Here is a 124992-nt window from a genome sequence, read left to right on the forward strand (position 1 = left end):
TGTCCCCCCATCACCCTCCCTTTCTTTTGGAGCTGAATGGTTGAGTGCTGAAGCACAACTAGGTCTTCTTCATTAAAACCAGACACACTGCCGGGTTGTAACTGTTTTAGAGTGGAAAAAGGCTTCACTTTTACAGAAACGATAACTGGAGTGTTGAGACTGTGGAGGAGAAGGCGACCTGGCAGCTGAAATGGCACAATTTGATATATTTATTTTGCGCACAGTAAAGACCATGACCAACAAAACAACGATAATTGCAATATCAAAGCTCTGATGGACTCATATGTCATGTAATGTCTCTTTCAAAACAAACCCTTTAAACAGGAACTGATAAAAGAGATTTCTGTATAAAATAAGACTGTTGAAAGCATCGGGTTTCACTTACAACTAAGGGAGCATGAGCAAGGGATTGGCACTGCACATGTTTCGACTTTACATCAACACAAACCCATTTGGTACTAAATATTTACTGTAAAATGCCTATTAAACCTGACTCAGCTCGATTGGTTGTGTCTGAAAAGGTGATGTGCACAGGGTGATGTGTAAAAAGGGAAGCATGGGAATGGTAATTATTTGAAGTGATTGCACAAAATGTAAACAAACCAAGATAAACTTGCTCTGCGCAGCCTGATAAAGTGCATTCCACATTGGTTTTCTTTATTAGAACACACTCTTCCTTTTGACAAGTGGTGAACAAGGAAAGACTCTAAATTGCCCGTAGGCATGACTGTGAGTGCGAATGGTTGTTTGTTTCTATGTGCCCTGCGATTGGCTGGCATCCAGTTCAGGGTTTACCCCGCCTCCTGCCCGATGACAGCTGGGATAGGCTCCAGCACGCCCGCGACCCGAGTGAGGAGAAGCGGCTCGGAAAATGGATGGATGGATGGATGAACAAGGCAATAGAGATGCTCAAGTAAAAGGAGAAGTCATGCACAACAGAGAGACAGATTTCAGAAGAAGTTTGAACCGCAAACTGCAATTGATTTTATTCACATTTTAGTCTCATGTGTGTGTATGTGAGCCAACCAAAGTAACACAATTCCAATGCCTTAAACAAACTAGTCACATCAATCCTAGTTTCCAGACATAAAAGTGTGGCGGGTGGGGATGAGAATTGCCAGGCAGCTCACGATTCGATTCAGTTTGATTAGATTATGATTCAGGGGGCTATGATATGATTTGATTACAGATTAACTGTGCATCTCAAAGCATCATGAACTGAATTACATTTTTTTCCTATAATTATTTTGGTTCTTACAGTGTGACTACTTTTAAAACCATATTTTTACTTTACTTTTTTTTTAACCAAAATGGAAGAGATGGATAAATCAGGGTGTAACATTTGCCAACAAATGTTCCTCAATATTACAAAAAGCCACCAGTGGCGTTTCAATTGTGTGGATTCAAATTATTGGCAAAAAGATAAGTGTTGTTGGTAGTGATAGTAGTATTTGCGTGCATTTCTTAGAGCTACAGCCACAGGCAGACCAAACTCGTCATATTTTTAGCATAGCAGGTTTGGGGTTTGCTTCACATGATACGATTGACAGACTTAAATATGTATTCATTGTGCTATAGAGAGGAGCTAAGAGGAGGAGATGCACACACCTCTTGCCAGTCGAGTCAGTGATTTATGATGTGTCAATCTGTTTATAATCTGAGTTTTTATTTGCTCTCAACTGTACAGTACAAGCGAGAGTTATTCACACAGAAGTCTTAGTTATGCTCTTTTCTTTGGAATGATACACCTTTTTATTTATACATGGATTATAAAATTAAACTTATTTTTTGACACCTTTAGACTCAGGAGAGTCAACAGTGGCTATTAATTCACTCTCCATCCATCCATTTTCTGTTTATCCTCACTAGGATTTGAACCACAGTCTTCAGAACTGTGAGGCAGATGTGCTAACCAGTCATCCACCGTGCCACCTAAGTCATCCATCCAGCCATCCGTTTTCTTTAGCGCTTATCCTCACGAGGGTCGTGGGCTGCTGGAGCCTATCCCAGCTATCTTCGGGCGGGAGGCGGTGTACACCCTGAACCGTTCGCCAGCCAATCGCAGGGCACATAGAAACAAACAACCATTCGCCCTCACATTCACACCTATGTGCAGGTTTATATTTAGTGTGATGAATGTCATTGTGACGATCACATTGTATCGTCATTTATTTGACATGTTTCAGGTTGATGGGATACTAATCAAACCAGAGTTATATCAAGTGAACTAACTCAGTGTAAATATTTTGAGTGACTTTATACAGGATAAATTGAGTCCCAAGGTCAAAACAGGTAAGAACCCCTGGCATAGATGAAGAAATAGGAGCAATATTCTGCTATGATCTTACCAGTGGTGCCGTGACATTTTGCTCAACACTGTTAGCAAGGCAATGTCGTACATTAACAAAGATAGTAATGAAGCAAATAAGCAACAAGGCTATCACCAAACTACGATAAGATTGTCTTGGTGTGCTAGGAACGCCAGCTGACCAGGTACTAGAAATAGTATCTTGTAGTTCCTGGTATTATTTGAAAAGCAATAGTAAATATGGCCGTGTCAGGCCGAGTATGAAAATGGGCTTAAGGTAGGAAATCAATCACCTTAGCTCTGTGGTGGCTGGAAGGTGAGGGGGCGCTGGTGTTAAGGCTCAGAGCCAGTGAGTGAACTTCTCTGTAACTGTTTTGCTGATGACTGCTGACCTGGTGCTTGTCATTGAGAAGCAAATCTCGGCCTCTGGTGCCAAAGCCACTGTCTGGAGCCGTGCTGCCTGGAGAGTCGGAGAAAACTGACTCGTCTGACACCTGCAGTTTCTCCAACTCCTTATTGATCTTCTGCAGGTCAGAAACTGCTGAACCCTGAGGCTTCACCTGTGCAAACTCCGTGCACATGTTCATGATGGTTTCCAGCCGCTGGCTTTCCTGCAGACAAGATTCACAGTTTTGGTCATTTATAACATTTTTGGTTTTTGAGGTACAGTGGTGCGTTGAGATACGAGTTTAAATAGTTCCATTACCACACTCGTAACTAAAAAAAACACTTGTACTCAAATCGTCTTTCCCCATTGAAATGAATAGAAATGCCATTAATCAGTTACCCCCCCCCCCCCCCCCACAACCCCAAAAAAACCTACATTTTCATGTTAGTGTTTTTTAATAAGGAAAAATAGCACACAATAATATTGAGCTTTATAAAAACATATAGTAATAACATAATTAAATGTAATGTAATGCTGTAATCCTATTTATTGTGCTGTTCCTTCTGATGTGCCCGCTTTGGCCACTGGGAGGCCGTATAATACGGTCATGCAGACACAAATAAAGAAGAATAGTATTTCATCTACTACTACTCTAAGTGACTCAGTAAGACGCTGTAATATTAGTCCTATTTCATTAGGGATAAAGAATGTATCTCTGTGAGTTGTTGTGTTCTCTGTGTATACGTGTTGCTCTACCATTTGTTTCCAAAATATCAGTTGCTTCTAAAACTGTGACGATTGATGCTAACCATTAGCAAGTCAATGGCGTTTTGCATTTTTTTTTGTTAGCATTAAGCTAAGCAGACTTCCCCAAGGCAAAGCTATGTGATTGTTTTGAATTCACAATGTGTAATTCTCTTTGTTTCATGTTTAATTTATTTGACAGTAAATTTCAACTGGGTGTGAGATTAAACAGCTTGAAGCCTAATAAATTGTTCAATATTTGCCCAGTTGCTGCTTATTGTGAAATGAGATGAATTGAGTTCACTGCCAGTATCTCGGCAATAAACTCGTATCTTGATAAACTTGTAAGCAGGGTCACTCGCATTTTGTAAATGATCCTTGTACATTTTTACAATGTCCATAAGACTCAATAATAAACTCACCAATTTGTGTACTCTCTGCTCCCTTCGTCTCTCGTCTCTCTGGTGCTGGTGATAGTCTTGCAACTCCTCTTTGCCATTCAAAGAAGTGATGCTGCCCACTCTTTGTCCTGGACTCAGCCCTCCTTTCTCGAATGATAACCTCCGTTCTCCAAAGCTCACATCAAAGCTCGGTCCATCTATCTCAACACCTAGAGAGCTCAGGGAGGCCAGGCTGGCCCTCCTCGGAGTATTGGGCATGCTGGCTGGTACTGTCACGTCTGGTGGTTGTTCAAGTGAGGAGAGACTGCGCCGAGCCACTGCCGAGCGCTCTGCTCTGTGGAGATGAGGCGGCAGAGATAAAACAGGAGGATCTGCTGGATTGTGGAGGCGTGGTAGAGAGCGGCTGTGCATGCCCAGACTGTTGAGGGAACCCGTGGAGTATTTCCTCTGCCTGGAATCACTTATGGCTTTACCATGTGAGTAGACTCTACGGCCCAGTCGAGGGCTTGAGGGCACACTAGCTGTGCCGCTCTTGACCCTAGGAGAATGAGGTAGAGGTTCTCCATAAGAGGAGTTGAGAGAACTTCCATCTGTAGGGTGGAGCAGGCTGTCTTGCGACTGGTGGTGAGCGTTTGGGTAACGGAGGAAGCCATTCGGACTAAACTGGCGCTCACCCTGGCGAGGGGAAGGGGGCATGCTGCTGCTGGTCATGTAAGAAAAGTTTCTGGAGGAAGAGGACTGATGTTCAATGTTACTGAGGATGGAGAGTGGCCGTTTGGACTGGGGTCCGCCGGGGGAAGGCATATTGAAATACTTGCGGCTACTCTCAGCTGCCCTCAGACTGGCCTCCAGGGCACTCTTCCTGCGCTGGAGCGTCTCCATCAATTCCTGTAGCTCTGCCTTAGAGCGGGAGCTCCTGAGCAAGGTCCCACCCACCCGGCCAATTCCACTCTGCTCCATCTTCGCACAGTCTGTAGATGGGAACAAATTAACAGAGCATGTAATCCCGATACTTTTTTTGGGTCATGTCATGAAGTGAACCCGCTTTAATAAGCTGCTGTGCTGACGCAGAGGGGGAAAACCAGCGAAGAATGTGCGCTCATACACTTCCAAGCCCAACACAAACATTGGCCCTGTCGGTTGCCAAGTGTCTTCTAAAAATGGAAGAAGCCAGACTGCGTTATCTGCGAGAACACTTACCAACACATGTCTAAATGCACTACATGGGCATAAGCAGCGGGACACCTAGCCAGGAAGTAAAAATATGGACTTGGTCCCGTTTTGCAACTGTCCTGTAACTTCTTCCATTTTACAAGGAAGACTTTCTCCATGTTTCCTCCTACTTCCCAAAAAAACATGCATGGTAGGGTAATTGGCGACTCAAAATTGCCCGTACGTGTGAATGTGAGTATGAATGCTTGTTTGTTTATATGTGCCCTGAGATTGGCTGGCGACCAGTTCAGGGTGTACCCCGCCTCTCGCCCAAAGATAGCTGGGATAGGCTCAAGCACGCCCGGGACCCAAGTGAGGATAAGCGGTATGGGAAATGGATGAATGGATGGACTTTCTCCATTTTCTTTGGTCTAGTCTTCCAGGAAATTGGTTGTAACAGCTTAATTTACATTCTCTGTTTATAGTTCATCGAGTTCAAGGAAAATACCAGAACCTGATTGAATTATTAATCGAAAAAGACGTCTGTCTGTCTGTCTGTCTGTCTGTATATAGTATACTGACTTTTACTTATACAACAACTATTCAGTAGATATGCTTGCGTATGTCTTCCATTTTTGCAGGCAGGTGTTTTTCAGTGATTTGAATCTGGAATGATATAACCGTTTTCAGTGAAATTATCCCATTGAAATGGCATCATTATAATGTCATTAGTACACACAGCACTATTTGCAATCTGTATTCAAACTGTACTCTACAGCAGTCAGTATATTCTGGTTCAGTTGGGTAAAATTTTAATTGACATTGCACAAAGGAAATCCAAGCCAGATCAAGGAATACTGTTCTAAACTACACCAGGGAAAGCTGAATTAAACTGTACTGCTTCGTGGAAATATCACCTTATTCTACAAGTTGACCTGTAGGTTGAAGTCTTACCTGAGCTGTAACCTAGCGTGCTCACAGCCGCCCTTTGAGGGAGCATCCTGCTCATCTGGCTGACCTCTGCCCTTTGATTCAGTCAGAGTCAGGATTCAGCTATGCTTTGCTGCCAGATAAGAAAAATACAAGTCAGCATGCAGACTTGAGGCAGGATTGTGTAACAAATTTTGTTGCATGTGAAGAGATGAACTATGAAGCATAGAATGCATTATTTTCAGCAAACAATTTGGAGAAAAGTGAATACATTTTCTTCCCTAACTTCATAAAGTTTTCTTCCCTAACTTCATAAAGGATATAAAGATACATTTCACGCCTTTTTCCCCCTGCTACTATTTCATGCAAATTTAAAGAGAAGAAAGATCTGATTCATTGAATAATATATGTATTTAGTGAGACATAAGAGGGATTTCTAAAGTCAGACTGTACTGTTTCCAGAGTCTACTAGCAGACACGCACACACGCACACACACAGTAATAGGAGAGATGGTTGATGTGAGACTTTGTGGTCCTGCTGTCTGGAGAGCGGGCCTACAGGAAGTAACGTATCCTTTTACACACTCACACAATCAATCAGCATGAGTTCATTCTTAAGACCCCACCGCTGAAAAAAGAGGTGGGCCTCATGTCAGGAGTGAGAGATTTTACGGCATCACCCAGACTACAGGCTGGCAGGCTAATGAGTTAACACACAAGCAAATGTAAACAGTATACGGAATGAACGAATTTCATTAAACGTCCGGTACAACATGAAGATTCATTGCGCAAGGTCTGAACTCCAAATAAACGACAGTGGTTTAAAAGTTATTGTAAGCATTACTTTCTGTTCATTCCAAAACATTTAAACAGTTGTTTAAAAATGCAGAGTTTACTTAAAATATAATTTTTTGTCAACCCACAGACTAAAACTCAGTTCGTGTGAAGGATGAAGAGAGCTGATCTACCAAGAAGTAATAATTTAACTAAAACCTTATCTTAATACTGATGATGCTCACGTGCATACATACACACTTTTTTTTCTTTTTTTTTTTTTTTTAAAGCCAATGTTATTTCCCAAAAGTGTTAAGGCAATGGAAATGAACAATTGTGAGGGGGAAAAATTTTCTTGAAAGCTGTAGAACACACTTGGCACAATTTCACAAAGTTCAACAAAAACATTTAAGCATTTAGATTTTTAAATACCAGTAATATTCTTATATGGAAAAGTATGTACGGTACCTGCATTTAAAATAATCAGGCCATGCATCTCTTTGAGCATCTTTGTGTCATCTTATGTGAGCTGACCTTCCACCAGAAAAGCGCCTCCCCTCACCTTAGTTGACATAGTTGCTGTTTCTGTTGGGTGGAGGTGAAATCGTCGTCCCTGCACAGAGGCAGCAGCAGAGTAAAACCCCAAAGTCTTCCCGTGACAAAGGATCAGACAGGAGACCCTTCCCACCTCCCCGGAGAGGGGAGGGGGAGAGAAGAGGAGTTGCAGGCTCATCGTTATTTTGCAGCATCTCGCACCACTGCTGCCCTCTAAGGTGTTTAAATGCATTACAGGAGCAAGAAGTGAGGGGACCGGAGTCTGAAAAAATTAATAATAATAACAACACAAATGTTCGGGGAAATAAATTTTTAATGTATTGTATAATGCTTTTCCCAAAATGCAAGAATAATAAAAAGTGCAATCAATTGAATTCCACTTTATTTCGGTGATTCGTGTACAGTATTTAATTCAAAAAGTGCACACAGCAACTGTCAAGAAGACGTGGTCTTTTTTTTCTTTCCGAAATGTGTACTGTAGTAGCAAAAGATGGAAAATACAATGTTAAAACTTACACATAAAAAAATAACTCACCAGTCTCTGTTAAACAAGACTAAGCCAGAGTACGCGTTTGGGTATCAAACTATGTGGAATTGTTGTTTTTCCACAGTACGTGGAGGCAGGGGCTGCCCTTGGCTGCCTCATAAAGAGAGAAAACTTCACTCCCCCTGATGTCCAACTAAGCAGATGGAGAGTAAAAAAAAGTAAAATATACTTTGCTTGTGTATTGTGACATGGGAAAAAATAAACGATTGCTTTTATCTGTAAAAAAAAACAAAAACAAAAAAAAAACAACTTCATAGCAACTGTTGTTAAGAGAGATAAAATGTAAAAACGGGAAAAGAAAAAGAGCCAGTTTGAGAAAACCTTACATAAGAAAAATCCCCCAGTTGTCCCGGAACTACAGCTTCAATGACATCATGGGGAGGGGGCTTTGGAGAGCCTGGACAAGTTGATTGCTTCCAGACACAAACCTTGGATCTTTGTCGTGAATTCACATACACGCATCTATTCGGGAGTTGCTGTTGATATATTCTGAGAGGGTACTTATGGAGATACCAATTTTCAGAAGTCTTTTTGGGCATGATACAAACTTGCACACTGTAGATTTCTTATTTTAATTAAGGTCCCAAAAAAAAAATTTTTTGCTCAACTTTAGAAATGTTCATTTTGTTTTAGAGTTGTATCTACTGGTGGGGACAATATCTGGGGCATTTAATGCCTTTGTCAGTGTTCAGAGGTACCCAGCTGTGTGTTGTGAATGTTTCAAGGTCCTCCTGACCATGACAGGGTCATTGACCACATAAGTAGGACTTGATGCCATTTCCATGCGACACTTCTACACATTTGTTTCCAGAAAACAGCATGTGCCACATTTAAATTATGCTCTTTGAAACTATTGCTGTGGTTTACCCCTTTTGTCTCATTTTAGGTCCCTGCATTAGCACATCTTGACTTCGTGTGAATTCATACTAGAGCTTGTAATAAAAACCACGCACACAAACACATTCTTCCCATCCATTGTTTTTTTTTTTTTTTTTTTCACAAATCCAGGGCAATAAAACAACACTCATTTAAAAATGTCACTCTCTTGCTTGCATACACAGATGTTTTTTCCACCAATCACGGGAACGTTACACCTCCAGACTGTCTTGGGGAAAGATTTAAGTCTAACCATATGCGGAGTCATTTAAAATTCTGGGCAGATGCCAACGGAGAAAGTAAGCGAGTGTAGCGGAGAAAGAAAAAAGTCCCGTTTAACAGCATTCAAAATCTCCACACACATTTGAATGAAAACATGTACAGTACTGTATATTCTGTACAATTGTTTTGCATGGATCATTGAAGACTCTACTTACTCACGGTACCGTATACAAGATGTGGCAGAAAAGTTCCAGGACTGACACAAAAGATATAGCTCAGTTTTTCCCTTGAAAGTAATACCACAGGAGTCTAACTCACATTCCCAGCGTTCTATGCCACACCTTCAAACACTCCTGGAAGGATTCTTCCAGTTCACGGCCATCTTAATGTCATCCACATCTTCACAACGGGAACCCTTCATGACCACCTTGATCTTGGGAAAGAGGAATGAATCACAGGGAGCAAGGTCGGGTGAGTAGGGAGGTTGCTTCAGCACGGCGATGTTCTTCTCGGCCAGGAACTGTCGGATGGTCAAGGCTTGTGCAGATGTGTTGTCATGGTAAAGCAGCCACTCGCCTCTTCTGGCGCACTGAGCGAAATAAATGCTGCAGGAGCTCTTTGTACAAGGGATGGTTTATCTTCTGGCCCACACCAAAGAGGAAAACATGCAGTTTGGGTTTGAAATATCTTTTGTGACACCACTCCTGGAACGTTTCTGACACACCTTTTAAGTCAGACTGCTTTGACGACTGACAATGTCTTGTCAGTGGTTGGTTAGAAATTTCATTTAGGGCCTGATACGTTTAGTTCTGGGGCAAGGTTTTCAGGCTCAGTGTTGCCAAACTTGACCAGGTCTTGATTGCAGGACTGCAGGTGATCATTTTCAGTTTTTTCTTCATCATTCTCTGGCTTATCGCCTGTTGAGTGCTCAGCTCTGAGGTCTTGTGCTGCATTTCTGCCTGGAAATCCATCTGGTACTCCAGGTTTTGCTTTTAATATGTTGCAGTCAACACCATGTTGCTTGAGTATTTGTGAAGGAGTGATGTTTGAATTTTTATACAGCCCAGACTCAATGAGTCCTGCACCATTGTGTCTGTGTGAAGTTGATTGTACTCCTGTTGGGGGAAATATTAGCCAGTAAACATAAAGACAGGTATTGACCACAGTCTGCATATTAATTTTGGTTCCAAGCAAAGACTACCTAGATGGTCTATATAGATATATAATTTATACAAAATGTTCTTGTATGATATTCTGTGATAGGCGTGCCAAGTGGTTCCCACATCCGCCTCGCAATTCTGAGATTTGGGGTTCAAATATCAGCTCCGGCCTTCCTGTGGAGAGTTTTCATGTTTTCCCCATATTCCGGCTTCCCGCATCTTCCTGCATCCCCAAGACATGCACGTGAGGTTAATTAAATGGTCAATTGAATGGTTGTTTTTATTGTGAGGCTAAGCGGTATAGAAAATGGACGGATGGATGGCATTCTGTGATCTGACTCTTGCTACCACCAGCAACAATCTTTACTCTGTTTTGACACTAATGAGACACGTTTCAGACATAATGCAGGATTAGCCAATTCATTTACCTGCTGGGAAAGATTAAATATATTCCAAAATATTAGCACACAATGACTCAGATGGGCTAGACACTTGAGTTGGTTCGGAATCCCAGTTCTTTATCTTGGCAAGACATTTTTGGGACAATTTTATGTTTCCAACTTTGCGGGAACAGTTCCGGGAAGCTTTCTGTTGCAGATTTTTTTCCAGAAAATCCAATTGGACAAAATTGTCAGGTGTTGGACTTCAACCACGTCAAACTCATCTGTGAGGAACTAGAACAGATTGTGAGCCAACACCATTGACATAAGTTCTCCACTCAATAAATTGGCATTTTAACCCCCAGTGGGTGGAGTGGCCAGGTGTCCCAATATAGTACTTGTATCAATATACTGTGAAGATTCATTTGACCACGGCTTGCAAATGACATATAGGGACTTATATATAGTATACTATAGATATTATACACACATACCTCTATGCCTCAGACACTGTGGAATGGCCAAAATGATGGTGAACAAGACAAAAGCTGCAGATGCTGCCGTGCTCCATCGTGACCTCGGCACGCTCCGCTCATTCAAACCTGCTGAGCAACTATTTTTTTAATGTTGGCTTTGCTTTGCCTGTTCTTTAAAAGCCGTACAGTGTAATACTCACTTATTGACGCAACAGTGATGTTGACTTTGGTCAGAACAACAAGTCGGCTCTGCAGGCCCGTGAAGGTACACGTGTATGTCCCGGAGTGCTCCTGGCTGTCGGGCTTGCCGAGCAGAAGGGACCCATTTCCCAGCAGGAGTTGCTCCTGGTCCAGTTTGGCTCGCCCCTCCCACAAGTTGAAGGTGTGTCCGTGTCTGCTGTCATACCTCAGGATCACTGTGGTCTCACCAGAGGAAGTGAAGCTCCAGATGAGGGAGATGTTTTGAAGACTTTGTGGGACAATACAGGGGATGCACAGTGTGTGCCCCTCTTCCTGTATCATCACTGAAAGACATTCGACATTACATTGAATTGCTGTGTCTATGCTGACAATGTTACCCTGCGATTGGCTGGTGACCAGTTAAGGGTGTACCCTGCCTCTCGCCCGAAGATAGCTGGGATAGGCTCCAGCACGCCCACGACCCTACTGAGGAGAAGCGGTCCGGAAAAAATGGATGTTGACAATGTCATCCTTATTTTTGCAAGCGTAACCCACCTTGATTCTTCCGAGAGGCAGTCCACACTTGGGTCTTATCTGCTGATACAAATGAACAGAAGTAGGTGTAATCTGAGATGTTCCCCTGAATCACGAGCGTACTTTGCACGTTGAAAAGTCCCTTGTGGTCTGTGGTTTTAGTGGTGACATTTTCAAGCGCTTTCTCTGTGGAGGGTGGGTTTGTCTCCCAGATCACCTTGGGGGCGGGGTAGATGTTGTGGGAGGAGCATGTGACCATCTCATCTCTCAACTCCATGGTGACCGACTGGATTGGAGCTTTAGGAGAAGACAAAATGAAAAGAGGATGAGTGAGCCCCTGAGAACTAATAAGGTACACTATAGAGAGTATCAATACCTTTTAAGTGATCACGCATGAATCTAAATTTTTGTGTCTTACTGTTGGATTTATCTTGCCCAACATTATAAAAAATAGACACAAAAGGAATGAGGACGCTGGTTTCTTTTTCTCATGAGGAGGGTGCATGGGAGATTGTTCAGATTACAGCCTCTCAACACGCTCTCAACAATCTCTCCCGTCGCTCCTGCATTTATTTGAAAATAGGGAGGTTTCTACGTTTACAAGACACAACACACTAAGGGGAGGGTTTCAAGGTGAAAACATGGCACCAACACCTGCCACGTCCCGGCCACGTCCTTCTCTCAGATGATTCCTGCTGAGTCATCTTCTTGAAGGCGAGACATCTTTCTTTCTAAAAATTGTCCATAATGCTAATGCAAGCTAAGCAAATAAATGATAACTTCTACAATATATCCAACACTTACCAAGATAATTTGGACAATTATACAGTATGACTTGGTATGTCACTCTAGGCCTTTTTCTGCATCAGTGGTGCCAATAAAGGGCCATAATGGTAGCCCTGACTTAAATCCCATCAAACAACTTTTGGGATGAACGAGAACAAATATTGTTTACTAACTCCATATTTTATTCAACTTTCCTTGCAGCATCAAGGCAAATCTCCAGCAGATGGAACTATTTCCACATTACTGCACAGGACTGGCTTTTATTTATTCAAAAGTGTTGTATTAGATTTTAAAAAAGAGACATTGCATGACATAGGCTGCTAGTGACAGTTTATATGATCTATGAAGATTGTTTTGGCCCAATTCCCTCTGTGAATTTGTGAGTAGAACAATTGTACTGGAATTTTCAGCCTTTTTGTCACAGAGTGGTTCAAACTGTAATTTCTACTCGGTGAAACTGATTCCCAAGAACTGTTTTCGTTAGTGTGAGATAATCATGTGTTGCAGGAAATGATCCAATTTCACTTAATTGATTTAAAAATAGGCAGCTCCCTCCCACATCCCAAAAAACATGCATGGTAGGTTAATTGAAGTCTCTAAATTGCCCCTAGGATGAATGTGAGTGCGAATGGTTGTTTGTATGTGCCCTGCGATTGGCTGGCAACCATTTCAGGGTGTACCCCGCCTCCTGCCCGATGATAGCTGGGATAGGCTCCAGCACTCCCACGAGCCTTGTGAGGATAAGTGGCTCAGAAAATGGAGGGATGGATGATATTAAAATAATGTATTTACTACAATTATATCTTTTTTCATCACTCTATGCAAGCGAACTATAGTGACAGGCAGAACAATTAAATGCTCTTCCACTAGATGGCAGAAGGTACAATTAACCTGTGAATCCACCTGTTTCCATTTATACAAGCTTTGTATTAAACTAAACAGCCCCAGATTTCACACTCATTTATTAGGTGGTGTGCTGTGCAATTCTAATGTAATTAGTTTTTACTGTAAAATATGTGCCTTGGCGTAATCAGGGTGTGGTCGTCTACATTGATTTTAAACCTCAAATCATGAAAAAATATAATTGCCACGTTGAAAAGTGTATACATTCCTTCATCTTACTAGCTGCGATAGAATTAAGTTGTGTATGGAATAAACAAACACAGAGCTTAACTGACCTTTGATTTCCAGGTTTATAAAGATTTCCTGGTTCCCCTTCCGTGTGCTCGTGTAACACTTGTACCTTCCCTTGTCCTGAATTTTGACCCTCCTGAGGAGGAGAGATGCATTCCCATTAGGGATGTGGGAATTGAATAGACAAGTCCTCCCGCTGAAATGTTTGTTCTGCAGTCCAAACTGGTCCTTGTTGTAGTAGTAGCTGTGGACCGGTATTTGCTGCTTGTACCAATGGATCACCACAGTGCCGGGGGGCCTGAAGCTGCAGGGCAGGAGGCAGTCGTCCTGGATGATGCAGGAGACGTTGGCCTCTGGAAGGACAACATGCAGTAAGCATGGTTCGGATACCGAATGACATCACTAGAATCAGGACTGGAATCAGTCTAAATCATTGTTAATGGCCAAGTTTGCCTGCTTGGTTTTGCACTGGGGAGCTTAAGCTTTTGCGAAAACATATTGATTTCTATGTGGACATGGCACGTTTGATTCATTCAGCCTTGTCACATGCTGGAATTTTTGTATGTGTGTGCAGTCAGTTACAACTTTTCACATTTAATATCTGATAAATCGGGCAGCTCATTGGTACCTGGCTAGGATTAAAATACAGAGCCTTTGATTGCGAGGCAAGCCTAGTCACGGCTGAATTTTAATCCCATACTTGTGTGGGTTTTTATCAAGGTACTTCATATACAATCATGTGATTTCCTTTTTTATTATTATGAATCACTTCTTCTGGATAAATGGACTAACGTTATCCTCCAGGATCTCACAGAACTTGAAAGCTGATACAGCTGCCAATTGGAATCAACTCTTTTCTTCCATTTTAATTTCCTGTGTAGAGTTAATTTTTTCCAATACATTTGTTCATACTTTCTATGCACAGTGTATTTGAGCGTCATACGGTAAAAGGTTTATTCTGAAGCATAACATGTTAAACATGCAGTCATTTAGATATACTGGTTATAACGTGTTTAATTGCAAAAGGGTGGGGACTGAAGTACAAATAATTTGTTGTTAAAATTATAATTTGTATATTGTTATTTATTATTATTATCTCATTAAAATGTTAAGAGTAGATTTTTTTTCTACAATGCTAAATTGCTGTAGTTGGACAAGGAGTGTTGCTATCTCCTAATACACATCTGTGCTTGTTCTTTTTCTGTACAGGTTGCAGTTGATTGCAGACTGCATATGCTGTCAAAGGCAAGTGCTGTAAATTACTTTTTAATCAGCTCTATAAATTCATAAATCATCTTAAATTAAAACCAAATCCAAACCACAGTTAAATGTTAGATGCCAAATTATTCAAATTTGACCCTCATCCATCATTTAAGTCATGAAGCGAGCATCTTTCTAAAGTTTTTGCACAGTATGGTAACCAGTTGCTTTTGTTTATATATTGTGTAGGACAAGCTTTGCAATACCTTTTGAGAGGGTTATGAAGAATTCCCCGAGGAAAATAAACAGCAGCAATGTTGATCCCAGAGTCTCTGCCATGTCTCTACGTGATCTGCATAGGTGTGTGAGAACAAATACTGGTGTGCAGTGAGTTGCATCGGTGCGATTCTACTTTACATACTCTCCAACACTAATGAAACACTGACTAATTAACTAGGCAGGTGAATGTTTTACAGGCTCCATGGGAATGTTCCATCACGCAACATGTCTGGCTTCCAAATTTGTCCCCGTTTCCAATTGCACAATGTTCTTTTCTTAAATCGAGTAATCTGATGCTACGAGTTAACATACACAGTCAGTCGAGACACCAGCACAGTCTAATGACTTCCACTATGGAAGCATATGAGGAATTCTGGGAGTTTATTCAAGTGAACAAGTTTATTTCAAACCAAACAAATAAACTTCATCCATCCTTTTTCGTGCCGCTTCGCCTCACAAGGGTCGCAGGAGTGCTGGAGCCTATCACAGCTACTTAACAGTGTCAACCGACAACATAACAAAGCATCACAATATCAAATGAAACATCAAGTGAAACGATACCCTAGGTTCAAATTAGAGATGGAATTTATCTACAATGGAAATAAAAAGTCTACACACCCCTGTCCAAATGGCATGTTGTTGTGAATTGAAAAAAAAATGAGACAAAGTTTGATCATTTCAAAACTTTTTCCACTATTATTGTGACATTACTTGTACAACACATTGAATATTTTCTTAAATCTTTTCGAGAGGGGAAATAAAAATAAACAACTGAAACAATGTGTGTGTACACCCTTTCTAACTATTATGTCGCTCAAATCAGAATGAACAAATTACATTCAAACTCAGCACAAATCAGCCACCATTGAAAGGCTCTGATTAACCCCAAATAAAGTTCAGATGTTCTACTAGGCTTTTCCTGACTTATTTTTTACTTTATAGCAGAAGCCTTAAGGTTTTGTGCTAAAACTGATTGCTATTTCAAAGTGTTCACAATTTCTTCCACCTTGTCTTAGGCAAACTGAAGAAAAAAAGCCCTAAAATATGATGCTGCCACCGCCATGCTTCACTGTATGAATGTGTGTGTTTTTGGGCGATGAGCGGTGTTGTGTTTGCACCAAACAAACCTTTTGGAATAATAGCCAAAAAGATCAATCTTCGTTTCATGGGAAAATGTGTAATGGTCTGATTGCACATTTTCCCACATTTTTCTTTTTGTTTGAGAGATTTTTTTTTATGGTGCAATGAAACCATGATTGAACTTTTTGGCCATAATTCCAAAAGGTATGTTTGGTGCAAACACAACACTGCTCATATGTTCGTTATTTATGTAACCTTAAACAAGGGATCTCATTGTTTTTTTCCGAGGTGAAAGCAGCTCATATCCCTCGTGTCATCGAGCCGAGCCATGCAAGTGCAATGTTGATAGAGGTGGACCAAACATATGCTGACATCTGTCCCCTCTGCATGGGATCATTCATATCCAACCACCCTGATAGAGTGCAACTGGAGGGAAAATCCTGTTGTGTGTAGAAGTAGGCTACAGGCTTTTTATTTTTATCTCCTCAAAATGATGATGAAACCGCTGGTTGTATTATCCCTGCTCCCTCCCCGCCCTCGACTGCCTCCAGTTTGTAGGTTACCGAAAGATTTCACCAACCACAGATAAGAAGATTAGGGAGGAATTAATGGTATTCCTTTGTCATTATTGGAATAAATTGAGATTTGGTTTTAGAAAAGAGGGTGGAGACTGTTTGGGGTCAGTGGTGAGATGTTTTGTCAAGACATAGGAGGACGGATAGGACATTTGACCACCAAAGTCAACCGGGGGACTATCTGGACTCATGTACACTGCATTCGCAGATGAGAGCGCTGGACAGTGCACCCATTACTGGGCATGTGCAAGCCACAGCGGAATGAGTGCTGCTGGGACATGGACGTGCCAGTAGGAGACGGGGACTGAGGTTTTCGTCGGTGGGCGGGGGAGGACGCTCGGGGGATCCTCTCGTGTTCCCAGCACCAGTTTCACCATGAGAGTGGTCCTCCTGGCCTTACGACTCATGTGCTTTGCCTGCTTGTGGCCTGTCACGCAGCTAAATAGCAGCCACTTCCCCAACAAGAGGAGACACAAGGAGGTCGACCTCGGAGACCTCAACAAACAAAAACATGGAGGGTGAGCCGAAATGCGATTGTGTACTTTATCTCATTGATTGGATCGATCTCTTATTTAGATGGATGTCAACTAAGAGCTTGAATGTGTTGTTGCTATGTGGTTTTGTAAAAGCTCTTTGCTCTGTATAGCGTGGGTTGCAAAATTCAAGCAAGACAAAGCAAAAGTTGGGAACGTTTATAGATAGATAGATAGATAGATAGATATATAGATAGATAGATAGATAGATAGATAGATAGATAGATAGATAGATAGATAGATAGATAGATAGATAGATAGACAGATATCCTCACTAGGGTTGTGGGTGCAAGCTGGAGCCTATCCCAGGTGACTTTGGACGAGAGGCGAGCTACACCCTGAAATAGTCGGAGGGTCCCACGGAAACAAATCACAGGGCACGGAAATAAACTCCATCCATCCATCCATTTTCTGAGCCACTTCTCCTCACTAGGGTCGCGGGCGTGCTGGAGCCTATCCCAGCTATCATCGGGCAGGAGGCGGGGTACACCCTGAACTGGTTGCCAGCCAATCGCAGGGAAATAAACTCTAAATTTGAATTTTCTAAATGTTATTTTTTTAAACAAAATCTTAAATGTCCATTCATCCATCCATTTCCTTTACCACTTATCCTCACTAGGGTTGTGGGGGTGCTGGAGCCTATCCCAGCTATCTTCGGGCAGGAGGCAGGGTACACCTGGAACTGGTCGCCAGCCAATCGCAGGGCACACGAAACAAACAACCATTCACACTCACATTCACACCTACGGGCAACTTAGAGTCACCAATCAACCTACCACGCATGTTGTTGGGATGTGGGCGGAAACCGGAGTGCCCGGAGAAAACCCCCCCAGGCACAGGGAGAACATGCAAACTCCACACAGGCGGGGCCGGGATTTGAACCCCGGTCCCCAGAATTGTGAGGCGGATGTGCTAACCAGTCAGTCACCGTGCCGGCATCTTAAATGTCATAAATTATTTTGCATATATGCTTTCTTCAGAAATATCAAAATGGTCAGTAAATGTTACAGTCTGAAAATGACACCATCCATCCATCCATCCATCCATCCATTTTCTGAGCCACTTCTCCTCACTAGGGTCGCGGGCGTGCTGGAGCCTATCCCAGCTGTCATTGGGCAGGAGGCGGGATACACCCTGAACTGGTTGCCAGCCAATCGCAGGGCACATACAAACAAACAACCATTCGCACTCACATTCACACCTACGGGCAATTTAGAGTCCCCAATTAATGCATGTTTTTGGGATGTGGGAGAAAACCGGAGTGCCCGGAGAAAACCCACGCAGGTACGGGGAGAACATGCAAACTCCACACAGGCGGGACCGGGGATTGAACCCCGCTCCTCAGAACTGTGAGGCTGACGCTCTAACCAGTCAGCCACCGTGCCGCCTGAAAATGGCACAAATTACTAATTATTTCCCATTCTTTCACATTAATTCCAATGGAAACACTCCATTGAAATTAATGATTTATGACAAAATTACTTAGCTAAATGTCCCACTTTAAAATTTCTAAGAAATAAATGTATTTATATTTTTTGCAACATGAATTTTTTCCCTCCCGGATATATTATAGCAATTTCTCTATATTTTGGGGAGAATATGGTCACATTTTGTATCTTCATGAGACTACTGAAAATCATCAGATAAAAAAAATAAAAAATACAAAGACAAAATTCCGAAGTCTGGTGTGGAACATTGTGGTCATACTACCATGCATTTTTAGTTAATCTCAACCCTTTCCATGATTGGCCCTGCTGAACTAAGGTAAGTGTAAATCAGTGGTTTGGTTGATACAGTAGTGTCTCTGTGTGTGTGTGTGTGTGTGTGTGTGTGTATATATATATATATATATATACACACACACACACATATATATATATATATATATATGTGTGTGTGTGTGTGTGTGCGTGGGTGTGTGTGCGTGTGTGTGTGTGTGTGTGTGTGTGTGTGTATGTATATGTTAACATATGTATATGTTAACATATGTATATGTTAACAGAAACAAGATGGGTCTGTTGAAAACATGTTGGAAAAACTTCCAGTGTCATTATTTAGATGACAAGCTGTGTTTTAATCAGGCGCTAAACTCCAAGCAGTGGTCAATGAATGCTCCACCAGATGTCAGTTCAATGAAAGATAAAGACGAACAGAGATTTTCTGTTGGCATCAGCTGTTGTTTGTACTTTTTGCGTCTTAGACGAGTGGACCTCAAGATGAAAAAGCTCGACAGCACAAAGTCTTTGCTAATTAAATCAGAACAGCTGCTTCGAATTGAGGACCATGACTTTGCAATGCGGCCAGGTTTCGGAGGTAAGACCAAAACACGCAAACTCTTTTGTGTCTCTCTTTTTCCAAAGCTTTCTATGTTTTCCCCCTGGTAACCTGGTAAAGACTGATGTAGGTTACTGTGCTGTCCCTGGTATTACGCTTCCCCCCAAAAGCCCTCGGTGACCTAGATAGTCTGTGTTGAACAACGGCTGCAGACAGTACTACAGATAAATGTGCGCACCACATTGGGATGTGTTGAGGTGATTGAAATCTGTTGAGCAAGTAAAAGCTGTTGAAACAGTACATGTGTCGAGTGCATTTGTTTCAAACGGCCCCAATATGGAACGTTTAAGGAAATACATGAAAAGCATAACATTTTTTCCTCCTTATTAATGCAAGTCCTTGATGTGCAATATTACATATTTAGGTGGTCCTGGCACTTTAGTTGACATTTTCTTTGCTACAAGCTATGAAAACATACACAAACTGGCTACAACATTAAGAACACTTGCACAATTTAATGATAGCCATTAAGCGCTTCTGTATATCATATATTCTGCCAAGAAATTACTGTACATGTTTGATTGACATTGTTAGAGAGATATTAATTTAACAGTGTTTATTATTGTGGTGTCCAGCACGGCGCCCTTGAGGTTAACTGACTCACAGCTCTGAGGTTCAGGGTTCAAATCTCAAGCCTCCCTGTGCTTGTGTTGCTTTTTATCCAGCCACTCCGGTTTCGTCTCACATTCTAAAAACATGCATATTAGATTTATTGAGGACTGTTAATTGTCCATAGGTGTGAATGTGAGTGTGAATGCTTGTTCGTCTGTGTGCCCTGTAATTGACTGGCGACCAGTCCAGGGTGTACTCCACTCTCACTCAAAGTCAGCTGTGATAGACTCTATCGCACCAGTGACCCTAATTACGACAAGCAATGTAGAACAGATCATTGTGGTTGTAGTTTGCAGTGGTGTAGAACTGTATTGCATCATAGACTTGAACTGAGAGCTGTGCCTATTATTTTGGTTACCTCATTTAGTTACATAAGAGAGTTAAAAATATTAGGATCGATCTGACAATGTCAATCAAGTTAAGGATTATTGTCTTTCCAAAGATAGAACATGCTCCTGTACTAAATATCATCATATTGTTGCAAGTGGTCATAATGTTGTGGTTGGTCGGTTTACAATACAGTAGATGGTGTTCTGTTGCCTAATGCTGTGCTAGAGTTTTATTATCACTAGTAGAAAAAGAATCAATCAAGTGCGCTCCAATTGTAAAGAGACTGACCCAAGATAAGGAACTACTTACAGTTCTCCAAAATCTTAGTTTTGACATTGTATTGTATGGAACCAGTAATATTTATCAGTAAAACAAAGCTTAGTCTACCTGATATAATCCCTCTTACTTCACTATGGTATTGTAATCGAGCAGTTATGGTTTTGAGTTCTTCTCGTCATTAGGTAATGGTAGTGATAGGAGAGGATGTGTACAATTCACCTCATACATTTTCATCATTCTGCCACGAAACAGTAAGGGCCATACCGTTTATAGCTCTCTATGTATGTAATAGTACATTATGGCTGCTTCCTGCACAATGTGTTTGATAAACAGTACACAGTAAGTTTGTTAACTGAATCATGTTGCAAAGTGAAGGTCCACCATGTGCTCATTTAATGCTAATATTTGTCAAAAATGTCCACCCGGGCCCATGTACAGTAGGCGCCAATGTGAAAATAGTAAATGTCTCCAAACTTTATGTTTTCAGTATATGGCGATTTGGGGTATTTGATCGTCATCTGTCAGTCAAGACTCTCCTGCCGTCTTTCCTGTGTGACAAGCGCTGATATAACCTCTCTGAGCTTATGCGTCATGATTATCTAACATGTTGTCTCTAGCCTCTATGTCTCTATAGTGTGGATTACACCTTATCTTCCAGCCCGATCGTGGCATATAAATATGTAATCTGTGGTGGATGTACAGATGGAGAAAACATGGAGGATGACATCATCACTACAACATGTTATCCAGCTGCTGCTGAACGTTGACTTATGGTAACCTTTGACCTTTTGTGTCAGGTTCAGCAATCCCTGTTGGCATTGACGTCCAGGTAGAGAGCGTTGACAGCATCAGTGAAGTAAACATGGTATGTATGTATGTAGCTTTTGGAGTTGTTCTTATGCACTTAAACCAATGTAATTCTTCCATATCCTGGAGTTTTTCTTTTTAATGCTCAGGACTTCACCATGACTTTGTACCTGAGGCATTACTGGCAGGACGATCGACTGGCCTTCCCCTCCAGCAACAACAAGAGTCGAACCTTCGACTCGCGTCTCGTAAAGAAGATCTGGGTGCCTGACGTGTTCTTCGTCCACTCCAAGCGCTCTTTCATCCATGACACAACCATGGAGAACATCATGCTGAGGGTTTTCCCTGATGGCAACATCCTCTACAGTGTCCGGTAAACAAAAACATTCTCCATCAGAAATATGAGCAGTTAAAAAGTCAATTTATGTCCCTCAAGGTACAGCTGGGCCATTCCATTGAATTTGTGGCATTTACTTGTTGTAAATGTAAAGCGAAGCTATCTCGTCCCTTAGCCGTACCTCGGGGCTGTGCTACAACTTAGCATTAGCCTTGTGACTTTGTTAACGGCGACGTATTTTGCCAGGGAAAAGTCCTTCGACCGGGCTTCTGGAGTTACCCACTCCAACTGCTCGAAGGGCAAGACAGCAGTACTGGATGTAGTTCTCTTAACAAAACCGTTCGATTTAAATTGTATTTTTCATGGTGTAGTCTAATTATAGGAAGCAGTCAACAAATGCAAATTTCCCATTACTCTTTGAAATTGCATTTATTAAAATTGCGGTCAGATCACTCTATAGCACACTATGTTTAGTTAAAAAAAAATGTATGTGTTACATTTTTTTATTTTACAGTTAATCTTATCATGCATTCATACATTTTATTTCCTGGGGATGCAAATGACACAGATTAGGTGGAATGACCCAAATACACTTTTGTACACCAGCCATGCATTTTCTATACAGCTTATCCTCCCAGGGGCCGTGCGTTACTATCCCAGATGACTTTGGGCAAGAGGGGGTGTACACCTTGAACTGGTCACCAGCCAATCACAGGGCGCAAATAGATAAACAACCATTCAAACTCTCATTCGCACCGTCACTGAGTGGGAACTGAACTCACGCTGCCATTCCGGAAATCAGGCAAATGAACCACTGCACCGTCAGTGACGTTTCATTTAATTTACAGTAATTTCATTAAATCTAATTCATTATACTCATTACAATCCCTCAAGGGGAAATTTGTGGGTGGATATTAGCCACCATTCTGCCACCACAGTCCTTGCCATACAGCTTGTTCTGTTGATTGAGCTTTTTAAAATTAATCACAAAGTAGTAATAAAGAGGTGAGAGTACTTCCGAGTTATGCTTTTAATGGAACTTGAATCGTTTTGTTTTCGATGTCCCCTTGTCTCACTCCCAAGTGGATCAGATTCATCCATCCATCTATCCATTTTCTGAGCCGCATCTCCTCACTAGGGTCGCGGGCGTGCTGGAGCCTATCCCAGCTATGATCGGGCAGGAGGCGGGGCACACCCTGAACTGGTTGCCAGCCAATCGCAGGGATCAGATTCAATAATTGCAAAACAATTTAATAATCAAAATGATGATACCAAATAAGAACGCAATCAAACAGGACTGTTCCCGTTACAATAACATTGCCTGTGATATGAGTTCAAGAGGCTTTGTACATTCATCATATCCATTTCAGATCCTCATGTTGACAACATGGCACCACAGACTAGGGAAGCCACAGACTGCCCCAGCAGATTGTGCACAGTGAATAGCAGTAATTCGTAGCTGAATACTGTAGGATCAGTAATGCAGCTGGCTGATGTTTGGATTCACACTCTGCCTAATGTGTTACATACCAAATAATTGAAGTCAACATTGGTCACGGGAGAATTTAGTAGGAAATGGTACAAAAAATGTTCCATTATTGTGTGAATACATTTAAATGTGGATCTGATTAAAGGCACAGATTCACGTTCATTATTTATTACTTATGTTAGTATTACACAACAATAATTTCAACATACTCTTTATTTATTTGTAAATAATGCATGAATCAACAAAAATAAGACAAACAAAATGCAGAAGACTTTTCATTAAAAAGTGCTGAGGATTATTTTCAAAAAATATATACTGTATTTTTGTAGCCCTGAGCAAAGTATTGTATGTGACCTCGCTATAAGGCAGTAGAAGCATATGATTTCTCCTAGCCAGTCAGCAAGAAACCAAGACACGTAATGGAAATTTACCAGAACAGGCTTCTTGCCTAACGACAATGACACGGTGAAGCAGCAAGTGGCTCATTATCGAAGGTTATTCTCAGAAGCCGTCCGTGTGTGACTGGAGTATTGTCTCTGCTCTGGGCCGGTGTGGCAACAGGCAACGTGATTAAATAAAGTATGAGCTGGTTATAACCGTGGGTTACTTAAATTTGTCCGCAGACCTCATGTATCTATCCCCACCCACACACACTCGATTGTGTGACCCCCCCCCCCCCCCCCATAACTGCTTGTAACCCGATCAAATTCACCAAAATCGCGTTATACTAGCTGCGACAAATGTTTAGACTGACATTCTGCCACTAAATTGTCAATGTGTCGGCCAGCTTGGCGTAGATCGGTCTACCAAATTGGGAAACACCTCGCATTACACGAAAATCAAGATACGCCAGTTTTTACGCTTTTGCGCAGTACGCGAAAATTGACCCCTCGCTGTTTCTCAGTGTTTATAACAGTAACAGCAAAATAAAATATATTGTCATTATTGTTCATTATTAGACAAAATTATCAAGATTATTTTTTTTCTTAGTAGCTTAAGTCAAGAAAGACTGAAACAAGTCAAATACCAAATAACTTTTCGTACTGTAGCTTGTGCGTGTGTGTGTGTGTGTGTTTCTTTAACCTTGAGCTGTGCTTTAGGATTACTGTGACAGCACTTTGCTCGATGGACTTCAGCAGTTTCCCTCTCGACACACAAAACTGCTCTCTAGAGCTGGAGAGCTGTGAGTATCAAACATTGCACTATATTAGTGGTGTTTTCCTTTTCCAATGTTGTATTAATATAGTATATTTTTATTAATATAGGGTTGTTTGGTATATTTTGGCAGACTTTTATACAGTCATGTCAAAATCAAACACAAACGGCTCTGGACAAAATGCTTCTCATAAAACACTGCATTTATATGAAATTGATGCACTACTGTTATATCTTCTCTATTCTTGCATAGAATCGCTATGTCAGAGTGCTAAATTAGGTCAGCCTCTGTCCATTATATAGTTTTTTGTTAATGACGGGTTTACAGGGGATTATATTTCTCTTCCATTCTCTTTGATTTGATCAAACTTGATCTAAGTGCAACTAGAGTGGGGATTTCCCTCCGTCTACACACTGCAGAACCTTTTTTTTACGTTTTATTTTTTTAAATCTTCACGTGTCAACGCATGAATATAACATGGGTCCTCATGGAGGAGTCCCATTTTCATGCACTTTCTTCCTCTCCTCTGAGAAGAACATCCAAGGCAAAGTTCATCCTCCTTTTTCTTCTTTCTCTCCTCTCTTGAAGATGCTTACAATGAGAATGACCTCATGCTCTACTGGAAGAACGGGAACGATTCATTAAGGACTGATGAGATCGTGCTCTCTCAGTTTTTTGTTGAAGATTTCCAGCCTTCCTTTGGGCTCGCCTTCTACAGCAGTACCGGTATGTGCTATGTACTTGGAAATTGTGGGAGGGGTGTGGGGTGTGTGTGTGTGTGTGTGTGTGTGGGGGGGGGGGGGGTTATGATCTCAGATGATGAGTCGATTGGATAATTAAAGACAAATTATTTGAAAAGATATTCACCAGAAAATCCATATTAGGATCAAGATATGGTGTCAATTTAAACTGTCGCTTCCTGCAGCTGTCCCACCATGTTGTTTTATGTCTCTCTATTGTTTTTTCTGTTTTTTTTTTCCCCCCATTTCAGGTTGGTACAATCGTCTCTACATTAACTTCATTCTCAGGAGGCACATCTTCTTCTTCATGCTGCAGACGTATTTTCCCACCATGCTGATGGTGATGCTGTCCTGGGTATCTTTCTGGATCGACAGAAGGGCCGTGCCCGCCCGTGTCTCCTTGGGTACACACCATCCAACTTTGATTATATATATGTATAAACTTGAATGTTTTAGAGTATTTCAGATTATTTTAAATAGGATTATTTACAGAGAAAAAAGATGATACCTACAAGAAAGAGTAGCGGGGGTTCATTCTATACTACAATGCATGCAGTATCTACAATTAATGCAAATAAAATAGTAAAAGGCAATAAGCTAATATTAACTGTTATGCTGCGCTCCCTGCATGCAGGAATCACCACCGTGTTGACCATGTCAACCATCATCACTGGCGTGTCCTCCTCAATGCCTCAGGTGTCTTACGTGAAAGCTGTGGACATCTACTTGTGGGCCAGCTTCCTGTTCGTCTTTCTGTCCGTCATCGAGTACGCGGCCGTCAACTATTTCACCACAGTGGAGGAAATGAAGAAGCTCAAGAGGGCACAGGTTGCCGACACTCCCTCTTTGCGGATTATATTATTTCCGTAAATCTCGTGGGACACGTTTGACCCGCACAAAATCATTTTTGCGCCCTCTGCATCTAGAAACTTACCCCTTTTCTTTCGCCTGTGTCCACGCAGATCCCGGCGTCCTACAACGCCACGCAGGCCATGGCATTTGACGGCTGTTTCCATGACAACGATATAGACCTGACCTCTTTCCCCGAGGTCTCCAGCACGCCAAACACAGAGAGGAACACGCAGTCACGAAACTCCACCGTGTCAGCGCCCGCAGAGGGCACCAGGCTACGCCACAGGAACCCTTTGAAACACAACCTTCGTTTCATAATGAGCAACAGCTACATGATTGACTCCTACTCCAGAGTTTTATTCCCTCTGGCTTACCTGCTCTTCAATGTCATTTACTGGAGTTTGTATGCGTAGCACACTCACCTTGCAGCAAAATCTTTCTAATTCTAATACAGTCATTGGACATGAACTGACAATCTCGTCTCTTTTGAATTGGACAATTATTTCAATTTTGGGATTTTATTGTGTTGCTTTGTTGCTATGGGGTAAAATGCTTACTTATTGTAAAATATATGTAAAAATAAATATATGTATGCTGCGTTATCAATGTGTCTTGTTGTTTTGTATTGTTGTTTTGTACAGTGCTCCTCTGTTTACAATGGGCCCAAAATTTGGAATTTCAAGGTTATGAACAGGTGGAAAAAGTACTCACACAGTACTGAAGTAGAAGTAATGTACAGAAACTTATTCAACTCCAAGCGAAAGCAAAAAAGTACAGACTGAAATATACAATCAAAGAGGTTAAGTACAAAAGTAAAAATCAACTTTTAATAATACCCATTTTTCAAACTTTTTTAAAACAACCATTTCAAAAACTTGGCAACATTTTCTTCCCCCTTTTTTAAATAACTTGCACAGTGGTCGCAAAAAAAAAAAAAAAAAAAAAGCTAAATTAGTTCATGATGACAACTGAAAAAAATGCCCATTTCCTGTATGTTTTTGAACACCAGAAACTTGTGGTTTTAGGCCGACACAAGATTCATCACGCATTCATCACCAAATCACTCCTGTAGCCGATAACATCAAACAATTCTCTTAAGTAAGGCTACGGATGGGGAATAGCTTCCATCCATCCATCCATCCATCCATTTACTACCACTTAAGCAGGGACGCCTAGACCTCCCTCTCCCCAGCAACCTCTCACAGGGGTGGGACATGCAATCAACATCTCAAAGGTGGGTGACTTTAACTTTTTTTTTTGTTGGTAAAAGTAAAAACCGTTAAAAAAAATAAACACTGATGTAAAGTGCATATACATGAATCTACTTACGGGAACAAAGTACTGGTATGGGGAGAGATATGTCTCAAAATTATTTGCACATGTGTTTTTCAAATGCACAAATATCTCCGCGATTTACACGTGTTTTTTTTTATGTTGTGTGTTCATTTATGATGACTTATCATTTGTAAATATTAAATTTTGCTAGTGAATTGTTGAAAGTGCATTTGTGGATCAGCGGGCACGCGCATTTAGCAGTTTCAAGTTGAAAAAGAAAATCACACGTGTAGGAAGGCCCTCCCTCCCTCCGCTAGGCGGCAGTGTTGCTGTCTCCTTTGAATATAGATGTTTGAGAGCGAGCCACTGTTATTATTTATTATATTATTTATTTATTATACGTGTAAGCCGCTTATCCTCACTAGGTCACGCATTATTATTATTATTATTACTATTATTATTATTATTATTTTGAAGTGGTTAGCTATGGTTAGCTATAATAATAAATGCTATGGTTAGCTATAATAATAAATACATTTTATGTATGGTTAGATAAAATGTATTTATTATTTTTGTAATGTATCATTATCATTAATTATGATTTAAATTAATTAATAATAATAATCTTATTGGTAAAGGCATCAATCAAGGGAACACCACGCCCCCCCCCCCCCCCCCCCCCGCCATTTTGCACCATCTGAGTTCAAATTTGAATGAAGACATTTACACAAATTTTCTTGGAGATGTTTAATTTTTTATCACTGAATTTTGGGAAATGTTGAATTTTTGACATAAAATTTCTTAAAACAGAATTAGTATTATTTATTTTTTTGATGGTTTGTTTTTCATGCTAAAAGATAAATCACTGTTAGAAATTCAAATTCAAACTCAGATGGCACCGATGTATACTCACATGACAATGGTTTAAAGTCCGAAGCTTTGTACGACTTTTTAAATGCATATTTCCCCCCAAAATTATAGGGAAATCCAAACTCAGGGGAATTCAACATTTAGAGGTTCGGCTGTTGCTTAAATAAGACTCCTGGTTATTAAGTAGTTCAACCAAATCAACTTAAAATAAGTTATCAAATGAAGGATATAAAATAGTGTAGTTTTTTTTTATTTTTATTTTTTAAAGATGGTAAAACTGTATGCTGGGTTAAGTTGCTAGAGGTATATGGAAGCAAAAGTGTTGCCTACTGTTAACAATCTTGATTAGCAGGAGTCCAACTCCTACAAAAACAGGTACACAACATGGCTACATATTGACATAACGATTCTGACGCGTCTATTTTACCTCTGTTTTGTTACCCTGGAAATAAGCATGTGTCACATATTCCATTGAAAGTCTACTGGCAGGGACACACCCTGAAACTCAACACAATAGAAAATTATTCTTCCAAGGAAAGTATGTGGTGTAAAGTGTTGTTTTTCCCCCATATCTAAATCAAAATTGCATTCAACTTTCCTTCCTTGGGTGTGGAATAAAAACATTAGTGCTTCAGTGTGCTGCCATTTTTGTGAGGTCGAACCTTTTCATGTTGGTGTCTTTGGGGGTGTGCCACATTGTGACACAGTGTGACAGACTGGATGTGAACCTGCTAACAACAAAGCACATGGATGTGAGAATCTAGTGACTTGGGTTTTTCCTTCCGCAGCTTCGGATATGACCTTGAGGGGGCTCCGCGAAATGTGGATCACATCATGAAATCCTCCGGAGGATCTGGGACAAACCTAGATATAAACACAAAAAGGTAACACAATTTATCTTTTAGACTAACATCGCCACCATTAGTTTGTCTTCATAGTATGTGCCAGTGCTTGATTTCAGGTGTACAGTTAAACATTTCTCATACAACCTGATGAATTGTGGGTCTTATTTTAGCTACATTTGTAGTGAGAGATACGTGTCTACATAGTACATCGTAAATACTTTACATGGTCTCACAAACTTGGTAGCCGGTCAATTTGAAGTGCGTGGCTGATTTTTGGTTCATGTTTGTTATAATATTTTGTTGATGTTGTGGCAATATATGTATTATTTTGGTAAGTTTGGGTCCCTGAAAGGAACCAAATTTTAAATGTTGCTCGTAAGTTGAAAAGGTTTACAAAACCCTGGTGTCAAGTGTATCTTTGTCATTTTACAATGTAGCCAAAGATGTTCCGTGTGAAATTTGCACTTGAGAGCTTGACTTCTTTCTTCCTCCTATTGTGAATTGACGAAAACAATTGGAAGATAAAGAGATTACAGATATATTACATATTACACAAAGAGTTTGAATCATCCTTCAGCGTGTGATAAAAATACTTCAATGCCTCCTCATATTATTTGTTTTTTATGCAGGCAAAAATTATACATATATTAAACATATTTTGTTACTTTATGTTCCAGAGTGAAAAGGCCATGTTTACATATACCAAAGGTCCTTAACCTGCTCCTTCTACTCACAGGTAAAGTCACAGCTACACAACATAATAACAAAAATGCCCAATGAGAAGCGAGTTTAATCAAAATAATACAAATTATTATTAGAGCCACACTGATAAATACATTTTCCAAGAATAACATTACAATTTTTCTTTTTACTGTAATACTGTTTTATAACTTGAGTTTCATCATTTCTATTGTATTTTTTTCCCTTGTCTTTGTGGCGCAAATGCTCCTTTGTATTAGCTCGACTGAACTTTTTGCAGTTCTATTTTTAAGCGACGGCCCTCATACTTGAATGGACGTCATCCATCACTTGTCATGTTATACACACATTAAAACGTTCCACTCTATTTTTTTAGGAAACCCGTTGTTGCAGTCAGAATACCGTCTGTGTGCAATGATAATACGAAGTCCACAATACCGCAAATTCTTTGCAAACATGGAGAATCTGAGTAAGAGGTGAAAAATTGACCTCAGACATCGGAACTTTTCAAGTAGTTTTTGATACATAAAAGTGCTGTTAGTTTTAGGGATTAAGATTACATTCTAAACATATGAGTAATCCCCTGTATGGATCCATTATACTCAATATAATTATTAATTGTAGTTGTGTAGAACATTATTGTCTCATATTGAGAGCTCTTTTGTGTTATTTATCATGTTTTATCTCTCGCTGAAGTATTTGGGCAATGACCATTGAAAAGTAGTTTTCTAAGTCACCTCTTTGAGTCAGTTGAACAAATACTTTTAAGACCCTAAAAAGGAGGTGCTCTGCATAAAGTGGCCATAATTCCAGCAAAATGAGACACTATATTTTGTGGAACCTCCTAAATTGAAGCCCAGATTTCAATCACATTTCGATCTGCCCTGTAACTCTGTCTATATTCAAAATCCCATTTTACATTGTTTAGTTAGTCCATACTACTAAATGATAACTGTTTCTGCTTCCTAATCAGGTCTTGCTTCCGGTAAAGAGACCTCAACTACGACACCGCCTCATGTGACAAGCGCTCCGACTTTAGGTAAGCTTGCACACTTGCACACTTGCATTCTACAAGAGTGGTATAACCGGTAGTCAGGTGTCGATGGATGATGCCTCCAGGTGCTGTGTATGACGTTAGACTAAAGGTTGCATACAGTGAGGAAATCCCAACTAATATATTAGAAAATGCACACAAATGACTATATATATATATATATATATATATATATATATCTGAAGTGTCACTAATGGTGTAGTGGTACATTTGCCTGACTTTCATGTGGGCAGTGGGGGTTTAATTCCTGAACAGGATAAGCAGTTTTGAGAATGAATTAACAAATGTATAAGAGCTGGTCATTTATTTATTTTTGTAATGAATGAATGTCAAATATGCAAATTCACAGCACGTCATCCTTTTCCATGTAAGCCTATCTCCTGCATCCTCCTCTCGAACACCAACTGCCTTCATGTCTTCCCTCACGACATCCATCAACCTTCTCTTTGGTCTTCCTCGAGCTCTCTTGCCTGGCAGCTCCATCCTCATCGTCCTTCTGCCAATATACTGAATCTCTCTCCTCTGGACGTGTCCAAACCATCGAAATCTGCTCTCTCTAACTTTGTCTCCAAAACATAGGACCTTGGCTGTCCCTCTGATGAGCTCATTTCTAATTTTATCCAACCTGGTCACTCCGAGAGCGAACCTCAACATCTTCATTTCGGCCACCTCCAACTCTGCTTCCTGTTGTCTCTTCAGTGCCACTGTCTCTAATCCGTACATCATGGCTGGCCTCACCACTGTTTTATGAACTTTGGCCTTCATCCTAGAAGAGACTCTTCTGTCACATAACACACCTGACACCTTCCTCCACCCGTTCCAACCTGCTTGGACCCGTTTCTTCACTTCCTGACCACACTCACTATTGCTCTGGACGGTTGATCCCAAGTATTTAAAGTCCTCCACCCTTGCTATCTCTTCTCTCTGTAGCCTCACTCTTCCCCTTTACCACCTCTACCTTTGCCCTATGTCGCATCTCATTGTATTCTTTTCGCCTCTCCTCGGTCCTCTCAGTGTCCCACTTCTTCTTAGCTAACCTTTTTCCTTGCATGATTTCTTCTACTGTGAGGTTCCACCACCAAGTCTCCTTCTCTCCTTTCCTGCCAGAAGATACACGAAGTACTCTCCTGCCTGCCTCTCTGATCACCTTGGCAGTAGTGGTCCAGTCTTCTGGAAGCTCCTCCTGTCCACCGAGAGCCTGTCTCACCTCTTCACGAAAGGCTGCACAACACTCGTCCTGTCGCAGCTTCCACCATATGGTTCTCTGCTCTGCCTTTGTTTTCCTAATCTTCCTCCCCACCACCAGAGTCATCTTACACACCACCATCCTATGCTGTCTAGCCACACTCTCCCGTACCACCACTTTACAGTCGGTAACCTTCTTCAGATTACATCGTCTGCACAAAATGTAATCCACCTGCGTGCTTCTACCTCCGCTCTTGTAGGTCACCCTATGTTCCTGCCTCTTCTGGAAAAAGTGTTCACTACATTTGCATCCTTTTTGCAAAGTCTACCACCATCTGTCCCTCCAAGTTCCTTTCCTGGATGCCGTACTTACCCATCACTTCTTCCTCACCCCTGTTTCCTTCACCAACATGTCCATTGCAATCTGCACCAATCACGATTCTCTCTCTGTTTGGGGTACTCAGAACTACTTCAACGAGCTCCTTCCAGAATTTCTCTTTCACCTCTAGGTCACATCCTACCTGTGGGGCATAGCCACTAATCACATTATACATAACACCCTCAATTTCAAGTTTCAGCCTCATCACTCGATCTGATACTCTTTTCACCTCCAAGACATTCTTAGCCAACTCTTCTTTGAAAATAACCCCGACTCCATTTCTCTTCCCATCTACACCCTGGTAAAATAATTGAAACCGTGCCCCTAAACTTCTAGCCTTACTGACTTTCCACCTGGTCTCCTGGACACACAATATATCCACCTTTCTTCTAATCATCATGTCAACCAACTCCTGAGATTTTCCTGTCATAGTCCCAACATTCAAAGTCCCCACATTCAGATCTGGGCTCTGTGTTTTCCTCTTCTCTTTCTGCCGAAGAACCCGCTTTCCACCTCTTCTTCGTCTTCGACCCACAGTAGCTGAATTTCCACCGGCGCCCTCGGCGGACGTTGTTAACCCGGGCCCCGACCGATCCGGTATGGAATTCTTTGGATGAAAGCTCATATTTGTTTGGCAAAGTTTTAAGCCGGATGCCCTTCCTGACTCAACCCTTTGCATTTATCCGGGCTTGGGACCGGCCTACAGTTTGCACTGGCTTGTGCCCCCCATAGGGCTGCATTAAAAATATTTTTTTTAATCAATAATAGGCAATAATAAATTCTTCTAGATAAAAATACAAGTCACGAGCGGAATGTAGCTCAACGGAATGAAGTAAAAGTAGTGTTTCTTCTCAGCTAAAACACTCAAGTAAAAGTAAAAAGTAAGTCGCATTAAAAATACTCTGACCAGTACTATTCATCCAAAAAGTTACTTGACTCAGTGTAGCGGCTTAAATGTAGCTCACCCACGACCACAACAGCCTTCTCTCCATTGCAGCATTCTACATTTTGGACATCGCTGTTGATGTGACTGGGCCTGTGAAGAATGAATCAGAAATTACTTCCTGGGTATGTTCGGAATCTGATTTCTCGCAAAGAAACCAAATTTAAGATTTGACTATGAATTTGTACGTTCTGCTTCTCAGCTCCAGGAGGTGTTCCAAAACAGTCTGGGGAGCTGTGTTTCTTCGCAAACCGAAAACACAACAGCTTTACCCGCTCAGTTGCAAACTGTATCTGCAAACACTTCAGTCGGGACAACAACTGCCGCAACGACAAACGGGACTCAAAGCAACGTCACGGCCACAGCTATGTTACAAAGCAACAACACAACTGCAGCCACAACTACACTGCAAAACAGTACAACTACAGCCACAACTACATTACAAAACAGCACTACAACCATGTTACAAAACACTACAACTACAGCCACAACTGCATTACAAAACAACACTGCTGCAGCTGCAAGCACTTTACAAAACAATAATACCACTACAGTAACCACAACATTACAAAACAACAACACTACCATGACTACTACAACATTACCAATCTCAAATACAGCTACAGCAGTACAAACCTTTGGCACGACTGCAGCTATAACACTGCAAATTTCAGACACAAATGCAGTTATTACCGTTAAAGGTACACCCAATGATGCTGGCAGCAACAGAGCAAAGATCACAACCAACAATGCAGCCAAAACGGCAGAAAAAAATATTGCCAGCTCGAACAATGCACGTTTCATTCGACAAGCCATCCTTAGCAGGTGTCGTTTCCTTTTATTTGTTTTTATTTTAATTTCTTCAGCATTTGTCTTTCCCAGTAATCTGAGTAGTAACAATTTGGAAAATCTTATTGCTATTATTCTTTTTCAGCAAATCAAGTGACTTATTTCAGGTATGCAAGGTTACTCTCTGTAATATAGTCATTTGCCGGATCATATCAATGTGCATTGATTTATCACACTGATTGATTTATAACAGGGAATGGAAGTTTCCTGTGCGAAGAAGACTGAAATCAGGTTGGTGTGATTGAGCTGCAACGAAAATGTATTTGATTTTAAATTATTTTATTTATTTTAAAGCTATAAAGGTTTAGTTCTCTGTTTGATAGGAACAAGAAATGTATTCTTATTGATCAGAAAGACCAACTGCTTTGTGATCTTGGCGCTGAGGCAGAGTGTGGCGCCTTGTTGTATCCTGCAAACACTCTGTCATCAAAATTCCTCTGACATCCATACACGGGGGAAAAGAGCCAATCGTTTGAGTGAGTGCTATATATTCTTACAAAAAAAAATGATATGCCAGTTTTTTGTTGTTGTTGTTTTGTATGTTTGTTTTTTAATCATCTTTTTTTGTTCTCAAAAATAGATCCCCTAAACAATAACTGCAGCAGTGATCATTTGGAGGAAAACATCTGTATTTATACACAAGATTCAACCAATTCAAAATGGTAAGCTGTTTATTTGCAGTGCTGGGATTTTCACTTAGTTCCTTTCATCATTTGTAAGAGCACTACGCATTTTCGGTCAAAGACATAAAATAGGAATTTTTGTCAATTTCATTTGACAGTAAAGCGTTTGGGGCGCCTCCGTGTGGTGCAGGTGAGCGTCAACACGTCCAATAATGTAATAATTTGTCAGTCCACTATTTAAATCAATATTGAAAGTCTGCATTGTAAACTAAACACACAGCACAGAACATCAATATTGCTGTATATTCAATATCCTAAATTCAAGACTGGCACACTAAAAAAAAAAAGTTATTAGTAAAGGCCTTGAAAGTGTTCTCATTGTAGTCATGGCAACATGCTTTGACCTTTACAGGTAAAAATAAAAACTGCAGCTGCGGTGCTTACTGCAATGGGACTGGTATGTTTTGAAAGTTATCAGCTAGCTACCAGATGATTATACAGTATTGGCTGTTTTTTTTGTTTTCAACCCCACTCTGTTTTTGAACTTCTTAGATGCATATTACACTTTTGAAATTTCAATACAAGATCCTGAGATGAGCCACACCTACCCGCTGACACTGGTAAGCTCACAAAGTGTGTACGTGTGTTTACATGCAGTATATTCCTTTTGTAACTACTGTAATTGATTAGACTTTAAAATTCTATTCGAACAGATTTCCCGGCTGAACCAGAGCTGCTCTCCATCAACAAAGTAATTTGCACAAATGTACAAGAAGTGCTGTTTTTGTCCACTTTGAGTCCAATCTTTGGATTTTTTTCTTTGTAGTGGCTCTTGCGCTTTGTCCTCCACTGCTTCTAAATACAAGGTAAACAACCACCAAATTACATAGAGCCTTGACTTGATTGACTATGTTGATGTTCTGGAGTTAAACCGAGCTGTTGTTTCCACTCAGAATGCCACCGCGGACTGTGCTCAAGCCGGAGCGATGTGAGTCTCATAAAATCATCACGTGACCTCTGCAAAAAGACAGACTGCCTTACACTTGTGACTTTTGATTCTTCTAGCGCTCAGATTTGCAGAGTGATTTTACAGTTGGCTGAAGAAGCTCCCATCTGTAACGTGTCCGCAGCCATAACGACCGTGTTTCGGTTGGAGCAGAACGTAACGTTTGATGGGCGAATAACCAGAGCAGGTGTGCAGTAGAACTACATAAACAATGTCAACATCAGTTTACCTTTTTCTATACATGCACTGCTCAACCTGGGCTTTAAAACATGAAAAGAAAGTAATTAAATGAGGAATAAATACATTTATTTAAGCAAAATGATCTGACAATCGAACAGGAAAATGTGTCTTTGCACAATTTATTAAAACAAGTCAACACAGCAAGCCTAAAAAAAACACACAGATGTCTTAAAACTAGCACCTACACCTTTAGAATTATGCTATTTTTTGTTTTAAGACAAACTTTCTCATAACTAGTATTAAAATGTCAATAATTGATTTTCAAGGAGGAAAAATGCTGGAAGCAAGTGAAATCCTCCCACGCAAAAACTGCCTAGTTAGAAGACATATCTTAGCAAACAAAGAACAAGCATATTTTACCTTGATTTGAAATATGTAATCTTGATTAGATTTTGCATTGTGGCAGTGACGCCACAAAGGTTCTGACACAGCAGTTAGGCTTTTTTTTTTGCTCCTGCTAAAATGCAGCAATTTAAATAGCGTTAAGTAAAGCCTAAAATATGTCAATTTTATGCTAATTACAGTGCATAACTCTATGTATAAAATCATAAATACATATATACAGTGTAACCTCTGAGGTTATGTATTATATTTTAATGTACTTTACTTATATTTTCAAACTATTTATTAATTTACTAATTGTAGAGGCACGGTTTTAAAGTAACAGTTTAAAATTCTTTACTGTCATTCAAAAACAAGTTAATCACTGTTCATGGTAATACATAAAAACAATAAACCATTTATAATTTAACATTTTTAACGTGATGAATAACAAAGAATCCCCATTGCTTATGCATCCTTCTCTTCATACGTTTGTCTTCCCTGAAGTTCCGATGCGGTTAGTGGCACCAAAAAGGCAAAGATGCTCGCTGAACTCCTGTTAAATTTGAGCTTTTGACTTCTTGCAGGACATCATGCATTACATTGGAGGTTTTTGTGGAGGTCAATGTTTTATTTAGTTATTCTTTTTTTTTTTTTTTTTTTTACCAAAGATTTTGACAGGGTCCTGTTATATTTGTGAACACAGGCTCATGGACTTAGCTTTATATTAACCTGTCTTTCATTCTTTGAATCTCACAGCTATCTGTGGTCATCTAAATGTCAGTGGCAATTTGCTAGACTCTCAGTTCACATGGATTAACACCACCCTTGAGCATGCAGAGTTTTGCGCAGCACAGGAAGACTCTCCCCCTTTACTCTCCACCCAAACCTGGTCTGTAACTGGTCGATTGAGTTTCACAGAGATGTCAAATGTTCACGAATCTTAAAGTGTCCATTTCCTGCTCTAAGTCAATCAGGGGAAAATGTGGTGGTGCAACTGAAAGAACAGTGTGTTCCAGCGATCTCACCCACGGCCAGCCCAAATGTGACAACCACACAACCGAACACCGCCTCCAGCAATACGACGTCATCCCCGGCGAACGCAACATCAGCATACCCGGACGTCACCACCGCCTCACCAAATGAAACAGAGATCCGAGCCAACGCTCTTCTTGAGCTGACCGCCAATGTGTCCAGACTAAACTCCAGTCAGGTGAACGAGCTTGTGTCTCGCTTGGAGGATCTGTTGTCGGGCCCCAATATCAGCCTGGCTCTGGCTAATACGAGCATCCACATCGTCAGCAACCTGCTGGACGCTTCTGCCGAGACACTGGCCAGCTCCTCCAACAGGTGACTCTCATGCTTTATACATCCTACACTCTGAGCTTTTTAACAGTAAAATTAATAACCCTTATAACTACTATATAATAACCATTATAACACACACACACACACACATATATATAATTTGCATTTAATCTTTTAAAAAACAAACTGTTTTTAAAAAGGTGAAATGCAAATCTGCACAAATTAAATTTATTTGTCAGACTATAGGCATGTTTGTTGAACTTTTACTTGTATTCTGTCATCCCAAATGTAAATTAAATGTTCTCTTTTTTTCTCCTTCATCAGAATTATAAGGATTGTTGATACAGTGAGCCTTAAAATGATCCTTGAAGAAGAAACAGAGACTCTCTTGTCGCCAGCTTTGGCTCTGTCTGTCAAAGCAGTGGATGGTAGTGATTTTCAACAAGTCCTCTTCTCCATCTCAGACCCCAGCAATGCACAGGTATAACATTGTAGCTTTAAGACGTGTTTTCAACTATAGGACACAAAAATGTGACCACATCATTAGTAATAACTGGACTGGTGACTAATGATACACTAATAGAGATAGATTATTGACAAATAGACATGAAGTTTCTGAGTTCTCCCAGTGACACATAAATATGTCTGCAGTTCACAAGGTCAGAGCGGCACGGACAGCATATTTTGCGCACATATTTGAAGAAAAAAACACTGTGACATGACATGCATGCAAGTTTGGCTGTATGCTTGCTACATATGTGGCGAGACTGTTTGTTCCACTTTTAGAAACATTTAGTGAGATGGAGTGGGTCAGGAGCCCGGGTAGTTGACTGGTGGACTAGTCCAGGGTGTACACCGCCTCTCACCTGTTGTCAACAGGTAGGCTCAAGTTACCCTGGGCCAGAGATGGGTAGCAATGTGCTGCAGTTGTAGTGATATTTACTTGAGGAACCTTTTGGATAAATTGTACGTGTCAGAGTAGTGTTAATGTAACGTACTTTTTACTTTTACTTGAGTATTTTTGTTAAGAAGAATCACAAATTTTCACTCTGTAACACTGCGCTAAATTCTGCTTGCTACTTTTACTTTGTGTGCATTTTAAGGTCCGAGGAGATCCCAGGTTCCGAAGGGATGTGAGGAACGACGACTCCATCCCTCAGGGCTCCATCACACTGCCCGCCTCCCTCACCCAAAACCTAACCTCTGAGGAGCAGCAGATGGCCTCCAGAGTCCATTTCAACTTTTACCAGAAGAGCACTTTATTTCAGGTCCAGACGCAAGTACTATATGCAGGTGCCTCTCAACAAAATTGGAATTTTGTGGAAAGTAGACAAACGGGACTCAAAGCATGATGATTATAGCTTACAGCCAAAGAAAACCCTAAATCAATTTTCTCAAGAAATTGGCAAACAATTAAGAAACAATCTAAATTATTTTAATTCAAAAAATAGGTAGGAATCGGCCTTCTGAAAAATAATTTAATTAATCTATGTAATATATTTCATTTCACTTTGTGAATTGAACAACTGCCGTGGTTGTCAAACCTTGTACACCGAGTACAGCCTAAAACAATACTTGGCTCCCCAAGTACCACCATAATGACCAACATTAAATTTCAGTAGTGTCGTAGGCCCAAGTGTATATAAAAACATGGCAGAGGTATTGTTCCTAAAAAGTATCTTTAATATTATTTTAAACCACTGCGACATTATGTACAAATTGAAGATTAACACTGCACCGAAATACTTTTCTAATTATGCAATTAAGATGTACTATTGCATAAAGGTGTATTGAAAAAAACAGTTCTAAAAGATTAAATGCAAATATATATCTGAATTGTACTTCACAAATGTACTGCAGTGGAATTTCAAAAAAGGTTTATGCCACTGCAACTATGCACAGTTTGAACAGAGTTCCCGCCACACTTTGAGAATCACTGAACTACTGCAATGAACAAACTTATCTACGATATTCCATTTTATTGAGACGCATCTATTGAACATCCGTTCTTGTATATTACAGACACAGAACAAACTGTTTTTGTGAGTAATTGAGAGAGTCGATGAATAGACAGGGTGATTGAAAAAGTAACTCCCTATTTTGAAGTACTTGTAATTTATTTCGGAACTATAATTCTTACAAGAAATGAACATGAGAAGAAAGTCTATTGCATGGAGTTTTATTTAAAATTCGATATGGACGGCAGCATTAGCCACCAGTTTCTCAAGCCACCTGGGAACCGCATTACATGATTTCACAAGGAACTCTTGTGGGATGGAAGACATACCTTCTCGTATTCGTCCTTCAAGTTCTTCAGAAATCGGTGGTTTGGTAGAATAGACTTGCTCCTTTAATCATGGAACATACACAAAAAAAATGTTTTAATTATTACAACATACGAATAAATTCTAAGTATTTTAAAACAGGGAGTTGCTTTTCAATCACCCTGTACAATTTGATGAGGATGTTTTCAATAACTGTACAACTGGATAGAACTAAACATTTCATGAGTATTTCATTCAATTTTAAATGAATAGGGACAATATATGAGTGTTGTGAGGAAAATAATCAATTTGAATACTGTGCTATTCATACTGATTTATTTCTGCTAGGCATTCATGAAAGTGGACATGTTTTGAGCAAACGTGTCTTTTGTCCATGCAGGACAGATCCTTAGGAATACGTCGACTTAACAGCGGGATCATTGGAGCGAGTTTGGCAGATTTGACAGCCACAGGACTGCAGGATGAAGTTATGATTCGACTCAGGAACCTGGAACCAGTTCCTGTGAGTGTCTTTTTTTTTTAATTTAATTTATTATTATTATTTTTTTTTTTTAAAGAAATGTCCTTTTTGTAGTCGCTATAGTATTTCTACATTCACTACTTTGAGGCAGCACAATTGGAAACCATGTCAAGCTGCTCCAAAATTGATACCATAGCTCTGGAAATCAAAGACAGATGATGAACCCAGACAAGTTCCGTTTATCACTCTCATAACTGTAGCTCTCACTGGAACTCACTTAAGTTTATGTTGTACCTTCGCTAAACTACAGGCTAATTATGTGGCTACATGCGTCTTCTGGGACTTCACATTAAATGGTGAGTTCTCCTTCATGATATCCATTAGTATAAATAGAATTTAATGGATGAATGGAATTATTCTTCCACTGGCAGACAGATCGGGTGGCTGGAACAAAAACGGCTGTTATGTTCAAAACAGCACAGACAACATGACAGTTTGTGGCTGCAACCATCTCACCAGCTTTTCGATCCTGCTGGTAAGCTTATGTTCTTCTTCTCGTGCTCTTTACTTGAACAATGTAATAATGTCAATTCATTTGAACCACAAAAAAGGCAGAACATCTTGACTTGCAATCTTCTATTCTCAAGCAATGACGAGAACTAACCTTAGCGCCTCCCCCAAGTACAGAGCTCTTCGAACAACGAAGATGTCACACTTCCTTCACATTGTTCAAGGGGTGCAAATTCACCATACAAAGGGCAAAGAGTTACTGTAAATTTCGTGATGCCGATAGAGAACCATTTCACATAGCATTTTTGGGAGGCCCTTTGCCGCCATCCCAGAAATGCCGCACATATTGCACATAAACCACCACTGTGTGCATATAATGACGTTATTGGGGAACACTTGTATTAGCACAGCTCAATATAATAAAGTGCAATACTACAGTGTTTTTTTTGTTGTTGTTCAAAGTGGACCTAACACAACTAACTCACTATGAGCCTCGTGTTACATGGAAACTTTTTTGGTGAGTGTCATAAAAGTAGATGAACTCAGTTTGAAAACATTTGTATTGTTTTTTTATAATGATTTTAATTACTGCCATCTATTGGTTCAAATTAATTGGACCATGTCAATGAGAACTGCATTATTATTGTATAAGCATATATATATATATATTTAGGTGTACCTAATGTTGTGTCCCGTGAGCGTATAACATTGTCTCCTCGTCCAGGACCTCGCCAGGGAGCCTCTAACCAGTCGAGTGCAAGCCACTATTTTGACCTTCATCACATATATTGGCTGCGGGATCTCTGCCATTTTCCTGGCATTGACACTCCTCACATACTTGGCCTTTGGGTGAGCACTGGGTGTCACAGCACATCACGTGGTGGGCCATCTGGTGACCTACAATTAGAACCTGAATTCGAATATTTGTTCCATTAAATTGTATTAATTGATCCTCAATGGTTAGTTTTTTTCCCATCCAATCAGATTTCAGCCTTTATATGCTGCCATGTCTATTTATAATCTGCCCTGCAGGGCCTTCAGCTCAGTTGTGCCAGCCCATGTAATTTAAACTATATTAGCAATGGAACTGTTGCTTTAAGCCCATTTCTGCCATAAAAATAATAATAATAATAATAATACAAAAATACAATGAATATATACATAAATAGATAATAAATGTTTGTTTTTACTTGGCAGGAAGCCAATTCCTGCAATATTGTTGTTGTTGTTGTTGCTTGTACTCTTACATGGCAGAGCTTGTTTCCATCAGTGATTTTTGTAATTTTTTTAACACTGTCCCTAGTGTTGTGCTTGACACAAGAGCTTCCAAAGGCAAGCACCGTTTGAAACGCTGACTCTAATAGTCAGCTTTCTGAAGGCTTGGTGTATTTCTATGAGAAAATGTAGTGAAATTACGTGACTTGGGTTTTTATAGCTGTGATAGCCGATCCACATGGTGGCATGCACCATGTGGGTGACCTACCGTTCTCTGCATGATGCCACTACATACTGTAAGCTTTGTCTTGTCCCTTGGCGTTGTTTTGGTACAAGGCAATGAGGACCATAGTCAGTATATTACTCTTATCATTATTATTTTTACTTTTCCTAAATATACAGTTTCTGCCATGTAGTAAAAACAATACTGTTGGAAACTAGCTTCCTAAAACAAAAAACAAAAAAAGATATATGATAGATATATATAGATGTATATATATATTTTTTTTATTTTTATTTTTTTACTGGCAGGAATGGGTTCTTGTGCTCAGCGACTAGTCAACTCTTTGGTTCAACCCCATGCATACTATTCATATTTTGTATTTTCTGAAACAATTGCAGCAAACTGCGCAAGGACAGCCCATCCAAAATCCTGATCCAGCTGTGCGTGGCTCTCCTGCTGCTCAACCTGATCTTCCTGGTGGACGCTTGGTTGGCTCTGTACCCGGACGCCGTGGGCCTCTGCATCTCCACCGCCTGGTTCCTCCACTACTTCCTGCTGGCCGCCTTCACCTGGATGGGCCTGGAGGCGGTGCACATGTACCTGGCCCTCATCAAGGTGTTCAACTCGTACGTCCCGTATTATATGCTCAGGTTCTCGCTGGCGGGCTGGGGCGTCCCCATGATTGTGGTCGTCATCGTCATAGCCGTCGACAAAGACAACTATGGCCTGGTGTCTTACGGGAGGTTTTCCGATGACACGACTGACGACTTGTGAGTCTTTTACCTGCGTACTGGAATATGGGTCATTTTTATATAATTTGATCAACAACAGTAAAGAGGTACCATAGTTATGACACTTTCACAAATTCATACATATTCATTCATATCTCAGAAATAACATTTATTTTGCTGTTGCTGCTATTGTGTAAATGCAAAATGGCTGCCTTATGCTGGCACTTCAGATCACAGATCTCTCTGGTGTATTACAACAACATAACTAGAGTCTCCAGTGGAATTAACGATAAAGACAGCTTGCGTGACAAAGAAGGACTGTTTTTTAAAAAAAAAAAAAAAAAAAAAAAGAAACTTTGAAGATACTAAGTTGCAGTTGTGTTACTTTTCATGGAAAAGGCATATATTAAACAATCTGAGAAAAATCCTATACATTCAAAAATGGAATTAGCATATTCAGAAAACATGTTGCAAATCATAAAACTTCATTTCAGACACCTAAACAAAAAGACATTTAGGCATTAAAAGTATATAGAAATATTATTTGTAACTATTTTTTTTCCCTTAGAAATTTTTATGAACAAACAACTGCCAATAAGTCAAATACTCATATCAGTAAAACTTATTGATTTCCAAAGGGAAATTTAGTGGGCCACGTCTTTACTATTATTGATCAAATTATATGAAAATGACTCATATTACTCTACACGCACATGCTAATATCCCACAATGCATCACCAATTAAAACAAAATTCCAAACGTCTGCTCCAGCTGTTGGCTGAACAACGACATCGCCTTCTTCGTGGCGGTGGTGGCCTACTTCTGCGTCATCTTCCTGTTCAACTTCATCATGTTCGTCGTGGTGCTGGTCCAGCTCCATATGATCAAGCGGCAGAACCCGCACAACTCACAGCACCGCTCCACGGGACAGAACGTGCGCAGTGTCGTGGGCATTACAATCCTGCTCGGCCTCACCTGGGGCTTTGCCTTTTTTGCCTGGGGGCCCCTCAACCTGCCATTCATGTACCTCTTTGCCATCTGTAACGCCTTCCAAGGTGAGACTCGGATCGTCACCCCGATACTGAGAGCATTTCTATTAACCAAAATAAAAATATAAAATGACTGGTGTTTGGATAAGAGACAGACATTTCATTCAATTCGGACTGCAATATTTGTGATGTCTTGTATCGACCGCGGTGCCTTGGGATATGAGTTGAATTCATTCTGTGACCAGGCTCGTAACTCAAATCACTTGTATCTCTCATGAGCTTTCCCCATTGAAATTAATGGAATTGCCATTAACATGGTTCAGCTCAAAAAACATTTTGTAATATGCTTTTTAAATGATCATCATTATTATTATATAAAGCACTTTTCCAGAAACTCAAAGAGGCTTCACAGTACAGGGTTAAAAACAGTTCAACAAAATACAGATATTAAAAAAAAAAAAAAAAAAAATGCACAATATATAAAGTAGAATTTAAACAAAAGCCATTTGTGATTTGGTGAGAGGGTTGAACAGGGACAGATTAATGCAGTCGCGGATGTGTTTTGGAGTGTGTTCCAGAGGGAGGGGGCAGCTCTGGAGAAAGCTCTGCCACCACAGGTTTATGAGAAAAATTGCTCTCTTAAAATATTGTATTTTACTTTATAAAAACATAATGACATAATTAAATAGAATTCAAAAGAAGGACTTTTTGTCACTGCATCAATTGAATGGGCATTGGGCTGCTGTGCCCCTTTTGCCACCGAAGGGCAGTAGAAGACAAACAGACGGAATTCCTGTCCATGAAAGTCTGTAGCCTTTCAGCTCCTCACAGAGGAGAAAAAATATGACCGAGTACTGCTATATTGAATGTCTGTGTTGCTGTACCGTTCGTGCTCAACTATCAGTTGGGTTACATACGTGTTTTCCATTATGTGTTAGGATTAAGCTAACAGACTAAAGACGGTTGTTTTAAATACATGTGTAATTCTTCTAGTTTTATGTTTGACAGTAAGCCAACTGGGAAGTGGCTTTAAATGGCTTGAAGTCTCCTCTTTGAAGAACTGGTCCCCATTTGCCAAAGTCCTGCTTCTTATGAAGGAGTTGACTGCCACCATATAGCGCTCATATCTCAAATTTGTTTGTCTCAAGGTGCGACTGTATTGGTGTAACTAGCTTGTGTCAGTGAGGGGAAACTCAAGCTGATATTATGCATCCACATTATTGCACGCCTCTTTGCTGCAGGTTTCTTCATATTCGTGTTCCACTGTGCGATGAAGGATGTGGTGAGGAGGCAGTGGCAGACATACCTCTGCTTTGGAAAAATTAGGCTGGCTGAGAACTCAGGTGATACATTTTCACTTTTCCCAAGTTGTTCACCTGGTTACTTTCAAAGAATTTCAGAATAGTGAGAAGGCGCACAACAAAAACAAGATGCTCATTATGGCTCAGCTAACTGGGTTTGGCTTTTTTGCAGACTGGAGTAGCACGGCAATCCAGAAGAGAGCTACGTCCCTTTCCTCACCGCCGTCGTCACGGTCCAACAAGTCGTCCAGTTCGTCGTCTTTCCTCAGTCACAACTTGCGGCTGACTCACGGCATAGGTCAGCTAATAGAGGTTGCCATAGTAACCAATAACAACATTCTCTCCCCCCATAGTGGTGCTGGATTTACTTGCTAAGCCCATCAACGGTTATTTTGTGTAATGACTGTGATGTTTTGTTTCAGGAAATCCATTAGAAGACAGAACCATCACCGCTGACGAAGAACCCAGCCTGGATGGCGTCCTCAACGACCTCAACAGGGAGCATAGAAACCACCAGCCACCCTCACGCACACATCCACATTATACTTAGTAAGCAATAGCCATGTTGATTTTATAGCATTTTCAATGGGCACATTAAAAATCTCCATTAATATAGCTTATTTTTTGTATCCAATTTTCTACATTCATGCTTATCAGAATCCCTGCCGGACTCTTTGTTCCTTCTGTGTGAGATACAAATCGATAAATATATGTGATGCTTTATTCGCTAAATCCTCAAGAGTATTAACCAAACCACAGAGGCGTCATGAATATTTGGACCAAACACTTGGACCTTTCATTAGGCCGAATAATGAGATATCACAAATTTTATTTTGCTCATTCATGAAGAGAGGGTATTTGTTCAAGAGGGTTTAAAATAAGTTTCAATCTTATAAGCTAATGCAATGCAAAATTACCCATGGCTTTATCTTTATAATGGCATTTTATGGCCAGTGTATGATACAAATGTATTAGTTTCTTTCAACAACAAAAAAAACCACTTTGAGCCAAGTGAATCCAGCAATGACTATTTAATCATTTGGCTTCAACTGTTTGAACCAACCCGTTTTAAAATTTGACTGAACCATGCTGGCATCTTTGTCAGACTTCCATCACAACCAGATGTAGCGGACATGCGCGCCGCAAATCGAGGTGCCACAGAGACTCGCAACCACCCAATTCTCCACGCTGCCCTGCTGTGAGACAGCGACTAGGACAGTGCCTGGTGTACGTCAAGTGGACCTTAACCTAATTAGCAGCTTCCCATCAAATCTTGATTCCCGTCTTCAAAAGACTGCCTCCCGGACCACATGTTTGGGGGAGATATATTCAAACCTGCTCATGGAGGGGCCACCCGTGGACGCGCCTCTGTTTGTTAACGGCAGATAAAATGCCTTTTGATATCTTGCAAACTCTGTAGAAACATTCCAAATGTATGCCTTGGTGTCTGTGTCACTATTCTCAGTTCGACAGGTCCTCTGCAAGATTTTGAAAGCGGTTCATGATTTGAAATCAAACAGTACGAAATGTTGTATTGAACAATAAGCAACCCATCTGCCACGACCAAAGTTTAAATAATGATTCTATGCATGCGAGTACAAAGTTAGGAGTGTTTTAGATTATGATTTTAAACCCATTTACTCAAATTTGTAGACAAGATTCAGGCTGATGGGTGTGGTCTTCTCCAAGTCGGTAATTCCTCTTCCTACACCCTGCCTCTGGGGTATTTAACTATGAATTCACACTTTCCTCCGTGAGTTGTCTAGTCTTGTTCCTCCTCTCCTCGTACCTTGCTGGCAACCCCCTCCCCCTTCTTTTTTCTTCTTTGTCCTCGGGCGCCTCCGGGAGCCACCACGTGCGCGAACGCCCGCTGCAACCAAGCCGGCGGCGTTTTCGAACGAAGAAGCCGGCCATGCGGCTCAGATCGCTTTCTTTAGCGAGCAACTACCGGCATCCCGTACGCCTCTGAGGGCCAGAGCTCGGCCAGCGGCGGTACCCCCAAACGGGACAACAACTTTCCTTCCCTATTTCTTTTTATTTTGTGCATCTTGTTTTTCTTCAACCAAAACTGCCTCATTTCTGCCTGAGGTCCGGAGGAAGACCACCCCGAAAGACCAGCTGATCTGAGTCGACACTGCAATCTTTACTATGATGTACAACATCAGTGCCTAATAATTTTGGAGAAATTACTAGCTTCACACGAAATCCCAACTTTGTCTTCTCTCGCTCTGACTCAACGCAGTAAACGGTCACTTATTTTAGCTCAGCGACCACACACGATGTCCTCGTTTCCATTTTCGTACACTTCATTTTCTTTTTACCCTTAGTGTTTTTTTCCTTTTTGTAGTTGTAGCTGTGTGTTTCATTAAATATAAAATTAAACTCTTGGTCGTATTTGGTGTGTGTCCTGAGTTTGCGTAATGTCGTAGAGCGTAGCCACCTTCAGAGTATGAGACTGATTAAAAAGGTTTGTCATCATTTCTCCTAAAGTTTATACTTGTAAAAAGTGACGTGGTGCCCTTTTCCGGAGACATTATTTTGATTTTAACAATGTAATTTAAAATTACGATAAAGCGGAAGTAACGCAAGCGTCGCTCCTGGCTTATTACTGTCTACTAAATTAATTAAATTCTTGTTTGACATATATACGCTACACAGATCGCAAAAGCCACTGGCGGCTTGTTTTTACTTTCTCAGATGTTCTTTTAAATCCTTGAAGCATTCATATGTAAACTGCACATTTTAGAATATAGAAAGCATTTTTTCCATTCTGTTTCACTAATGGCATTTGCGCTGATAAAAATAGTGCATCGGCGAAAGCCACTTTAATTTCTAAAGGTTACAAAGTAAATAGTATGGAACAATCATATTTCAGGGAGAGAGAGAATAAATAAATGCCACCGAGTCCCACAGGGTCGCTTGAAAATGTGCTCCGCAAGCTACATTCACTGTCTTTCACATCTGATATACACAGACTGGCCACAACATTACAACCACCTGCGTAATCGAATGAGATCCATTGCAAGATCTGTATCGACAAGTGTATCAATACGAAGATAATGCTCTTTGATTGAAATCATTAGTTATTAACTGAACAATGTGTTTATTATTGTGCTTAGGAGCGTAATACTGCGATCTTATAGTTTGGTTATGTCATTTAGCTACATGACGTATACAAAATATTAAAAACATATTCCAGTATGATGCAGTGCAGTTCTACACTACAGCAAACTACAACCATCCATCTAGTCTTCAATGAACCTAACGTATGTTTTTGGAATGTGGGAGGAAGCCGGAGTACGTGAAGAAAACCCATGCAAGTAGTGGGAATATGCAAACTGCACTGAAGCAGACATACTCGCCGTGCTGCCTCAAAATACAAACATACTGTCTCAGTGTGAAAACTGAACATTTCATTATTATCGTTGTAAAGGCAGACTTTTTGATACAACTCGTATTGGCCTTTTATATAGTGTAAGTGGTCAATAATGTTGTGGCTGGTCAGTGTCAGTGTTACACTTTATTATATCAGAAGAAACGAACATTGCTAATAAAACATGACGTAAAATAGCACAAAGGTGGAATTAAAGTGGTGGATTTTTTCCGCCCACCCCCTTTCGACATTGGAATCGTTATCAGGCGTAATGCCAAGAAATCGACCTGGAGGGGAAAGAAAAAAAAAAAGAAAAAAAAAAGAAAAAAAAAAAATCAAATGACCATGTAACAAAAACAGCTTAAAAGTAATTCAGTTAATATCTTAACCCCATAAGTGGACAAAGCAACAAACAATAAAACAAGCAACTGTGCAGCTGTTCTATCAGTAACATTGTCACATTGTCAGTGTATCAGCTCACAGTTTAAACCTCCAAAGAGAGCGTTTAGAAGAGTGCATACTTATTAATATTAATGAGTCTTCCAAGGTTTATTCTATCATTCATTCATCTTCCGTTCCGCTTATCCTTACTAGGGTCGTGGGCCTACTGGAGTCTATTTTCGGGCGAGAGGCCGAACTGGTCGCCAGCCAATCGCAGGGCACATGTAAACAAACAACCATTCGCACTCACACCTACGGGCAATTTAGAGTCTTCAATTAATCTACCCCGGTCCTCAGAACTGCGAGGCCGATGTGCTAACCAGTCGTCCACCGTGCCGCCCCAAGTAAGGTTTATAAAAAAATAAAATAAAATTTATTTAAAAAAAAAAATAAAAAAAAGCTCATTGGCTTTTAGCAAAAAAATACTTAAAACCCAACTATAAAAGTAAAAGGAGAAATGTGTAAAGAAGGGGAAGTAAGCTGCATCAGCAAAACACTGGTGTGTTTGAGCGGCATGATGCAACTGCAGTATAAACTGACTGAGCATAATCACAATGTGCGTGTTGAAGATTTGGAACTATGATGACTTTTCATTGAGTGTTCCATAATACGTCTTTACAGTAAGCGTGTTCATGCTCAGTCCGAACATACCTAGAGAGCTATACAGCAGAGAAGAAAGCCTGTTCACATTCCAGCAGCTGAAGGGGAAAGGAGAAAAAGGGGAGAAAAAAAAAAAAGAGAAAGTTGTCACTTCTTCCACACAGTGTAGAAAACCCAGCTGACACACACAGTTAAGGAAGGTACAGCATTTTACATGCTAAGATAAATGTGACGGTTGAGCATTCACATTAAGATTACAATAAAACGGCTAATAGGAAATTAGTAATTTGTATTCAATATTCGCGTCAGGATTTGGGTTCACATGTCAAAGTTACTGCAGAAATCTACTTAAGCTAGTTTTATCTCAAACATGCTTGCTGCTTTGGCTCATTAATACTTGCAGATTGTCATGGAAGGATACAGCTCCATGTAGGAGGGCACGCAAACCACTTTTTTGGAGAACTCCACAGGACAGGAGAGTCTTCCCAGCTGCTCCTCATACTGACTCAGAGCCTCTGTCAGATTTGCACTGTTGCCCTGATGACCGACAACACAGAGAGACAGATAAAACATGTCGCAAAATATTAGAGTACAGTACTTGTTTTTTTTGTTTTTTTTAACCTGAATTAGCTGAGTGAACAACGCACACGCATGGTATACTACATGCTAAATATGCAGGTTATGGACATAACACAATGACAAACACGTATTGTTTAAAAAATATTTCATTTTTTTCCAGCAACAACATCAAAGGTGAGATTATAGCCATCTGTATGCCTTCTGTGCGGGAACAGTTTTGCTGTGCAAAGGGCTGCTCACAACTTCTAAGGGTCAAATTTAAATGGTATCTCAACATTTAAAATAGTTTATCAATGCAATGCTCACCTGGGTGAAATATTTCCCCTTAGGATGCAGAATTTTTATCGACAGATCCATAATGAGACGAAGGAACTCCCATGTTGAGTCTGCAACAATAACATCACTTTTCACATTGGCTGAACAGCCATTTATGGACAATATTTATGATCCAAACTTGCAAACCTTCTTCTGGTTCTGTGGATATTGGGACTGCAGTGAGATCGTTAATGATGTAGTCAAACCGTCTTTCCTCTTGGACGTACTTCTTGAGCACAGGTACACAGTCTTCCACTAGAATCTGCCCCACATCACCCACTTTACCTTTATTCGAATGTTGACACTTCTGATAAGAGCAAGAGTCAAACTATACACGACAGTGGCATCCTTTGTGCACCATAGTGTTAACTACTATTTGTAACAAAGCTATGTTTTGAAAGAGTTTAGAGATGCGTTTGTGTGTATGTAAACAGTGACCGACCAGCTACTAAAAATGTAAACATGTCTTTGTGACAGTACTTCAATATTGTTTCAATACTCACTTGGTAACGGTCTCCCTTCAGGTTGTCCAGCACATTGCCACACGTCTTCCTCATGTACTTTTTGCACCCGTCAATCACCTTCTGATCAATGTACTGAAGCTTGTCAAGGAGCAAATGTCAATCACACCAAAAATAAAAAAATAAAAAAACAGAATACGTTGATTTGCAAATCTTTCGACCTATATTCAAATTGAATAGACTACAAAGAGAAGCTATTTAATGCTCAAACTGATGAACGTTATTGTGTCGTCCCCCCCCCCCCCCCCGAATACTCTCTCTTTTTGAATTTGAGGCATGCAACATGTTCCAAAAAAGATGGGACAGGGGGAACAAAAATGAGGAATGCTTAAATAAACAAACACCTGTTTGGAACATTCCACAGGGATACAGGTGAATTGGAAACTGGTGAGCGTCATGATTGGGCATAAAAAAAAGCCTCCCCAAAAGCCTCAGTTGTTCATAAGCAAGGATGGGGCGAGGTCGTGGCAGTAGCAGCTTGCTTACACAAGTGAATTTGCTTATTGTGTTTTATTTTCTTTTTTAACCATTTGTTCAATAAGTGATTGTGCACTGGTGGCTGTTGTGTAAGCCAATTGTGCTTTGTAATAAACACATTGGACTTTGTTATCCTCTTTTTAAGAGCGACATGATCCAACTTTGGACATCTTTTACGCACTCCTTCCTCCTGGCTCGCCACCACTGGGCCAACTTATTTTGAGTAGTGTGCGAGTCTAAAATAACACTAGTCCATGTGGAAAAATGATCAAATTATACCAGTTATTCGATGAATTGTTTCAGCCCTATTTGATAGAACTCTTGTAGTGGATCCTACTGAATAGTGCAGATGGATCCAATGTTGTGGTGAGTTGGTAAATGCAGCGTCGAAAGTGTTTCCAATTTATTTCAGACACACTGGTTCAAGTTAAGGATATCTCCACCATGGTGATCATCTTTGGCTTTAGTTTGACAGCCTGAGCGAGGATCCCTCCGTCACCTCCTCCTAAAATCAGCACCTCCTTGTCAGCGTAGTCCTCCTTTCCGCTGCCCATAATAGCTTCCGTGTAGGGCAAGTCGCTCTCAGCCAGGTCTGCATGGTTAAGTCGTTTTCAAAAAATTACAATTTACACACAACAATCAATTCTGTCAGGGGACTATCCACACTTACTGATATCTCCGTTGAGGACCAGCATGTTCCCAAACTGCTGTGAGTGCAATATTTTAATATTTTGGTATGGCGAGTCTTCGTCGTACAACACGCAGTCTATGTCATACTCTGTCAGCCTTCCATCAGTGGTGGGCCAGTAGCGGTCCACTTTTGCCCCTCGGAGGAGTGGCGGCAGTCTGGCAACAACAATAACACGGAATCATCACGTATGCAGCATGCAGCCTCAAGGTGATGCAACAAATTGGAGTCAATTGGCATACCTCTTAATGCGCGTTATCTTGCCACTTAAGAGTACCTTTAGTTTCTTCTCCAGTATATTTAAAAGCTGAAGAAATACAAGTTGTATAACATGAACAAGGTCTCTGGTCTGTTTTACTGAATCATGAAAAAAATGTGACCTACATTCTGTAAAATATATTTTTATTCTTTTACAAAAATAGATATTTTTAAATGCACATGTATGAGTGTGAACATCATAAACCAGGTTTCATTTCAGTTTTTACATGCTCAGAGGGCACTACTACATTTATGAAATGTTGTGATTCAATGTACATTTCTGGATAAAATGTTTTTGTTTTTTTATAACAGTTCATCTGAGGTTTTATAAATGTTTTTTTTAGAATTTCATAGAAAGTCTGATAGTCTAACCAGCACAGCACAACTTTACTTGACCAGTTTTTCTTGCAAAAGCTCTCCAAACATTATTAATTGTTCCCCCTAACATATGTTCTTTTTCAATTTGAATTAGTTCTCAAATGATGCATCATTTTTGTACATTAGATTATTTCTAATTGAACAAAATTGTGTTGACTTTCTAGTGACTAAGTTATACTGGCAAACACATTTGTATGTAGTAGTATTTTTGCATGTGTATGTAGTTAAAGGCACCTACGTTGTCTATTTGAGCAATGTTATCCCCTTCATAACACTGCAGGTCAATAGTGAGCAACCCATGGAAGTGCACCCGCAGAATAACAAGCCTGAGGAGTAAAGAGGCGAAAATAAATTGACAAATTTATAAAGTGTCATTAGCTTTGCTAAATGGATACTCCACAACAAGATCAATAAGCTACAATGTTTAATGTCACTGTCATTCAACTTTGTTTTATTAGATAAACAGTTATTGTTCATTCTTAAATATTGACCTGCCGTTCTTTCCAACAAATGTGGCGAGGTATCCACGCCCATCTGAGTCATGTACAGTCTCTGTCATTTCCTGCTCGTGGAATATGGACAGCAGGCCTGGGACCGTTGATGCAGAGTCAACTGAGAACAAGAGAGCGTACACGGATGAAAAACTATACTTTACACAGATTTTATCGGCCTTATCGGTATCGGCCGATAATTTGCTAATGATAATTGCTTTGATAATTTCTGATCGGCTTGAATGTCACAATTCGCCGATCCAATCAATGACGCCATTGATCGGCTCATCAAAATAAATTTAATCCGCGCCAATCCATCGTGCAGAGTATAGTTTATTTTTAGCCTTATCGTGTGTCTTTTGACATAGTCCTGTAAATATCTGACGGCCAATAAAGTTATTTAAAAAATAAATAAATAATAAATTCCGGTGGTGTGGAACAGACAAGTCTGAGACAGACAACATGTAATGCCCGGATCAGACTACAAGACAAATTTGCCCTTTCATGATTGTCAGACTACTGCAATAGAATCTTGTATTCCGAGACCACCGCATCCCGTTCTTTCCAATCACTGGGCTTCATCGTGTCAACGCAAATGCAACCGGATACACTTGTTCCCATGGCGACGAAAACAATAATGGATCACGCCGTGTGTTTGTAAGAACAAAATGGGGGGAAAATGTGTGTTGGTGGTCACCGGTGCTCAGGAGAGGACGTTCGTTTAAGGCTTGCTTCAGGTATGTTCACGTACTTTTAATACGATACAGCTCGCGAGCAGGCAACAAAAACGTTATGTTGCTTAGCAAACTAGTGCTAGCACGAACGGTTGTACATAAACATGCCGCCGTTCTGTCGAACCATGCTCTAAAGTAATTTAATTAAAAATAAAGTAACTTAATTTCAGTAAGTTAGCACCCATTATTTCTGTCATGTTGTAATGTTGGTTTGACTTGATTGATTAGAATACATGACCTGGCTAGAGCAGTGATGTCTAACCTTTATGGAGGCCAGGAACAGATTTTACAATTGAAAAATCTCACAGCACACCAACAAAAAAAGTGTCACAAAAAGTGGATACATTAATTACTGCATTTACTTCCTGCCATCTCATAAAATACCACTCATTTGTTCTGTCTGTCACTATGCCTCACTGGCATAAATAGAGGAACAAAGATACATCAGTTATTGTAAATATAATTTTTTAAGGTCTATTCAGGGGTGCTGGAGAGGAGGGTCAGTCGGGAAGTCGAATCTCAGATTCCGGAGGAGCAGTGTCGTTTTCGTCCTGGCCGTGGAACAGTGGACCAGGTCTTCACCCTCGGCAGTGTCCTCGAGGGTGCATGGGAGTTCGCCCAACCAGTCGACATGTGTTTTGTGGACTTGGAAAAGGCGTTCGACTGTGTCCCCCTGTGGGGGGTGCTTCGGGAGTATGGTGTACCGAACCAACTGATACGGGCTGTCCCTCTACGACCGGTGTCAGAGTTTTGTACGCATTGCCGGCAGTCAGTCGGACTCGTTTCCAGTGAGGGTTGGACTCCGCCAAGACTGCCCTTTGTCACCGATTCTGTTCATAACTTTTATGGACAGAATTTCGAGGTGCAGCCGAGGCCTAGAGGAGGTCCGGTTTGGTGGCCTTAGTATTGCATCTCTGCTTTTTGCAGAAAAGAAAGCACGGCCTGCCACCGGAGCTGCTGAGACAGTTCTACACAGCGGTCATCGAATCAGTCCTGTGTTCTTCCATCACAGTCTGATTTGGTGCTGCTACAAAAAAGGACAAACTCCGACTGCAACAGACAATCAAAACTGCTGAAAGGATTGTCGGTACCCCCCTACCCACCATTGAGGACTTGCACGCTGCCAGAACTAAGACAAGAGCGTGCAAAATCCTCTCGGACCCTCCGCACCACGGTCACCAGCTCTTCCAGCTCCTTCCCTCAGGTAGGCGCAACCGATCAATGCAAACTAGAACTAGCAGACATTCCAACAGCTTCTTCCCTCTTGCGATCAACTTCTGAAACACCTAACCTATAATTCCATTACAACATGCTGGCAATTTTTTTACTTGAGCCAATTACACATTACCCGTGCACTCACTGTAGTTGTCTCGCCATGCTGCACTATTTGCATATACTGGCCACTCATGCCAGAGTAGCATCTGCTCCATTTGCACACTGATTGAGGAGTGAGTATCTGCAACATTTGCACAACCAACATTGTCCCAGATTATCGCACTACTCATCACTTTAAACCGCATACACTCCTTGAACTCTCGGCGCCCTTTGCACAATGGCCATTGCACTGGACTATTGCAATATTTGTCATTCGAACTGCTCTAAGTGCTAGAGGACTCTGCATCTTTTTGCACAATTGTCAAAAAATAAAAATAAAATAAATGTCCCGGCATTACCAGATAACTAGCAACCCTTAACTGCTCAGTGACTGTTTTTTTTGTCAATGTCTTTCTGTCTCCAAAGTGTTCTGTAAATTGACTGACTGTTGTCGTACTAGAGCGGCTCCAACTACCGGAGACAAATTCCTTGTGTGTTTTTGGACATACTTGGCAAATAAAGATGATTCTGATTCTTATTCTGATGATGTGGTTCTGTTGGCTTCATCAACTCTCACTGGAGCGGTTCGCAGCAGAATGTGAAGCGGCTGGGATGAGAATCAGCACCTCTAAATCTGAGACCATGGTCCTTAGTCAGAAAAGGGTGGAGTGCCCTCTCCAGGTCGGGGATGAGATCCTGCCCCAAGTGGAGGAGTTCAAATATCTTGGGGTTTTGTTCACGAGTGAGGGAAGAATGGAACGGGAGATCGAAAGGCGTCTGCAGTGATGCGGACTTTCTATCGGTCCGTTGTGGTGAAGAAGGAGCTAAGCCGAAAGGCGAAGCTCTCGATTTAACGGTCGATCTACATTCCTACCCTGACCTATGGTCACGAGCTGTGGCCATAGCTCGTGACCGAAAGAACAAGACCCCGGGTACAAGCGGCCGAAATGAGTTTTCTCCGCAGGGTGTCCTGGCTCTCCCTTAGAGATAAGGTGAGAAGCTTGGTCATCCGGGACGGGCTCAGAGTAGAGCCGCTGCTCCTCCGCATTGAGAGGAGCCAGATGAGGTGGCTCGGACATCTGTTTAGGATGCCTCTTGGACGTCTCCCTGGTGAGGTGTTCCGGGCACGTCCCACCGGGAGGAGACCCCGGGGACGACCCAGGATACGCTGGAGAGACTACGTCTCTCAGCTTACCTGGGAACGCCTCGGGATCCTCTCGGAAGAGCTGCAGGAAGTGGCTGGGGAGAGGGAATTCTGGGCTTCCCTGCTGAGGCTGCTGCCCCCGCGACCCGACCTCAGATAAGCGGAAGACAATGGATGGATAGGGTCTCGAAAGCATCAAATAATACTAGTAACACCTCTTATATCTTATCACTAGCACAGGGGTGCCCAAACTTTTTTGCCCCAAGACCTACTTTAAGCAGCCAACCTCCCGCGATCTACCTTTTTTTTTGGGGGGGGGGGGGGGGGGGGGGGGGCACGACCATGTCCCCGGTTTGAGAGCGCAAAGCACTACCAGTGAGCTAAAATTCTGAGCCACCTACACAGCTCAGCACCAATGTATGTTGATGTACCTTGCATCACCGCATGAGCCAATCTTGCACAACACAACATAATTAATGTAAATTTTTGTGTCATTACCTGAGTTTACTCCGATAACTTCAGCCAGGGATGCGTAGTCAGTGTTGTATTTTTCATGCACAGTCCTAAAATGCCGCTCCACATTTCTGTTCTTTGGTAATGCGATGGCAGACTGGCACATGAGGCATACGCATTTTGAAAATGTCATCGTGAAAAAATACTCCTCGTCCCATTCCGTATGAAAGTGGTAAGTTTTTGTCTATGTCACGCGATGTCATGCAATCTATCAATACTACCTTCGCGGTCGACTGGTCGATTGCGATCGACGCATTGAGCACCCCTGCACTAGCAGAATAACAAAACATTTGATTAATGTCTCAAAAGAGTGCATGATTATTTTTGACGAATAGCTTGTGGCAATAAATTTTATGATTATCTAGTTAAACATTACAGTCAACAAACCCCAGGAAAATCCATGCATCCATTTTCTGAGCTGCTTCTCCTCACTTGGGTCGCGGGCCTGCTGGAGCCTTTCCCAGAATACTTAATTTTTTTAAAAATAAGTTATGTTTAAAACATGTGCTGCAACTAATTATTATTTTAATAATCTTAAATTATAAATCTTTAATATATGTCGCTATATCCAATGAATTTGATGATTTTGTTTTTATTTCCATCCTTTTTTTTGTCAAAAAAAACAAAAAACAGGAATTTGTTTTAAATTGCCAGTGCAGAAAATGCACAAACATGCATTGATTATGATTCATTTACTGGTTTGATCCATGTCAGAAATTAGGTAAAAAATATTAATAAGTGGTACCCCGCCTCTCGCCTGAAGATAGCTGGGATAGGCTCCAGCACGCCTGTGACCCTCGTGAGGATAAGCGGAATGAAAGATGAATGAATTGTTTACAAAAGTAAAAGCAGATGTTTGCAAATGTCTTATTTTGATTTAACACAAACATAATCACTGTATTTCATGGAGGACGACAGCAATTGGAGAATATTTAGTGCCAAGAGGCTGAAATTCCCAGGATTTGGACAATTTTTAGTTGAACACGTTTTCAGTCTAAACGATTAATAGATTACTATAATAAAAGTTAGATTAATTTGGTAATTGATTTGTTGTCGATTAATCATTGCTCCATCTAGTTTGTCATCTTTGTCCACGATTCTCCCTGTTTGCTGCTTATCCACTGACGCTAGCATGAACATTATTACAAACCTACTTCATGGTACTTCATATAACCTTGTTTTCGTCCAATTGATTTGTCAATTTTGTTGTTCTCCTACTGTTGCTTTGTTTGTTTGTGTTGGTCATAGTCTTGTTTATGTGTTATATCGTTAGCCTAATAGTCTCGTTATTTTTTTAACATTATCCGAAAACGAGAAACAGCAACAACAACAAAAACAAAGTCAACAAACAAGAATCAGTTGGCTTGACTCAACCTTTGTAGTTTACCATGACCTGAATGACTGAGAATCGGCAAAGACAAAGAATACACTTTTTTTTTTTTGCAAGCACATTGGTGTCTATTATTGATATTGTGACAGACACTTCTTGGGCATTTATGCGAAGATTAAAAGGGGACAATGTACCACAATTATTTATACCTACTTCCGGTAGCACTGCGCTGTATTCCACGTGACCGCATGACGGCGCTGCCATGACCAGCAATGACAGAATGACAAAATATTCCATTGACATCGTTTAACAAAACTGACCAACAAATGACGCATAAATTAAAATGTTACTTTTAAAACCTTCTACTGTGCATTCACGTCCAACACTGAGCGTTGGAAAGATAAATGTCACGTCCACATGCATTTGTGTGGACGGCGTTGCATTCAAACCGCTAGAACATTTTGAAGGGCAGCGACATCGTAGCAGGTTAACGACGAGAAATTAGCCAGCTAGCTTAGCATGCAGCCCTCCATAACCACGAGCACGAGCACGAGCACACTTCGGTGACCGGGACCGAGCCGCCGGCCGTCCTCTTACCTGCCGTCGAGAGGTTGAAGTCGAGAGTATAGTGTCGCATTGCCATGTTTGGAGGCAGCCGTTATCCATTCCTGGCGTGCGAGTGCGTTTAAGTGCAGAGCCGAAGTGGGAGGGCCCTGCTGCTTGTTGCCCTGCCTCTCCAATACACTTCCACCGCTCCGACCATAGATATCGTCCGACCCGGGCAGCCGAACACAGCGTCAACGCGCCCACAGCAAAGAGTGGTGAAATGAAGCAAGATTGTTATCCACCCTATCTGAGGCGGTTAAACGCTCGTCGTTTGTACGCAGGACAATTGAAGTCTACCTTCAATAAACGATTTATGTCACCATAATGTGCCTTTGAGACGCCCGCATTTCACCCCCGCCCCCCAAAAATAAAAAGCTTCTCCTTTGAACTTCATATTCATTGTAGTTATTTTATGTTATTAGAAATTCATATTGGTCAAACTTAAAAAAACTATGACAGTGTGGAAATTTTTGCCTAATGTTTGCATTTTATGAGCACATGGACCTCCACTTAGCAAGCTGACTGTGTACTGATCATATTAATATTTCACTATGACAGAGTGGACATGTTAAGCTTCACAACATCCAACATCCAGATTTGAAAAGGACAGTTTCACACCACACACCCACCCGGCCGCACCCGCGACCACAACCACAACCACACCTCTGACTTCTGCGTTAACCATCCATGAACAGGATGTGAGACGCAGCTTCAAACAACAGAAGATTAACAAAGCGGCAGGCCCGGACCATGTGTCCCCATCCTGCCTCAAAGTCTGCGCGGAATAGCTTGCTCCAGTCTTCACTCAGATCTTCAACAGATCTTTGGAAATGTGCGAAGTTCCATCCTGTTTCAAACGCTCCACCATCATTCCAGTCCCCAAGAAACCTGCAATCTCTGGTCTGAATGACTACAGGCCTGTCGCTTTGACATCTGTGGTCATGAAGTCCTTTGAACGTCTCGTGCTGGACCACCTCGAGAGTGTCACAGGTCCCCCTGCTGGACCCCCTGCAGTTTGCCTACCAAGCGAACAGGTCTGCGGATGATGCAGTCAACATGGGACTGCACTTCATCCTAGAACACCTCGACAGTGCAGGGACCTACGCGAGAATCCTGTTCGTGGACTTCAGATCAGCGTTCAACACCATCATCCCTGAACTCCTTTCAACCAAGCTTCTCCAGCTCAACGTCTCACCTGCCATCTGCCAGTGGATTTACAGTTTTCTGACGGGCAGGACACAGCAGGTCAGGCTGGGGGAGGCCACCTCATCCACACGCAGCATCAGCACTGGGGCGCCCCAAGGTTGTGTCCTCTCTCCGCTGCTCTTCTCTCTCTACACGAACGACTGCACCTCAGCGAACCCGACTGTCAAACTCCTGATGTTTGCAGATGACACCACTGTCATCGGCCTCATCAAGGACGATGACGAGTCTGCATATCGACAGGAAGCGGAGCGGCTGGAGCTGTAGTGCGGCCGACACAACCTGGAGCTGAACACGCTCAAGACTGTAGAGATGATCGTGGACTTCAGGAGGCATCCTTCGCCACAGCTGCCCCTCACGTTGTCCAGCTGCCTTGTGTCAACCGTCGATACCTTCAAGTTCCTGGGAATTACAATCTCTCAGGACGTGAAGTGGGCGACCAACATCAACTCCGTCCTCAAAAAGGCCAAGCAGAGGATGTACTTCCTGCGGCTTCTGAGAAAGCACGGCCTGCCACCGGAGCTGCTGAGGCAGTTCTACACAGCGGTCATCGAATCAGTCCTGTGTTCTTCCATCACAGTCTGGTTTGGTGCTGCTACAAAAAAGGACAAACTCCGACTGCAACGGACAATCAAAACTGCTGAAAGGATTGTCGGTACCCCCCTACCCACCATTGAGGACTTGCACGCTGCCAGAACTAAGACAAGGGCGTGCAAAATCCTCTCGGACCCTCCGCATCCCGGTCACCAGCTCTTCCAGCTCCTTCCCTCAGGTAGGCGCTACCGATCAATGCAAACTAGAACTAGTAGACATTCCAACAGCTTCTTCCCTCTTGCGATCAACTTCTTAAACACCTAACCTATAATTCCATTACAATAAGCTGGCAATTTTTTGACTTGAGTTTGTTGTCACATTTCTGTGGGGCCAATTATGTATTACTCGTGCACTAACTGTAGTTGTCTCGCCATGCTGCACTATTTGCATATATTTGCATATACTGGCAACTCATGCCAGAGTAGCATCTGCTCCATTTGCACACTGATTGAGGAGTATCTGTAACATTTGCACAACCAACATTGTCCCAGATGATCGCACTACTCGTCACTTTAAACCGCATAGACTCCTTGAAGTCTCAGCGCCCTTTGCACAATGGTCATTGCACCGGACTATTGCAATATTAGTCATTCGAACTGCTCTAAGTGCTGGAGGACTCTGCATCTTTTTGCACAAATGTTTTTTGTCAATGTCTTTATGTCTCCAAAGTGTTCTGTAAATTGACTGTCTGTTGTACTAGAGCGGCTCCAACTACCGGAGACAAATTCCTTGTGTGTTTTGGACATAATTGGCAAATAAAGATGATTCTGATTCTGATTCTGATTACACACAGGGCGACTGGTTAGAGCGTCAGCCTCATAGTTCTGAGGACATTAATTGGAGACTCTAAATTGCCCGTAAGTGTGAATGTGAGTGTGAATGGTTGTTTGTTTGTATGTGCCCTGCGATTGGCTGGCAACCATTTCAGGGTGTACCCCGCCTCCTGCCCGATGACAGCTGGGATAGGCTCCAGCACGCCCGCGACCCTCGTGAGGAGAAGCGGCTCAGAAAATGGATGGATGGATATTGTTTTAAAACTTGTCACAGTGTGACAAGATTAACCAATCAAAAACTGTAGAGACTGTGTCAACCATTTGCCATACACTCAAGCTTCAGTACACAGCAGCCTCTCACAAAAGAAGACTATTATGCTGTATTTTTTTGGCTACATTATTTCACTCCGGTTAGCAACAAACGTTAAAAAGAAGGAATTGTATAGCTCTCAAGACAAAACAAGGGTAAACATATTCAACAGAGGTGTTCTACGCGGTCAGTATCCAGCCACCCACCATTACTGTACCTTTACTTTACCTTTAATATGATGAAAATCACAAAACAAGTGTAAATATTTACATTGTAACTAGTCTCTCTTTCAGCCTCCTTTGAAGACAAACTAAATTCTGACGGCAATGTCATTGAAAACATCAGTGTTTCTTAGAGAGATAGTTACCCATACATGAAAAAACAGAGTAGTTTTAGCGAATAACTTACTGTGGACAATAAAACCATGATAAAAAATCTGTATCATTTAACATACACTGTACTTAGCAGAGCAGTGTGTGGGACATGCCAAATTGGTCTTAAACAAAGGAAACACATTTAAAAAAGACTCATTGTACTTGGATATGTGCAAATGTATGACCACTTTTTAGAAAACCTCAGAGTTTCATTATTTTGCTACATTTTCATGATGACTCAGTGATTCTGATGAAGACACAAAGCATGTTATTGTGATATTGGCCCTTCAGCCTCATGTGCGGTACTGCGTACAGTCTTTTGTCCTCACAAGTAAGACCATTTTGCACACTAGTAAATTTTCCCACTACGAGTGCCACTTTTGGCCAACTAGTATGCAATTAAACCTCACTAGTAAATTATTGTGCTGCAGTACAAACACTCCTAACCCCAACTAGTAGGGATGAGTCACGTACTAGTAGCCTCGGTGCACCAAAATGCCCACTTGTAGTTTTTGCCTCACTAGTGACAGTTGCCCTAATAGTATGCCAAAGTTGTCCTACTAGTAAGATTCTGTAAGTAAGTAGTCACTGATGGTGTAGTGGTACATTCGCCTGACTTCAATGCAGGCAGCGCGGGTTCAGTTCCCACTTAGTGATGGTGTGAATGTGAGTGTAAATGGTTGTCTGTGTCTAAATGTGACTGGTGACCAGTTCAGGATGTAGTCTGCCTTTTGCCTGAAATCAGCTGGGATAGGCTCCACTACCCCATGACCCTGAACAGGATAAGCGGTGTTAGGAATGGATGGATTCTGTAAGTAGTATACTGCTAGTGCGCTGAATTATCTTCCCAGTGATAACAGAGAATGTACGAGTACATTAACCTTCAACTCGATATCACGGAGAGTGAATAAATGCTGCTTTCCAGACATTTTTTGCATATGTGTTACATCCAGTGCCAGTATTGCCCAACCTATATTGAGGCAATTTAAAGCACATATTTTACATTAGAAAAATCTCATACCACCAAACAAAACTGTCACATCAAGTCTATGGAACTAATTGATGACGATCTTGTCTCAAAACTCAAGTCAATGTGAGCATGCTTGAGTTGTTCTCTTATATTAATGGTAACATGTGGATACACGTTAATTGTACATTTTGCTATCGAGGGGAAGCGCATTTAATTGTTCCGCTAGTCACTCAACGTCGCTGGCGTAGCTAGCTGAACTTAGAAATTCTAGATAAAAATTATAATAAATCATTATTTTCAGCCCAATCAAGTGCAATTGGATACATTTTCATGCCACACATGATGATCTCTTGCGGCACAGTGGTTTGTGAGTCACTGCTGTAAACTGTAAACAGTAATTGCATCAAATCTGCCTTTACCAATATACTATACTAATGCTCACTTTGGATTGTCACTGTCTGTATTTGTTGTTGAAGTGGTGCAGAACTCAACTGCACTGTGTTGAAAGGAGTATGCACTGCTTCAATGCAGAAATCCCAAGATCTTAGAATATGGCACATTACTGCACAAAACAAGCACAATCATGAAGAGATTGTTAAATTAATACCTCTCTGATAGTGTTAATATAAACTAAGACTAGTATCTTTGTAAAGGGAAACTTGTTAATGACACAGCTCTTGTAATGGATCTCAGTGAATTGTGCTAGTGTACCTAAAAAAAAAAAAGTGTCTTTTGGTTATACAATGTATGAGGCCTTTTGCTTTCAACAAAAACAGGCAGCATGTTTCCTTTAATCAGTTTTATTCCTTTTAAAATTCACATAGATACACAAATATGATTTCTTTGAACTTAATGTACAAATTATATGAATACCACCAATGTACACATTTGGTCAAACAGTAGATGATGATAAGGTTTAGGTTGCAGTTCGGTGATAGCAATCCACGTGGGGATGGGTTCTACAAGTGTTGGAAGGAAATGACATTTACGATTATTTCTAATAGCATTCGCAATCACTGACAGTGCCGATGATGTTATTAAAAAAAAGACAAGGTTTTGCACAAAACCCATTTTTTTTGTATTGGTTGTCATGGTGACAGAAGTATGCATTTATCCTTGAAATCCAGCTTTAGGTCCATGTACACGTCTGCTCTTTGTCCTCGCTAGTAAGACGATTTAGGGCACTAGTATAATGACCATGTCTTACTGGTAACATCTTACTACTGATTCTACCTTCGACTACTGCACATTACTGTACACCCAAGTAGAATGACTAGCGCGCACTAGTAGGACAACTACGTTACGAGTGAGGCAGAACCGTGTGGTAGATGACAACTGCATGCTACGAGTACAACTAGTGACATTATAAATGTGCAAAAAGGTCAATTAGTGAAGTTTTTGACTCATGAGTAACATGTACAGTAGTTGGTATACTAGTGCACCTCAGTCCTTTTCTACTAATGTGCTAAATTGTCTTTGTAGTAAGGACAAAGTGTGTACTAGTACATGGACCTCACGATGGATATTAAATAAATGGTTGGACAGCTTACCATACTATATGACATTTCTGCATACTAGTAACATGACTAGGGTGCACAACTGCTTGTTACTAGTGAGGCAATACTGTGGACCTCTATGTGCTACAGGTACCACTAGTGAAGCGCTAGCCGTACTATTAGATTTTTGTGATGTCATTAGTAGTACTAGTAGCACAGTTATTAACTAGTGCACAGTTTTCCCTAACTAGTAACATGAAGTCAATGTTGTAATGTAACGGAGTACAAATACTTTGTGACTGTATTCAAGTAGTGTTTTCACATATCTGTAGTTTACTTTCTTATTTATATTTCTGGCAACTTTGACTTTTACTCAACTACATTTCCTCTGCAAAATGTATCCTTTTACTCCGATATATATTCCCTAACTATGTTCGTTACTCATTTTCTTCTAAATAAAATCTGAAGATAGTTGTGCAGCCTATAGGTAGTCTTCCACTAGCGCGCGAGTACAATGACCTTAAGCTGATATGGGATAAATGCTGAAACGGCGTTCCATACAGGAGAGGAGGGGACTGTCATGGTCTTCTGTCAGCATCATCCAACAGCAAACGGCAGCATATCAAAAAGTAAAGCCGCCACAATCAAAAGCGTTAAAGTCAGCGTCTGCCATTTCAAAGTCAAAGTTGCTGAAGTGAGGGGAGGTGATGGCGGGGCTGTCTGTGTGGTACGCCGCCGCCGGACCCCCGATGTCTGAGAAGTCTGCGTTAAGAGGAAGGTCAGCTGCTTTGGCGTCCAGGCTGGAGGGCGAGCACGAGCCTAAGTAGCCCATAGCGGAGGAAGCGGCAGCCCCTCCCATCAGCAGGTACACGGCCCTCACTGCCTGAGCGTTGTTGATGGTGCCGTGACGCAGGCAGCCCGCTGAGTGGCCTCCTCCTTTGTAATATTTTGTACGTGGAGAGCTCCTGCCTGTTTGACACAAGCGACATGATATGGGCATGTACTTTAAAGTCCCTGCAAAGTGAAAATAAACATGTTCTAAATTTGACACAGAGTGTTGTTAACAATTTTGCCTTATTTGAATGATGAATGTGTTGAAACCAGACCCCCACTCAACTATCAACTTCTAATAGAAGGATGCTACTTCATCTAGCATCTTTCTTACGCCTCCACATATCTACATGTTTGAGCCACATTAATATATTCGCTTAAAGTCTGCAGTGGATCGAATATATCTCACTAGGTCTTCTTGTGGCTTTTCTATGCCATGAGAACAAGGAACTCTAAAGCGGCCACACCAGCCCAAAGCCTGGCCGTCAAAACTTTTTTCCCGCCCTTCTCCTCGCTCTTCCGTCCTCCTCTGCGTGACGTGCAAGCACTCACAGTCGACAAACGAGGCGCTCTAAGCCGGCCCCACCGCTGGACTATCTGAAGGGAAGATGCACGTTAAGGGTGTAGGCATAGATAGGTAGCTAACTGCACATCGCAGTTGTGTCGGATAAACGCTGAAAGAGAATGATGGTGGTCAAGTCTTACACAGTGGGGGAACAGAATAATACAAGATATTTTTTCTGGTCGTGTTTACGTGGCCACTTGTTGTTCAGTTGAATTAGTGCCCCAAAGCTCAGACAAACACAATATAAGGAAACCATCGCAAACCATCTACACACATCATATCTAGGATTGACTCACTACACTTCAAATAAATGTGTTAAAAAAAATAAAAATAAATAGATTTTTCCACATATCTCCACATATCACCACTGGATCCGCTGAGGTACATTCTGCATTTTTTTTTTTAAAGCTGTTCATTGGCAGATAAATACATCACAATGCATCTGACCTTTATCCTTTGGGGAACCAGTCAGAGGCCCCGGAGAAGGAGCCTCTCCATTGCTGATTGGTGGAATCGGTGTATCTTTGTCCTGGATTTGGTCCTGCACAAGGTCTTTTAGAGCGATGCAGAGCGGCGGCACTTGATGTCGCTTGCAAAGACCTAGGGGTGACGAGACACTCTATGGGAAAAGAAACAAGGTTTGGATTTCCGTACATGGAACAGGTGTGCAAATGTGAATGTCCTCTGTCTATCCATCCATCCATTTTCTACACCGCTTGTCCTTGTTCGAGTTTCCAATAACTGAAGGCTATATATATATATATATATATTGTGGCTAGTAACTTAATTATTATTATAAAGCTGTGACTCACCTGTTTCACCTTTTTCAGCACATTCAGCCATTGACTGCAAAACAAAGAAGCAATTATCTTCACACATCTCAAACATAAGAAATGGCAAGGTTCAAAAGGGTAATAATTTGTGGTATTATGAGTACATTGCTAACACGATGCAGCAAGACAGTACAATTTACATTCTTGTTGTAAACGTTTGCCTCACAAACTTAAAAGTGCAGTTCATGCACAAACTCTGTGCGAATGCTGAAAGACGTCACCAAGCTCAAATGCCACACAATGAGTCATAGAATTGAGAAATGTAAAGCAGTTTGGAACTGAGGTGGATTTTTTCGATTTATTGAACAAGTCTGAGTGTCATAGCAGCTGCGTACAAAGCCAAGACAATGAAAAAGCCCCCGAAAACTCCTGGATCTCAGTTCATAAAGGTTTAATTCTGTGGGCGTGGAATTAGCTCCGTCCTGGGTGCCCCCGGGAGGTGGGCGCTCCCTCATGACCATATTTGGAGTGTTAAACACATGGTGGCACTCTGTGTCCGTGAAATAACCACAGACTGGCTTATTTTATAAAATGCGAAACGGTCCTATTTGAAGACCGGGACGCCTGTTGTAAACCCAAGACAGGTTACTGTCTGGGAGGAGAAGGAAAACCCTAATAAACCTACAAATGGTTGAAGGAAGTCATTTGATGTAGAACTACAAAGAAAAGATGGTTGGCGTGAGTACTGATCTCAAAACACTTGGTCCTCTCAAAGGAATTCTGACTTCGGCACTATTTAAATATACTACAGAACATCAGAGTATATCAACGCAATAGCATTATTAGCATCGCCGAGTATTTCGAGTTAATACTCGTACTGTTATCGGTCTGCAAAAAAAGTAGTGTCAAACATCCCTTGCATCAATTAGTTGCAGATTTTCACCATTCGGGAATAGCGGGGCAACACTGTAATAGAATAATAATATTTAAAAGGACATTATTGTTTTTAACCCCCTATAGCGTTATTGCATATGCTGGTCACCAATCAGTACGGCTGACAGCAGCTTTAAGGAAACGGTGGTGGGGGCAATCAGACCTGCAGTCAGCAGGGGTGTCGGTCAGAAGGAGCAGGTATTTATTTTGGGTCAAGATGAGAGCGAAGCAGCAATCTCGGCTTCCACCGGCGGGCAGCTTTGGCAGGTCTAGGATCTCCTTGCCCTCCACAATGGCCTCACAACTGCTCTGCAGAAGGACCAGCTGGTCAGGTGCAGCTGAAGCATGGTGACACACAAGGAGGCTGCCTTCAGCTGTCAAGAGCAGGAACCTTTTCTTCCATTGCTTGAAAAGAAATCCACCTTAACAGGAGAAGTTAAAAAATACAGATAATTGTTTCCCCTCTTCAAAAGCACACTTATTGACTGTATAAAGCCATGCTGCAGTAATTGGTGATCCCTGGCACATTAGTGTGCCGTGAGAAATTATCGAGTGTGCTGCAGAAAATGATCCAATTTCACTTAATTGGTCTGAAATTCTTTATTTACTACAAATATAATGTATCTTTATTCATCTATCTATGCCGGCGACATATAGGGTCAGGGAGGACAATTCACTAGAAGGCAGAGGTTACAATAGAACTACTACTGTATGTACAGTATATACCTTTTTCCATACAACAGAATAATAGCTTTGTGTTCAACTAAATAAGACAAGTTTTCCTACTGAGTCAGTCATTGTTTTACAGTAGATCATCATTATATGCAGTTTTTGCGACATTTTTGTTTGAGATATTTCTAATGTAAAATATGTGCCTTGGCTCAATAGAGCTTGGGAAACACTGTCATAGATGATGGGAACATGAGGAGCTGCTGGATTACAGCATGAACACGCTGTCAACAGATTAGAGGCAGTCAGATGTTTGGCGGATCAACGCACTGCACCAATCAGACCATAAAAATAAGATTGTGCCTCTATCAAAATCACACCCTCACATCTGGATACACACCGCACATACAGCCAAAAACATATTGGGGAGTACTTAATGAAATAACAGAATTACAACAACCGGCTGATTAAAACATACAACTTGTACTTTTCACGCTCATCTATCTATGGTAAGACAGAACTGTGACATCTCAGTGCACTTTGTACTCCCATCCATCCATCCATTTTCTGAGCCGCTTATCCTCACAAGGATCGCAGGAGTGCTGGAGCCTATCCCAGCTATCTTCGGGCAGGAGGCGGGGTACACCCTGAACTGGTTGCCAGCCAATCGCAGGGCACACATAAACAAACAGCCATTCGCACTCACATTCACACCTACGGGCAATTTAGAGTCTTCAATTAACCTACCATCCATATTTTTGGGATTTGGGACGAAACCGGAGTCCCCGGAGAAAACCCACGTAGGCACGGGGAGAACATGCAAACTCCACACTGGCGGGCCGGGGATTGGTCCTCAGAACTGTGAGGCAGAAGCTCTAACCGGTCGACCACCATGCCGCCCACTTTGTACTTGTGCATAACAATGAAGCAACACTTTGTTGATAAGATGGGAAGAATTATCCATCCATCCATTTCAACACCGCTTATCTTGGTTAGGGTCGCTGGACCCTGGAGCCTATCCCAGCTGACTTCGGGCGAAAGGCGGACTACACCCTGAACTGGTCGCCAGTCAGTCGCAGGGCACATATAGACACGGACAACCATTTGCACTCACATTCACACCGTCACTGAGTGGGAACTGAACCCACGCTGCCTGCACCAAAGTCAGGGGAGTGTACCACTACACCATCAGTGACGGAAGAATTATGGAAGAAATATGAAAAAAAAAAAAAAATCATCAAGGAGCTGCAAAACTGTCACAAATAATAGTCAGAACTGTCCCAACAATGTACAAATAAATTCTTGGACTCACCATACATCCTGAGTGTTCCTTGATGGATCCCGGAGACGCTCATGTTGACAAGCAGCCGTGCTCGACTGACTGACTCAAATGCAGCAAGCAGGATAGGATGGGTGGATAGCACATGAGGCTTGATGTGAGTTTAATGCTCTGCCTTAATCCTCGTTCAGCTGGGACGTTTCGCTTTCGCACCAGAAGAGATTGTAATTGCACGCACAAACAGTCGTATTGCGCAGGGATGTTGCCTTTACAGACTCTTGTGATTATGGACTTATCCCATTACGACAACAAATTTTAAACAATCGAACAACAGTCAATACAAGAGCTGTATCAGAAACATTTCAAATAGAGAATACGGACCAAGGGAAAAAGCACTCTTTTATGTCCCAGCATTACTGTGGCCCAAAATGCACAAAGCAAGGTCCATAAAGGCTTGCTTGGATTGGAGTTTGGTGTGGAAGAATCACAGACGCACTTCAATATCCTGTAGCAAGTCTTTCAAGGTAATATGAGTCCCAAGATTTTTGTCACTCACTGACAATTAATTGACCAAAACATTACAAACTACTCACACTATGATGCAGTGCGAACCAACTAAATACAACCACAAAAATAAACCTTGTTCAAAGAATACCTCAAACTGAGCATTCTTGTCTCTGCAAAGGCAGATGTTTTTATTTTATCATTCATTTTGTTTCTCATTAGACATTCCAGTTATATTTAATGAAGTAGCCAGTGAGCGTGCGCTTACAGTGTAGTGATTATGTAAACACAATTCTGTTTTGGGCGACAGCGGCTAAAATCTCTAAAGCCTCGTCAGCTCATTTCTCCTCCAAAGCTGCCTAGCAGCGAACAACCTGCTGAGACATCGACTGTAACTATCAGCACGATCAGGTTGAAAACAAATACATGTAAAAAGTGCTATTTTTATTATGCTGTTACTGATGACTGTACCAGTGCAGATGAGTTGCTGATATGAACCCACATTTGAGTACACAAAGCCAAAGGTGAAAAGATCACATGACTACATTGATCACCATTTGAAAACATTAGATCAAAACAAAACTACACAGAAAAAACATATTCAAACCAATAAATAATACATGAACATGATGAATGGACTTGAAAAAATTTTTTTTTATCGACTCCAAGTCTGATGTTCAAAATTTGGGTTCTTATTAAAGCACAATAAAAATAGAATTGCTTAATTTCTTCCTTCATACACTGATGGGGGAAAAAACATCAGGGGAGTGTCTCACAGTGACTGTTTTACTTGCTGTACTGTATGTTCGTCCAGTATGGCATTTCTCTGTCAAAATAATCCCAAATAATAAAAGCAGTTCTTAAAGTGTTGTGTTGTACTTCAAGACTAAGACAGCTGATCTTCATATTGTTTTCGGAAACAGTCTCCAGCGGGAAAGAAGTCCCAGCAACGCTCCTGGTACATCTTCCACACATATGACTCCTAATATCAAATTAAAAAGAGGCAAAAAGAAGAATTACAGGAGAAAGTTGATGCCAGTCGCCAAAAAGGCTGAAAATAAAATAATAAAATTTTGAAAAGGTCTAATGCTCACCTGTCCAGTGTGCTCAGTCTCATCTTTGTTGATAAGATACATTAAGAAGAACCTGAAAGGGATTACACATTTTAAAGGTTTCCTAATTGTACATGTATGTAAATACTTGGGCCTGACCGATACAGATTTTTTTTTAGGTCGATGCTGATTCCGATATTTAGCAGAATCAAATTCTGATAACCGATTAATCGCCCAATTAATTACAAAATATACAGTATATATCTACGTATACTCACATGTAATTGGCCAGGTTGTGCTCATCCAGTGTGTGAGTCTCGAATCCATGTGGTGTTGTATCAAAGTAATCACTCCCAATGCCGCATATGAAGCATTTTGTCTGTAGATAAACAACAACAAGGGTTAGTTAAGCCACATTGTACTGATAATTGGTGCTGGGCTGCCAAGTCATAATAGTTCAGTAACATACTTCCATGTCTTCTTTAACCTGCTCTTGTTGATCTCTGAGCTCTCCAAATGCATCAATGATCAAACCTACAGCATATGGGCGCACAAAAATGTTTCATGTAAAAAGATTACCTTTTGATTGACACTGTCAAATATGAATTCATTTAATTTACCCTGCATGAATTCTGTCAAAGAGTAACTAATGTGTTTTTCTGGGAAATGTATGTGAGTTTTACAATTTATCTCCAAGGCGTTAGGGGGAGAAGTTGAACGGTGGTTTCTTTACCCTGGATGATGGCCAGCAGGATGACAATGACAAAGAAGAAGAAAGTTATGTCAAAGACCACTCGGTATAACTCATATTCGTCTCCGGCGGGATCCTCAATCTCATCCCCGATGCCTCCGCCAGCGCGCACGCCCACATACATGTGGAACAGATAGCACTGTGGAAAAATGGAAAAATGTACTTGTGACTTCGGGAGCAGACGTGAGTACTGTTTATGGAGGTTAGTCCGGGCTCAACAACCAGTGATGCCATTTTGAGTAACGAGCGAAGTAACGTGTTCCTTTTCCCAGGAAAGTAATTAGACTACAGTTACTTCTTCAAATCACCAAACATTACTTTTGCATAATCAATCTCTCTCAGCAAACATTAATTTGTTGCTGATGTTTCGAACAAAGAGCAGTCCAGCCGTGCAGAAGCATTTATTTTAGACCACTCTTTTTTCAACAAAAAGAAGAAAGCGATTGGGAAGTAATTGTTTATTACACAATGCACAGTGACGGAGCAGTACCATAAAAGTGCAAAGAAATGCACGACTTCACTGTCGCCACACTATTTTCGTTATTTTCCTTAGTAAAAAGTGTATTTGATCGTTGTTACTTTTTTATTTACACATTAAGAATACAGCTTTACTGCCGTGTTAAACACGCAACGCATTGTGGGTTAATTATTCATATTCATTCATATTTCATCATCGGTCACGGCGGTTAAGAACTGACTCACTGAAGGACTTAAAATACTTAGCTTAAATCATATTGACAATGAAAAGTGACAACTCTCAACTTTGTTTGGGAGCTGGTTTGACGCGCTGCACGGGCGACGTCACGTAGTTAAAAAAAAAAAAAAAAAAGGTTTTCTTGCTCTTCGCATCAAAATGGTGGGAGCAATAGTGTGTCACTCCCTTTCACGTTTACGTACACGCACGCACAAAGGCACACACACGCACACGCATGTCAAGTCTGCACTAAGTTGCTGATTTAATGTGGCTTCAACTACACTAATATTGAAGTTATTGGTTCATGTTGATGACATCATTCTGTAACTTGTGTGGCGTACATTGCCAAGTGATGGGTACGGTTAAGCTAATGCTTTTTGTACTGTGGATAAGTGATATTACTGCCACTTGGCAGTTGCTGAAACTAACTAAAAAGTTACTTTTTTCTAACTTTGTTACTATTGAAATCAAGTAATCAGTAAAGTAGCAAAGTTACTTTTTCAAGGTAACTGTGGCAACACTGTCAATAATGACTCACGGTCATCATGTCGTCACATTTCATATCAGGTTCATCCTCGTCTTCACTCTTGTTGTAAAACTTGCGGAAGAAGTTGAAGGCCACCACGGTGTACAAGTACACCACAACCGCCAGCAGGCCCACTGTCATCATCAACTAAAAGGATATGAGCACAGTTAGCATACCAGAGAAGAGTTGAAGTCATATTAGGACAAAGCTCTTAATAAATTAGTTGATTAACAGTCAAGAGTAAAACCTTTAGTTCCCTTTTGAATCTTAATTGTAAATCTTACTGGATGGAGCAACCATCTATATTTTCCTCCATTTTCTCTTCCTGTAACTTTAATGGCCATGTGCCCTGAAACATTTGTCCATATAATGCAAATGGAAGTTTTACACAGCAAAGTTACAACCCACCGTTCTTAATCATGTTTTTATGGGCACAATTTTTGGACCCATTCTTGTATTGGATCATATTAGTGTGTGAAGTTGAACCTAATGATGTAGCTGACAGTTCGGAATGATGTTTTTTTTTTCTTTACGTGCCTGTTTTCCATTGTGTGTCACTGAGGACAGAATGGTGCGCAGGGTCTTGACACCCATGGCGATGTCCAGCAGGTGGCATGCGAAGAAGAAGTTGTTGTAGTGGCCGAGCAGGGACATAATCATGTACCAACATAGGTAAAGGAAGGTCTGAAAGACAGCCACAGTCAAAGATGAGCTTCGGGTTACGCAGATGGAAGTAATCTCTGGAATTCTAATGCACCGGCAGTTCCGCTAAAGGCAATGGAGATCCTAAAACCCGTTGAGCTAGCTCAACTTGAAAACTTAATATTGAAAAACCATTAGTATGAGTACACATAGTACACATATGTGTTTATCTTATTGCTCTGACTAAAGGAAAATATTTTATTGCTCTGACTAAAGGAAATAAAATCCGCGTAAAATCTTTATTGTTGTGATTGTGTGCAAGGTTTCTATACAACTTTAGCATTATTATATTTGTAGAGGCAGAACATTTGGTATTGCGTATTATGAGAGGTATAACAATACATGTTGTGGTAAGTTGTAGAGCAAAAACATCATATCTACTCTGATAGCTTTTGTGTACTACAGTGAAGTACAAGTTCATTGCGCTTACACCATCTGTGAATACAACTCCAAACTTCCATATCTGGTACTTGATGTCTATGGCAGTAGCCCTGAAAAGAGAAACACACATTTAGACCACATTTTATTACTATTTTAGCCCTCTGAAGTATCTTATTTATCTTATTTTTGTACCACGCAAATATTGCGTTGTCTGATTCCTCTTGTTTCTTTTCGTGCTGCTGACTCACATCCAAGGACGCCAAGTCGACACCCAGCAGTTCAGCGATTCTTTCTCGGCCATAAATGTCACCGTATTTATCTAAAACCTGGATGCAGATATTGGACCCGAGCAACAGGTTGAGACTTGTATTTTAACAACAAAAAAAGCAAATCAACTCACCTTCCGTTTGACAAACTTATCCCAGTAATTATTCGGGAAAGAGCTGAAGGAGGGAAAAAGGAACATGATTGATTGATTGTTGATTGAAGTCATTTTAGATATACAGTACATGTGTATTCCCTCTGCATGTGTTTCTGCTGATAGACAACTGATGTGTTTTTCCACATACGGCGTATTTAGGACCAGTCGATCCCACTGGCCCTTGATGTCTTCATCTTCCGGCTGCTCTGTAATGAAGAGGCCGTCAAACTCCAGCTTTCTTGCAAGTTCTTTCTCCCGTTTGAAGATCACCAGTGGAATCTGATTTTGAAAAACAGGCAAATATTCTGATAAGGGACAGTTCCATTGCATCACATTGATGATAACAGTAAAGTTGGGCCTACTTTGAGGCAGTTGTAGCCAATGATGCAGATGAAGGAGATGACGGTGTGCAGAATGGCGAGGAAGGACAGTGTAGGCTGCATGTAACCGGTGCTCTCCTCTAAATAGAAATACAGTGGCACATCTTCCTCATCCTCATCCCCGTCGCTCATTCCAGAACCGTCAGCCTCATCTCCAGAACCATCAAATAGACCGGACCCTTCAAAGAAACCGCTTCCCTCTGCAAGCCCGGAACCTTCCATGTCTTCACCCTCAGGCGGACTGTCAGACACCTGCATCAAACAGATAATGTGAAGTATTATTATATTTCCAGTACACGCACTTGCTAATCTTATTCAGACAAAAATGCTGCACTAGAAACACCTCTCATTATGTGGTGCAGAATGTTTGAAACTACTCATCTTTTGGATGTTATTAGATTGGTTTAGCTGTACCCAATAGTTTTAGAAAATACATAACATGAACGTTTAAATACAGTATAATCTCCACACCTTGTAGAAGAGTAGAATGAAGTTCAGTGCAAAAGCGAGGAACAGAGCCAGAAATCGCAGGTTGTAGAAGTTTCTGGAAAGGTAGTTCTATAAATGAGAGAGAAAATATGAATTATCCATCCATCCTTTATCTACACCGTTTAGCTGGTGAGATGGAGCTAATCCCAGCTAACACTGGTCGAGAGCTGTGGTACACCCTGGACTGGTCACCAGTCAATCACAGGACACAGAGACAAACAACCACTTACAGTACATTAACACCTATGGACATTTTTCTCACAAGTTTTTGGGATGTGGGAGGAAAATGGAGTTACTGGAGAAAACCCATACAAGCACAGGGAAAACAATGCGAATGCGGCACAGGACGACCGGAGCCGAGAGTCAAACAAAGGACCTCAGAACTGTCAGGTAAACGTGCTAACCACTCTGGACCGTGCTGCCAAAATATTTATTAACATTACAATAAAATAATGAATATATGTAAGATTGGAGTAATAGCAATGATGTGGGAAAATCAAAAATATTTCACCATGAATTTATTTCTCTGCGTTTCTAGCTCGGTCCAGATTTGGAATCCCCCTCCCTTCTTGGGCTTCTTTTCTTTCTTCACTGGAGATTTCTTCGGTCTATCAGCATCCGCTTTTGCATGACTCTCAAATTCTTTTTCTGTTTTCTCTCCAGTTTCAACACTGAAAACACAAAAGGTTTGCTCTATTGCCATGCATGTTTTTATTGCTCTATTTCTGTTTGTTAATACTGTAGAGTATTTCTATGCTTTGTCATTGTACAATGCATGAATATTAATGAACAAAAACACATTTTGTTTTATGTATGGGATGGGTATGCAAGATGGTGTCCAATTTGATGTTGGTCATTATAAGGATTATTTTCTTTTGGTCGAGGTTAGCAATCTATCAACAGTATTCCTTTAATATGATTTCTTTTTTTTTAGGTTAGGTTTTAAGATATGCCAAATGGACAAGTAGACAAGCAAATATAGCGTTGTACTCGGCCTTTTCTGGTTCTGGGGGAGTTTCTTCAGCAGGTGCTGGTTCTGGAGGCTTCGGCAAGCCATCTGCCTCTTCTGGCTGCTGTTATAGGAAAAAAAGACACAAAGTAGTCACAAAGCTTTACAGTACTTACCATACATTTACAAGACTTCACCAAAAAGGAAGACAACTACCATTTTCCTCTTTGTTATAGGTGTCCCTTCAGGTGTTGGCGGCTCAACCGTGGCCTCGACCCCCATGTCACCAAGTCCACCAGGGGCATCGATACCAGGTACCCTTCCCCCTTCCTTCTCCTGGGTATCCTCCTCCTCCTCTTCCCCACTTCCAGTCTCTCCAGTGTCTGTAACCCCGCCTGTGTCTTGCTCCTCTCCCATCCCAGGTTCCCCTGGTCCATCGCCATGCACGTCATCCTGCGTTGGATCCGGCATGCTTGCCAAAATCTCTGTCACGGTGATATTTTTAGCTCCCTCCACTAAGCCGCCTCCAAACAGGGCATGCCAGATTATCATAAAGAAGCCTTTGCACACATTGTAGAAGAAGTGCAGGATGCTCATCAGAATGGTCCAGAAGAAGGTGGAGAGGGCAACAACAATCTCTTTCAAGGTCATCTTTCTCACTCGCCGATATTGCCGTCGGAGATTTCGGAAGGTGAAAATGCTGAAGAAGTTCAAAATGCTGTTTATGAAGTCTGCAAAGGCCGAGCTGGACTCGGGTGGCCCCTCCTCCCCATTAGTGTCCTCTTCTCCTGCTCCGATGGCTGCTCGTGGTGCTCCCTCAACTGCAGCTTCTTCCATCTCGTCATCCTCCTCGCCCTTTTCCTCTTCCTCCTGCTCGGAAATTTGTGAGGCAATATTCATCTCAAAGATGGTATCCTCACAGAAGTTGACAAACATCTCCATCTTCTCGGACTCGCCACCCTCGTTGACGACATCAAAGATGAACTGTCGCTTGGACTCTCGGACCTGAGGCATCTCCCACTGTCTGCGGTTGACCTCGCTGATCTCAAAGTAGATACGCTCAATCTTCCGACTTGCACCCATAATCTCAATACGGCCCAGGAAGGGGCGGAAGTAATTGAGCACGCTCTCAGCTTGTTCCAAGAAGTTCTTCAGTCGGGTGTCGTGAGGAACGTGCTCAGACAGGTTGGTGAGCAGCACGGCGATGTTGAAGCCGATGTCCTTGGCAGGTTCCTGGAAGCGACTGGCATACTCCTCGTAGTTGATCATATCGTTTTCATCCGCCTCCGAGCAAGACAAAAGGAACTGGATCTCCGAAGGGGTGTACTGCTTCTGGCTGTCCATGGCCTTCTGGAAGTCCTTCTTGGAGATAAGTCCTCGAGGGTCTGTGATGTAATCTTGGAAGGCATCGGATGACACGATGTCTTTCAGTTTGAGAAACATGTCAAAGAATTTTAGGATCATCTCCACATTGCTGGATGACTCCACTAACATGTCCACCATCTGACGGGCGATGGTGCCATTCACCACATTCCCTGAATGACACAACGTAACAGTTTTACAAATACAAATTTGACAAGGCTGACTTTAAAAATCTGCACTGTTTACCCTCTAACAGCGAGAGCAACATGACCACCATGTCTTTCTGAAGGTCCAGAAGCTCCTTCAGCAGACCAATTTGACTTGAATCCTGCAACAATAAAAAACAGGCCCGAGATTAGAAATAATGACTAAGTCACTTTGTAACGTATTAGGAGTTCAGAATTACTGAAAGAGATGCAGCCACTGGGAAGAGGGAAGTGGAAAACACAAGTATAAACTCTCAACAGTTATGATAGGAAATTATCTGACAATAAAAGTGCCCCATTGCTGAAGTAGACAAATATTTGCTGCATTCAAGTGGAGTTAATTTCAAAGAAGACACTACAATATCACAATCCAAATAAAGAGCATTTTCCATCAGGTTAATAATTAGTGAGGTGAAATTGCGACAGAATTGGAAAGCCTGTTAAATATTGAACACACACAGAGCAAATGTCTCATTAAAATGTATATTCCAACACTAGAATATTAAAGTTCATTAAAATGTACACTGGAACAGTGGTGGTTAAAAGTCAGTCACTTTCTCAGGAAGTTTTGTAGTCACCTGCTTCTTTGTCCTAAATTGTCCAGTGTGAAAATCCATTAAGGTACTTTTTCTTTCAAATGCATCATGTATTATCTAATAATTGGCCTTATTCACATTGTTGTGTATCTATAGGAATCTTCTTACTTTTGTTCTTAGAACGTAAGAAAACTATATGGGGAGTTTCTGAGGAGTTTTTAAGCTGTTTTAGCTAATTATAAAGCTAATTATAAATATTTTTGTATTACCAATCTTGTAAACTTATATAATTGTAGTTTCACAGAAAATGCAACAAGCAATTATTTTGCTCAATCATGACAAATTTAAAACTGTGTTAAGAATTCTGTAGGGTGTTCTTAAGAAAAGATACATACTATAGGTGAATGTTACATTATCTTGAAAAATGCGTCACAGGGACTTTGTTCTTGTATTTCTTTGCTCTAGAGAACATTTCAGCAATGAAAACCACACCCTCATGACAATTTGCCTTGTGAAGACATGTCTGCCTTTAGGCATGTTCTTATCATTGTGTGAACAAGCTCAGTCCCATTAAAGGAGATTTATCGTTTAAAAATAGTTTAAAAATTCCATAAGGAAGTGTATTCCTTTTTTTTTTAAAGCAGGTGTGTAAAAAACAGCCTGAGAGGTGAAACCAATGTTGAATAAATAACAAACACATGATTACATCCATAGATAAATAAAGTGGATACATACTTTACCCTGCATTGAACATGTGGAAGACAGTTTCAATAATCAATAAAAGACTTTCTTTAAACAAATAAAACATTCTTGTGCATGAACAAAAAAATTTGCCTGAAATATATTTTGAAAATATATGGTCTATAAAAACAATTGCATCAATTTACAGGTTAATTGCTAACATTATCGCTGTTATTTTAATTCCTGATTCAATTTAAAGTTTGGAAAACATGTCTAAAATGCCCCCTGGTCACTGATGCAACACAGCACATCAAATACTACAATTGGAAAACACAGGAGTGCAAAGTCATCTTGTTAGGTGAGTCATGTAGATCAAATCCTAATGACATCGATAGTCTCAAAAAATATTGGGTCGGATTTAAATAGCTATATGCAATTTATCTGAAAATAAAAAGGGTGCCCCTCTTGTTTTTATTTAAAATACTCAAGTTTTATTGCACTGCAGAGAGTAAAGAATTTACTTTAATTTTTAGTGCAAATGTTTACATGTAGTCACTATCTAATTAACAGTTCAGAAAGACAGACATAGTAATAATGGAAAATGCTATTTTCAGTTTTTAAACATAAAAATGTTAATATATATAAAATATTTTAGATGAAGATAACAGATAAAAAATGTTTAATAATATCAATCATGGCTGAGTTGTATTCAAGTGACCCATGACAGCCATGAGAATGTGACCGTGAGCTGCATGCACAACAAGATGCTGACACTTAAGCAGTTAAACGGAATCCAGCCATCATTGATTTTCTTAATTTTGCATGTGCATATACTGACTATTGATTTGAATGTTCAGTCATACAGTCATTATATCGAGCATACGTTTGCATGTTTTCTATTTAGTCATGGCATGTCCCAAGTAATCTCTACCCTACTAAACAACCATTAGCACACAGAAAACATGACAACACAAAAAGTGTACACACCCCTGTTCAAATGCCAGGTTTTTGTGAGGTAAAAAAAAAAAAAAAAGACGGAGATAAAATCATTTCAAAATGTTTTCCACCATTGATGTGACCTATAACCTGTGCAACTCAACTGATATATATATATATATATATATTAACCAATTACATACAAAGTCATGTTAAATGGGAGTCCGCACACACCTGCCACCATTTAAAGTGCCTCTGATTCACCTCTGATAAATTTCCTCTCGAAATGAGAAAACATTTATCACAATAAAGTACTATTATTTACTGTACTATGACAGAGGCACACGCAGACGCAACATTATGTACACCTGCTCAATCTAATAACATATATAATATGAGAGCTGCATCAAAAACACTGGATTTACAATGATGAGACAATTTTGAAAGCATTAGAGACACCTCTCACCCCCCCACAAATAAATAAATAAATAATATATTAAAGGCAGAGTTTACCTCTTGTATTGGATGTCATTAGTACATGTGTACTAAAGGTTGTGGTGTGATGTGATGTGAAGGTCATAAAGACATTGTTGCTACCAAACTATAGGGCAAGTCGTTCATAAAGATAACAAGGATCATTCATGATAGAGTTGATGAGACTTAAATGAGAGGCGCATACCTGAGCCAGCTTCATCATCATGTGAGCAAAGACGTGGAGGAAGCCCACAATAGCATCCCACAGCCTGCTGTGGGCCAGAGACTGCTGGTTACCCGTGCACGGGCCCTGAGGAGAGACTTACTTTACACACAGCAGGCGCAAAAGAGCAGAAAATGCAAATGTTGCTTTTTTTTTAAAGTGTTTTACCTGAATATATTCAGTCAGACTGTTAAAAATCTGTTTCGCGACTGTCATTGCTTTGGAGAAATTCTTTTTTCCTGGCTCATCGATTATATCTTTACCAGAGTAATACCAGTAGAAGTCACTGATTGATTCCTTCACAGAGAAAAGAAAGCATAATAATGACATGTAGTGGAATATCCTGTTTTTAAATACAAATCAAACATGAACATCTGTATCTTGAGACCTGCAGTCTGAGCAGGTAATCAACTGTACAGATGATGATGTTAATTGTTGTTGTGCTTCCTATCTGCGTCCTTAAGTAGTTCTGAAAGTCTGCAAACAGAGGTTATTTTAGAAACAACTCACAGTGCTGCAATGCACCTTTACTCTGTTAAGAAATATACTCCATGCTCACCGTTATTGTGACCCTCGCACAACAGCTGCAAGAAGCGGAAGAGGTCACAGGTGAACTCGTCATCTGCCATGACCTTCTCATCTAAATCAATGAAAAGTTTGAAAATGACACACTGACCTTAGGGCGACACGACACACCACATAGACATGAGCTGAATATCAAGTCAAGTTTATTTTAAATATCTTAAATATTCCGAGCTAGTGCACTTTTCTGGCCTACAGTCTACAGTTGAGTGTGGAGAAACATCCAAGTGGCAGCAGCATCACATGCACACAAATACATTCATAGAAAACAGCTAAAGAACATACAGAACAGATAAAGAGCATGTATACACAGAGAAGAAAATATTAACTCCTTCAGCGGTGAAGTGATCATTTGGAGCAGATTCATTAACCATGTTAAGATTATCACCCCCAAAAATGCATGGTAAATCTCAATACAGCATTTTTACTTGTATACTGGCCACTCACTGCAATACTGTACAGTATAAAGAAATGGCAAATAATACCAAATATGGTTGCTGAAAGAGGTACAGTACTCCCAGTGGTGGCTGTACTGATGTAATAAACATAATACACAGACAAACTCATAAGTACATGTAGATTTTGCTGTTAAAGGAGAGAATCACATAGGATAATTTGAGGTTAGGGTGTATTGTTTTCTTTATTGGTATGTAAATCAAACTAAGAATGCTATTTGAACAAGAGAAGTGACTGAGAATGTATAAGTGAAGTTATTAGGGTCGTCAATGACATCACTACTCATGATGCAAAGAGTTCTCACAAAAACCTGGTAGGAAATTGTAGAAAAAGTTGAGTGAGAATGTTTATTTCAGGATTGCTTTCCAAATACGAGTGTCATAATTCCAATTTTTTGAAGCCCAACTGTGTTATTCACATCCCAGAAACACGGTAGACATACCATGGAAATGAAACAGAAAATAATTTTGCTACTGAATAGTATAAAATGTCGAAAATTGAACTGACCATTTTTAAGAGGTGGGGGTCAGGTCTTATGTGGCATTCAATAACAATGGCACAGAGTAGGGTGCAGATATTGCATTATTCGTTGAAAGTTAAAGGAAAGCATTCTTTAAAAATACCCTGTAGAAGTTTATTATTAAAAGAAAATCTTAGATCCGAAACTTTATCCAAATATACAAACAGATAAAGGGTCGATTTGGTTCTATTCACTAATAAACAAATATCGACAAAAACATAGCTTCACTGACATTGACAAAAACCACATGTATTTTCAAAATTTTTTAAGATGAATTACATTTTGTACAAAATCCTACTAAATTGTCATGAGAACAGGTTCTAGGATGTAGTTAGGTGTCAGTCACAGAACAAATGCAGATTAATATCAACCTAACAATTTATTTCCTGTTAGAATGAAAGAAGGGTGCAAACTGTAAACATGAGTGACATCCATTCAATCATCTCTGAGTAGGATGCACAGTGTTAGGGAGAGGAGAGGAAATAAAAGAGAGGAGACAGGAAGGCAGATGGACAGACGATGATTTACCCCGATCTGGGCTCAACTCTGAGGACCATGAAAGGATGGACGGGGGAGAGGTGGCAGTGATCGTGGGGATAGGGAAAGAGGATCAGTGTGTTGACAACAGTAGAGGACTGAGAGATGAGGAAGGGGAGATTAAACAACATTCCATGGCAAAGTTCACCCAGCAACAGTTTTTTTTTAAATGAAGTCTAACAATTTGATGACAGAAGTCAATTGCAGGTGAGGACTAGTTAGGAAACTACTAGAATAACAACCATACAAATCCAAAAATATAAAATTTATTAACACTTATCCAAGTATTAATGATATTTTCTTTTAGGTTAGGAAACAAAACATTCATTCATTAATTAGCAACATTAATACAAATGTGATGAACCGAATGCCACATAATAAACCTAATAAAGTTGTTCAAGCCTCATTTGGAATTCTATGAGTAAAGTACAACTAAATATGTGACAAACTGCTGTAAATATATGAATGCAAAATGAAATGAAAATAATGTCAATGGTATTTTTGGGCAAATAGGAATCATATTGACTAGTAAAAATAAAGCTTTATTTGTGTTTTAACGGTTTTTGTTTTATTTTGCTGCACAAACAGAATAATAAAATGTGTTTACTATATGAAAAAAGGATCAGTTAAAATAATCATGTTGTGATGTGCACGCCATCAATGTAAGATGATTATAGACGTAACCTACGGTGTAAATTTATCCGTCATATGGATTGAGTCTCAACTTAGACGCTTGGTGGATGCTGTTTCATTTTATTTTTTTGATGACACCAAGCATGTTATGTAAGTCATAATTCAGTCTCATTTGGAAACTATATGAATAAACTTCCACTCACTGTGGTGTTTGTGTGTACAGTACTTTGCTTATTAAACATTTAAGTCATGCTTTGTTTTCAATTTCACATTTGAAGTTGTGCAGATAAATAAGTGTGGCATCCAATGATGAGCAAACACAGTATACACAGTCACTGGTCATACAATTAGGGACACGTACACCTTTCATTACTTTTGTACAAATAATGTTCCGTTTCTTTGGCAGTCACAATCAAAAGTGAACATTATTAGCTTTGTAAAGGCTTTTTGGGTAGTCTATATCAGATGTCATTAGACAGTCCAGTTGTACTTCATGTACGTATATACATAATACACCTGTGTTATTGCAACACATTCTAATAGTGCATATGCATTCATCCCTCCACTGAATGTGCACCCAAGACCATGGTGCCTACACATTATACTTTTATAATTTTCAAAATAATATTATGATGAGACAGTATATTCAGAATGGTGATTTGCTTGCTGTACTTAATGGGGGGGGGGGAAGAATTAAGAAGAGAAAGAGGCTTACTGGTGCCCTCCTCTGAGACCATGCCCAGCCCTTCTGCCTTGTTCTGCCTCTCAAAAGCATTCAGATCCAGGACACTGCGGACAATATGATCAATGTATACATACAATCTGCATACTGATGGAATGACCCCACTTGAAATTCATTAGTTTAAAACAGACCTGCATGTTTGCATCAAGGCTTGGACACTCAGAAAGAACCCAACATCCTTTTTATCCCTCAGATACTCCAGCATTTTCTGGTCAAAAGAGGGAATGAGTGACAAAAAGTGTCAATTTTTATCGATGCAAGTTTGAATGTAAGTAAGGGCTTACCCGTTGAACCTCACTATTTCCACCATTAAGAATGGAAATACCCAGTTTGAGGGTTGTAGACACCATAGGGCCTGTCTCGCCTGTAAAAAGAAAAATGGTGTGATAAAAAAATTATGAGGGAAGCCTTATTCCCTGTACGGAGGTCCACCTTTGCATGCGCTGATCATCTGGAGGACCATCTCTGCAGCTCCACGATTGTGAAGCCTGGACTGCTGGTAAAGGAGTCTTTGTTTCTCCATTTCTTTCTCCTGTGGCCGACAACATGATGAATATGTGCCACTTTGAAGACTTGTGATCTCAGAATGTAAATGGATAAAAGTGATACAGTAGGATACAGAATGTAACTGCATATTGTTCAGGGCAGGGCCTTCAATTACCCAAATGAATTACAGAGATAAAATATTCATTATATCCATTTATATTCTGGTTAAAACTTACATTCATACTCCTTTCACTGCAGTCCCTAATGCTTTACCTTATTTATGCAACATAAACTTACCGGTTTAGCTCAATCAGTCTTTAGACTTTATTCATGATTAAATGTGAAAATATTGGGTTAGGACTTTCTATTTAATGTATTCGTCTGACTCTTATGCACATTCTCTCACCTCACTTAGTTAGTGGTGGAGTCACAACACTACTTCGTCACGTTTGCTGGCTGGAGCAAGCGTTAGACTACAGGAAGCAGCAACGGCCCAACATTGCAGTCATGAAGCTTGCAACTTTTGTCCAGACAGTGCGGACAAGAGCTGCAATCCCTCTGTGTCGGAGATATTTCTTTGGCATTTATCCATAATGTCCCTTTGCTGGTTTGGAATAATAAGGTCAGCTCAACTTTTTTAAAAAAATAATTTCATTTCTACACTGTCAGAAATAGGGGTACAGTTGGAGTCTATTTGTGTATCTCAAGGTAGAATAAGCAACCCATGGTGGCTTTTTTTACATTTCCTGTGCCGAAATTGGTCACACTTTGCGATTACTGACCCAGTTAAAAGTATTGTGCCCCTAAAGATACCGATAATGCACTTTTCTTCTGACAGTGTAAAGTATAGCCAATTGGGACTAGAATGTCATTTATTAGTAGAAAATGGCCATTGAATTAATATCTCTGAATCAGAAGCGACATTCCTCTCTTCAGCCACATCACAAATAGGCGTGGGGCATCCCACATCCTAAACCTCCCAACCTCCCGCACCACAACCACCCCAACCTCCCGCCACCCACGTATGCCTAACCGAGCTTTTCCCTCTATGTGTCATGCTGGACACGCCTTTAGCCTCCATCATGTACCTGACTACACTCTGTGTGGTGCACGCTGATATCGCAGGTCTTGGCTATGTGCATGAATGTTTAGCTCTGTAAACGCTTCTGCACTGTAGTCTGTCAGTAGTCTATGTGAGTGGGGAAGGGGAAGACACTGATCAGCAGCATTCAGTTAAGAAAGATGGAGGTTAGAAAGGTGAGAGGGATTACATGAAGCCATGGAGAAAGACAAAAGCGAGAGAGAGAGAAGAATGGGACAGCAAAGATATTGCTAGGGAGTGTTAAATTACAATAACAATCTTTCTTAAAAAGCGCATATTTTCACCTGTGCTGATCTGGCTACTCTGATATAAGCCTTAAAACTTGTAAATGTGTTATCATCATTTTAAATGTTCATCAAAGCTGCAAGAATAGAGTGTGGGAAAAAAATCTGGAAATTGGGAATGGTTGCTCAAAAGGCGATACAGTGGTATCCTTGAACAAGGTACCAAATGTACATGTATAAGGGAGTGATGGATTGGGCATTTCTGGCCCATATGTAACATGTTCAGTGAATTAGAGAACAGAAATTCTTTCTTCATAAGAGACAAGTCGGTCGAGTCTAAGATGTTTGTTCTAAGAGTAAATGGCTACCTTGGATGGCCCTGATACTATGAAATTAAGATGAATAATTCTCATTAGTACGGTTAGACTGGTGTTCAATTTAAATACATTTAGACTGTATCTGATTAGGCCCAAGCCAGATTTAATAGGTGCCTTAATGCAAGTGATAGAATTAATGTATTTTTCTTGCTTTGGTGAGTTATTCTACAATTTCAAAAGAGAGACCAACTGATGTATAAAGTAGTCCTGCTGACACTGAGCAAACATCTGGATTGGGGCTTTGTCATTGTTTCCTAACAAAGCAAGACAAAATGAACGAGGCACAACAAACGAACAGGGACGGACAGAGACATAGCAAAGACAGAGAGATTGTGGTGGTGAAATGATGTTGTGATGATGAGACCACTCGATGCGTCGAGAGCTACCGCTCCACTGTGTTCCTGGTCCCCAGCCCCTCGCCGCCCATTACCAGTTCTGACTGTCGCACCTCAAAGGACATCTCATCCTCAGCCTCTTCCACCATTTCCTCTCCCCCTTCTTCTTCCTCGTCAATATGGCAACTCTAAAAGAACAGGAAATTATGTCACTTTGGTCTGTCGCCATTTAAATCCTCAAACTGTCAAAATCACCAAACTCCTCAGTAAGGACTCACTTTAGCCATAATATCTGCATATGCCATATATAGATGATCTGTGTCTAGTTTACTGAAATGAGAAGACAACATAAGACAATAAGTCTTGTATTGTTTTGATATGTTTTGATCACATTTCAATAGCTGAAACCTCTTTTCTGTGAGAGCAGTGCGACTGAAATGCAGAATAAGCTGGTGGAGGGGATCCGGCTTTGATTCTTTCTCCTCCTCTTCGTCTCCTTCTTCTTGCGCCATTGCTTTCTGAAACACAAAAAGAGAAGACCGCTGAGTAAAACTACGGAAATGAAAAAAAAAAGCTACATGAAAATTAGTTGACACTAACAGACAAGTCATCTATCATTCTGTCTTCAAATGCATAACCCTCGGTGTGAAGCCAGTTGCGCTTGTATCCCTCAAGGAACATGTTGGAAGCTCTGTGCCTGCAATGACAAACACAAACTGTTTAATTTTAAATATTTGGGGGTGTGCTGTCTTTTTCTATCATTTCATTATTCCTTTACCTTTTATATAAATGTTTAAAATGTGAAATGTGTGCAAAAAAATAAAGTTATAAGAATACTGGACAAATGAACAATATGAACAAATGAACCTCAATTGAAACTCAATTGAAACTAAGGGTCACCCAAGAGTGTCACAGACTTAAAAAAAAAATTTTTTTTTAAAGTCTAGACCAGGATACCTGTAACAACAAGTGACTCACAATATTACTTGAGAGAATGGGTGGTGATTTGAATTGGCAATGGAGTCCCCCAGTAAAAAAAAGAATGCCGAATAAGATTTGAATCACAACGAATGAAAGAATAACTTACAGTAATACCCGTACTTAACTTTATTCTGACAAGAGCTGCAATGCTGCCACACTGTATTTATTAAAAATAATTTAAAAAAAATTAAAAATCACAATTTGTTCATGACTGATGCCATTTGGACTTATTGTGCATATTTTTTACGCATATATGCCTTTGTACCCTGGCTGTAGTTACAGCCCTCCACTGAGATCGCCACGTAAAGAGGTGTCCATTTGTCTAGCCCAGTGGAGCTGCACGGATATTCATGGCCACAACAGACACAACATCGCCGAGGTGGACGGCGACCGCAGCAGAATGAATGAGCCGAGCTCTACTATTAGTCATACTTATGATACCATTTTGGTAATAAGTTTTGACAGGATTAGCAGCCAAATATGGTCAGTTCTATGACACTATTAAAGATATGCCCATTCAGGATTGACAAATCAGAGACAATGGGTTGTCCAAAATTTCTGTATATTAAGCCTGCATTTTGCTCATTGTGCCTCAGTTTCTCTTGGGAGATACTCATGAATTTTTTTCTTTGAGAATAAATTATTTCTGAGCAGACCAGCTCGGACTCAGCCTCTTTTTTTCTGTTGGACTTTGACATTTTTCCATCTCTGTAGAAAGTATATTTTTTTTATTTGAGTTACAGAGTTTGGATTAAGGTGTTGGACAGTGAGGACGGGACCCCCACTTCAAACTTCAACAATTGGAATGTTGTTGTTGTTGCCCGGTGCGGTTAGTAAATATGGTTCTTGTAATGAATCACATTAGATTGTGCAAGTGTATGTAATAATACTGTGGTGAGTGAGCATTAATCCTATTAAGCCATTATCTTTACCTCGGGATGTTGTATAGTGGTGTCATTCTGAAGCATGCAACAACAGCCCTGCGTCTCTGCTTAGACAACAATTTATGCCACACCATCTTCTTGGATTTAAATGGGTGCTCTGTCTATAGAAGAAACAAAGCGAAATAAACATGAACAAATGTTTTTCTCTCTTAAGTTAGTTTGTTAGGGCAAGAAAGAAATTGCTCACCACTTCAAGGTGGTAGAGGACGGCGGAAACCTCCTGTACTCGCTTGACAACTTTCTCTGGTGCATCAGCATCCTCTGCCTTTCCCGCCATTTCCTTGTAGAGGGCCATCTGCCAGCGCATGGACGGATTGTCGACCTGTACATAGCACAGCAACACCAACATTTCGGAAACCTGACAGGACTTCACTAGCCTGATACATTGGAACGTGCATGGGACGAGACCTTTCCCTGCAGGTGGAGATTATTCTGCAGGAACTCTCTCACTTCTTCATCTGTATCTCTCTGTGTAAAAAAATTTTAAAAAATAAAAAATACAATAAAAAACATATACTGCATTTTTTTTTTAATTCAATGCTGGAAGGGTATTCTGTTGTCACATGAATTACCAAAGAGTATCGAATCTTGGCCAAGTTGATGAGCTCCTGGTCGGCAGGGGAGCACATGTTAAGGCCAATGGGGAGCATCTTCTTCAAAGCGGCCACAATGAGCGAAGTCTGCACTGAGTAGCGGTCTCCTCGTTTTTTCTTCTTGGTACGCTCCGCATCTGAGCCCCCACCCTGACACAAAGTACAAGCAAGTATTCAGAGTATCTCCTAATGTGCCATAATTGACAGTGCCAGGTATCAAACTTTAGAGTTGACCAACAACCCTAGTGATTATTGCTCCTGCAAATTACCTTTCAAAGCGCAGCATACTGTTTATGTAATGACAGCAGAACCCTTGAAATAGCGAGAGAAACCCATGAAGGGATTAAATGTTACAATGTTGAGAAAAAAAGGGATGTGTCTAAATTTGAATCAACAATGAGAAAAAAACTAATTTCTCTGAGCTCAGAGTGCAGTAAGTAGAGGGTGTGGTGAAAGTGTGGGGGCAACGTGAGGGTCTCGCTGGCTTTGTGAAAGGGAGTGGGCATTAAAGGAGTTTTAATCTGTAAAAATGGTTTGACAGACCATGCAATGAAATCTGAAAGGACAAACCATTCTTAAAATCATGAGCAAAAGGACTCATGATGACATATGAAACAAAATGAGTTTAAGGTGAAGATATTATATGCTTCAGAACAAAACCCAATGAAATCAATGAATTAGTGGCAGACTGTTAATAGGACAGAGCTAGTCCCTGTGCTTACCTCCTGCACTCCTTTCCTGTTTTCATGTTCAGGCCTATTTATGAATGCTTTTCATTCATGTGAGAGGATAAAATGCAAGAGTTTATTTGAGTTATGTATGTTAACTAGTAATAACGGTGTTTTTTTGTTTATTTTTTTTTGCCATACAGTATACTGTAGCTAAATAACAATGGATAAGTCAAACTATCATACAGATTTGCCGAACACAATAATAAGCAATAGCCGCAACAGAGTAAAGGAATCTTGCGAATTATATGTTTAGACCCTTAATGGTGCCCAATCATAAATGACTTTAAAAACTACAGGTTTACCATTTGCTACAAACTACCATTTGCCATTATCTTTATTTTTATGGTTGTATATACTGCATACTCTATTATGAGATTACACAGAGGTGTTTCTAATACCTTACCCCGCTCTTGTAGCTAATGAAGGTAATTGAACTATCTCTGAATGATGTAGTGCAGTTCTACAAAGTACTGTACAGCTGTAATAATACATGTATTGATACCTTAATACCTCTCTGACAGTGTAAAAATAAACAAACCAATAGTGACTTTGTAAAGTCAGAATTTCTGACACAGTTATTCATGTTCATATGCATTTTTGCATAACTAAGTCCTGTCCCGGTGTTACATAAGAGTGCCGAGTATGCCTTCAGTTCTCTTTCTGGTGCAAAAGTGTTATGGGAACAGGCTGCAAAGCGTTCCAGGGAATAATTTAGACAATAAGTGTGAATTAATGTACTGGTTAAACTCATGGCCATTTGGAGCACATTCTAACATGGCAACTCCAAACCTGTATCTACTGACAGGCCTCAGTCATGTTAAGCCTCAGGTGTGTTAGTGGGTTTGCATACTTCGGGAGTTGAAAGAAAAGTAACCGTGAGGCTCCATGGCATTTCCAGTGAGGAGAGAAGAAAGAGCACAGAGAAGTATGAGGGGCCATCAGGGACATAATTCAGCATTACCTCTGACACAATACTGAAATGCTCTCATACAGTAGATGCAACTGATTTTTTTTTCACTCACATTAACGAGTGAAATGCTTTCACACACACTAGAGAGATCCTTTCACACATTATACTGAAACATGCTCATATAATACTTCAGTAGTGTGCATGAGAGCATTACAGTAGTGTGAGTGTGTGGTAATCCTTAATTTTGTCCCTGACGCCCCCTCATAGAGAAGGCTAACATCATCTTCTACTGACAGAAAGCTGCATTACACAAGCTATAGGTCAACCCACCCACTAGGAAAGGAAACAAGAGACATTCTACAAGACTCCAACTCGACTATAATCAACAGAGAACAAACTGACAGCATGATGGCACTGTGCTCTCACTGCCACCTTGGGCTTAGTGCAAAGTCCAGTGCCATGAGCCCAACTCTACATTTGAGTACTTTCATCAAGCGCCTCCAGACTCCCCCCCTGACACACTGGCAGGACCAGGCATGTCCCATACATGAGGGTCTGCCCTGATGTCCAGTGATCCTTCATGGCAGTAGTATTCCTTACTATCCGACAAAAAAATAGGATGGATTGTGTGTTTGTTTATTTTGACAGGATATAGATGGGGTGTAGTGGTACACTCGCCTGTCTTTGGTGCGGGCAGCGTGGGTTCAGTTCCCACTCAGTGACGGTGTGAATGTGAGTGCGAATGGTTGTTCGTGTCTATATGTGCCCTGTGAATGACTGGCGACCCGTTCAGGGTGTAGTCCTCCTTTCACGCAAAGTCAGCGCACCGTGACCCTAACCAGGATAAGCGGTGTTGAAAATGGATGGATGGATATAGATGGTTCTAAATGAAACCAAACCTATCCTGCTCTGTGAGGGATTTTTTTTTATCATCGTCTATTAATAAAAATTTAAAAAAGTCAGTATTTATAGCAATGACAAAATCTCAGCTGACAAAGTGCACACAGCTGTCTGTGCTGAAAAGATTTCACACCTTAAGACATGTCAGGCCATGCCCCATGGAATGTGCATGTCACTCTATATATGCATCTAAGTATACTTACACAGTATTTAGACAAAAGTATTGGAATGGGTTACTGGGCCCACAGGAAGTAAAAATGGTTGCTTCTCTGATGTTAAAACAGCTTCCACTCTTCTGGCAAGACTTTTTACATGATGTTAGCTGGGGTCTGTGGGAATGTTGTGTGCATTGTGGGCCTTTTTTTTAAGTCTATGGACACTGATATTGGATCTGACTGAAGGCAAGGCTCGCCATCTCTGTTCCCAAAAGTGTTTGATGTGATTGAGATCAGGGCTCTCAATTTGTTACACACCAAACTAGTCCCACCAGGCCTTTTATGAACCTTTCTTTCACACTTTGGCAGAGTAATGGTCTAACAAAACTGGCGTAAACTAAGAGCTAAGACTAAACCCCTGAGAGATTAATTTAAAGTGTGTATCAATAGTTTTGTCGATATAGTAGAGATGTGCATGATAGTGCATATGCTATGACTCGCTGTGGATCAGATGTGCCAGTGTGCTGGGGAGGTTGATGAAAAGCTCCCCCAAGTAAGGTCCCATGCGGTCAGCACAGCGGTCGTGCAGGAACAAGGTCTAACCTCTGAGTCCCCGCCCTGGAAAACCCAGCCGCAACCCAACAGATGAGGACAAAAGGGACAGCCAAAGAGAGAACAGTGTTAACATAACTGCTTTTGCTCGCAAATAGCTGTTTGAAATCAAACCTTTACAGGTGAACAAAAAAAAAACAAAAAAACAAAAAAGACAGCAGCAGCAGCAGGTTTAGCCATAGAAAATAATTATACTGTAAGAGTGATGCAACCTGGTATTTAGATGCTTCACTTGACTACAATGAAAATATAAAATTATCTGAACGTACTAAAACGCCTTCACAATGGACTTAATTTCTTACTAACATGACTTTAACCCATGACAGATAAATAGGAGGAAAAGTTATTACACGCTTTACCAAAAATATTACACTGAACAAACTTTGCACTCCAAAAACTCACCTTACTCATTTTGCTCTTGCTGTCAGCAGTGAGGAATGACATGTTATTGATCTCATTCATCACCACAAAGTTCTGCTCCTCCCGCTTGAAGTTCTATAGTGGCATCAGAGAAACATAGATAGCATATTTACATTATATAAACAGCTGGGCAGACGGGAGCATGCTGTGACAACGCCAGAGTGTGTGATTTCCGAAGACGAAAAACATGGCGGCGCCCCTTGCACAGTCTTGAAAAAAAACAGCTACTACAAGATAAAATTTCCCTTTTCACAAGTCTCTTTCAACGGCAGATGATGGCTTCATTCTTTTCTTTTTTCCTTCGCCAGCTTTGCTAGCAGCGGTACCTTACAAAAAGCCACTTGCTATCCGCACAGCTACATCAACACCAACTCGTCTCGCCATGGAGGATCCGAGTCAACGTGTCGAGCTGCCGCTGAAGAGGAAAAAAGCTGATTCTTTCACCTCAACTGAGGATTTGCTTGATTCGACAGAGATACAGACGAGTGTCCTCTTTTCAATCAACAAGAAATTGTCAATTGCACTTGATTTGCTTCGCCAGGAGATCACCGATCTCAGAAAGAGCTTTGAATTCACACAACAAGTGAATGAACTAAGATTAGATAATAGTGCACTTCGATCAAACATGATGTCAATGTCAGCAGAAATACAAACTCTTAGACTGGACTACAAACTCATGAAAGAAACTACGTTGGACATTCAGTCAAGAAGCATGTGTGACAACCTAATTTTCTCAGGCATTCCAGACAATGCTCCGGAAGACCCCGAGGTGTAGATTAAAAACCGACCACATCCCATCATGACAAAGTTTGAACACTTTCAGCAAAAAGTGTTTGTAAAATCAAAAGGTCGGGAGCTCAGAGGGACATCGTTTGGAATGAACGACCAGTTCCCCAAGGAGATTAATGAGAGGCGTAGAGTTTTGTACCCGTTGATGAAGGAGTTCCGCGACAAAGGCAAACGATCGTGGTTAGTTGTCAACAAGCTATATGTCGACGGCCAACTGTTTCGTGATGCCAACGTCACGCCATGGCTCTTCTAGATACGTACTTCTTTTGATCTGTTGTCGTTATGAATTTTCAAAAATGTATTGAATTTTGTTTAATTCTTTCCACTTTTCCTTAGATAAGCAAAAACGGAATCACGCATGCCACCAGCATGAATCCTCACTCCTATCTCTTTGCTTTCCTGCTCTGCTTGCTTCCACATACACTAAACGCACAAGTCGCTCAAAACTCTTTCTGTGCAACACAAACCACCACCACACACCATATTATCCCCTTGTCACTGTTTGTTTCCTATGTTCAGTGTTTGCTCGTTACCCTTCTATGTACCCTGGCTTTGCAGTACTCAAATTTAGCATCTCTATCACCCTCTCTAAATAACATTCGTCAACACAATACCAAAATATCTCCAGAAAACTGTCAAAAAAACAACAACAAAGAATGCAGAGTACCAAATCTATTTAAAATTATGATACTGCCTCACAGTTCTGAGGACCTGGTTTCAATCCCCAGCCCAACCTGTGTGGAGTTTGCATGTTCTCCCCGTACCTGCGTGGGTTTTCTCTGGGCACTCCGGTTTCCTCCCACATCCCAAAAACATGCATCGTAGGTTAATTGACAACTCTAAATTTCCCGTAGGTGTGAATGTGAGTGTGAATGTTTGTTTGTTTGTATGTGCCCTGCCATTGGCTGGCAACCAGTTCAGGGTGTACCCCGCCTCCTGCCCGATGATAGCTGGGATAGGCTCCGCCAAGCCCGCGAGTGAGGAGAAGCGGCTCAGAAAATGGATGGATGGATGGATGGATACACGCACCCATTATATGTCACACTTAACATTTGTGTCTTGGAATGTCAATGGCATTCGATCACAGGCAAAACGAATTAAGATTATGGATTATACCACTAAATTTAAAACAAGATTACAAGAAACGCACCTTACTAAATCAGAAGAAAAATGCCTCATTGACTCTAATTTCACTCAGGTTATCTTGGCCTTTTATAACTGTATACAGAGGAGTCTCTATACTAGTCATAAAATATTACTTTTTACAATAAATAGTACAGTATCGGATCCAGAAGGCCGATATATAATTATACAGGCTACAATATTTAACAAGCTTTATACAATTGTCAATGTATACGCTCCAAATAAAGATGATCCAGCCTTTTTTCACATGCTTTTTTCACACTTGTTATACTTGTCAGCCACTTCTACAATTATTATGGGAGGTGATTTTAACCTTACGCTAAATCCTCTAATAGATCGCTCATATCTCGAAAATAGTAATCAGCCACAATGCTCCAATATTCGAGAGCAGTATATGGATGACTTTGGTCTCGTTGACAAATGGAGCCTGAAAAACCGTACAAAAAGAGAATACACATTTTTCTCGTCAGTCCACCGCTCTTTCTCAATAATAGATTTCTTTCTTTCAAACATTACTCCCCAAAATACATCCAATCATCATCAGCGATCACGCACCAATTTCTCTCAATCTAAAAGTTGAATCAAATTTGGGACCCCCACCAACATGGCGCTTCAACACGTCCCTTTTGAAGGACCCAGATTTTGATTCTTTCGTGAGGGAGGAATGAGATGAGCTTACGAAATTCAACGACTCCCCAACCATATCCCCATCTCTGTTGTGGGAAATTGGGAAAGCTCTTTTGAGAGGTCGAATCATATCATATTCTTCGTATAAGAAAAAACAAGAACAAAAATTTGAAAATGGATTTGAGGAAAAAATTAAACACTTCACAGAAGAATATGCAGTTAATCCGATAGATACACTTAGAACCCAACTTCAAAAGGTAAAACATCAGTTAGACGTTATCTTATCAAAAAGAACAGTTTTTCTACAACAACAGTTAAGATACATTAACTTTGAATACAATAATAAATCGGGAAAATTCCTCGCGAACCAACTTCAGCGCAACAAAGAAAAGTCATTAATTACGCGGTCGTGCTGGAGCCTATCCCAGCTATCATCGGGCAGGCGGCGGGGTACACCCTGAACTGGTTGCCAGCCAATCGCAGGGCACATACAAACAGACAACCATTCGCACTCACAGTCATGCCTACGGGCAATATAGAGTCTCCAATTAATGCATGTTTTTGGGATGTGGGAGGAAACCGGAGTGCCCGGAGAAAACCCACGCAGGCACGGGGAGAACATGCAAACTCCACACAGGCCGAATTGAACCACGGTCCTCAGAACTGTGAGGCAGACGCTCTAACCAGTCGGCCAACGTACCGCCCGTCTGATTCTCAATAAACCTCAATTATAATACCACAGCGGAAGCTTAAAAACTCAACTGTGACACAATAAAACTGTTCCGGCATAAAAGGGATACAGATTTTCCATTCTGCTTGATATAACAGCCGAACAGGACAAAATAAATAAATATATAAAATACATTATATAAACAGCTGACGATGTCAAAAGGCCTAATTTGCGTACTGCACTCACATGAGATTTAGACCAGAATATGAAGACCTCTCCAACCATGCGGAAGAGCTCCTCAGCATCTGGGTCTGGACAGGTAAGCCACCTTGCTCTGTAACAAAGGAAGTGATTTGAAGCCTCCCCAAAAGTCATAAAGATGCTTGTCAATTTCCTTTTCTGAAAAAGACAGGGTGCAACTTTGCTCTTCACCTTCACAAACTAGTACTTTTTAAATTACTGCTTATTTTTTTAGCAGTCAATAAATGTCTTCACTCATTTCTGAAAACAAATTGGCTTTGGGTTTGGGCATGAGCCAAGACAATACCTCATAAAATTTGGCTCAGAGCAGGATAGATGTAGATCCCTCAGTGAATTATGAATCTCAGTGACACTATATATACAAGATACACTATATATGCAAGGGGTAGGTATCTACTGTATGAAGGTCCAAATTGGTATCTTTTTGCTGTGGTGGAAGTATGCACTTTACAGAGTTCCTGGGTGTGTACCTGTTGTTGTCCACATAGCGGATAAGTAGTGGGTACAGAGCATACAGGTCTCGGCAGAGGACGGCAAACTCATCCCGTATGGTTCCGTCTTCCTCGTCACCTTCTGATTTGCCCTCCATTCGCAGATGATCTTCCTCGGCCACCACCTTCGACGTACGCTTTTTCAGCTTCTCCATTGTCGGGATAAAATGGGATTTGAGCATCTCTGGTTTCGCCCTGCTCACAATGGGCTGTGAAAACACTGGGAAGGGAAGCGAGAGGGTGTTATCTCAAGGAAATATACACTCATGGGACACTTCAATTGGTACACTTATGCAACTGAAAGAAGCCAATACAGAAATGTTGTGTTTACTAAAATAATACTGCTTTTTTTATGATCATAAGTTTTGATACGGCTCATTGTGCAGTGTAAGTGGGTGAGTGTTCAATGTGGCACATCAATAGAGTTAAAAAGTGACTCACCAGCCAACCTTTTCATCCAGGAGGCCTCGTCTATTCCCAGGTTGTTGACTACAATTTTCATGATGCTGCCCAGCAACTGATTGAGGTGTTCTGATGTGACTGCAGTGCAGAGCTGGCTCTCCATCTCAGGAAAGTTCTCGAGTCCTCGTTCCCACCAGCGAGGCAGGTAGTTGCACAGCATGGGCAAAGTGATCTCAATCACATGAGGCATCTCTGTATAGCGAGCGCCTGACTCTGCCAAGCCCCCGATCTCCTTCAGAAGAGAATCTAGCTCTGGGATATCTGGACATAGCTCCTGAACTTCATTAGGGAGGCCCAGTACTTTTATATTCATGGGAGAAGGTGTGGGGAACAAATACTTTCAAGTCAATTCTTTACTTTTGCTTTAAAAAAAAATCTGTGCACAGTTGAACAAACTCACTGGCTCTTTCTCTTGGGGTTTTTGTGGTATACACAGAGAACGCGTTAAATTCATTAAGATGAGGCTCCAAGTAGGCCACTGGCATAGCTGCTGCCAGGTGAGCCAAACACTCTCCAAGAGCTGGCCTCTGTCTGCAAATACAAACATCTAGTGTGAGAAAGGTCCTCCAAGGTCTCATTAAAAGCATGCAGTTCTGCCATTACCTCTCAACGTGTGGATTCTTGACGGTCCCGAGGGAGTAGATACTACACATGATGCGATAGCATGACATCTGCAGGTCATCCACTGTGTGCAACAAAAAGATGCCAGTGATGTCAAAGTAGAGAACCAAAGTTAAAAAAATAAGCATTAATGTAAAATAACTCACACATAACATCATCTCCAAATAGATGCTGGGCAATGTGATCAAATAGGGAAGTGAGGACTGGAAGCAAGGCAATGGTGGTGTAATTAATGTTCTGGGACACGCCTTTGACTTGCTATAACAGAAAAAGAAAATACATCATCATAGATTGAGGAGCGATAAATCTTATCTGTAAAAAAAAAAAAAAAAAAAAAAAAAACCTTTGCAACAGATTCAAAAACAACATACTATATGTACAAAAATATTCAGAAATATTGTCATTACACCTAGAGGAAGTTAAAATGGAAAAGGACAAGACTCATCCACCCATGACTTAATGGACCTTACTTTATGGACGACTACAACCCCAAAGTGAGAATGACTTGGTATGAAGAATTCGGAAATGAAGTGAACACCCAACCCACCCTCTGACTGATTAATTAATCAATTCAAACATGTGTCCTGATAGTTTTTTCATGAAATGTATTGCACAATACCTGATTGCCTTTAGAGACTTTGCCCAGTTTAAGGTTTTCCACCATCTTTTCAATATCATCAGCAGCACTCTCAAAAAATGAGCGCAACCCTGCTTTAACAATCTCTGGACCGGACTTCATAACAGTCCTAAAACAAAACAAAAAACAAAATGTAAACGAAAAGAACAACAAATAAAATCTATTGAAAGCATGCATATTATTTATACTAAACCTTGCATCCAATGACCGGGCCAGAATATGAAGGCAGTTAACAATGGCTGATGCGTCCGTACCTGCACGCAAGTACAATTCCACATTAATTGACTTTGGTACAATCACATCATGTTTTCTGGGGGAAAACAGAGAGCTTACCAAAGAGAGAAACTCTGTGTCTCACCAGAGCAGACATTTTACAGAAGATACTATGGAGGAGAAGGAAAGGAAGGAAGGAAACAAAATGAAAGGGGAGGAAAAGAAAGGACAATGCAAAAACAGGGAAAGCTGATGGAAGGTAAAAGTGTGTAGTAGGATATGAAAGAAAGGTGTCTGTTGTAGGAGAGACGTCACCTTGCAATCATCTCCTTCTCCTTATTGGATGAATGGCCACCACTACCCAGGACTTTTGCAGGCGTGGACAAAAAGTAGAGGCAGTGGTTTTTGAAATACTGGTTGATCAGAGGCATCAGGATCTGAAAGCGTGAATCTCTCACTTTTAGTAAAGCTATCAAGAAAAAGTAGGTGTTTAAATTTATGTTTACAGTAGATTATTAAGATTAATCACACCTTTGCAAAGAACTTGATTTCCTGTTCATGGGGAGACTTTTCCACTCGTCCACTGCTTACTACTGCCTCTGGAAATCACATTAAAAACATGATTAAAACATTTGTCTTATCCCCAAAGTGTGTATGTTACATAATGGTTTCTTAATTTTTATGCCCCAGTACCAAGATGAGCAATAAACTCTTGGGCAATTTCCATCCACTTCAACAGTTTCTGCAGGAAGCCATAAGCAAATCTTTTCTCAATGGAGGAAATGTCTGATTCCATATCTTTTAGGCCCCTGGAGAGAAATAAATTCAAATCCATTTTCTCCACAACAGGATGTCCGACACAGGCAAAAAAGCTTTGTTTTCATTGTTCTGTGGAAAATTATTAGATTAGTAGTTTGACCTTTTCAATCACTGTAATAAGGATTACATAAGCATGCATGCCTGTATTGCTCCCCATGTGACCAGCCTAAAGGTAATCTCCAGTGCTCTACTCATATTTGTGTTGTCTGAATAGGAATAGGTAGGTTTTCTGAGGATATGTTCTGCAAGGGCAACACAAAATACTCTTTCATAATATAGATTGTATAAAATCGACATGCATGTTTTGTTACCTCGTGACAGCATATCCATTCAGCTGTAGGAACTTTAGTAGTTCATGGGCTTTCTCTCGGTCTCGAGCCTTTTCTTTTGCTGTCAGGGTGTCGTATGGCACCAGAAGAGGATGGGTTCCACCTCCTTCCAAAAAAAAAAACAAACACCAGAACCAACTGCCTTTTAAGAAAACTAAAAATACAGTAAGCACTCTCTCACACTCTGTTCAATGATAATCGTCTTACCTTTAGCTTGTAGTTCCAGCTTTTTCTTTCTGCCCCAAGTGTTATGGTAATTCTCTGCCAGCTGCTCAGCCATAGACTGAAAAGAAGAAACTGCATTAATTAACCACCTGATTGGATTATACATTGATGTGAAGCTAAAATGATATTCGCTTATACCTGCAGGTCTCTTGAGAGAGCCATGTGAGTGATGTCAATGGGCTGTGGACTGTAACCATGACTTGGGTCGTAGGTTGCCTTGGAAGGGTATAATTGTACATATGATCAATATAAAGCAAAAGTGCGACGATGTAGTATTCTCCTGCTGTGCACCTGTGCCGTCTGCGAAATCTTCCGTGACGCTGCCTTTTTCTTCTCTGACTCTTCCTCCTCTCTCGCTTTGTCTATTGTCCACTCCCAAGCGAGCATCGCTTTGACTGATTCTTTGATGGGCCAGCGGTAGATCTCCTTGTCCTGAAAGCCATGGAGCCTTTATTGTGAGAGGCAGAGACATGTAAAGGTTATGGAAATGCACATTTCACTCACTTACCTTTTCTGAGAACGTCTTGTACGGTCTAAGCATAGGGTGAGTTTTTGCATTTTCATCCAGGACCTCACCATAGGACCAGTTATTCTGGATCTGGAACATAGAGAATAGACTTCACTCAAGTTCAACAATGTTTTTTAATTGTCGAAAAGAACTGTTGGTTGAGAGGAGAGAAGGAAACCTTTAGTGTGAAAAATTCTACCTTTACAAAGGTACAATTTGCCTTCTTTGGAAAAGTCTTCTTAAACAAATTATCCATCCACTCCATCCATCCCTCCACCCAGGAGGGTTGGTTCCAGATTCAAACCCCAAACCTCTCCACTTTGCGAACCACTATAGGGCTGCCCTTAAGCAAATTATGATTAAAGCCTTACCTTTTCAAAGGCCCATTTATCATGTGTATATTCAGCATATTTGTTGATAAAGGCATCCAGTCTTTCAGGGATTATTGTGCTGTTTGAGACAGTCAATACATAGAGGTTTAGTTAAATTTTAGAGAGATTATTTTATAAGCCATTATGAAAAATACAACAACAACCAGCTCACTTTGTGGTCTCTACTGGTTTTGGATCAAAGTTTCCCTCCGCATCAACTGATGCCTTCTTTTCAGTCTTAGAAGAATAGCTGGCATCTACATAGTCCGGGGGAATGGCACCGGCGATGGCGCAGATGCATGGCATTGAGATTTTGAAAATCTCTGCATCAAATTTCTATAAATTACAATAAGATGTTGGTCCACTCAAACACATTGCAATTTGTTTGGTCACAGAAGTACCTTGTGTGCAAGGGATTCAAATATGCCCCAGAAAAGTTTGCGAGTCAGGTGCAGCTCTTCTTCTGATGCAACTCCAAAGTTGGCCCAGCCATTAGGGAGGCAGTAATACTTCCAGCAACGCTCGTAGTGGTTAGTTAACAGCTGCAGGACACACACACATAAAAACAAAATTACCCTTTACAAATTGCATGTGACTTCTGAGTGACACTAGAGACAAACTGACATGTGTTAGAAAAAATAATAAAGAAATATATGACTTGAGGACTTTGCACTGGTTGATCACATCATATCATCGAAATCCTCAGATACCATGCAAATATTCTTACATAAAATATGCAAAAAATAAACGACTTTTGATTTTTCTTATAGAAGAAGCCACATTGGAATCAGGTTTAGACTGAGAAAATAAATGATAATGTTCTAACATGCCACCAAATTCTTTAGTTTTTAGGATTTTTGTGTAATTAATTATCAGTATTTACAAAGAATCAAATGATGTCACTGTGTCAAGACTATGTGCAGAGTTTTTTTTTCTCGAAAACATTTAAGAGGTCCACTTACTTTGAGCGGCATTTTGGCAAACTCATTGAGAATGGGAACATCAAAGACCAGCCGTCGTAGCAGATGCTGAAGCATGGATGGACGAAGATGCCTGCAGCGAAGAACCAAAAGATATCATCAACCATCAAACAAAAAAATACAAAGCATTTTCCTGTGAGATGCATCATACTTGCACAAAGCCATAAGGCATTCCTCAATGATGTCTCTTTGGGCCTTTGTGAAGGCTCGTCCGCGAGACAGCCGGTAGATTGTGTGCAACATAGAATCGATCATAATGGCTCGGTGATCACTACCAGCAAAGAGTGGGGCGCACTTCGTGATGAGTGGTAGCACCGCAGAGCACAGGTAACGATTCAAAGCAAGGGCCATCTCGGTGGTACTGAAGGCTGCCTAGAGGACAGAAAGTCTAACAGTAAATTACACGCACTGCGCTCAACAAAGACCAACAAGCACTGTGTCTTTAAACCTCACCGTGTCAAGAGAGGCAGCAGCCCTCATGTCAGGCAGGAAGCCCACCTCCAGCACATGGAGAAGGAAATCCTGATTATCAATACCATACACTCTGTCCAGGAACAGAACCATTGGAGCTTTGTGGTCTGGCACAAAACTAGCTGACATCTTTGGTTCTATGATGCTGTTGTCTAGATAGGAGATAAGACACATTACAAGGATGTAGTTGCCAAAAGCCACCGATAACCCTCTTGTGAGTTATACATGCATTTTTAATTTAGGAAGTAGAAACTGCAATTCTCTCAAAAAATGCTAATGCTAAGAGGTGTCACTAGGCCAGAAAGCCAAAGAAAGAAATAGAAAAGACTAAAAAACTGACTAATAAATTACTCCAAATAACCACTTGCAAATACTGTATGTTGGTATGATGGTAGAAGAGACTATGGCTTTACCTTTTCCAAAAGAAGGAATTTGAACCGGAAGGCTGATGACTCCAACCAAATCCTCAAGAGGGACCAGAGACCTAAGGATGGCTCGAATCCTCAGAGCCTCACCCTTTCCAGCCTGGATCAGCTGCAGGAACAAAATCTTCAGTAAAGTTTCTCTCTCCCCTTTGCCTTTCTTACCTTGTTTTATAGGTCAAGCAAACAGCTTACATGCATTTCTGGGGCACAACGTCCCAACAAGTCAATAAGTGCTGAGTAGAATGACATGACGGCGTTGCCCAGGTGCACCCTGTTCTCTTCATGCTGCTCCTCACCTCCAAACCTACAACGATTTACACCGGAGATTATGTACTTATTGTATTGTCTTTATTCAACATCACTAGTGGAGCGTAGAATCTTACATGGGAAAGCGTCTGTCTTTCTTAACACTCGGACCATCCCTCGCAGGATCCTCCGATATTTTAATGGCCTCTTCAATAGCAGCCAGGAGACCATTACCACCTTCCCCTCTGAGGGCTGGACCAAAACATTCGGGCCTACGGATGAGGAGGCGCACCACTACGTTGGCATTCTCCTCCACGCTCTCTCCTGGAGAAACAAAATTGTTGGCAATTACTAAAAACTTACAGTACATACTGTAAATGAATTAACGCAAAATACAAAACAGACCATTAACAAATACAGCAAAACGAAGAAAATCAAGGTATTTCTCTCCACCACATGGATTCCAACCAATGTCAGGGTAGCCTTTGGAGAGCAGCATTGGACAGCTCTGTAGCCCACATCCAGCCAGATACTTCACCACCTAGAAAGACATAACTCTACTCAAGTTTTGCATCTTGTTTTTCTAAATATCGGCTGCCTTTTACCATTTCTAGGTCTTGTTCTTGCAGAGCCAACGCCAGCTCGTTGTTATCAATACAGGAGGCTGCTGCCACATCCAAGGGGGTGGAGCCCCGCATTCCTACAGAATAGCATATACGACCCAACTTCATAACAGAGGACACACACACACACACTACCGTGTTAAGGCAAACTATCAAGAGACATTGTTGAATCACAGTAAATACAATCACCGAGGCCAATGCCGCTGTTCTGCAGCAGATAGCTGAGATGATCAAACATAGAGCGCTGGTTCTGACGGCTGATGCGACAGAAATAGCAAAGAAAGCGACAGCAGTTTGTCACCACTCGGGGGAATCTGATCTCCTGCGGACATGAAAAATGTTATGTGTATTCTCAATACGTGTGATTGATTTAAGTATATTTTTAAAAATGTACCTTAGAGTCTCCACCACCTAGAACATTAACCATGACCTCCATGACAGTTTCATGCATGCCCAGAGCTCTCATCAAGTTTGGGTGCTGATAGAAAACTTTGTTGCTCATAATATTCCTATGGAGGAAAGTTCATGTGTGAACTATGAATTAAGGATTGGATATGGTAAAGCTTAAAAAAGAATAAAATCCCACCCAATGCTTTGAATCATGAGCCTCTCCTCTTCTGGACCCATCTGGACAATAAGCAGGGAGCGTATCTGTCCTAAGCATTCGAGCAGATCCATAGTGTCCTGAATAGAAACTGCATTGATGGTGTAGGCCTTGGGAAGAGCACGTACAAGCTCCCCCAGCCCGTCATATTGCCTGTGGAGGAGGCTGAACATCATACGAACAAGCTCCGGGTTCTGGATAAAGGACTCTTGGGCCCAATGTATCGTGGAATGGGAAATTAGTTCTTGCAATGTGCCTGGGAAGAAGTGAGACATGATAGAATCACACAATGTGGATGTGGTATGTTGCTATTGTTTCACACGACGAAAAGATTGAGAAGTAAAAGAATTATATACTCTATGTAAAGAGTCTTTTGAGAATTAAGCGCTATACAATTTTGATTTATTATTATTATTATTATTATGTGTGTAACGTGAGGAGGCTCACTTGGTTTCTTATCTTCCTCTGGCTCAGGCTCCTCCTCTACCTTCTTCTGGCGGATCCTTTTCACCCTTTCCAGTAAACGGAGCAGTCGTCCACGCACAGAATAATCCACTACTTCTTCTTCCCCCTCCTCCTCAATATGAACACCTGATATACAGTAAAAACAAAAAAACACCTGACCCCTGTAGTGTTCCTTTAAATTGTTAAAAGAATGTACAATAGGTGCGATTGATAGGACAGAACTGACCACAATGTCCCAGCAGTGTATTGTGAAACGCTTGCAGAGCCTCACGGACTTCATCTGGAACTTGGCAATCCTCATCTTCTGCACAGTTCTTGAAGTTCATGAGCATGTTGACCTACATCATGATGCAGTGCAAAGGTATATGCAACAATGGCTATAATTCATTTTCAAAGGTAAAGATTTGATTGCAGGATAATTTTGTGAAAATGTAAAGTAAGTCTTGAAGCAAAAAAAAATACATAATTTTTTTGTAGCCAGGGCAGTATTATACAACTTTTAACCACAGCAATGATAATAAACATAATACCTATGTAAAAGCCCAAACTCAGTTTTTGATACTTGCATTAGATCCTATCAGATTGCGCACACATATCTAATGTTGAGGCCAATGAGTCTGTGTATAATCTCGAGATGGTAAACAGGGTTGGGAAAATGACTTTGGAAATGTAGTTGCTTACAATTACAAGTTACCCTGTTGAAAATGTAAAGGTAAGGTAACTCTTTCAATTAGTTTCTCAAAGTAATATAACTAATTGCATTTGATTACATTTTTATTGTTTTTTGTTTTGTTTGTTTTGTTTTTGAACAAATGTATCAACAGGACCCTTGGATGTTTTCTCCCAAAAAAAAGTGGATTAAACCATAGAAACCTTGTCAAAATCTCAGACAAGATTACACCACAAGGTGGCACTTCAAGATCATATTTGGAAAAATATGTCATGTTCGGGACTATGGGAGAATGGCCCATGACCAGAGAGAGCCAATCACAAGCATTGGCTTTTGAAAGAGGATGTGATGTGAAAAAAAATCTGAGGTTTTGCGGCTATTTTTTTTAAATGTAACTAAAATTGTAGTCATGGAACTTTCCAAAAACAAAAACAATTATTTTTATTTAATTACATAATCTTTTTACATGTAATACGTTACTCCCTAACACTGATGGTAAATGACACGACAGTTAAGTATTTTAGTACATTTATTTCCAAGTACCTGCTCTTGTGGTGGGGAGCGGAATTCACGGGTCTTGCGTGCAGTCTCTGCAGCACTCATGGTGAAGGCCAACATGAGTTCATTGTACCGCTGCCTCTGGTTGGACTGTATCTGGCTGACTAGCTTGTCTGAAAAGGCAATGATGGCTTCTACCCTGTGACGAAGTTCGCAATCACAGAAATATTGCAGTAGAGTGCACATCTGAAGAAGAAAAAAGTTGATAGTACTATTTCAATTAGTTGGTTTACAGTAACTGCATTCCTTTTTGAAGAAAAGATGAATACCTGTAATTTGACAGACTCAGGTAGTTTCATCTGGAACAGCCCTTGCTCTAAATACTCTTCTTTAGCGTCACCACTGGCCTCGGAAGATTTGATCTCTTTCTCTGTTTCTTCTGCTCCTTTCTCTCCATTTACTGGCTCAGGCTCATCAGACATATCTTGTTGTGGAATGATGGATTCTGCCACCTCCAATTCTTGTTCTTCTTCCTCCGCCTCTTCCTCCTCCTCTTCTCCAAGGCCATCATCATCAAACTCCTCCTCTTCTTCTTCCAGCTCATTTTCCTGCACCTCATCATTCTCCACTTGAGGTGTCTGTGCTTTAGGTTCCTTCTCTTCCCTTACTTTAGCAACCTCCTCAACAGGCTCCTCTGGCTTCTTGCCACTGAAGACCGTCGGCTCAATCATCTTCAGGATGTGGGTGACATCTTCATCGTCAAACACGCCCATAATGAGGAGAGTACTGATGAGCTTCAGAATCGGAACAAAGTGGAACTCAACACTACCGCCTACAGGGTCTCTCATGGCTTGACCTCCGTCTTGGACAGCCTCAATGAGCATGGTTAGCGCTTTGGTCTTAAGCACCTAGAAATGAAGAACAATATTAATGTCATAAGAGTTGAGCTCCCAGTCTGTTGTCCCCATGTTTCATCTCACCTGTAAGGGGACTGATGGACTTAGTGTGTAGATGTCTGGATCTGTCCCAACAAATCCAGTGGAGGAAAAATGGAGTTTGGGACGCAAGCATGTGGTAAGTCCAACGCCGGGTAACGCATGTGACTTGACAGAGTACAAGGTGATACCGCGTGTTTCATCTGACATCGGAACTATGAATTCCTTGTTGGTTCCCAGCCGGTTCCTCTTTGCAGACTCGAGGTGCATGCTGATGAGAAGGTCATAGAAGCCACTCCTCATTGGTCCAGGAAGGTAGGTGTTCTCTATAGCGTAGAAGAGCTGCGATTCATCCACATGGCTGCACAGAGAGTGAGCCACACGGTTGTTCCCCAGGGCGCACACTGAGCCGTACAACTTCAGAGTGTGATAGTGGAACTTCAGCAGGTCCATTCGTTCTGAAAGCTCCAGAATGTCAATGCACCTAGGGGATTGGCAACAAAAAGGGTATACTGAAGAGTCATGGGATTAAGAGCTGCTATAGAAAATATCTTACTAAACAACAATTTTCAATTTAATATTTTTTATTGGAACTCACTACTCGTGCAGGTGTAATGAAGTGTCCTGTACATGGAGTGTACTAGTGTGACACTGACCTGTTCTCGTCTGGAATATGGAGGGCCATCATGGTGAGTGGCTCCTGACACTGAACAAGCCAGCCCAGTCTCTCGCTAATGCGTCCTGTCTCTGGAGCCAGGAAGTGGTTGGGCATGCGGCTCCAGATAACAGGGGTTAACATTTGGACATCCAGTCTGGGAGGGCACTGGGGCACCGGGTTCTTGCGTTCACTCCGGAACATGGCGGCTGAGATGGGCATAATGTTCTGCCGAGAAAATAATATTAATAATGCATTACAGAAAAAAAAGGTTTCTAAGAAATTGAGGATGATTTTAAGACTTTCGAACTGACCTTGAGTTTACCAAGATCAATTTGAATCATATTCTGACTAGAAGGAAGAACAAAGACTGCTGGGAATAGTTTTGTGTTGGGCTCCACCTGAAACACATGGCACTTTCAAACAAACATACATTTACACAGAAATGTATGTATAATAGACTGAATGTTGCTGAACCTGGTAGAACGTGTTGATCTCTTTTCCATTAGCAGTAAAGGTCATGAGTCCCGTGTCCAGATCAATAAGGCAGCCAATAATAAAGTCTTCCTGGCTCACTCGAGTCTGCTGGGAGCTGCTGAACTCACCTCCCCATACCATGTAACAGTTACTGCGTTTTATACTATGGTGACAAGTACCAAAAAATATGTTGAGTGAAAGTTTATCCATGAATGGAAAGAAATTGTGCTCACATACCTATCATGGATGTTGCCTTTATCATCACCTACAGTGACTGTTACGTTCCTGACTTTGTTGAGGTCAAAATTAGGATCATACTGGTGATAGTCAGGGGTGATCCAACCCACCCACACGCAGCTTGGTTCCTGGCCCGCAAACACTCGCACGGAATAGTAGTACTGGTAAAGGAAGGAGTTTCATGTCAATTATTGGCACTCTCTTTTGAAAATTGGGCATGGATTCTAGAAATGATTTCATACTGTGGTGGTGTTCAGGATTATATCCATGTCATCCCTGTCATCTGGCACCACGTCTTCCACTAAGCGTGGCATAGTGGGAACAACAGGTGGTGGAGTTATTAAGGCAGCCTTCTTGGCCTTGAAAAGGAATCTGTAAGACATAACTAGTGTAATCACTATTTATGACAAGTTGGAACCCCCTTCAAATAACCTGACATGAGCCAACACGAACCCTTTTTTTTTGCTCTTCTCAGTTGAGGCGTCCTTCTCATTCTCTCCATTTTTGATGGCAGGTATCTCTTTAGGCACTGAGGGTTCTTTCTTCTCTTCCTCCTGCTCTTTGCGAGTGGCTGACTTCTTGAGTATTTCAAAGTCAGAATCCGGGTCCACTTCCACAACCTCATCTTCAGGGATGGTGAGGGTGCGAGTGAGGAGGGTGGTCCCCGCGGGGACTTTGAAAGTCTCATGGAATTCGACTGGCATGCTGAGCCTTAAGAACAGCAAATCTGTGTTGGCATTTTGGGATCCAAATGTCTTGTGGGTCACCTTGAGACAAGGAGCAGTTTCCACTGTCCCATCAACACGAGACACCTAGAATGTAGGGGGGTAGATATCGAGCGCAAATTAACCATGCTACAAAGTATGAATAGGAAAATTCAGACCAAAACTATACTATAATGCACAACACCTCTATGTGAGGATGATCAGTTGGTACAGCAATGTACTGAGGGAGGCTCTTGCTAAACCACATTGTGATGTCTCTTTTCATGTTGATAGCAAAAGGTTCGAATCCCTCCTGCAGCCCACATATGGTGAAGTAGCGGAGGCTGCTGACATTCTGACCCAAGTTGATCCGGCTCACCTGGGACAGGCCAAGACTGCATACAGGTATGAATCCTAGGGATGTTCAACATATAATGTATAAATTAAGTGTATTAAGTGCATATGAGTGTTACACAAACATACTCATACATCATATAGCTCAGGACCAGGGAATTCAAACGTTTTGGGACCTCTTACAAGGGAGAAACCTTTCCAAGGACGCCCTCATAATCGGCAACGGCAATTAAAAATAACTCCCATGTGTACCCCTATAGTAAATGCCATAGGTATTAATAATTTTTTTAACGTTCTAACTTGAATAGTTATGATCTGTTTAATAGAAAAAAAATACAATTTAATTAAATATAGATCCATCGTCACTAGCTGGAAATGCAGTGCGCATGCAGAGATGTCAGATATATGTCGCAATCATTTCAGAGCTTTTAATTGCCCCAAAGCTAAGGTAGGGGTTTCATATGTTTGTTTTATTGGTGTGCCATTCACCATATGTAGGCATGCACTTATATATAACTGGTAGGACGTAATAAATGCAAATTATTATTATTATTATACCCCTAAACTATAACTCATGGACCCGGGGTCGAGGGACCCAAGTTTGAGAACTACTAAAATAAACAAAAGCCTAAAGAAACACCTTGTAAATAATTAAATAACAAATCAAGTTTTGGACTGTACTTTTAGTTCTGCACAAATATTCATCCTTCACATAGCAAGACATTCTAGACCTTGAGGGAAGGTGCTTCTTAACAAAATCAGTCAGATATTTGTGGTGTAGAAAAAGCAGACCATCACATAGCTCTAATTATAAACCAATTAAACACCACCAGAGAGCTACTCGTTTTTTTTTTATTTTCACTTTCTGTATGTTAAATGGCCATTTTCCCCAATACTTATCTACATATGCTGTATCCATGCCAATATCATCGCTCGTTTTTCCACTTACCTTCTCCTATATCAATGTCCTTAAAGGCCAATTCAGAGCCTGAGTCACTGATTAACATCTCTCCATTCAGTGTGAACATGATGTTCATCTCTGTGAGATCAATCATGCAACCAACCACGTCACCAGACTGCCACTGTCGACCAAATGACTCATTTCCCACATGCCATCGTTGAGCCTGAAAATAACAAGTTTATGTGGCTTTTCATTCTTCACTGCTTTACAAAAGTGCTTTGCTCCCACCTTGAAGCCATTGAAGACGTAAGCCAACTCATCTGCACCAAGTTCTGTGTCGGCTCTAACGCTGGGTCGGGCCCAGCCCACCCTCATCTCTCCGACTGTCACAGCCTCAAATTCAAAGTACCACTTCCCCTGCATGACACCGTAAGACTTCTCTGCTCTGAACACTCTGATCTTATCTCCCCGGGTGCTGCCAGCTCCAGGTCCACCTATATGAGCACAAATAGAGCAGAGGTGAAAAGGAATGTTTCTACAAAACCTTTCTATGGTTTAATCCTAATACTGTTGACAGTAAATCTTGTATTTTATTATGTTCTCTTATAGACATTGTACAAACATACAGCTCTCCTGGTCAGGTGGTTCAATGTTGTAACCATATCCAATTAGAGTTCGAACTGCTGCACAAACTGTATCTCGGTTCGTCTTTTTGGTCTTTTCATCCAGTAGGTTGTAAGGGACCAGACGAGGATTGCGCTTGTTCATAATATCCTGTTCAGGAAAACGTACACAAATTGAAAAATCACAAGTTGTTTTATGCTTATATGTTAAAATATTAGATATGCAAATCATTTAATGTCCTGGCTGCAGAAATGTACCTGCACAATACTATATGTCCAGCCCTGGCGAACCCGGTCTCTGGCCCAGACATTGTGTCCATTTTCCGCCAGTCTCTCAACAAGAGTGTTCTGATTAGGAGTCAACTTGACATGATTGAGGTCCAGCGGAGCGGGCTTATATCCACTGCTCTGCATGTAACTGAGGAGCAGTGTTGTGTATCAAAGGTAGTCATTAGGAGTTTTGTGGGCGAATTACAATAATCATTTTAAAACAAAAACAAAAAAAAGAGTGACTTACGTTTTTGGAAGCTTGTTTTTTTTCAGATTCTCCTCTGCTTTCTCGTCTCCCATTCCTACATGACACCCTAGTGCCAACAGAGTCCTTTAAAAATGATTGTACATGGAGTTAGAGATGCAAATAGTTAAACATGTTTTTGTTTATGGCATTTGGAAACTTACTTAAGAGTCTCTCCTGACATTGCTAAGTTATAGTTTTTCTCAGGTTCTGGCAGACTCTGGAAGTCAACCAGGCAAGGGTGCAGCTTCTTGTTGTCATCACGAAACTTGATTGATCCATTAAAATGGTAGTAGAAGGGGTATTTTAGGGAGTGTTGTATTGTATAAATAAGGTGACTTTAAGTGCAGGCACTCACTGGTCCATAGGTCCACCCTTGCTCAATGCGGGTCACAGCCCATAACTCATGACTATTCTCTGCTAGCTTCTCACGAATACGCTCCAAATGAGGAGGAAGTACAATCTGGAAAGATAAAAAAAATATCGAAATATGATCCAAACATCCCAATGAAGGGACAATGTCAACATTTGCAACACAAATGAAAGTGAAAGTGTGATTTGATGCCACTTTTGGTTTCTCCATTGTGGATTTGGAAGTTTTCATGGCCCATCTGTACAATTCAAGAGTGTAAAAGGATGATTGACAATGCTTTTGAATGTCTTTACCTGTATAGTGTCCACAGGGCAAGGAGTGAAGGCTGTGTGCGACAGGGACTGTGTTGGACCCAACAGGTTACGGATACCATCAGAGTCATGCTTATACTCTTTAATGGGCTCGATCCGCAAACGATCCCTAGGAAGCACAGCCTCGTAACACGGAGCGTAGCCCGGTGGTGGAAGGAACTTGAAATCACCATGACGCCCTCCAAGAAGAAATCGGAACCTTGCAATAAGGGAAGAAAATTGCTCATTTTGTCTCACATGAACAACAGTATATTTATCATATCAGAAATGACAGTGTCCAGTACTTCACGCCTGCGGAGAAGCTGACAACAGGGAAGAAGAGGCCATCCAGATTGAAGTTCTCAAACATGCCCTGGACAGGATGACCATTGATACGGAAGGAAATGCTTGGCACATTAAGGTCCAAACAGCAGCTGATAACATCATCTGCTGCCAGAATGTGCTGATTAGGTGTGGCAACATGACGTGGAACACGCCCTGCGAACGGAAGTGAGCATATGTAGAAAATAATATGCAGATTGTTTAGGAAAACAACATTGCCACAGCATCTAACAATATTTACCCTACCTGACCAGAGGTGAAGCCCATCAAAACCGTATGAGTAGAGGTCATCACCGACACCATTGCCCCCCCAGCCCTCCCCTCCACCAGGGTATGGACTGTATCCCTCAGTCAGAGCCCAGCCCACACGCAGGTGATATGGCTGAGCAGTGAGGAATGGCTCCACGTGATCCACCATGACCTCAAAATACCACTTTTTATATTGTGTGGAACCTTCGCATGTCCCTAGGAAAATGTTGGGTCTCATGCTGGAAGGAAGATCACAAAACAAGCAGCTTTTAGCCAATAGTGAATCTTCATATGAATTCTACTATGTCTGCTAACATAAAATAACCCACCTGGTGACATAATTAATAATGTTGGTTTGAAGTAAGAGGTCACGACCAGGAAGCAGGTTCTCTGTAATCAGGTTCTGGTTTGACCTTACGGCCACACCGTTGCACACACATAGAGAGCAGAGCACATCCAAGACCTAGAAAATGGAAAACCAAGAGGGATATTCAGGTGCTGCCTCACACCTTAATAACACATACAGCGTATGTATTTTCCAAGATGCTCAGCGTGCGTTACATGCTACAGACCTTGTGATTGCGTCCATGTTTATCCAGTAAAGAGATGATGGATTTGATATGATTCTCCTGGATGATGTTCAGCACCTCTGGGCTCTCAATAAGAACACAATACAACACCTCCAGGATACCTGTGATAAAAACAGATCAAACTATGACTTCCAAATCAAGAAAGTTTTAACGATTAAATAACAAAAATAAATATAATACACTCATGGTTTAGTGATTAACTTTTGTTTACTTTTCAAGATTACATAGCAAAATAACACGAACAGAGCTTCTCAAGTACCGGAAGATGCCTCCAAACGATCCAATTTACTGACCAGCCAGTCAAGGTTATCGCAGAACAGAGCACAGTTTGAACGATTACCTCGGATGAGAGAAGCTTTGGGAAGAAAAAACAGCAAAGATTACATTAACCTGCTATAAAGGTAAACAGAGGATACGTAAGTATAGGGCAAATCCATCAGTGGTCATACCTAGCAACTCGTACAGTAAATTTACTATCTCCTTCCACGACTCTGCAGCTTCTTCCCCAGCGTATTCTGAGAAGTGAGCAGCTGTGTTGTAGACATTCAATCGATCAACACAGTCCAGAACGAGGGTGATCATCCCCTGTCAAGAACAACAAAGACTAAGTGAGAAGAGCTCTTAAATTAATAAGCGGTAAGGTCCCGCATGAAGGTAGACAAACCTCCTCTTGAAAAAGGTTTTGTCTGTTCTTGAGGGAACGAAGCTTGAACTGTTTGTCCTCGTGCTCCAGCTCTTCCTCCGGTGGGCGGAAGTAAAAAATCAGGTCCTGAAGTGAGAGTACCACTGTGTCCATTGGCAGATTTGGTGGATTTGCAGATTTGTTTTTTCCATTCAGGGCATCTAGACCTCTGGGGACATATTTGGAACATTTTAAGATTATGCAGAACCAAAACATGGACATTTTAGAGAACGGTGTATGAATGCTACTTGATGAATTGGTTGAAGAGGCCTGTCGTGCTGTAAATCATTCTAGCCGCTTGAGACTCTTCAGTCTGAGAGCGTGCAACTGTAAGTGCATCATCCATGTGACCTTCTTTATGGAGAATGGCCTATGAATTTAACAAATGCAATCTCAGAAAGAAATAGGCTAATACCCGTTGATACATCCAGGGTTATTACGGTTAATTTGGAATACCTTTCTCTTCAGTGGACCTAAACGGGCAGATTTGGCATCCACAGCTGCATATGTGAGCCAGAGACCAGATGAGCCATGTTGCACAAAGCACATGGACTCTCCATACTTAATCTCTGGAATGCCCATTCCTTCAACATCCCGCTTCTGAGTGACTTCGATTTTTTCCTAGGGTTCACATAGAGTAATTCCCTCATGAAAGCTACAAGGAATCTAATCAACCACATTTTTCCACACTTTTTTCACTTACCTTGGAAATTCTGAAGCAGAAGGCTGCCATTTTTGAATTGGCCTTCTCAGGGTCAACCAATAGAAGGCCCTTTTCCTCATCCAGGAGAAGGTACCTTCCTGTTGTGATGTGACGTATTCTGAATGACTGGCCCCATTTAATGTGACCGCCACTCCACCTAAATTTCCAAAAAGCACGTAGGAAAAGACAAAACTGTAAAGTCCCTCACAATATAAGTTTGGAATGGAGGTTTTCAGGAGACTCACGCGATGCGCAGTGGCTCAAGTCGCCACAAAGAGCGAGCATGACTGCATACAGCTCCTCCTTCATAGTGAGCAACTCTTAAAGACAGAAGAAAAACCATTTCAGGAATTTTATGCCCATATGGAAATTAAATTTGAGAGATTCACCTGCGCTGGTCATCCCCTTGGTCAGCCGCTGGAATTGCCAAACACTCATCCATGTGACCGTGGAAAAGTCTGAGCACATACCCTCCTGTCAGAAAACCTGCAGAGGAAGAATCACAAGGTTGAGGAGAGCAAGCAGTTTCAAAGATAACAAATAAATACAAGGTGGTAAGCAGACCTTCAGCTAGTTCACAACCCGACATCACAGGGGTCATAGTCCACAAGGTTTGCATGAAGGAAGCATCGACCATCAAGTCACCGCTGGCATAGGACAAATGCTGAGAAGTGGTGTAAATCAGGAATTAAATACTGCCGACAAATGAGTAGCGCAGGTTGATAAAATTTTCATTTACCAAATATCGCTCTGATGAAACACTGACAAGAATGAGGTCATCTCCCACTCTGACCTTCTCGCCTTCAGATCTTTGCTTGGAGGCTGGATGGATTGTCCACCAGCAGGCCTCTCCTGTGATATTCAAACAGACACCAAAACTAATTTTATTAAGTTGTCCTGTTGCTACAACAAGTGTCTAGCTTGTCTTAAATACTATTTCACAAGTACTGACAAGAACTGGAATTCATTTTTTTGCGTTCATGTCCTCCCATTTAATATGTAGATTACATTAATCCAATAAAACACATTTTTAAGAGTCAGGCTAAAATCTTATATTTCGGGCTTGTTAAGGCTCTAAATATAATAGAATTTAAATGACTGGGGTGGCAGAACTGCCTTACAGTTCTGAGAGTTAAATTATGAGGCTCGGCTTCAGCATTTCTGTGTGGCGTTTGCATATTTTTCCAGTGACTATGAGGGTTGGTCTATATGCCTCTCGCCCAAAGTCAGCTGGGATAGGCTTCAGCTCACCCGTGACTCTAAGGAGGACAATACATAAGATGGATAGATGTATAAAATTATGCTTTCATCAAAAAAAAAAAAAAAGTGGACATGAAGCATAGAGATTACAATTATCTCTACAATATCAATTGTATGATTCAAATGAGGATAAGCGGCTAGATGGTTGATGGATGAACTAGGTTTGCAGTCCAATAAGTGGTGAAGTTTCCAGCCACCTGTGGAGTCCTCCTGCAAGCCCACATCAAACGCCAGCTTATCTGTGAGTGAGCGTGACGTCGTCAAACAGCTCAAGTACTTGGCAGAGGGAAGGAGAGGAAAAGAAAAAGAACAAAGATAGAACATGAGAAAAGACAACATACGTTGAGCTTTGAACAATATGCTTGAGTCTAGATGTCCTCACCATGCTCGAATGAGTGTGTTTCAAGAGGATTGCATGTCCGTATAGCAGAGTTCGATGACCCCCACCTTGTGACGACTAGAGCACAAGCAGGTAGAAGGGTGATTAAATTTTGGCCACTTTGCCAAAAGCAGACAAGAGGAGAGAAAAATCTTACTCAACTTACCCATTTATCCAAATCAACAGCCTGTGAGTGGAAAAGACAAGAATTAATTTAAAACGTAAGCGCCTGTAAAGATGCATCCATTATTAAGATTATATGGAGATGAATGGAGACCTCATCCACAGAAGTGTTGGACAGCATCTCCTGTAGCGCCCGTACAGATAAGGACTGCTCCAGTATGAAGCAGCAGATGGCCAGGTCGGGTGGGACATTCTGAAACACAAAATATTGTTTTTAACAGTAGAAACTATTTAAAAAATATGCAATAAGAAGCACTGATGCACACAACCTGAGCATTAGATGTAGTCTCCAGGAAACAGAGACGATTCCCAAATCCTTCGCATGAAAGGCAGAGTTTGATCTGCTCTTTCAGAATGGAGGCCGTGCACTGCAGAACCACGTGATCATCCTAAAAAGACATGTTGAGTATGAAGTGAATCAAAATTTATTTTGGAGTAAGTTTCAACTTGTGCAGTTTAAGGCAATAGGGGCATACTTCTAATTTATCTGGGGAGTTCTTTGAAATGTATTTATTGCGTTATACACTGTTAAAGACGTTATAGACGTTCCGTGTTTTCAAGATATTCTTTTGGCCCAATAAATTAACACGGGTTATATATTGTATTAGTATTTTATTGCTTATAACACATAAAATGTTACTGTTAATCATAGCCTTCATTGTTAGCGCATATTTTTGTTGCTGTCACTGGCCTTACATCTTTGGCTACATGAACTTGGCTGCTCCCCCTATCATACTGTATAAGCCCTCTATTTCAAGCCTCTGCACCTGCTGTTCATGCATCCTCTTTTGGAAAGCACTAGATATTTCAGATTTTGCTGGAAAGAGTGTCCCAGATAGCCCTGCTGCAAATAATCCAATTAGTTTGGCTTGTTTACATGACGGAATTTTCGCCCTGAATTCTTTTTCGCCACGACGCACGCCATGGGGAAATGCTTTAAATATCATTTTGGTAACAAGACTCACAAAGACATACAGTACAGCGCCTGCTAGGTTAAATCATTATGTAAAATATTCCTTTTTTTTTATTTTTGAGTAAAGACAGACTCAAAGCTAAAAGCGATGATGGATTTTTATTTCCCATTGCCGAGTGAGTGTGTCAGTATAGTTTACTGTATTTATCAATATGACTGAGTGAGCAATGAGAGGTGTTTCTCAGCTGAATAATTGACTCACTTAGTATCATTCTCTATCTCATCCATCCTAATATTGGCATGTTGGACAAACTTGAAACATAAATCTAAATTCTATTTCAAGTCCAAACAGCCATCTATCATGCATCTATCCGAGTGTCCAGTATATTGTATTGCTCATGGGAAATGAGATCAGGTTTCTTAGTGTTGGGTACTCTGGCTTCCTCCCACATTCTAAAAAAAAAAATGCATGTTTGTTGAAGACTAACACAGTATAGCACTATTTGAATTACAAACTATCCTTGAAATGTTTCACCATATTGACACAGTCGTACTGAAATAAGGTGGCATGAATGAATACATTTACTCAGTGAATAAAGTAGACTTCTTCAAGTGCCATTAATATTAATGAGAAAGGCAACATTGTCTTCATGAAAGTTTAGCAAAAGGCTGATAATTCTTTCATTTAAAATAACTATCAGTGTAACCAACGTGTCTACAGTTCTGGCACACCAAAACACTAACAGTGCTTTTGTGCTGACATAGCAAATGCCAGATGTACGTGTTAGGTTTCTATGACGTTGTATCTCTAAATTCATGTCTGTAAAGTTATGCTGCTGAAGGCTGACAGACAGACTGACCTACAGACATAAGGACAGCTGTTTATGCATATTCCGACATTTCAGGACTGATAACTAGCTGCAAAACATAAAGTAAGCATGTTTATTTGCAACGTTTTGGAACCAAGCGTGTGATATTGAACATGGCTCTAAAAACATCAGCAGCCCTATTCCCACAAGGACTGAAGTAAGCAGGTGTTGAAACGGGCCTGACTTTGAAGCTGCTAATCCTCACACAGTATATATAGACCCCAGGCAGCAACTGACGCACACTTTATGAAGCATTGTTAGCATACTTTACCTCAGTGCTGCATGACAATAGCAAATGGAACATTATTCGAATTCATCATTTTTAATTTAACAGGACTAAATATGAGATACTGCCGACAAAAGTAGACTCTTTTTGGCGTGAGAGCCTGATCTGAAAAACAATCACCAAGACAATAATTGAGGTCTATAATAAATCATAGCTTTGATTAGGGATGTCCCGAACCAACTTTTTCACTTCCGATCCAATACCGATACGGTCCGATACGATTTCAGCAATAATCGTACATACTTTTCTTATTTTATTGTATTTAATGTTAGTAAAGGCTTAATCAAGTGATATTACTCAAACGGAGCACAATAATCAGCAACAGTAAGTAAGAGGAAAAACTGACCCATTTATTATTAACCAATGGATTACATAAAGTAACTGCTGTGCACGTCTTGACCTCTGAGGGGCAGTGTGGTGCACGCAATGAGATACAATGCAGAAACAAAGAAAGTAAAAGAAGTCACGATCGAATATTGTTAATAAGAATATATGCCTGAGAGTATTGTTATTATTGCCTGTTTGTGTGTGTTTATACAGTGTTTGTGTATCAATAATATATTTTGAGAGATATAAGTGCCGCGAAGTTTGATGCTAATCTTTGACAGCTCGTCAATGGTGTTTGTCATTCATTGTGTTAGCTTTGAGCGAGCGATTTTTGTGAACACATACGAAGAAAGAAATGAAGTCTCTGATGTATTTGAACATTTAATAGGTGTAATTCCTTTGTTATATGTATCTAGTCATACAGTGAACTTCAACTGAAGTGTCTATAAACGACTTAAAGCAAGCAACATTCACTACTACTGCTTGCTACTATAGTAGCACCTTAGCAACGTGTTGTGATCAACCAGTTCCAATAATGTTGGTATGTTGTGTAGAAAGTAAATTAAAACAATACAATTTGCAAATGCTTTTCAAGGTGAACAGGTTAATATGAAACAGGTGAGAGTCATGATTGGGTATAAAAGGAGCATCCCAAAAGGCTCAGTTGTTCACAAGCAAGGATGAGGCAACGTTCACCACTGTGAAAAGGTGCGTGAGCAAAGAGTCCAACAGTTTAAGAGCAACATTTCTCAACATATAATTGTAAAGAAATTAGGGATTTCATCATCTACGGTCCATAATATCAACAAAAGATTCCGATAATCTGGGGAAATTTCTGCATATAAGCACCAAGGCCGAAAACCCACATGTTGGTAACCTTCGATCCCTCAGATAGCACTGCATTAAAATCTGGGATCATTGTGTGAAGGATATTGTCAGGTGGACTCAGGAACAGTTCAAAAAGCCATTGTCAGGTAACAGTTTGTCGCTACATCTACAAATGCAAGTTCAAACTCTACCATGCAAAGCAAAAGCCATACTGTCTTAACAACACCCAGACACGCCCCCAGATTCTCTGGTCCCAAGATCATTGACAATAAGATGGACTGACGCAAAGTGCAAAAGTGTGATTTCAAATTGTTTTTGGAAATCATGGATGTGTATGTGTTCACTGTGATGGGTTAAATGCAGCGAACAAATTTTGTGGCCCCGTACATGCATGCATGTTCATGACAATAAAAGGTGATTCTATTCTATTCTATGCCGTCCTCCGGAGACCAGAGGAAAAGGACCATCCGGATTGTTATCAGTGCAAAGTTCAAATGCCAGTATCTGTGATCGTGTGGTGGTGTGTTAGTGCACATGGCATGGGTAACTTGCACATCTGTGAAGGCACCATTAATGCTGAAAGGTACATACAGATTTTGGGGCACCATATGCTGCCATCCAAGCAATGTATTTTTCAGGGACTTCCCTACTTATTTCAGCAAGACAATGCCGAGCCACATCCCGCATGTGTTACAACAGCATAGCTTTGCAGTAAAAAAGTGCAAGTCCTAGACTGGCCTGCCGCCAGTCCAGACCTGTCTCCCATTGAAAATGTGTGGCATATTATGAAGCCCAAATTACGGAGATCCCGGATTGTTGAGCAACTGAAGTTATACATCAAGCAAGAATGGGAACTAAATCCACCTACAAAGCTTCAACAGTTAGTGTCCTCAGTTCTCAAATGCTTCAGTGTTGTTAAAAGGAAAAGTGATGTAACACAGTGGTAAACATGCCTTTGTCCCATGGATCCATTTACTTTACACACACTATTTGTGTATTAATGGTTTCTTCTCATTTATAAACCAGAACAATATCAAGTATCCAAAGGGATATAAATAGATAACAATGCGGGTAAACAAAGGCAACTGTTCTTGTCAATCTGAGTGTCATCTATAGTACAAACACACCCAGCCAAGTCAACGGAGGAGTATAACCTATAAATGGTTGTAGAAGATGTTTTTTTAAGTTATTAATCCAAGAAGAAGGAGACAGCATCACTTACTGTCCGCAAAAACTGAATCTCTTCCTCTCCATCGGCACCTTCCGCCATTCTGCTGAGGCATTAAGATCACCACTGTGACAGAGAATTGGGCTTCTCAGTTCTCCTGGTCACTTCCTAGGGAAATGTTGCTGAAGGGCAACGCAAGTCCCGACCCCCCCTCTCTCTCGGACTATTTTATGACAGCCTAGGGGATTGACTGCTCATTCACTACTGCATCATGGAGAGGAGGAGCAACTGGCCAAGGCAGTGCTTTTAAAGTTGTTCCTTTATTTTAAAGTGTGTCTATTATTCTCATTGTTTTGAAGTACTTTGTGCAGATAAAGTGTTATAAAGGAGAGATATTGAACAATATTGTAAATGTGCTAGAATGAACAGTTGTACATTTGAATTCAGCCTGAAGAGGAGGGTATGTAACTTCATCCATCCAACCATTTTCTACACCGCTTGACCTCATTCGTGGCTTAGCTGGAGTGTATATAGCAGACGTTGGGCAAGGGGCGGCGTACACAGTGGACTCGTCCCCATTCAATCACAGGGCACAAAAAGGCAAACAACCATTCACATTCCCATATGGAAATTTTTGAGGCTTCAATTGACTTAACCTTGTTGCCGGAAAGTAACTTGTTTGTGTAAATTAGAGAAGTTATTCATTTGCATTATTATTAATTTGTGTAGTGGTACATTCGCCTGACTTTGGTGCGGGCAGCGTGGGTTCAGTTCCCACTCAGTGACGGTGTGAATGTGACTGCGAATGGTTGTCCGTGTCTATATGTGCCCTGCGACTGACTGGCGACCAGTTCAGGGTGTAGTCCGCCTTTTGCCCGAAATCTGCTGGGATGGGCTCCAGCGCCCCGTGACCCTAACCAGGATAAGTGGTGTTGAAAATGGATGGATGGATGGTTGGATATTATTAATCTGAAGATTAATCTTATTCAGGAGGCACGGTGAACGACTGGTTAGCATGTCTGCCTCACAGTTCTGAGGACCGGGGTTCAAATCCCGGCCCAGCCTGTGTGGAGTTTGCATGTTCTCCCCGTGCCTGGGTGGGTTTTTTCCGGGTACTGTGGTTTCCTCCTAATTCCGAAAAACATGCATGGTAGGTTGATTGAAGACTCTAAATTGCCCGTAGGTGTGAATGTGAGTGTGAATGGTTGTGTGTTTATATGTGCCCTGCGATTGGCTGGCGACCAGTTCAGGGTGTACCCCGCCTCTCGCCAAACATAGCTGGGATAGGCTCCAGCATGCCAGCGATCCCAGTGAGGATAAGCGGTAAAGAAAATGGATGGAATATTATTCATAAATTAATACTAAAATGAACACCAGTCACCAGCATGTTGATTATTATTGTGAGAAATCAGTCTTCATACAAAGGAATATCGTTAATTATTAATTATATAATTACAGGTAATTTGAGCAAATTTGTTATTTCAGAAGTGTGTATAAACCTGGTAACTCTTTCTTTTTCTTTTGTTTTTTTTGTCTTGTTCGGCTATTAGGTCAAGCAGAATGAAAGATCTGTATCCCCTTTATGCCAGAACAGTTTTCCTGTGACACAGTGGAGTTTTTTTTTTTTTTTTTTGGTATTATAATTGAAGTTTATTGAGAATCAGAGTCAATCAGTCGATCAGAACAAAGTTTCTCGAGAAGAGAGAGAAACGAAGACAAAAGACAAAGCACTAATTGTAAACAGGATGAGCGAAGTAAATCATTACATTATCTACAACAATGAAACATTAAATATGAGTGTTGCATGGGGCTGTAGTGCTACACCCTGTGATTGAAGGACAGGACAAGATAGAACAGGACAAGGACAGGAGAAGAAGCATGCAGGACAAGGGTCATGAACCCGGCTGTACAACTGAAGTGTGGTGGCTATGTAAACTATAAACGTCTACAGGAAGAGAATATAAATGAGGGGATACACAAGCAATTTGCTGTCATGGGTGTGTGTTCCGGTTGTTGTCTTCCCCCTGTCTCATTCACACCTGCTCCTGAGAGCATCTTCACCACCTGTGCTTCGGTCACCCTAATTACCCCTTGCATTTAACCTCGTGTCTCATTCTTTCTAGTCGCCAGTTCGTTGTATCTTGTCGTCGCGTTCCAGCATTCCTTGTTTCCACGTCACAGACTCACAGTAAGTGAGTCTGTTCCGATTATCGACCTCGCCTTTTTGCCTCATGTTTTTGGATACTTTTGCCTTTTTTGGATTGCCTGTCTGTGTACCAAGCTCTGCCCGTATATTAAACCTCTCTTTTTGAAACTGTCCATTTTTGTTTTGGAGTTGTGCATTTTTGGGTCCTATCCTCTGTTCTGTTCATGACATTTGCATATACATGAGTTATTTGTCGCAATAAGTGAGTGGCCCCACACCCAGTGAAAGAGTCCCAGGGGTGTGTGTGTGCCTGCGGACACACGCAAATGAATTGACACCGTTTTACATGCACTAAGACTGACAGAAGTGTCCTGTAATTGTTGTAACGGCACCGTGGAGGCTGAGGACCCCACCCAATCATTCAAGAGGCAGGATTGGGCCCAGGGGTCCACGCAAGAGCAGCCCGGTGACGGGACACGTCCCACACCGAGGGACCCCCAGGGCGGTCCGCCGGCCCCACCAAGGCGCCGCGACTACTGGCCACCCGGCGGCCGCAGGGATCCATTGCAGGGATCCACCAGACCTGCAGCACTGACCCCGGGCCCCCCACGCACACACACACATTCCCGCCAGCACCCACTACCAGCCCCCGAGTGTGGGAGGTGGACCCCCACCCCAAACCGGGCAGGGACAAAAACCCCACAGCAGGTCCCACAGCCCGCAGGGGACCACCGGGCTCGACCACGGAAAGATGCGACCACAGCAGGACGCAAGGAATGGAGAGAAGAGGAGGAAGCAGACCCGAGGAGCGACAAGGGGGCACCACCGCCCCCACCAGCAGCCAGAGCAGGGGACCCAGGTGGGCGCTGTGGAGTATTAGCAATGTAAGTAATTAATATTATGAATTATTCTTTTAGTGGTGTTCTTCATAAATAAACATTTAATCAACTGAATAGTGAAATATGCTGGCCTCTTGGAAGCTACTTTTGGAAAGTAGGGAAGCCCAAAAGATACCACTCTGGTGGTCCTTACTCAGATAACAGCGGATGAGATATGATTAATGTAAAAGACAACTGGAAAGTTGAAATTGGCCTATGGTAGCCAGCCAGTCTACTGCATAGGTTAAAACTGAGAAGACCTGCCAAAACTTGATAGTTTACGACTGTCAGCTGGACCACCTGAGAGACGCCCCCGGCCGAGCCAAGGGACCAAGAGCGCCTCCAAGAGGGAGATAAATGCCATAACCACCTCGTAGTTACAGATACCAATAAGAACGCAAGAAACTCTTAATAACTAGTTGTATTTTCTGTTAAAAGAACACCAGATACTATTAAAAACTAAATATATATATGATTA

General features: G+C 41.0%; 6 protein-coding genes across 16 annotated transcripts in view; 2 read left to right on the plus strand and 4 right to left on the minus strand.

Moving 5' to 3' along the window:
* The window catches only part of LOC133416328 (pleckstrin homology-like domain family B member 2), a 22253-nt gene extending 14919 nt beyond the window's left edge, over positions 1-7334 (minus strand). For 3 of the 6 annotated variants that reach the window (XM_061703169.1, XM_061703166.1, XM_061703163.1), the window contains exons 1-4: positions 7260-7334; positions 5948-6056; positions 3863-4812; positions 2602-2919 (exon numbers count right to left, since the gene is read on the minus strand). In XM_061703169.1, the coding sequence (XP_061559153.1) occupies positions 2602-2919; positions 3863-4812; positions 5948-6002 (1323 nt within the window). In that variant the 5' untranslated portion in view covers positions 6003-6056; positions 7260-7334. Of the gene's footprint in view, positions 1-2601; positions 2920-3862; positions 4813-5947; positions 6057-7165 lie in introns of all 6 variants that reach the window. The other 3 variants (XM_061703168.1, XM_061703165.1, XM_061703167.1) reach the window with 3 other exon arrangements.
* Positions 7335-16672: 9338 nt separating this feature from the next.
* gabrr3a (gamma-aminobutyric acid type A receptor subunit rho3a) lies at positions 16673-26689 on the plus strand. Of its 4 annotated transcripts, XM_061703065.1 has the most exons (9): positions 16673-17199; positions 19415-19527; positions 21567-21634; positions 21726-21949; positions 24503-24585; positions 25147-25284; positions 25550-25702; positions 25933-26126; positions 26261-26689. In XM_061703065.1, exons 1-9 carry the CDS (start codon positions 17057-17059, stop codon positions 26561-26563), a joined length of 1419 nt encoding a protein of 472 aa, XP_061559049.1. In that variant the 5' UTR covers positions 16673-17056; the 3' UTR covers positions 26564-26689. The 4 variants fall into 4 exon arrangements, with proteins under 4 accessions (XP_061559049.1, XP_061559051.1, XP_061559048.1 ...); XM_061703067.1 differs by lacking the exon at positions 19415-19527 and having other exon boundaries at positions 17132-17199; XM_061703064.1 differs by lacking the exon at positions 16673-17199 and having other exon boundaries at positions 19134-19527.
* A 2232-nt stretch (positions 26690-28921) lies between these two features.
* On the plus strand, positions 28922-47843 carry LOC133415703 (adhesion G-protein coupled receptor G2). 3 transcript variants are annotated; one of them, XM_061701986.1, is made up of 31 exons: positions 28922-29179; positions 29818-29876; positions 30813-30878; positions 32995-33054; positions 33455-33525; positions 33603-34225; positions 34335-34356; positions 34443-34480; positions 34601-34725; positions 34830-34911; positions 35031-35062; positions 35285-35329; positions 35425-35492; positions 35586-35623; positions 35699-35738; positions 35826-35860; positions 35938-36065; positions 37199-37331; positions 37409-37789; positions 38072-38228; positions 38851-39015; positions 40412-40534; positions 40803-40848; positions 40924-41027; positions 41727-41851; positions 42839-43210; positions 43943-44226; positions 45402-45503; positions 45634-45759; positions 45884-46010; positions 46567-47843. In XM_061701986.1, coding segments are annotated over exons 1-31 (3828 nt in total). In that variant the 5' UTR covers positions 28922-29129; the 3' UTR covers positions 46568-47843. The 3 variants fall into 3 exon arrangements, with proteins under 3 accessions (XP_061557970.1, XP_061557969.1, XP_061557971.1); XM_061701985.1 differs by having other exon boundaries at positions 28924-29179; positions 45884-47843; XM_061701987.1 differs by lacking the exon at positions 32995-33054 and having other exon boundaries at positions 28928-29179; positions 45884-47843.
* Positions 43547-59371, minus strand: sms (spermine synthase). Its single transcript, XM_061701988.1, has 11 exons — positions 59215-59371; positions 53583-53703; positions 53330-53417; positions 52698-52762; positions 52438-52613; positions 52203-52359; positions 51273-51360; positions 50917-51031; positions 50761-50840; positions 50297-50412; positions 43547-50053 (listed from the first exon to the last, which is right to left on the minus strand). Exons 1-11 carry the CDS (start codon positions 59258-59260, stop codon positions 50023-50025), a joined length of 1083 nt encoding a protein of 360 aa, XP_061557972.1. The 5' UTR covers positions 59261-59371; the 3' UTR covers positions 43547-50022.
* Positions 59372-64231: 4860 nt separating this feature from the next.
* Positions 64232-70128, minus strand: LOC133416072 (uncharacterized). Its single transcript, XM_061702712.1, has 5 exons — positions 70027-70128; positions 68209-68467; positions 67152-67185; positions 66787-66958; positions 64232-65912 (listed from the first exon to the last, which is right to left on the minus strand). The coding sequence occupies exons 1-5, from the start codon at positions 70067-70069 to the stop codon at positions 65566-65568; spliced, it is 855 nt and encodes a 284-aa protein (XP_061558696.1). The 5' UTR covers positions 70070-70128; the 3' UTR covers positions 64232-65565.
* Positions 70129-70675: 547 nt separating this feature from the next.
* Positions 70676-121642, minus strand: LOC133415578 (ryanodine receptor 1-like). The gene is made up of 104 exons (XM_061701703.1): positions 121545-121642; positions 117369-117488; positions 117194-117292; positions 116920-116994; positions 116735-116813; positions 116017-116129; positions 115842-115941; positions 115667-115763; positions 115523-115597; positions 115278-115434; positions 115031-115195; positions 114823-114944; positions 114557-114743; positions 114342-114477; positions 114152-114247; positions 113875-113993; positions 113632-113765; positions 113300-113541; positions 113017-113209; positions 112715-112931; positions 112407-112511; positions 112213-112316; positions 112052-112135; positions 111793-111952; positions 111538-111685; positions 111200-111405; positions 110960-111134; positions 109862-110070; positions 109406-109764; positions 109195-109324; positions 108953-109113; positions 108716-108878; positions 108553-108639; positions 108240-108466; positions 107629-108067; positions 106978-107556; positions 106694-106894; positions 105707-105818; positions 105463-105606; positions 104998-105271; positions 104806-104920; positions 104601-104733; positions 104394-104488; positions 104194-104329; positions 103926-104112; positions 103735-103846; positions 103531-103651; positions 103100-103269; positions 102798-103018; positions 102629-102719; positions 102068-102208; positions 101839-102002; positions 101667-101745; positions 101296-101385; positions 101079-101219; positions 100926-101003; positions 100770-100845; positions 100545-100668; positions 100108-100223; positions 99946-100013; positions 99730-99851; positions 99535-99584; positions 99395-99455; positions 99184-99310; positions 98711-98822; positions 98547-98628; positions 98344-98474; positions 97923-98243; positions 97461-97701; positions 96976-97063; positions 93483-93575; positions 89752-89922; positions 89588-89647; positions 89367-89501; positions 89168-89280; positions 87855-87951; positions 87663-87772; positions 87533-87584; positions 87350-87442; positions 85163-85262; positions 85015-85094; positions 84862-84938; positions 84704-84777; positions 81820-81900; positions 81649-81737; positions 81429-81557; positions 81243-81347; positions 78451-78532; positions 77059-78377; positions 76884-76966; positions 76405-76564; positions 75876-75962; positions 75387-75656; positions 75173-75303; positions 75004-75046; positions 74796-74929; positions 74653-74713; positions 74058-74204; positions 73533-73667; positions 72283-72439; positions 72019-72083; positions 71828-71928; positions 71592-71643; positions 70676-71479 (listed from the first exon to the last, which is right to left on the minus strand). Exons 1-104 carry the CDS (start codon positions 121590-121592, stop codon positions 71384-71386), a joined length of 15216 nt encoding a protein of 5071 aa, XP_061557687.1. The 5' UTR covers positions 121593-121642; the 3' UTR covers positions 70676-71383.
* Between the last annotated feature and the right edge of the window lie 3350 nt (positions 121643-124992).

Source organism: Phycodurus eques, chromosome 17 (assembly GCF_024500275.1).
Source record: "Phycodurus eques isolate BA_2022a chromosome 17, UOR_Pequ_1.1, whole genome shotgun sequence".
NCBI lineage: Eukaryota > Metazoa > Chordata > Actinopteri > Syngnathiformes > Syngnathidae > Phycodurus > Phycodurus eques.

Excerpts from the sequence above, each read along its gene's own strand:
- LOC133416072 (XM_061702712.1), bottom strand. The coding sequence starts at position 70,069 with ATGAGCGTCTCCGGGATCCATCAAGGAACACTCAGGATGTATG. Across the intron at positions 66,959-67,151 it reads TGCTGAAAAAGGTGAAACAG|AGTGTCTCGTCACCCCTAGG; the intron begins GTGAGTCACAGC and ends CTTTTCCCATAG. Across the intron at positions 65,913-66,786 it reads TGGTTCCCCAAAGGATAAAG|GCAGGAGCTCTCCACGTACA; the intron begins GTCAGATGCATT and ends TGTGTCAAACAG.
- LOC133415578 (XM_061701703.1), bottom strand. The coding sequence starts at position 121,592 with ATGGCGGAAGGTGCCGATGGAGAGGAAGAGATTCAGTTTTTGCGGACA. Across the intron at positions 113,542-113,631 it reads ATTATTAATTATGTCACCAG|CATGAGACCCAACATTTTCC; the intron begins GTGGGTTATTTT and ends TCTTCCTTCCAG. Across the intron at positions 75,047-75,172 it reads CGACTGGTCCTAAATACGCC|CTCTTTCCCGAATAATTACT; the intron begins GTATGTGGAAAA and ends TCCCTCCTTCAG.
- gabrr3a (XM_061703064.1), top strand. The coding sequence starts at position 19,185 with ATGTATATGTTAACATATGTATATGTTAACAGAAACAAGATGGGTCTG. Across the intron at positions 21,635-21,725 it reads GCATCAGTGAAGTAAACATG|GACTTCACCATGACTTTGTA; the intron begins GTATGTATGTAT and ends TTTAATGCTCAG. Across the intron at positions 25,285-25,549 it reads CGCCTTCTACAGCAGTACCG|GTTGGTACAATCGTCTCTAC; the intron begins GTATGTGCTATG and ends CCCCCATTTCAG.
- sms (XM_061701988.1), bottom strand. The coding sequence starts at position 59,260 with ATGGCAATGCGACACTATACTCTCGACTTCAACCTCTCGACGGCAG. Across the intron at positions 52,360-52,437 it reads GGTCCTCAACGGAGATATCA|ACCTGGCTGAGAGCGACTTG; the intron begins GTAAGTGTGGAT and ends TTAACCATGCAG. Across the intron at positions 50,841-50,916 it reads ATCCACAGAACCAGAAGAAG|ACTCAACATGGGAGTTCCTT; the intron begins GTTTGCAAGTTT and ends TTATTGTTGCAG.
- LOC133415703 (XM_061701986.1), top strand. The coding sequence starts at position 29,130 with ATGAAATCCTCCGGAGGATCTGGGACAAACCTAGATATAAACACAAAA. Across the intron at positions 35,861-35,937 it reads TGTGCTCAAGCCGGAGCGAT|CGCTCAGATTTGCAGAGTGA; the intron begins GTGAGTCTCATA and ends TGATTCTTCTAG. Across the intron at positions 41,028-41,726 it reads CCAGCTTTTCGATCCTGCTG|GACCTCGCCAGGGAGCCTCT; the intron begins GTAAGCTTATGT and ends CTCCTCGTCCAG.